The sequence below is a fragment of the Sapajus apella genome, unplaced genomic scaffold (assembly GCF_009761245.1).
Source record: "Sapajus apella isolate SASKATOON/1434 unplaced genomic scaffold, GSC_monkey_1.0 scaffold24, whole genome shotgun sequence".
Classification (NCBI taxonomy): domain Eukaryota; kingdom Metazoa; phylum Chordata; class Mammalia; order Primates; family Cebidae; genus Sapajus; species Sapajus apella.
This window is the reverse complement of record NW_022436964.1, coordinates 18,823,029-18,967,207: the sequence shown is the minus strand read 5'-3', so window position 1 is coordinate 18,967,207 and position 144,179 is coordinate 18,823,029. Positions and strand designations below refer to the sequence as shown.

Genomic DNA, 144,179 nt, shown 5'->3' with positions numbered 1-144,179 from the left:
GAGAGAGGCTGGTAGGTAGCATCTTCTTCGGGCCTCCTCTTCACTCAGAAAGTGATGAAGCGGAGCGGAGGGGCTTGAAACGTTTGGGCTGCTCAAATGTGGAGTTCGGGCTGCCTGTGTCAGTAGCACGCTGAGGTGCCATTTTGCTAAAAACTAAATGTGTCTTTAAGTGAGAGAGAGTGTGTGTGTTTGAAAGAGAGAGTGCGCGCCGCTGTGGCCGGTCCTCTGCAATAGAACAAGACTAAAATAACCCAGCCTGGGATGAGGAGAAGGGAAATTGCTAGCGCAGCTTTGCATTCGCTCAGCAACGATTATAGTTAATTGCTAATTGCACAAAATGATAGTTTGAGGGCCTGTAATTAAAAGCTTAACCTTTTCTTGTTTGGAAGAGAGGGGCCCCATAGGTTTATTCTTCTTGATGTACTTTGTAACATTCAATTACAAGACTTAAGGAAAGAATAAAGGAAGCAAAGGCAAGACTTCTAGAAAGGATTGATTGTTCTTTTATGCCTGACAGTCCTTGAGCCTATAATTTGCTTTTTGTGTACTTCAGTTTTCTTGCACGCTTAGCCCCGGTTGAGGTGCATTGTCTGCTGTGGTCTGTTAAGCATCTAACCAGAGTGGGAGGGCACATCCAGCGATTCCACTTTCTTAAATAAAAGGTTTTTAGGTACTTTTAAAAAGTTGTTTTTAATCTTGTTTCAAACTTGGAAGAATTCAATAATATCATATTCTGAGTCTATTCTGTTGGTGATCTGAAGAGTAGGGGCCACTGCCTCCCTCTCTTCTCCTTGCCCTGCTTCTCCTGGGAATTTGTCAAGACTAGCAGTCAGGGGAGACATTTATTAGGAACTCTATATCCAGGAGACACACAGGAGAGGAAAGTTCCGAGTCAGGATATGTTTCTATGGGACCAAAGATACCCAGATCATGACTACTAAGCATGAAAGGGACTAACTCTAGGTATGGATGGGATCTTGCACTATAGCTCATTTTGAATGCTATTTTGCCTACCCTGTGGTTACATAGTTGATACAAACTGCAGCTGCCAGGCAGCCTTCATGTGAAACAACTAAAATTTGTTTTTATGATATTTAGTAGTGTAGATGCATGCCAGTGTTATTCACCTAATGGGTATTGAGATGTAATGAGAAAACCTCAGTGCACAATGTCTTTCATATTCTCAGGGTTCTGACGGGGAGGTGTCACTTTACAGAAGAGGAAAGGAGTACAGGGGATAAGTAGAATCAATACCAAAAGGGGCAGCGTTAATAAACAGTCATGTGACTTCTTTTTACTATTTTACTCAGAGAAATGTGAACACTACAAGCTAAACATTGATATGGTATAAGACTTATCTTTGAAAAACATGCGTGAGTATTTTCTAATTTGCCAAGGGATATAAGTAAACTTTCGGTGAACGTAGCTGCAGCTCTATGTTCAATTTTGTGGCTTTTTTGTTGACTCAGAAGAAAGCATAACTTTTGGCTCCATCTCTGATTGACTGTGTAACTTGGGAAAAATCACTGTGCCTCTTTGTGCCTGCCTTCCAACCTGTAAACTGAAAACAAAACCAACCCACTTGATATCAGATTGCTCAGTGGCCTCAAGGACCAGCTCTCTGCAAGGTGTTTATTAGAAGAAAAAGGTTGTATGGAGAAATGCATTTGATTATGATAGAAAGTAACTAATAACTGAAAAGATAAATTGATGATAAGTGGAGATTGAAGTGGTTTAACTAACTGAGCTAAATGATCCTAAGTGGAGATTGAAGTGGTTGAACTAACTGGATTCAGAGAATTTGACACTGCCGAATTCCCGATGCCTTCAGGTAAATGCAAAGAGGATCCCATTCACTCCTACAACCACCACATTCATTTATTTGTTGAAGCAACACGTATTGAGCATCCCTGACTAGCAGGCACTGTACAAAGTAGTGGGCAGATAGAAGTTCTTGTCTAGGAAGCTCAGCGTCTGGTAGAGGAGGCAGGCAAGTGGGCAGTTGTAGCACCCTGATTAAGAGATGCTTAAAGTGCTATAAGATTGCAAGGAAGAAGCAGCTATTCTGGCTGCAGGATCAGGGTATCAGAAAAGGCTTGACAGAGCGTTTGAGCTTTTTTTTAATATATCATTTTCACCCAGTAATCGGAGTTCTCCCTACTTCTGGACATATGGTAGGATTGAACATCCTGACCCCCTTGTGGTTGGATGGGGTCAAAAGACTAACCTTGGCTAATTCTTTGTGAGCCTGTGTTATAGGGTGCCATTTCCAGACTGGAGCATTTCATTGCTTATGTGAGACTCTCTTTTTGTCTGCATGGTGCCAGCAAACGTTTAAGAGGTGGCTGCCATGTTAGTCCAGGTCTCTGAGTGATTAGATTCATTTAGAACTACCCATGTGAGTAGTTCCTGCTGTCTATGTGTCTTTTGCAATAGTTAGAGGTTAGCAAACTAGGACTCACGGGCCAAGTCTAGCCAGACACCTGTTTTTGTATGGCCTATAAATAAGAACGATCTTTACATTTTAAAAGAGTTTTACAAAGAAGAGGGATAGTGTGCAACAGAGACCGTAACTTGCTCACGAAGCCTAAAATATTTACCACCTGGCCCTTTAGAAAAATTAAAAAAAAAAATTGCCCACCCCTAACATAGACCAGGTGAGAGAGTTGTAAATCGCTGTCATCTTCATCTACCGAGATTTTGTTACCTTGGCATAACCTGGTAATAGCCTGACTGATACATCAGGGAAGAAGGAAGGAAAACCATGATGAGCAGGGGGCACAAAGGAGCAGCATGTATTCAAGGCAATGGAAGGAATTCAGGGTGGTTCAAGGGTGGGGTTCAAGTGGACTAACGATGTGAGGTAAGGTTGAAGAAGAAAGGCAAGGACTAGATTAGCTGGAGTCTAGAGTGTCATGCTAAGGCTTTGAATTTTATCCTATGAGCCATGGTAAGGACTAGTGACAGATTTTGATCAGAGTCCTGATATCAAGTTTCTTTTACTCTGACAATGGTATGAAAAGCAACACGTTTAGCGTGTGGAATAGGGACAGACTAGAGGAAGAAACGTTAGTTAGAGGCCCCAGTAGTAAGGGAGTGCATTAAAGAAAAGAGAGGAGGCCGGGTGCAGTGGCTTACGCCTGTAATACCAACACTTTGAGAGGCTGAGGCAGGAAAATCACTTGAGCTCAGGAGTGCAAGACCAGCATGGGCAACATGGCAATCCCCACAAAAAATACAAAAAACTAGCTGGATGTGTTGGCACACACCTGTAGTTTCAGCTACTGGGGATGGAGGGGAGCCTGAGACAGGAGAATTGCTTGAGCCCTGGAGGGTGAGGCAGCAGTGAGCTGTGATCATGCCATTGCACTGCTGCCTGGTTGACACAGGGAGACCCTGTCTCGAAAAAAATAAAAATAGAAAACAAAAGGAAGAAACTGTGGTTTGATTAGTCAGAAGCATTCAAGTAATTCCTCCATGAGATTTTTCGCCTGGGTTTTTGGGCTTTATCTCTGAAGTATTTTCCAAACATGTATAATCCATGTGAATCACTGGCAATGCCTGTTAAACTACAGACTCTTAGGCCCCTCCCTTGATGAGGGATTCAGCTGGTCTAGGGTAGAGCCCAGGAATCTGTATATGTAACCCTATTCCAGTTGATTCTTAGAATTAGTCATGATTAAGGAACTGTTTTAGAGAATGTCTTCTTCAATGTGGTTTTAATTGCTAAGTAGGTTTACTTCTGTCGTATTTGTGTACATTAATTTGTCAAATTTCTACTAAGGGAGTAGGTTAGGACCCATAGAAAATGTTAAGGTTGATGCTTGTCATTTTTCTTCAAGGTCCTTAGACCAATAATACTGGCATCAAAAATAATCTTCAAACCAATTTGCTAGTTCGTAGTACTCATCACTGTGATTTCTACCCCACAGCCTCAGCATAGAAAGTAGGAAGTGAAATGAGCTATGCCCTTCTGGAGCCACCCCTTTCTGAAATGTTTTGATGGTAACTTCTCAGGCCTCCATTCCATCACTTTCTAATTGTGTGCCAGCCCAGGGAAATGAGTGGGATTCACTCCTGCTAAGCTCCATGAATAGGACCTGATGGTCAAAATCAGTGGGTCACAAATTTTAGCTTCCATCAGAATCACTTGAAAGGCTTGTTGAAACATAGGTTGCTGGGCCCCACCTCCAGAGTTTCTGAATCAAGAAAGGCCCAAGAATTTGCATTTTCAGGAAGTTCCCAGATGATGTTAATGCCACTGGTCCGGGAGTGTACCCTGAGAACCACTGTTCTAAACACATTGACATTACTCTCCCCCTCAGCCACTGGGATTCGTTTAAGGGCCTCAGCCAGTCACCTATGGCCTTCCTCTGTTTGCATTGATTGTATGCTTCAGCCCTGAGCACATTACAGAAGCTGACTCAGTTATGATGAAGCTCAGGGCTTTTGCTTGGTTAGAAAGGCTCTATCTTCTAAGTAATGAGATGTGTGGACTCAAGGCCAGAACTGCTACTGCCATTTTGCCATCCTGAAGGAAGCTAGTTAAAAGAGGAAACTGACTCATGGAGAAGAGGAAATTGAAATATATGGCACTCGAATCTGTAAGCCTAAGCCCAGGTCAGCTTGTTTCAAAAGCTGCCATTTTTTGCCTGAGCCAAAAAATTCCCTTTGTTGCTGAAGTCAGTTTAGATTGAGTTTTCCCTTAGTTGCTACCTGACAGAGGTGCCGTTTTGAGGGCTCGAATGCACTTACTGGAAAGCAATAGGCAAAACTCTGCCTCCCAGTGGAAACTGCATGGCTAATCCCTACTGGAGAGCATTCAGAAAAGGAACACAGGCAGTGGTAGTAAGAACGGTTTTGAACAACTGCATTTTTGTGTCACCTGGCCAAATCAACTCCCCATTGCAAATCAGGGCTTAATGTGGACTTAGTATAAATGAAACCTGATTGAGGGTACAATCTAGTAAGAACAAGGTTTTGAAATTCCAAGGCTAAGGACAATTTTACAGAATGCTTTTGTTTGTTTGATACGGAGTCTCTCTCTGTCACCCAGGCTGGAGTACAATGGCATGATCTCGGCTCACTGCAGCTTCCACCTCCCCACTTCAAGCGATTCTTCTGCCTCAGCCTTTGGGTAGCTGGGATTACAGATGCATGCCACCATGCCCGGCTAATTGTTTTGTATTTTTGTAGAGACGGGGTTTCGCTGTGTTGGTGGTGAACTCCTTAAACTCTTGACCTCATGATCCGCCTGCCATGGCCTCCCAAACTGCTGGGATTACAGGCGTGAGTCCCCACGCCTGGCCTAAAGACTGCTTCTGAACAATTTCAGAAAGTAAAAATGTGGCCAAATGTGGTAAAAATAGTTTCTGGTTGGAGTGAAACTCCAAATGGGTTGAATATGAGGCTAGACAAATGGTTATCAACTGGGAGCAATTTTAGCACCCAATAAATGTTTGTCAATGTCTTGAGACACTTTTCATTGTCTTGCCTGGGGGAGATGTACTATTGGTATCTCCTGGGTAGAGGCCAGGGATGCTGCTGAACATCCCGCAGTCCACAGGACAGGGCCCCACAGTGAGTTATTCAGTCTAAAATGTCAATGGTGCCACAGTTGAGACATTCTGAGCTAGGCTTAGGAGAAGTCAGATGGCTCTGTATATGCGCGGTTTTCATATGGGTTGTGTGGAAGGACATCACTTAGGACTTGGGTGGCCTAATAGAAAGATGTTCTGTTTCACGAGGACAAACTGGGTTTTGTCCAGTCAATGACAGATATGAATGCGGTGTCAGAGGAGGTAAAGGGTAGATTTACAGACCTGGGAGATGTAAAGTAAATCACACGTAGTGTACATTTTAAGTTGAAATTGGTAAATCTAGGACACATTCTAGGCTGCATTGTGGACTCACCAGAGTTCTTTGTTTTGTAGGGTTGAGTTTTTTTTCCTTTGGTTTTCAATGCAGGGATGAAATACTGGACATTTATTTTTGAAAGCTCTGATAATTCCTATGACTCACCCAAAATTTGATTGTTCTCATTTGTCATAAATATAATTTATAGGAGGTTTTGGAATATAGTGCTATAGCATTTAAAACGGTCTTACAATGGGGGTTTCTGTGGAATTAGAGGCATTGTGGCCTCTGCTGAACTAGATAACCATAGATTGCTTATTAGGACATAAGTATTTTCACCTGCAAGTTAGAGTGATGCAGCAAGTTCTTTAGGTATTACCATTTCACCGTGATATTTCATTTTTGAACTTTTAAGCATTTTGTGGAAGTAGGTAGTTTATTCATTTAATGTTTTCTTAGTTGGTTATGTAAAGAGGTTTAAATTCATATTATACTGCTGCTCACATTCCTGGCAGTGTTGAGTTTCTGAATGAATATGCTTCCTTCCAGCCTGGCTCTTTGGAAGGGTTATGTCCTAGCATCTCTACATCATTTTAGAAACACATTTATGAGGAGTTCTCATGTTGATAATGACCATATCTGGAGAGTGGAGGGGAGACCCAGTTTTTTGAGGCTGGCTTTAGGGTTATATGGTAGATGTAAAAACTGCAGGAAACTCGGAATTGTTGGAGGATAGAGCCTAGAGGAGATACTGGAGAGGCAAGAACAATGAAGGAAGGCATTTGTATATTGTTTGTATTTTTATCCCAAAAACATTTAGTAAGCCGTGGAAGGTTTTTGATCAAGAGACAATTTGTTTGCATATGAGTATTTAAAAATATGATTATCTGAAAAGGTGATTGTGTCTGTATAGAATCTAGAGGGCACTCACGGTACCGGAAAGCCTTTGTGTGTTGAATGAATGCAGAGAGGAAGTATTGGTTAATGGTTAATAGAGTGGGTGCTGGAGTGGTGAGTCTTCCTCACTTCAAAGTCTGGCTCTGACCCTCTGAAATCTTAAGCAAATTATTTAGCCTCTCTTTATGCCTCAAGTTTTTCACCTGAAAAATAGGGGTAGGAAGAGCACCCACTTCTTGTGAGGGTTGGATGCCTTTAGAATAAAGCATTTAGAACAGTGTCTGGCATATAATAAATGAGCAGCTTCAGTGTGCGGGAAAAGCAATTACAGGTAGGCCCAGGATTTGAACGATGTAAGGCTGTGGTCCTTAACCCTGACTGTATATTAAAGTCTCCTGGAGAGCTTTTAAGAATATCAACACAGGAACAGCTCTACTCTAGGCCAGTTGAATAACATGTCTGGCAGTGGGGCCTGGGCATGAACATTTTTATCTCTCCAGGTGAGTCTAATGTGCCTTCCAATTGTAACTTACTCAGTGTCAAGCCTGAGGCTGTGGCCACTGGGTATAGAGGGAGAGCTGTGTTATAGATTTTGAATGAGAATGTACCCTTAGAGAGGCAGGGATGTTGCGGTGTCTGTGGCAGGAGAAACAAATGCAAATTCTTTCCAGGGTTCCAAAACAGCCTCCAGTCCTTGCTTTGTGCATCCTGCTCCTGGCCCAGCATCTCACATCCAGCTAGATTTGTCAGCTGTTAAGGAGCCAAGGACCATGGGAGGTCAGAAGCTGGGCACAGCTAGACTGTTTGGAACCCAGCGGGCGTCTACCTATCAGGTGATGGATGACATATCACCGATCTCATGCCTTTACAAATCAATCTACCAATAAGGACTTGTCCAGCACCTTCTGTAGGACCCACAGTATGCCAGGTGACTGGAGGGTAGCAACCGGATAGCAATGTGGCTGCTCTGGGGGGTGAGTTGTTATTGTTTTGTTTGCTTTTTCTGCAGGAGCCAAACCTCAGGCTTGTTAAGTGGTAATTGACAGTCCTTTTTTCTCAGGAAGTTTTTCTTGGATTTGCTGCCAGTAGAAGAGTATTATCTCTCAGAGCACTATAGCATTCATTTATCGAGTGGCCACTCAATTATCAGGCATGACAGAGTTTGCCATCTAAAATAGGAAAGACCACTTAATGATTCCTAGAGTCAAAAGTCTGGAATAAATGGATAGACAGATCAAAGAGTTAAGGGGATTCTATTGTAATTGGAGAAGCACTTTTAACAGAAGCTGGGACTTCCACTGAGATCTTAAAGGAGCCCTTGAATGAGTTGTGTGAGAGAGAAAGTATGTTTTTGAACATAAAGAGTGATTTGGCTGGGCGCGGTAGCTCATGCCTGTAATCCCAGCACTTTGGGAGACCAAGATGAGTGGGTCACCTGAGGTCAGGATTTCGAGACCAGCCTGACCAACATGGTGAAACCCTGACTCTACTAAAAATACAAAAATTAGCCAGGTGTGGTGGTGGGCACCTATAGTACCAACTACTTGGGAGGCCGAAGAGGAGAATGGCTTGAACCCTGGAGGCAGAGGTTTCAGTGAGCTGAGATCACTCCATTGCACTCTAGCCTGGGAGACAGAGTGAGACTCTGTCTCGGAAAAAAAAAAAAAAAAGATATAATGATTTTCAGCTGTTCTTGTGATAGGATAACAGGAAGTAGGCTGTGGTTTTTTTGCCAAACCACCACGGTGGGAACAGATTTAAGACCTGGTAGTAATTGGAATTCTATTTTTCTGTCTCCCGCCACCCCCCAGGAGACATTGAACTCTCTCAGAAGGCATGTTTATCACAGCAGTTTTCAGGGCCTCATTGTTTTTCTGAATGGACAATGTTTGCATGTGAGGGAAATGAGAAGTTTTACCCTTTTGGAAATGTTTCCTTGTATAGTTGAAGAACTGGTCATGGTTCTTGACCAGATTGAAAGACAATTGATGGTTAATGACCCAAATCAGCCCTCCTTCCTAATTTGACTTGGGTTTGCTTCGGGAAGAAGATAATGAAAGGTCATTTGGAAGCACCAGTCAGAGAGGTCTCATTGTAGGTAGAGGTGGAGAGGGGGAATGTTGGGATTGGGAGGGGAAACTTGGGGAATGAGACATACCTGAGACTGCCATTGACTCTAATATTTGCTTTTTGCATTCTTAGCCATAATACCACAATTGTTACTGAGAACACCACAATATGAATAGTGTCCTTCTTTGCAATAAACACTTGCTACTTTCCTGCTATGAGAAGTAAATATTGTAAAGGCAAAAATCATGGCTTAAATACTTGAAGGGCTTACTATATTTGTGGAATTGAATTGGAATATGGGAAGACATCTTTTAATCAGCTTCCTCAGTGAACTCTAGGCACCTTTCAGGGAGTAAGTGACTACAAGAAGGATGGATCATTCTTTAGTTTTCTCTGTTTATATTCCTTGTTCCCTTCCTTCCTCTCATTTGCCAGGGACTGCAAGAAAGGACAAAGAAGAGATAGAGAGTTAGTTGGCTGGCATAAAGACTGCTCAAAACAAAATGACAGATGCTGGCAAGGATATGAAGAAAAAGGAACTCTTATGGTGTTGGTGGGAATGTAAATTAGTACAGCCACTATGGAAAATAGTATGGAGTTTCCCAATAAACTAAAAACAGAACTACCATACTATCCAGCAATTTCATTACTGGGTATTTATCCAAAAGAAACGAAGTCAGTCTACGAAAGGGATACCTACACTTGCATACTTATTGCAGAGCTATTCACATTAGCAAAGATATGCAGTTGACCTAAGCGCCCATCAATGGATGAATGGGCAAAGAAAATGTGGTATAGTTACACAATGGAATCCCATTCAGCTACAAAAGAGAGTAAGTTTATGTCATTTGCAGCAACATGGATGGAACTAGAGATCATTATCCTGAGTGAAATAAGCCAGGAACAGAAAGACAAATATCTCATGTTCTTACTCTCATGTGGGAGCTAAAAAAGTTGGTCTCATGGAGACAGAGTAGAATGACAAATAGCTGAGGCTAGGAAGGGTGTGGCGTGGCAAGGGGGACAATGAAGAGAGGCTAATGGATATAGATACACAGACAGATACAAGGAATAAGCTCTAAGGTTTGATAGTAAAGCGACCACAGTTAACAAGAATGTATTATGTATTCCAAAATAGCTAAAACCAGATAACTTGAAATGTTCCCAACGTGTAGTAATAATAAATATTTGAGGTGATGAGTACCCCAAATACCCTGACTGAACCATTGCATAGTTTATGCACATAACAAAATATCACATGCACCCTATTAATATGTCGAGTATTCATATCAGTACAAATATTTTTTAAAAAGACTCCTCAAAACAAGCAACAAAAGATACACGAAGGTCATGGGAGATCTTGTCTTTCCTTTGCAGTGATTTCATCACAGACCTTGCTTGGCTAGAGGACAGTTTTCTAAATGTGAAACAAAAAAAAATCGCTGTGTCTTACATAGCGTGAGAAGAATGTCTTGAGTTTGTGTGTTGCCTTTCTTCTGAGTAGGTTCAAAGTATTTTGCCAATATGACATCAGTATTCCCTGGGAGGAGGCTACAGATGAATTCTGAGGAGAATAATCCCTTTTCAGCAGTTTGGAGGAGCTCAGGCACAGATCAGCTTCCTCACTGAGTTTATGCAAAGTGTCTCCTGATTATTCTAAGCCTCACATACAGAAAGATGGCATTGATATTTAATGTGGCTAGATGAAGTCTAAGTGAGATCTCTTGATGAACTCCATGTCTTATACTTTAAACAGGCATACCATAAATTTTTATAGCTCATTTTTCTTCTTGACAATGGCATTCTTAGGACTGGCCTTCATCTAACATCAGTTTGTGGAGCAAGGCAAAAATAAACTGAGAGCAAAATAAGAGATACCAAGTCGTATGTGTGTTAGCATGACTTAGCACCAAATTGGATCACCACAGGTAAAACTTGCAGTCTTAGAGGACCCCCTAAAGAGGGAAATGAAACGTCCTTTTTCCCTCTGTTGTTTTGATTAGGATCTTGTAGCAAAGTATGGCAGTTAGAAATTCTGTTAGTAACTAGAAGGAAAAATAAAGCAATAGTTATAATTTGCATCAGTTATAACTTCTTTTTCTGTGTTTTATTTTTCCAAATAAATTTAAGTCATATCCACTAAAGCTGCATGTATTTTCTTTTTTTAATTCTGGCCCCCCTCCCCTACCCTCCATCCTGTCTTCTGTTTGGCTCTCTTAAGAAATCTTGGGAGGTTCTGCCCATGGAAGAAAATTTATAGAATATGAAGAGAAATGGAACTGTGCCTTGTAGATCTAATATCATTTCCTCTAATCAAGTTCACTTCAGGAGACAATTCATTGGAGAAATTACCGGAAATATTGCAAGAAGGATTATTTGGAAATTGAAGGTGAAAACAGGAACTATTCATCAGATCAAATTCTTTTCCCATTTCCTTTGTCTCTGATATGAATTGGCTTCAGTTTGTACTAAGAGGTCTGATATACTGTCAGATAGAACAGCTCCTCTATTAGAATCTTTTTTCTTTTTTTGTATATTTTTAAAATGTATTATTAATATTATTCTAATTGACAAATAATAATTGAATATATTTATGGAGTACAATGTGATGTTTTGATATATTTATACAATGTGTGACATGATTAACTTAACCTAATTAACATATCTATCACCTCACTTACCTATTATGTTTTATGGTGAGACATTTGAAATTCACCCTCCTAGTTATTTTGAAATATAAAGTACATGATTATTGATTGTAGTCACTTTGTTGTGCAATAGATCTCAAAATCTGTTCCTTCTGTTTGATTCTTTATTCCCTTTGATCAACAACTTTGATTCCCACCCTCCCCACCTCCCCCAGCCTCTGGTCATCATCAGAATCTTCATTTTCTTAATCATCAAAGTATCTCTGGTAGGAGATGTTACTGGCCATTTAAATCTTGCTCAGTTATAGGTACTTGTGCTGTATCTAGACTTGGCAGTGTACATATTTGGTTTTACAACCAAAGTAGCAAGTTGACTGTGCCTTTCATGTGGTTATCTGGATTTGGGGTATGGAGGATCTTTGTATTGTTCTCCCCAGATACTCACTGGTTAATTAAAAAAAAATCTTCTTGGGAGTTTAGTGGGAGTTCTTGGTTTATATGGATTAAATAAGAGACTGTGATGTTTTGTGACATCTGCTTATAATTTCACTACCAAATTCATCTTCTCAGCTTTGTCTTTTTGTTGTTGTTGTTATACACATTACTTTTGCTGAAAAATTTTCAGTGTCTTTCCTTCCAGAGCCTAAATCAATCCCTTGGTGTGGGTACTTGGAAACTCCTGCCCCCATAAAAACTCCCCTTTCTCCCCAAAAATGATGTTCTCTTTTCTCATCAAGAAATACCTGCTACAGTCCTGTGTTTCCTTTGGTCTTGATCTCTAGAATCATGTGGGAGTAGATCTGTGGAATTTTTGTCATTATATACATGTCGTCATGTTCAATAAGGTTGGAGATCACAGAAGCATTACTCTTTTTGCCATGTAATTTTGTCTTCCTTTGTTATTTTTAACCTTTTCTTCAAGTGCATTGACATTTGTAATGTTTGGGACCATAACCACGGAGCCCACAGTTGGAGCCCCAGCATGCACGCACTTAAAGCACCCCTTAAGTGACTCACGAGGGTAATCTGTATCCAGACTATACTTATCATGTTCCCGTAACCACTGAAATTCTGCTGCAATCAGAGCTCAGACCGAAAATGTTTAAAGCCTTGATGAAGTTGTGTCCTTTGGAGTACATAGCATGAAGCTCTCAGAGACATGACACTTTGTACTGTGATCCTCTTGTAACGTGGCAGTACAGAGTCTTGGACCAGATACACGAGACACTTACCTTGTTCTAAAGTTGTTTCATGGAAAGAAGTTAACAGTAAGCGTCCACTGTGTGTAATTTAAAGCACCACATATAAATCTATGGTATTTGTTCATTGACATAGACCATGTAGATCAAGCACCAGTCGTAACATATAACCTCTGATGAGTAGGCATTGCAGAGGCAGGATACCCATGTCTGTCCTGTGTTCAACCTGAAGATGCTCCCATTGGTTGTAGTGAGTACCAGTTTTTCAGGTCCCAGAAGCCTGTAGCCACTCTCCTTTACAGAGCTGCATGTAGTTCTCGGGTCTGGGTGAGCTCTCAGAGGTGCTCAGGAGAGCACTGGCTTGCTCTCCAGAGTTCAGAGGTGCCAGAGAGGAGACTGGTGGATGCCCAGTTTTTGATAAGGGAAAGGAAGAGTGGCCCTTATCAAAGCAACATAGGATTTCAGAGCATGAAGAGACCTTAGCTCCCTCATTATGATCAGGAAAACATACTAAAAAGTGCACTCTTTAAACTTCTGGCTTTTCCTCAGGTTCTGCAGGACCTTGAGTTCAGGAATGCAGGGACTCATAAGGTGGATATGTTTGAGAATTTCAATATGAAGTCTGCAGGCCCCAGACAAGATGTAAAGCTATGTTGGCATGTCCCATTAATAAGCAGCTGAGCAAGTAACAGCTGGGAGTTTGGGTATAAAGTGTCCATGAGTTGTGTGTTAGAAGGGTTTTTGGCCCATATTCAGCATAAAGTGCCATCTAAATTGTAAGTAATATTTTTTCTGCTTGTCTAGAGGATGACTCTAGTTACCTTGCTTAAGAAAGAAAGAAAAAACTTTCAAAGCAGTGTTGTAGAAGGAACTTGTTTGACTCTAAAATGGCTTTGCAAAATTTTTCATCACCTTAATATGGTGTGACCCTGGCATTTGGATTCAAAAGCTAAGGTTTTTGTCCAGGCTCTGTTATTCACAAGCTCTATGTCCTTGCCAAAGTCCCTTAACTCCTTCTGAGCCTTACTTTCTTCAGTTGGGGAAAGGAAATAATTCTTGCTCAGCCTCTGGCCTTTTATAGCATTTCATCTGGATCCAAAGAAAGAATGAATGTCTAAAGTGACTATCAGTAGTATTGGTGGAGTGTACAGTGAGGTTTTCACTGGGACAGTGTATAGATATTAAGAATTTTAAATTGTAGGAAAGAAAGCAGGATAGAGGTATGTAAACTTGCCTAATGACTTAAATGGCCCTCCTGGGAGGGAAGGGACCAAAATCTTTCGACCTCCTCTCCTTGTAATTTCAGATTACAGAAACCCTTGAATGGGCTCGGTGATCCAATACCATAGGACGATGAAAAGGTCACTATATTAAAGTGCCTATGTGGATACACAGAGTTGTGCTGGATGTTAGCAATGGCATTGGATCCTGCCTTGTTCCAAAAAGTGAAGGATTCTGCTTTAAGCAAGTGGCTTGGGCATGTGAATCTAAAAAGATGGCAGCTGGTAGCCCAAATCACTTTTGGCATAGAGCACCCTGAGCTGAGATAACACTGAGCAAAGAAGCTCATTTTTTTTAACCTGAAGATCCACATTACCTAGATAGAGGTTTGTACTCTGTTAGGCAGGAGAGTAGAGTGATTCCCAATAATATCAGTTGCCCCTTCAGGTAAGAAATATCTTGAAATGCCCTTTCCCTGTCCTGAAATGAAAATCATAGATAAGATATATATACATATTTAATCAACCAAAAATAATCAAAATAATATTCTTAGTATAATATAAAGGAAATATGAAGGAAAACAATTTATAAAAAAGCAGCATGGCCAAACCACATCAGAGACAATATACAGTGGTCAGATATCGCACATGTAGGATCTTCGTCAATGTGGCTACCTATAGGCAAGCATATCCATATGATACTGGTATAGTAGAATAGAATGGACACTGTCATATCACAAGTAGTGTGGCTGTTAGTGATATGGATTTTCCGAAATGGTGAGCCACAGTTGGTGATGTTCAGCTTAAATACATAACAACCTTCCCTTTTCTAGACATACTGGCTGCATTCCTGGAAAATTCAGTTATAGTAAAATTATAACAAAGTAATTTTTGCTTATACATAAGACAAAATCAAATCTTTGCTCAGATAATTATAAATAAGGAGGAAACTCTTGACGCCTGTTGGAACATCTTTGGGTATGTGAGGCATATAGACCTTTTTTTTTTTCAGGGTCTTGCTGTTTTGCTCAGGCTGGAGTGCAGTGGAATGATCATAACTTACTGAAGTCTTAACTTCTGAGCTCCCAGTCATCCTCCTTCCTCAGCCTCCTGAGTAGCTGGGACTACAGGCATGCATCACTGTGCCTGGCTAAGGTTTTATTACTTATAGAGACAAGGTCTTGCTATGTTGCCTAGGATGGTCTTGAACTCCTGACCTCAAGTGATTCTCCTGACTCAGCCTCCTGTAGACCATTTTTCCTGATGTGTAGGATATGCCACTGCTTTGCAGGATGTCTAGAATCCTGGCCCTCTAAAAGTCAGCAACACAAAGCCTTCAGTCATTGTGACAACTAAAATGTGCCCTCATATTTCCAAGACACCCTCTGGGAATGCTAACATTGTCATAAGAAACTCTGGGGTAGAGGCCCAGCCTCACTTAAACTGTTTTGGACATAGCTGGAGGTAACCCTGCATTTTAGTGATGTCAGGGTTAGCCAATGGAAGACCATTTTAAACTTCATGGGACACCAGGTTTCTTGAATCATTTTGTTTTCTAAAGCAACTATCTTCTTTTGGAAGCTATTATGGTCCTCTGGAGATCAAAGAAGCATGACTAAGTTCTGGCTCTAGGGGATAAATTGGAGAAAGCAGGACTGGCAGACCCTCTGCCCATGAGCAAGTACCTAGAACTTCTTATCTCTATTGGGGTGAGCAAGCCATGAAAAGAGGATTTAGACTTTCTGCTCATCTGGACAAATGGAGTCCCAATGACATCATGTTTAAGAGCATATATTTGAGAGTTGGACAGATCTGGGTTTGAATCCTGTTTCTGTCATCTCATAGCTGTCTGACCGTGGACAAGTTACTCAGTGGTCTGAGGCTAAACATTAAAATGGAGATAGACCTAGTATCTTAGTGCCTTGCCACTGCTCTAACAAAATATGTTAAATGGGATAATCCATAAACAATAGAAATTTATTGCTGATAATTCTGGAGGCTGGGAAGCCCAAGATCAAAGGTGCCAGCAGATTTGGCGTCTGGTGTGGGCCTGTTCCTTGTGGCTGGCAACTTCTAGGCAACATCCTCATATGGTAGAAGGAAAAAACCAGCTTCCTCAGACCTCTTACAAAGGCTCTAGTCCCTCATGATCTCATCACCTCCCAGATGCCCCATCTTCTAATACCATCATGTTGGTAATTACAATTCAGCTTAGGAATTTGTAAGGGACACAAACACTCAGACCACAGCACCTACTTAGAAGGCTGGTGGTGAAGCACAATGAGATCTTAATAAAGAGCTTTGCATTACTATGTTCCAGGCACATAGTAAGACCTTAGTTAACTCCAGCATCTTAACTATTGTTGCTTACAGTCATACAGTCATCTTTTGAGGGCTTTTTTAAACTTTTAAGTTCAGGGATACATGTACAGTTTTGTTACATATGTAAACTTATGTCAAGGGAATTTGTTGTACAGATTATTCATCACCTAGGCATTAAACCTAGTACCCATTAGTTATTTTTCCTGATCTTCTATCTCCTCCCAACTTCTACCATCTGATCAGCTCCATTGTCTCTTGTTTCTCTCTATGTGTCCATGTGTTCTCATCATTTAGCTTGCACTTACTCATGACAGCATGCAGTATTTGGTTTTCTGTTCCTGCCTTAGTTTGCTGAGGATGATGGCCTCCAGCTCCATCCATGTCCCTGCAAAGGACATGATCTCATTCTTTTTCATGGCTGCATAGTATTCCGTAGTGTATATGTAACACATTTTCTTTATCCAGTCTATCATTGTTGGGCATTTAGGTTGATTCCATATCTTTGCTATTGTGAATAGTGTTGCAGTGAAGATACACATGCACGTGTTTTTATAATATAATTATTTATATGCCTTTAGGTATATACCCAGTAATGGGATGGCTGGGATGAATGGTATTTCTGTCTTTATTTCTTTGAGGAATCATGATGCTGTCTTCCACAATGGTTGAACTAATTTACACTCCCACAAACAGTATATAAGACTTCCTTTTTCTCCATAATCTTGCCAGCATCTGTTACTTTTTGACTTTTTAATAACAGGGGGCTTATGTTTGTGGGGAAGGGCATTAGTGACAACTGAGGCTCTACAGAACAGTCCTGAGACAATGTACAGCTCCATTTCAGTAAAGAAGGATGAGAGTTTTTCTAGAAAGTTATTGAGGAAGGAAAAACAAGTCATCTCTGGATTATGTTGAAGGGAATGTCTTAAACATGACAGCAAACATCTTTTCTCTAACCGCTAATACTTAAAATTACGTGCTTTTAATACTTCCTACTGAGTTCCAAAGAGGCAATATGATGATCACACAGTAACTTTTACACAACAGGAGGTATACAAAAGCTCTGCCATGAAATTCCAGGTTTTCTGTCTCATGTGACTTATCTCCAGCTAAGCAGAGCTAGAACCTATTACTACTCTGGAGGGCCCTGGAACAGAAATTCATGTGATTCTTCCTTATATACATGCTTTCCTAAAGAGTGAATATTAAGGTGTCCTTTTGCTGATACAAAACAAGCAACCAGGTACACTCATGCAAACACATTTTCCCAGGACAAACCACAGAGGAAAAACTGTTGGAATAGGTTTAATGAAAACATCTTTCCAGCTCAGAATTTCTTAAAGAGATCCAGCTTTCTTATGGAAAACAGCCCAGGATTCATAGAAAAAATATTGAACTATTCTTCTTTTCGTTGATCAGTGTTGCTTTGCCAAAGAAGACACTGGCTGTCTTGTTTACTGAAGAGTGGAAGAAAGTTCTAATCATATGTCTCTCTATCATTCTATGAGCAGTTGTTCAAATTTGTTTTCCTTTATAACAGTAGGGCAAGTGCTTTTCTTTTTTTAAAAAAAGAAAGAAAGAAAGAAAGGATAAAAAAAAATGAAGGAGAGGAAGAGGAAGAGGGAGAGAGAACGGGGGTATTGCTTTATTGCCTGGGCTAGAATGCAGTCTAAAAAATGGGTATACCTATAATTGTGCTTCATAATAGAGACATGAAAAAAAAAAATGAGGGAAGAAAGTAACAAACAAGCAACCAACCAATAATTCATTTAAACCTGTAAATAGGTGTGATGTGGTACTGATAAGAGTGTATGTTTTGTGTATTTAAAGTGGAGAGTTCTATAAATGTTAATTAAGTTTACTTGTTCCAGATCTGAGTTCAAATCCTGGATATCGTTGTTAATTTTCTGTCTCATTGATCTATATAATATTGATGTTGAAGTCTCCCACTATTATTGTGTGGGAGTCTAAGTCTGTTTATAAGTCTTATATATCTGGGTATTCCTGTATTGGGTGCATATATATTTAGGATCTTTAGCTCTTCTTGTTGCATTGATCCTTTTATCATTATGTAATATCCTTCTTTGCTTCTTATGATCTTTGTTGCTTTGAAGTCTATTTTATCAGAGGCAAAAATTGCAACTCCTGCTTTTTATTTATTTATTTATTTATTTATTTATTTATTTATTTATTTTTGCTCTCCATTTGGTTGGTAAATCTTTCTCCATCCCTTTGTTTTGAGTCTTTGTGTATCCTTGCATGTGAGATGGGTCTGGATGCAGCATACTGATGGGTTTTGGCTTTTTTTTTTTGCCTGTCTGTGTCTTTGGATTGGGGGATTTAGTCGACTTAAATTTAGAATTAATAATAATATATATGAGTTTAGTACTGTCATTTAATGTTAGCTGTTTTGCCCATTAGTTGTAAATTAGATGGAAATTCTTGATTATGTTGATGCTCTTTACTTTTTGGTATTTTTTAGAAAGGCTGATACTGGTTGTTCCTTTCTACGTGTAGTGGTTCTTTGAGAAGCTCTTGTAAAGCAGGCCTGGTGGTGATGAAATCTCTGAGTGCTTGCTTTTTCACAAAAGATTTTATTTTTCCTTCGCTTATGAAGCTTAGTTTGGCTGGATGTAAAATTCTGGGTTGAAAGTTCTTTTCTTTAAGGATATTGAAGATTGGCCCCCACTCTCTTCTGGCTTGTAGGGTTTCTGCTGAGAGATCTGCTGTGAGTCTGATAGGCTTCCCTTTATGGGTAACCTGACCTTTCTCTCTGGCTGCCCTCAGTATTTTCTCTTTCATTTCAACCCTGGTGAATCTGGCGATTATGTGCCTTGAAGTTGGTCTTCTTAAGGAATATCTTTGTGGTGTTCTCTGTATTACCTGGAGTTGAATATTGTCCTGCCTTGCTAGGTTGGGAAAGTTTTCCTGAATAATGTCCTGAAGCGTATTTTCCAGCTTGGATTGATTCTCTTTGTCACATTCAGGTACACCTATCAAACATAGATTAGGTCTTTTCACATAGTCCCATATTTCTTGGAGACTTTGCTCGTTCCTTTTTATCCTTTTTTCTCTAATCTTGTCTTCTTGTTTTATTTCATTAAGTTGGTCTTCGACCTCTGATATCCTTTCTTCTGCTTGATGAATTCGGCTGTTAAAACTTGTGCATGCTTAGCGAAGTTCTCGTGTTGTGTTTTTCAGCTCCATTAATTCACTTATATTCCTCTCTAAATTGTGTATTCTTGTTAACATTTCATCAAACCTTTTTTCAAAGTTCTTAGTTTCTTTGCATTGGGTTAGAACAAGTTATTTTAATTCACAGAAATTTATCATCCACCTTTTGAAGCCTGCTTCTGTTAATGGAACACACTCATTCTCCATCAGGCCTTGTTCCGTTGCCGATGAGGAACTGTGATCCCCTGTAGAGGGAGAGGTGTTATGATTTTGGGTATTCTCAGCCTTTTTAGGCTGGTTTCTTCCCTTCGTTATAGATTTATCCATCTGTGATCTTTATAATTACTGTCTTTATAATTGGGTTTCTGAGTGGACGTCCAACTTGTTGATTCCCAGCGCTAAAATCTGAGCAACCCACTGCGCCAGCCTGAATAGTGGCGTTAAGATTGATGGTGCTTTTCTGACTCTGCACCAAGAACCACCGCACCAAGGCAGCGGCAAAACCGCCTCGCTGGCCACAGGAGTCGCGCTGGCGACCCGTGGGCCTCCTCTGCTGGGAATCTCCTGGTGCGTGAGCAACAAAAATTCATCTGAAAGTGTGGCGTCCTCTCGTTCTCTGCGCTTTCACTGGGAGCTACAATCCTGAGCTGCTAGTGATCAGCCATCTTGGATCTCTCTCCAGGCAAGTGCTTTTCTTATAACTGTCTTGGTTCATCAAACTTTAAGACAATAAAAAGATAAGTATATAAAATAAATTAGGACTAAGGGGAAGGATAAATATGGCAAAGGTAAGTATGGAAAATGTATGCCTATGTAATAAAAATTTGACTCTAGGCTTCCCAGTGAGTAAGGCAAAGAGGAAAATCCCATTTTGTTATGTGATTTTTAAAAAATGAAGTTTTTTAGGAAGAGCTTAGTTGTCCCTAGTATTAAGAACAGAAGTGAGTTTTCTCAGTTTCTCATAAAAAGTATTTTGAGTTATTGATGACCAAGTTCCTCAAATGCCCTGCAGTGACTGTGACTGAATTGCAACGGACCTCTTTGTATAACGTCCCTCATTCTTGGCATTTTGCCAAAGCATAATTCTATAAAGGGAAAGAACCTCCAGGCAATCTTCCATTATATTTTTTATTTTCAACTGAAGTTTTGCAAAATATTAAGCAGCACAGAGTTAGATGTCATCTCTGATGAGTACCTGGAACGCAACTCTTCTCAGCAGATGGGAAAGCCCAAAGCCACAGGCTTGCAACAGTTCACTAAGCTGGGCGGAGATGACATTCTCTTATAAATATGAAAAGGAAACCCAAAGGTATGGGGGCTAGAAGAGGTCGCCCACCTTGACATGGAGAGAGGCAAGTACATCAAAGAAGATGTAGGAAGAGAAAAATGAACAATAATTTAATTAAGATAACCACTGTTCACACTTATGTATATTTCCTTCTTTTTGCCTCCTAGTGGGTAACATTAACACAATCAAATATGCACACAGGCTGGGTGCAGTGGCTCATGCTTGTAATCTCAGCACTTTGGGAGGCTGGGGTGGGAGGCTTGGTGAGCCCAGGAATTCAAGGCTGTGGTGAGCTGTGATAGCATCACTGCACTCCAACCTGGGTAACAGAGCAAGACCCTTCCTTTCCACCTCCCAAAAAGACTAGGCATACAATTTTATATAATTTCTCACTCATTTAAGCAGCATAAAACCAGTTATTTTGTTTAATTGGGATCTGTAGGCTGCTGTAATATAATCCCCATTATGGCTTCAGACCTTCTATAAAATATATCATAGACCCCCTGCCATGAGTAAGTGATGCTTTAGGAAAATTAGGAAAAGAGGCTTTTTAAATAGATTGGGACTCTGTAAAGAGACCAGAGGAGGATGTAGGAAGTGAGAGCTGAGTGTGGAGGGGAGTTAAGCAGAAACAGAGAATCAGAACTGGGAATGACTGGGAGAACATGAGCCCCTAGAGAATTTACTAACCATTTGGGACTCCCCATGAATGTGGGATTAGGGGTTCAATTTTATCTCAAGATGGAAAAAGTGTACCTTCTGTAATGTTTTTTTAAATATATAAACATGTGTAAGTTCTGTCCTTTTATAAAAAGGTAGAAATAGAACAGTGGTGAGTTATTATAATAGGGTAGTACAACTTGGCAAGATTTTTGTCTTTTAAAAGCAGCTTTCCAGAAATCACATTTTTCCATGGTCAAGAATTTCTCCTTTTTGGGGGGTGTGGTGAGTAACAAAAGTAGTGTTTTATTTATTTATTTATGAGATGGAGTCTCACTCTATCACCCAGGCTGGAGTGCAATGGCCTAATCTTGGCTCACTGCAACCTCTGCCTCCCAGGTTCAAGCGATTTTTCTGCCTCAGCCTTTCGAGTAGCTGGGATTACAGGCATGAGCCACCACACCCAGGTCATTTTTTGTATTTTTACCGGAGATGGGATTTCACCATGTTGGCCAAGTTGGTCGTTAACTCCAGACCTCAGGTGATTTGCCTGCCTCTGCCTCCCAAAGTGCTAGGATTACAGGCATGAGTCACCATGCCCGGCCAGTAATCTGTTACTTATAGAGGGAGGCTGGTGTTTACACTCAAACCAGCCCCATATACAGACACTTCTTAACTGTCTACTACTTACTTTGTTAAATTTCATCTCTCCTTCCCCAAATTAAAAACGTTTCTGATGCTTAAATACAACCACAAACTCATTGAAGGCATATCTTGAATGACCGTTAGGTTCTGATATTCCTTCTTTGACCTTGAACAGATTTTTTTGTCCCCTTATTGTTTTGAAATGTGTCATTTTTTTCTTTGCTACTTTGAATTACCTTCTCTTCCAGGAAGGGATGGGTAAATACATTTTCTTCAATCGTGGTCATTTTCTGCTGGCCAGATGTTGTGGTAAAATTCCACCTTCTCCAGGGACTAAAGTGTGACTACCTGATGAAGAGGCTAATCTTTTTCTGTTTTTATCATATGTGGCTTATAGGAATCAGCCCCACTGTGTATGATTGCTTTGTCCTCTGACAGCCTTCAGAAGTACTGGGAGGGAGTCTGTCAGTGGATTGTTTCAGACAATCTCTTTCTGCACTAAGAGATTATGTCTTCTAAAGAAATTCAACCAAATGTGACTTTAACCATCTAAAGTCTTCTTCTCCCAATAAGTGGATTTAAGTATCTGAAAAGACACAATGCAATTAGAGACTTCCAATTGATTAAATTAAACAGCTGGGATGAATGAGAGGCTGTATTCTTCCTGTAGTTATAAAGTCTTCTCCATTCCCTAGTATTCAGTTAATGAAAAGAAATACATATTTTGATTTTTTTCTTCTCTCTAACACTGCAAAGTTTATAAGCTGGTAGTTTTACTACTGGATATTGAAGTCTTATGAGGAAAAGACTCATTCCCTTTTTTATATCAAAAGGGAATGGATTTTGTTTCTAGCATAACAGGTAGCCTGCCACTAGGTGGTATGTTTGCTTATTGCCCATACTTAGGTTTCAGAGATGTAAATGCAGTATAGGTACTCCATCATACAAAAGGTCGATTTTCTGACAAATTCGGAATTTAACTGTAAAGAGAATTCTCTTTCTACACTGGCTCCTATTTTAAAACCAGAATAACATTTCCTTACTGAACTATATAACTGCTTTGAAAGTGTCTGATAGGAGGTTCTGGTGGTGACCAGGTCCCTGGAATTCTGGGAACATCAGTGGAATTTACCCATAGACTATAATTCTCTTCCTCCTTTGGAGCCTCTAGTAGTACTTCCTGGAAGGACTTCTCTGCATCCTTCCCTGTATCCAAAGAATATATCCACAGAATATACCTGTCTCTGTATTTGTGGCTTCTAGAACTTTATCTTTGTTCATCCCTTAGTTTGGGTACTTAAAACCTCTGACAGAGCTGGGTTCCATATCATTTCACAGTGGGGTTTACTAAGTGCCTCACAGAGCCTTTCAAATGGAAGTTTCCTCTCTTTCTTTATCAGTCTCACTCGCTCTGTCTCATTTCCCCCTCTAGTCCTACCCACTCTCTCCCCCACTTCTTTGCCTTCAGTCTCATCATCCTTTTATTTTTTTATTTTGACATATTTTTTAGAAATAGCAATGCCATGTTAAAGTTTTAATTAACAGTTTATACCCCCAATTTTATTTTTTTAACGAAAGGAAACATAACAAATCCAATTAAAGTCCTTTTATGATGCTCAGGCCCCATTCTCTTCCTCTGGCCCTATTAAATATCTCATGAATCCAAAACATTCATCTGATGGCTCTTTGCACAGCTGTGTCACCGAGAGCCTCATGGGAGGCTGTCTTCTTGCTTTAGGTAATAATTTATTGGATGGTGGTGGGGGCGCTGTGTTAAATGGGAGCAGCAGATAGTCCACAAGCAAATTTAATCAATATCTACTCTTACCCAGATTGTATGGAAAAATAAGTAGATTTGATGTGCCATGGGATAAACTTGTGAGGAAGAATCAAGTGCAGGAGACTTTAGCAGAATTAATGACTGCTCCTAAATCCCATTTCCTTTCCAGGAAACCTGACTTGGGTCTTCAGCATTCCTGATTTCATTCTTTATGGTTCTCTCTCTCTTTTTTTTTTTTTAAGATGGGTTTTAATGTCTACATATCTAACCCTGGCCTCCTGGCTGTTTTTTTGATTTTCTAGCTATGTGATGGTTTGATTTTGATGTTCTTCAATCTACACCATCTCCAAGCTCTGCTTAATTTTGTTGAAGACACAATTAATGGGCTGGGATACAGTCTCCTCATCCTAACCCATCAGGGCAAGCTTGGAGGTAGATGAAGGTTAGCTATCTAACTGACTTAAAAGGTGGCTGTGTCCCTAGATCTGCACAGCTTTGTCCCATTATTGTCAGTTTTCCGGTCCCTAAGGGTAAGTGAGGACCCAAGAAGCAAGGCACCAAAACTTAGCAGTGCCAGGGAACCTAGAGCCTGAGGTGTCAACATCAACTTGTTGCCTGCCAAGACAGATCTTAGTGGGAGGCATGTTGAAATTGGCCACAGTTCCAAGGTTCTCTTCTAGGTCCTCTCTTTGTGTTGAGTCTGGGACCTGAAACCTCTGTCATCCTTGATAGCGACACAGATAATGAGATTGATGATGCTGGGCTAGTGCTGGAGGTATGTGGGGACCCTCTGGCCCTGGCTAGACTGGGTCCACCACCTTAATTATATGTACAGTGATGAATTTAGATGCTTTTTATGAGCTTCTTGTTATTTTGCTGCTGCTGCTTTTTTTTTCTTTTCCTTGAGACAAGGTCTCGCTGTCACCCAGGCTGGAGGCAGTGGCACTAACATGACTCACTGCAGCCTTTACCTCCTGGGCTCAGGCAGTCTTCTCTCTTCAGTGCTCCAAGTAGCTGGGACTACAGGTGTACACCGCCATTCCTGCTTAATTGTAGAGACAGGGTTTCGCCTCCTTGCCTAGGCTGGTCTTGAATTCCTGGGCATAAGCAATCCGCCCGCTTTGGCCTCCCAAACTGTTGGGATTACAGGTGTGAACCATGATGCCTGGCTAGTTTTGCTGCTTTTAACCATTCTTCCTTCAGCTTCTTTCCATTAATTTTTTCCTTCTCTCTTTGCCTTGACTTGAGTATCTGCTTGGCGTTCTCTCCTGTGCTGTATCTGGTTAACTTGTCCTCTCAGCTGTGAATTGTAGTAATACATAGATGGGGAAATGAAAAATATTGATCAGCCTTGTATAAAGCCTGCCAAAATTTTCATCATCCCTTCTCACTTTGACCAAATACCAAGGAAATAATATGATGGGTAATAGACTCCCAGAAGCATCTGAGATTTAAGACTCATGTTGTGTAGATGGTACTTGCTGTGGGGAGAAAGACTTGATTTAGTCTGTGAAAAATATGTAACTAAAGAACAGTCTTGTTTTTGTTTTTACATATTTCCATTTTTGGCTTTCTTTGGTCTTATTACTCCCTAGCAATTAGACTTGTGATAAGTGAGGAAGATTAATTGGTCTACTTTCTCTCTATGCTCTTAAGCCATCTCTATTCAAGATTAAGTTGTAGTGTTTGAGGACATTTACTTGCCCACTTTGCATGCTTTTTAAGGAAAACAAACATCAAACATCAAACAAGCCCGAGCACGGTAGCTCACGCCTGTAATCTCAGCACTTTGGGAGGGCGGATCACAAGGTCAGGAGATCGAAACCATCCTAGCCAACATAGTGAAACCCCGTCTCTACTAAAAATACAAAAAATTAGCCAGGCATGGTGGCACGTGCCTGTAATCCCAGCTATTCTGGAGTCTGAGGTAGGAGAATCGCTTAAAGCTGGGAGGCAGAGGTTGCAGTGAGCCGAGATCGCTCTAGTGTGCTCCAGCCTGGGCAACAAGAGTGAAACTCCATCTCAAAAAAAAAAAAAAAGTATCAAACAAAGTGAGAAAGAAAGAAAAACTTTCCTCATCCTACTAGAAGTTAAAAGATCCTCAAAGTTCACTTTTCCAGCGAGACTGCTCTGTAGGTGCCTCTTCCTGGCAGCAGCAAGAATATTAAGTCAAATGTCATTTGAGCATCTGTCTGGATTCTAATGCTAGCTCCAGCATTATCCGCTGGGGGTCATGTAATCCTTTGAAAACCTCCTTTTCCTCATGTGTAAAATGGGAATTGATGATGAAACAAATTGTCTTAAGTTGTTATGCTGTTAGTTATGCTAGCGAAGAGGCTGGCATAGAATTAGCACTCAGGTGTGGCTGCCTCACAATCACTGTTCCCCTGCCTCCTCTCTTTCTGCCCCTCCCACAGTGGTTTACAACACAGCCCTGTCATGGGGCTGCCTGCCTGCCATCTTGGTCCCACCCATTCCTCCTATTTCATCCAGGACAGAACTGTTCACCTTTCTGAGGTAGTTTTTGCATCTCAGAATTGATGGTGATGCTGATAATATACCCAAGTTCATTTAAAGTTGTAACACAGTGCTTGAAGCATAGTAAATGTTCAATAGTTATTTGTTATTATAGCATGATTATTAATATTTTCTCCATAATCAAAGTCTTAAATCCCTGCTGAATTTCTGGGGTCTGGCAGAGTTGAGATAGGGGTAGGGTAAACTATAAAGTTTAGATGAACAGTCAGCAGCTTTTCTAAAATGACAGTACTGTCTTGATTTGTTCTTTTAAATTTAACTGAGGTCTCAAGTCATCGCTAGGGTCCCTTTCATTGTAGCATACATAGTCCCCTTATCTCCCTATTGTCCTGTGATGATGACAGTGAGATGGAGCTGCCTTAGGCCCCTTCACAGATGCTGATGACCCTGCAAGGCCGCAGGCAAGTTCTTTTTTTCTGGACTTCTCCACCTCCCCCTCTCCTCTTGCTCCACAATGTGAATAGACTCTAGGAGCATCACCACTTGGGGTGTTGCCAGCCAGCCCCTTTGCTGTTTTAGAGTTGGTGGGAATTAGCTAGACAGTTGTTTGAAAGCAAAAACAAGATCTCAGGATTGGTGCTGGGGAAAAGCCAGCTTGTAGAGCAGGTGAGAAGTGCCCAGAGACAAATTGCCTGTTGTGTAGGTTGTACTGAGCTCATTTACATGTCGCTCCTTTGCTAGGCCTCCCTAGAATACAATCTATAGCCCATTATCTTTGCCCTTAACAAATGTAGACTCTCTAATCACACCAGCTTTTAGTTTGGCTGTTTCCATGCACTAATTAGGCTGACCTTAATCCATATAAGCTGTAATATTCCTCTGTGTGTCCCATGGTAACTACCCACCCCTTCCCTTTAGCATATTTAAGCCTCATGACTTGAATAGTAGAAGTTCAAGTCTAGCTCCCCGAAATCATTGAGCTAGAGCCCTTTTTCTACTCATGGCTGACAAGTTAATAGCAAGAGGTTCTCACTCTACAAAGGTAGTAGTGTGGTCAGGTTCTTTTCCTAAATTCTCAGCTTGGCATGAAAGTGGAGGTTTTTCTCTTCCATCTTTTTCTGTAACATGGTGACTCAAACTGGACTCTTGTCCATACCCAGCAGCGTCTGTGTATATTTTCTGAAATGCTTTAAATTAAAGGGTTATACAAGTCATTACCCCAAGTCATCAAAACAGCAATTAACTCAGTAATCATGACATGAAGCCAGCTGTCTCCTTTGGGAATGTAAAATTGAAAACCAATGCTACAGTGTGCTTGGCTCAGCCATGAACTCCCATGAAGCACAACTAAATATTGCAAATGTAAATATTGTAAATATTTACATATAGAGAGGCAATGTACTAGATTGCCTCTTGGGGGAAGGTGATTTGAACAAAGGGAAACAAATAGGAGAGTAAAAAGAGAAAGTATCCATGTCTAGGAGAATATCTTTACAAATAAATATCTACAATTTTGTTGTTTATTATATGACAGATTATTTAGTATATTTAACAAATTGAGAAACAGTGCTGGTTAAATTTCCCCTAGGAGATTAACATCTTTGGCAACAATAGTATAAAAAATTGGGCTAATTTTGTTATGCATTCTGACTATATACAATCATAGTCATTTTAGAATTACATTTTGAGATTAAGTTATATTATATATAAAATAAAAGAGCTCATTGCATAAAGAAGCTATGGAAACTTAAAAAATATTTTGAGAACTTCTTCCCCAACTATTGCCCTCATCATTTAACAATGAAAACCTCCATTTTTCTTCAAGCTAGAAGTCCCTATACTCAGATCATATGACAGCAATCAGATTAGGGTTTTCTAAATGAATGAGGACCCACAAAAGCTACAACCAAAGGCTTTGGAAAGAGATGTTTGCTTTTCTGATTATAAAATTACCATGTGCATATAGATTATTTAAAAAATACATAAAGTATAAAAATAAACATTACCAATGTAATCCCACCATGAGACTACTGTTAATACTTTGCTACTACTACCTTAATGTTCTTACTTTGCTTTTGTGTATGCATTTTTTCATACGATTTGAATTATACCATAATATATACACTCATATTCTACTTTTATTTAAACTTCATTAGTGGTTCCTCATTTTTTAACTTTTTCTTTGAAAATATTTAAAGCACATGTGCCAGACTATTGAATTATACTCTTATTGAATGTTTTTACTAATAACTGATGTTACAGTGAACATTTTAGTATATTAATCTTTGATTCTTTGCTTGTTGTTTAGAATATATTCTTAGAAAGAAAGTCAATTGCTTGGGCATATGACATATTGCTAAATTACATTTTAGACAGATGATACTAATTTTTACTCAGTGTTTATGTGTGCTCCAACCTCACTGCATCTTCAGTGCTGTTGAGTATTATTTTCTTCATCCAATGGTTCTCTGGCTTCACTTTGGAATCCACACAGGGGCAACAAACAAACAAATAGATATGTCTATGCCTGGGCTCTACCCCAAACCAATTAAATTAGGATTTTTGAGCAGTGGGATTACCAATGCATCTGTAATTTTAAAAGCTCCCAGTGACTCTAGTTGATAGAAGGAGTTCAGAACCATTTTGCTAACTGGGTAAATGAAAAGTATTCTTCTTCAATACCCTTTGGTATCGGGGTACTTAGAATTTAAGTAGCATATGTTTTGTCTCATTAGCTTGAAAAACACACTGTGAAATTATAGTCCTGGTGAAAAGATTTTGCCTCAATTGAATTTTCATAGACTTGGAAAAAATAAGGCCAAATAGCATGCCCTATCCCCCCTATAGACTTACCATATTGTCAATTAGTTCTTAGAGAAGCTTTGCAGAGCCTTTTCTACTTTTTTATATTTTGTCTTTAAGTTTTATATTTGAAGCTCTTTAAGAAGTGGTAAATGCCAGTTGTCTTTCTCATCACTATTCAATTGATTATAAAATATTTTATTTATTTAGGCATTTTCAATACCAGGACAGGCATTGTCAAATACAAGAGTTCCTTCTGTGTCTTAGTGTGACATTATTTACCCATATCTTATTGTTTGGTAGATTAAAATACCAAGGAAGACTATAATTGCCTGCGACTTTGGTCTGCCAGTTTTGATGAAGGTTCATTAAAGCTCCAGACATGATCTCAGTCCTGCTTTTGATTGAGTTGGTCTAGGGAAGCCCTTTTCACTCATCCTGCTAATATATGCTGATGTGTACTGTTCTGTTCTTTCTTGAAATGATTTTCCTATGTGTGTGAAATAAGCGAAGAGGATGTTTCCTTCTCTTCTCTAGTGATCTTACTTCAAAATCTGATGCCAGATATCTACTATGTGATCTTCCTAAAGCCTCTTGTTTCCTCATTTCTATCGTGCCTCCAGCCCTACCTGTTACTTTTCCCCAAGATGGAGAACTCCCTTGTGCGCCTGTCCAAATAGTCACTTCCCCATACTCTCTTGTAGCCAAAGAGTGGTGATATGACAAAATTCTGTTCAATTATATGTAAACTGAATTCTACTGAGAGTTGGGGAAGAGGCTCGTTTTCTGAATAAAGGCATAGTGGTACTGGAACCCGCTTTCCTAACTTCTAGCCTTGAATTCACATGTGATGCCTGGACTTTGTTGGTCATTTTGAAACCACAGGGTAATAGAGCTGACAGAAAGATCAAGAGAATGATGGAGATTCAGTCTTTGCCATCTTTGACCTGCTGAACCAACACTAACCATTGCCCACCTGCAGCTTTCCTGCATCAGGAAAATACACCCTTGGTTAAATCAGTATGAGATGGCTTTTTTGTTACTTTCAGCTGAAAGCATTTCTGGTTCACCCAAATATTAGTCAATATCACATTTAGCTATTGATTATAGCTTGCCATGTTTTATATATTCCATGTAAGAATGGAATTATAAGGCCACAGTTGTTCCTAAATGGGATGAGGCCAAGCTACTTTATCTTCCTTTTATTATCTTCACCCTTGTGGCAATGCTCAGTCTTGGGCAAAAAACCAGGAAAAATGATTGCTTCTCAGTGTCGTCTGTTCCCGATTATGTTTCTGCCTGATATATTTGGGATGTGCATCCTCTTCAGTCTCAGGTTGAAATGTGACCTGCAGTGTTGGAGGTGGGCCTGGGAGATGTTTGTTCTGAGTCCCGCTTTTGATTGAAGCAGGGGGAGGTGGGAGGTGTTTGGGTCATGGAGGTGGATCCCTCCTGAATGGCTTGTTGCCCTCCTTATGGTAGTCAGTGAGTTCTTGCTCTGGTAGTTCGTGCAAGAGCTGGTTGTTTAAAAGAGTCTACCAACCCCCTCTCTAATCTCCCTTGCTTTCTGTCTTGCCATGTGATACAGCAGCTTCCTCTTCACCATCCACCGTGATTGCAAGCTCCCTGAGGTCCTCACCAGAAGCAGATGCCAGCAGCATACTTCCTGTACAGCCTGCAGAACTGTAAGCTAAGATAAGCCTCTTTTCTTTACAAATTATCCAGTCTCAGGTGTTCCTTTATAGCAATGAAAATGAACTAACAAAGAAAATTGGTGCTAATGAGTGGGTTGTTCCTATAAAGATAACCAAAAATGTGGAAGCAGGTTTGGAACTGGGTGATGGGCCGAGGTTGGAAGAGTTTGGAGGGCTCAGATGAAGACAGGAATCTGAGGGAAAGTTTGAAACTTCTTAGACACTGGTTAAATGGTTGTGACAGAAGTTGTGACATAAATATGAACAGTGAAGGCCAGGCTAATGAGGCCTTGAATGGAAACATGAAGCTAAGTGGGAACTGAAGCATAGATGACCTATGTTATGCCGTAGCAAAGAACATGGCTGCATTGCATCCATAACCTAGAGTTTGTGGAAGCTTGAGCTTAAGAGTCATGACCCGGCTGGGCGCGGTGGCTCACGCCTATAATCCCAACACTTTGGGAGGCCGAGGCGGGTGGATCACAAGGTCAAGAGATCGAGACCATCCTGGTCAACATGGCGAAACCTCGTCTCTACTAAAAATACAAAAATTAGCTGGGCATGGTGGTGCGTGCCTGTAATCCCAGCTACTCGGGAGGCTGAGGCAGGAGAATTGCCTGAACCCAGGAGGCGGAGGTTGCAGTGAGCCAAGATTGCACCATTGCACTCCAGCCAGGGTAACAAGAGAGAAACCCTGTTTTAAAAAAAAAAAAAAAAAAAAAAAAAGAGTCATGACCCAGGATATCTGCTTGAGTACATTTCTTAGCAGCAAAGCACACATGAAGTAGTGTGGCTGTTTCTAACAGCCTATGATAAGACATGGGAGTAAAGGAATAACTTAAAGTGAGAACTTATATTTAAAAGGGAAGCAGAGCATAAAAGTTTGGAAAATTTGCACCCTTGTCATGTGATAGAGAAGGAAAGAGCATTTCCAGGCAAGGAACACAAACAGGCTCTGAAGCAAGCACTTGCTAGATACGTTAGCATGACTCAATGGGAGCCAAGCGCTAATATTTATGACAATGAGAAAAAGGCCTTGAAGGCATTTCAGAGATGTGATTGGCCCCATCACAGGCCCAGGGGCCTAAGAGGAAAGAATGGTTTCAGGGACTAGGTTCTGAGTCATCCTTGGGATGGTCATCCTTGGGATTCTGCTCCCAGCATGCAGACTACTGTTCCAGCCATGGCTCAAAGGGTTCCAGGTACAGCTGGGGATACCACTCCTGAGAGCACAAACTGTAAGTCTTGGCAGCTTCCACATGATGTTAAGTCTGCAGGCACACAAAATGCAAAAATGAAAGAGGCTTGGCAGATTCTCCTTAGATTTCAGATGTATCAGAAAGTCTGGGTGCCTAGGCAGAAGCATTCTCCAGGGGTGGAACCCTGCAAAAGGCCCCTACTGGGGTAGTGCCAAGAGGAAAGGTGGGGTTGGAGCCCCCACACAGAGTCCCCACCAGGGTATTACCTAGTGGAGCTGTGAGAACAGGGATGTCACTCTCCAGACACCAGAATGGTACAGCCACTGGCAGCTTGCACCATCAGCATGAAAAGGCTGCAGGTACCAGATTTCAACCAGTGAGAGCAGCCACAGAGGCGGAGCTGCCCAAGGCCTTGAGAGCCCACCTGTTGCCCTAATGTGTCCTGCATGAAGGACATGGAGTCAAAGCAGATTATGTTGGAGCTTTAAGATTTAATGAATACCCTGCTGGGTTTCAGACTTGCATGAGTTTGTCGTGCCTTTCCTTTTGGCTGATTTTTTCCTTTGGAATGGGAATGTCTACCCAATGCCTGTAGCGCCATTGTATCTTGGGAGTAAATAACTTGTTTTGATTTTATAGGCTCATGGGTGGAGGGAACTTGGTCTTAAGTCTCAGGTGAGACTTTGGACTTTGAGGTAATGCTGGAATGAATTAAGACTTTGGGGGAGTATTGGGAAGGGATGATTGTATTTTGCAATGTGAGAAGAACTGAGATTTGGGGGGCCAGGGGCAGAATTATACAGTTTGGATGTATGCCCCCTCCACACCTCATGTTGAAATATGACCTCCAATGTTGGAGGCGGGCCTGATGGGAGGTGTTTTGGTCATGGGGACAGATTCCTTATGAATGGCTTGGTGCCATTTCCACAGCAATGAATGAGTTTTTGCTCTAGTGGTTCAAGCAAGATCTAGTTGTTTAAAAGAGCCTGGCACCTGCCCCTGCCTTATTTCCTCTCTCAAGGTATGATATGCTGGCTCCCTCTTTGCCTTCCTCCATGGTTGTAGTTAGCTCCCTGAGGCTCACACCAGAAGCAGATACCAGCACCACATTTCCTGTACATCCCACATAACAGCCAAAATAAAGCTCTTTTCTTTATAAATTACCCAGTTTCTGGTATTCCTCTGTATCAATAAAAACTAACTAACACACTGCCTTATTTCAGTAAGTCACCTTGCTTCAGCCTAAAGCTATGTTAGCTGAATTCAAGTAGGAACAAGTGCTGGGGAGTGATTGTCTATAACAATTTCTACAAACTTTCAGCCTTGAATCGTGGCCCACAAACATACAGAAGTATAGGTATTTATTTCCTAATTACCATTGCTTCTTGTGAATATCTCTCCTCTAAATCCAGGTACAGTGAGAAGGCTGATGTCTAAGGCAGGATCTTGGTACCTCTTGCCATCTAACTATCATTATACTACTCTGATTTTGATACAACAATAATTGCCACAGTTTTGGTAATGAACATAATTTGAGGTTACATATATTTATTCTGTGCTGGCAACTCTTATGCCAGTGCCTTAATTGGTTTTGTTGGAGTGAGGTCAAAGCCTTGGGTATATAAAGCAATTAATACCTTTTGGCATTTTGCATCAATCACTGGAGCTTCATCAATTTTTGATCAACTATGTTATGTACATATTTACTGAACACAGGCTGTTATGATTTATGTGCTTTCAACTGAGGGATGGCCAAGAAAATGCAAATTGCTCGAAGTTAAAGAGAAATCTACAAATGAGGGATGGCCAAGAAAATGCAAATTGCTCGAAGTTAAAGAGAAATCTATCAAATGTTCAGTCTTTGCTACAATAGCTAAGTGTTGAACCAAGTTGGACAATAAAGGCAAATTTAACCTCTTACCTCTGTAAAATAATCACAAGCTTTACCTAGTCCAAATTTTTAGGTGAGAGATTTTCAGATGGGTTTTGCATTGTTTTTTGGCTGTGCACTGTTTGTTTCTCTTAAGATATGTAGGAATACACAGAACTGGTCAGCATTTTGCCACTACATAATCCTTAATCATCTTAAATATGTGAAAGTAAAAGGCAAAAATATATAATTACAATTCTGGTCTTTAACTAAAATACTGAAAGAAAGACTTGTTTTATTTGTGACCAAGAGTCACAATTTCATCTTCTTTTTCAGATGTAACATGTAGTGGACCATGAAAACAGTTAAGAAAAAGAGCTTTCTTTGAAGCCTGACTCATATTACTTGCTTACTGGTGCACACTCTTTTCATAACTTTATCATCATGATTCTAGCTCCACCTGATTTGAACAGAAACTGATGATGGGTAGAAGGGAGCCTTGTAGAATGTTATTTCCTACCGGAGTATCCAAAAAAAAGGTTGTAAAGGAAAACCCAAGTAGATCCTTTGCAGACTGACACTTTTAAAAAAATTCTTATTTCTATGTTTCTGTAAGTTATTGGGGGTACAGGTGGTATTTGGTTACATGAGTAAGTTTTTTAGTGGTAATTTGTGAGGTTTTGGTTCACCCATCACCCAACCAGTATACACAGCACCTTATTTGTAGTCTTTTATCCCTCGCCCCACTCCCAGTCTTCCCTGACAAGTTTGCAAAGTCCACTGTGTCATTCTTATGCCTTTACGTCCTCATAGCTTAGCCTCCACATATCAGTGAGAACATTCAATGTTTGGTTTTCCATTCCTGAGTTACTTCACTTAGAATAATAGTCTCCAGTCTCATCCAGGTCACTGCAAATGTTTTTAATCCATTCCTTTTTATGGCTGCATAGTATTTCATTATATATATAAAGTTTCTTTATCTATTTGTTGATTGATAAGCATTTGGGTGGTTCCTCAATTTTGCAATTGTGAATTGTGCTGCTGTAAATATGCGTGTGCAAGTATCTTTTTCAAGTCATGTCTTCTTTTCCTCTGGGTAGACACCCAGTAGTGGGATTGCTGGATCAAATGGTAGTTCCACTTTTAGTTCTTTAAGGAATCTCCACACTATTTTCCATAGTCGCTATACTTGTTTACCTTCCCACCAGCAGTGTAGAAGTGTTCCCTGATCACTGCATCCACACCAACATCTACTCTTTTTTAAATTTTTTTGATTATGGCCATTCTTGCAGTAATAAGGTGATATCATATTGTGGTTTTGATTTGCATTTCCCTGATCATTTGTTATGTTAAGCATTTTTTCATACGTTTGTTGGCCATTTGTATATCTTCTTTTGAGAATTGTCTACTCATGTCTTCAGGCCACTTTTTGATGGGATTGTTTGTTTGTTTGTTTGTTTGTTTGTTTGTTTTTGCGGATTTCTTTGAGTTCGTTGTAGATTTTGGATATTAGTCTTTGAAGATTTTCTCCCACTCTGTGGGTTGTCTGTTTACTCTGCTAACTGTTCCCTTTGCCATGCAAAGACTCTTTAGTTTAATTAGGTCCCAGCTATTTATCTTTGTTTTTATTGCATTTGCTTTTGGATTCTTGGTCATGAAATCCTTGCCTAAGCCAATGTCTAGAAGAGTTTTTCCAGTGTTGTCATCTAGAGTTTTTATAGTTTCAGGTCTTACGTTTAAGTCCTTAATCCACCTTGAGTTGATTTTTGTATAAGGTGAGAAATGAAGATCTAGTTTCATTCTCCTACATGTGGCTAGCCAATTATTCCAGCACCATTTGTTGAAAAGACTGTCCTTTCCCCAGTTTTTGTTTTTGTTTACTTTGTTGAAGATCAGTTGGCTACAAGTATTTGGATTTATTTCTGGGTTCTCTATTCTGTTCCATTGGTTTATGTGCTTATTTTTATACCAGTACCATACTGTTTTGGTGACTATCATCTTATAGTATAGTTTGAAATCAGGTAGCGTGATGCCTCTAGATTTGTTCTTTTTGCTTAGTCTTGCTTTGGCTATGTGGGCTCAGCTTCGGTTCCTTATGAATTTTAGAACTTGGTTTTCTAACTTTGTGAAGAATGATGTTGGTATTTTGATGGGGATTGTGTTTTTGGTAGTATGGTCCTTTTCATAATGTTGATTGTACCCATCCATGAGCATGGGGTATGTTGCCATTTGTTTGTGTAATCTATGATTTCTTTCAGCAGTGTTTTGTGGTTTTCCTTGTAGAGGTTTTTTGACTCCTTTGTTAGGTATATTCCTAAGTTTTGTGGGTTTTTTTTTCTTTTTTTTTTTTTTGTAGTTATTGCAAAAGGTGGTGAGAGTGCTTGATTTGATTCTCCACTTGGTCACTGTTGGTATATAGAAGAGCTACTGATTTGGGTACACTAATCTTGTATCTGGAATCTTTGCTGAATTATTCTATCAGTTATAGGAGCTATCTGGAGGAGACCTAAGGGTTTTCAAGGTAAATGATCACATTGTCAGCAAACAGAAACAGTTTGACTTCCTTTTTACCAGTTTGGGTGTCCTTTATTTCTTTCTCTTGTCTGATTGCTCTGGCTAGTACTTCCAGTACTATGTTGAAGAGGAGTGGTGAGAATGGGCATCCTTGTCTTGTTCCCATTCTCAGAGGGAATGCTTTCAACTTTTCCCCATTCAGTATTATGTTGGCTGTGGGTTTGTCATAGATGACTTCTATTACATTAAGCTATGTCCCTTGTATGCTGATTTTGCTGAGGGTTTTAAACATAAAGGGATGTTGGATTTTGTCAAATGCTTTTTCTGCATGTATTGATATGATCATGTGATTTTTGTTTTTAATTGTGTTTATGTGGTATATCACATTTATTGACTTTCATATATTAAACCATCCCTGCATCCCTGGTATGAAACCCACTTTATCACGGTGGATTATCTTTTTGATATGTTGTTGGATTTGTTTAGCTAGTATTTTGTTAAGGGTTTTAGCATCTATGTTCATCAAGGATATCAGTCTGTAGTTTTCTTTTTTGATTGTGTCCTTTCCTGGTTGGTATTAGGGTGATACTGACTTCATAGAATGAATTAGGAAGGGTTCCTTCTTTCTCTATCTGTGGAATAGTGTCAAAAGGATTGGTACCAATTTTTTGAACATCTGGTAGAATTCTGCTGTGAATCTGTCTGGTCCTGGATCTTTTTTTGTTGGTAATTTTTAAATTACCATTTCAGTCTCACTACTTACTAGTTACTGATCTGTTCAGGATGTCTATTTCTTCCTGATTTAAACTAGGAGGGTTATATTTTTCTAGGAATTTATCCATCTCTTCTAGGTTTTCTAATTTATGTGTGTAAAGGTATTCATAGTAGCTTTGAATAATCTTTTGTGTTTCAGTGGTGTCAGTTGTAATATCTCCTGTTTCATTTCTTAGTGAGGTTATTTGGATTTTCTCCCTTCTTTTTTTGGTTAATCTTGCTAATGGTATATCAATTTTATTTCTCTTTTCAGAGAACCAGCTTTTTGTTTCATTTATTTTTTGTATTTTGTTTGTTTGTTTCTATTTTATTTAGTTCTTCTCTGATCTTGGTTCTTTTTTTCTGCTGGGTTTGCTTTTGGTTTGTTCTTGTCTGTCTAGTTTCTTGAGATGTGACTTAGATTGTCTGTGCTCTTTCAGACTTTCTGATGTAGGCATTTAGGGCTATGAACTTTTCTCTTGGCACTGCATTATCTATATTCCAGAGGTTTTGATATGTTGTGTCATTATTGTCATTCAGTTTAAAGAATTTTTTAAATTTCCATCTTAATTTCACTTTTGACCCAATGCTAATTCAGGAGCAGGTTATTTAATTTCCATGTATTTATGTGATTTTTAAAGTTACTTTTGGAGTTGATTTCCAGTTTTATTCCACTGTGGTCAGAGATAGTGCTTGATGTGATTTCAATTTTTTTCAATCTATTGAGGCTCATTTTATGACCTGTCATGTGGCCTATCTTGGAGAAAGCTTCAGGAGCTGTTGAATAGAATGTGTATTCTGCAGTTGTTGGTTAAAATGTTCTCTCTCTGTGTGTAGATAGATAGATAGATAGATATAGATATAGATAGATAGATATATAGATATAGATATATAGATATATCTGTTAAGTCCCTTTGTTCCAGGGTATAGTTTAAGTCCATTGTTTCTTTGTTGCCTTTGGTCTTGATGACCTGTCTAGTGCTGTCAGTGGAGTATTGCAGTCTCTCACTATTATTGTGTTGCTGTCTATCTCATTTCTTAGGTCTATTAGTAATTGTTTTATAAATTTGGGAGCTCCAATGTTAGGTGCATATGTGTTTAGGATTGTGATATTTTCCTTTTGGACAAGGCCTTTTGCCACTATATAATGTCACTCTTTGTCTCTTTTAACCACTGGTGCTTTAAAATTTGTTGTATCTCATACAAGAATAGTTACTCATGCTTGATTTTGGTGTCCATTTGCATGAAATGCCTTTTTGGACCCCTTTCCTTTAAGTTTATGTGAGTCCTTATGTGTTAGGTGAGTTTCTTAAAGGTAGAAGATTTTCTTAAAGGTAGTTGGTTTGTGAGTCCTTATCCATTCTTCGATTCTATATCTTTTAAGTGGAGCATTTAGATCACTTGCATTCAATGGTAGTATTGCAATGTGAGGTACCATTGTATTAATCATGCTCTTTATTGCCTGTGTACTTTGTTTTTGTTTTTTAACTTGTGTTTTTGTTTTATAGGTTCTGTGTGATTTGTGCTTTAAAGAGGTCCTGTCCTGAAGTGTTTCCAGCATTTAGAGCTCCTTTTAGTAGTTCTTATAGTTGTGGCTTGGTAATGGTGAATTCTCTCAACATTTGTTTGCTTGAAAATGACTGCATCTTTTCTTCATATATGATGTTTAGTTTCACTGGATACAAAATTCTTGGCTGATAATTGTTTTGTTTGAGGAGGCTGAAGATAAGGCCCCAATCTCTTCTAGCTTATAGAGTTTCTGCTGAGAAATCTGATGTTAATCTAGTAAGTTTTCCTATGTAGGTTACTTAGAGGTTTTATCTCACAGCTCTTGATTCTTTCCTCACCTTAACTTTGGATAACCTGATAACACTGTGCCTAGGCACACTGAGTCTTTTTGCCATGAATTTCCCAGGTGTCCTTTGTACTTCTTGTATTTGGATATCTAGGTCTCTAGCAAGACTGGGGAAGTTTTCCTTGATTATGTTTTCCAAGCTTTTAGAATTATATGTAGGTGTCCTTTGTACTTCTTGTATTTGGATATCTAGGTCTCTAGCAAGACTGGGGAAGTTTTCCTTGATTATGTTTTCCAAGCTTTTAGAATTGTCTTTTTTCTCAGGAACACCGATTATTCTTCGGTTTGGTCATTTAACATAATCCCAGACTTCTTGGAGGCTTTGTTCATATTTTCTTATCCTTTTTTTTTTTGGTCTTTGTCAGATTGGGTTAATTAAAAGACCTTGTCTTCAAGCTCTGAATTGCTTTCCCTTAATTGTTCTATTCTTTTGTGAGATTTTCCAGACAATTTCGCATTTCTAAAAGCATGTCCAAAGTTTCCTGAATTTTTTATTGTTTTTTCATTAAGCTATCTATTTTGTTGAATATTTCTCCCTTCACTTCTTGTATCATTTTTTGGATTTCCTTGCATTGGGCTTTGAACCTTTCTCTGGTCCCTCCCTGTTTAGCTTAATAACTAACCTCCTGAAGTCTTTTTCACGTAAATCAGGGATTTCTTCTTGGTTTGGATCCATGGCTGCTGAAGTAGTATGATTTTTGGGGGTTGTTGACGAGCCTTGTTTTATTCGTATTACCAAAGTTGGTTTTCTGGTTCCTTCTCATTTGGTAGGCTCTGTGAGAGCGAAGTTCTAGGGCTGAAGGCTGTTGTTCAGATTTTTTTGTCCCACAGGGTTTTCCCTTAATGTAGTTCTCTCCCCCTTTTCCTGTGGATGTGGCTTCCTCTGCAGTGATTGTTGTCTGTCTTCTGCATCTGGCCACCCAGTGAGTCTACCTGGGTCTGAGTTGGTACTGGGGGTTGTCTGCACAGAGCCCTGTGATGTGAACCATCTATGGGTCTCTCACCCATGGATACCAGCACCTGTTCAAGTGGCAGTGGTTGTGGGTACAATGAACTCCACTGAGTGTCCTTAGCTTTGGTGGTTTAATGCTCTATTTTTGTGCTGGTTGGCCTCCTGCCAGGAGGTAGTGCTTCCCAGGAAGCATCAGCTTCCTGGGAAGGTGATACAGATTGACACATTAAATCAAGTAGTGGTATGGAGAGGGACTGGTGGTGGGCAGGGCCATAGAACTCGCAAGATTATATGCCCTTTGTCTTCCAGTATCAGAGTGGGTAGGTAAGGACCATCAGGTGGGGGTGGGGCTAGGTGCGTCTGAGCTCAGACTCTTGTTGGGCAGGTCTTGCTGTAGCTGCTGTGGGGGGTAGAGGTGAGATTCCCAGGTCACTGGAGTTGTGTACCTAGGAGAATTATGGCTGCCTCTGCTGAGTCATGCAGTTTGTCAGGGAAGTAGGAGAAAGCTGGCAATCACAGGCCTCACACAGCTCCTACACAAACCAAAGGGCCAGTATCACTCCCACCGTGCCCTCCACAAAAGCCCTATGTCTGTTTCCAAGTGCAGGGAAAGACAGGCTTGAAAACTTGCCCAAGACTTTCTGCCTCCAAGAGTATTTTGGGGTCTCCTGGGTCCTGTAGGAGCAGTCTGCTTCCTTCAGAGGGTCTGTGGGCCTCTCAGAATTGCTGCTTTGTTCTTGCAGTCGATCTGGAGTTTTATCTGTACAATTTATTCATTAAAACTATGAGTATTGCTATAGACTAAATGTTTATTTTCCCAAACATGTTGACTACTAAGCCCAGTGTGTGGTGTTTAGGTGTGAAGCTTTGGGAGGTGATACAGATTGACACATTAAATTAAGTAGTGACCTTTTTGAGAGAGGGCTTTTGCTAATGAGGACTTTTACTTTCAATTCACTCATGTACTTTCAGTTTCCTTTGTGGCCAGGTAACTGGGTGCAAGCTTCAGCTTGACACCTTGATTTTAAATATATCAGAGATTTTTGTGATTTGTCCTGTACCTCAGGGTTATTGGCCTGTTCTAGGCACATTTTCAGGTGAGAACTGAGTCAGGTCTCTGTGAGACTGGGATGTGAATGAAAAAGAGTATGTCCCTTTCTTGACTCTTCATGTCTTCTTAGAGATGTTTTGATTCCTTCATATCACTCAGAGGTGCAGCCAAATAAATAAATAAAAGAGGAAACTCAAACGTGATTCTAGAAGCCAGCTGCCAAATCTTGAAATAGCCCAACCTAAGACTGGGCAGCAGCAATGATATGCTGCAAAGGGACAGCGTTCTTTTCTGCCAACACCATAATCATTGAATAGTCTTCATATTATTGGGAAATAAACAAGTAATCCATCTCTTTTTTAAAGATGGTGGATCTGGCAAGAGCATCAAAATTCTCAGTTTCAGAAGCTCTTATTTAGACCCCCATCCTGTATTCCCATTCAGGCTTCAGGTCTTTGCTCTGTTCTTGGCTTGCCACAGGGAAAAGTGGCCAAGCCAGAATTCTCACCTGGTTTGGCTGCAAGCGCAGTCCCCCTTTTTCCAGTCTTTCCTTGTTAATTATCAGCACAGACAACCCCCAATGTGGTAAAACTCAATAAAACCCTCACAGACCTCAAGCAATGAGGAAAAGAAGTTTAAAAAAAAATGTCTGCCATGGAAACTAATTGTGCGCTTTTAATTAATTGCTCCAATTAGTCTCACTTTTTTCAGTTCTGCTACTCTATAACAATGTCAGCTGGGATACTTCTGGAAGTGGAAATTGCTGTAATGGTCAGGTACTTGTCAATTAAAACTCTTACTATGTGCAATTAGCTCCTCTTCATGTTTTCATGGCAACCCTGGAGAGTGTAACAGGCAGCATGGATACAGCCTTACCACAACTGTAATGAATGGTGTCAATCCATTTCTACTCCTGTAATTTTGAGAGCATGCAAATTTATTATACAGAAAAGCAAAGTATCTAAGACAGTACAATCAATGATGTTTTACTCTACATTTGTGATAATGTTAAAAGACCTAGTCATTCCCCTTTGTTATTACATTTTGACAAACAATACAAAGAGCATAACTGGTGGATAGTTAAGGGTTTAGAAAAAAGTGTCTTTCAAACATCTCAACTGCCCACTTTAGAAGCATTGTTATCACATTTTTAATGTAACTATCTGTGATTGGCAGATTTATTCGGTCATTACAGCCAGGCTACCTGGCTTTCTTTCTTTTTTTTTTTGTCACAAATAAGAAAAATGAGGTTAGGCTAGCTTTAATTATAGATCTGGGACTCCTAAAACTTTTTTTTTCCCCAAATATTCACCCTTTTCCTTCTGTAGCCCAAAATTTTACAATGCAATATAATGTGCTTTCAAATAGAGATAGAGCAGCATGACAGTTATTGTATGATTACTGAATAATTAGAATTCTTTCTACCACAATCTATTTCTTCAAGTTATTGTGAATTATTAAAAGCATACAGAAAAGTGCACAAAACATTTAAATATCTAGCTCAGTGGGTGATCACAGTCAACCCCAGATCAAGTAGTAAAACACTGACAGAGGCCCAGGAGTCCTCCTCTTAGGTTCTCCCAATCACTCCTTCCTGCCCCTAAAAGCCTACTGCTTTGAAGAAATTGTTCCAGTGACATTCAACTTTGATTTTTATGGTTTGAGAAGATGCCTGTTGTTCTCATTGCTTTTTTGAAAGTATATTAGTCAGGGTTCTCTTAGAAGGACAGAACTAATAGGACTAATGAGAGAGGGAGAGGGAAGTTTATTAAGTATTAACTTCCATGATCACACGGTTCCACAACAGGCTGTCTGTGAGCTGAGGAGCAAGGAGAGCCATTCCAAGTCCCAAAACTGAAGAACTTGGAGTCCGATGTTTGAAGGTAGACAGCATCCAGCACGGGAGAAAGATGTAGGCTGGGAGGGTAGGCCTGTCTCATCATTTCATGTTTTTCTGCACACTTTATATTCGCTGGTGGCTGATTAAATGGTGCCCGCCTAATTAAGGGTGAGTCTGTCCTCCCCAGCCCACTGACTCAGTGTTAATCTCCTTTGGCAGCACCCTCACAGACACCACAGACACGCCCAGGATCAATATTGCATCCTTCAGTCCAATCAAGTTGACACTCAGTATCAGCCATCACAGAAAGCAATTTTCTTTTTACTCTGGCTTTATTTAAAATTTCTCTCTTTATATCTGATGTTCCATAGTTTTACCATGATATGCCTAAAACTTGTCTTCAAAATTTTTCCTTTAAACTTATTCTTTAACTTGTTGGAGTTAATAAAACTTCTTGAACCCACACTTTGTTGTTTTTCATCATTTTGGAAAATTCTCAGCTATTGTTTCTTCAACTGTTGCTTTGGTGTCGTTCTTTTTCTCCTTTTCCTTCAGTATTTCAGATGCGTCTTAGAGATTTTCACTTCCCACTTACTTTCTTTTAAAAACATTTTCCAACTTTTTGTCTCTTTATGCTTTAATCTGTTTTTTTTTTTTTTTTGGCCTTGTCCACTAGTTCTGGTTCATTAAATCTTTTTTTAGGCTGTATAAAAACTCTTTAAACTGATACACATTACATCTTTTTTTGTTTGTTTTTTTTTTTTTTTTTTTTTTTTGAGACAGAGTCTCGTTCCGTCACCAGGTGCCAGGCTGGAGTGCAGTGGCGCAACCTCGGCTCGCTGCAACTTCCGCCTCCTTAGTTCAAGGAATTCTCCTGCCTCAGCTTCGCGAGTAGCTGGGACTACAGGCGCGTGCCACCATGCCCAGCTAATTTTTTTGTATTTTTAGTAGGGACGGGGTTTCACCATGTTGGCCAGGATGGTCTCGACCTCTTGACCTCGTGATCCGCCCGCCTCAGCCTCCCAAAGCTGACATCTTAATTTACAGAATTTTTACTTATTTTCCAATCCGATAAGTCCTTTAAGTAATAATTTATATTCTGAGCTGAATTCTTTTTATTTTTTGAAGGTATATTAGTCATATATACTTGAAAGAGTACACATAGTTCTGTTTTTATGTAGTCTGCGTTTCATTGCTATTCATGCCATCCCAATGCATGTCAGAGAAATGATACGGTGTTTCCCCAGGCAGTGGTATTCACTGTGTGCTTGATGAAGCAGCAGCAAAAGTGGCAACTAAAATTCTCTTTGGATTGGTTCATAGAATTTTTTTTTCATTTTCCATATAAAAATCATATACTGAAGTAGAGAGAAAAGTATATAAACCTGCAAGACATCATCACCCAGTTCCAGCAACTTTCAATATCTAGTGACTGTAGTTATTTTAAAATTCATGCCTGAGAGTCTGATATCTGGATCCACTGTGGGTCTGTTTCCATTATCTGTTGGTTCTACTGTGTCTTGTTCTTGGCTTCTTGCTTTCATTTTTTTTCAGAAATTGTGTTGAAAAATCATTTGCTTAAATAATTTGATGCCTATGATGATTTTTTTTCTCCTGGGAAGGTTTAGGTTTTCTTCTAAGTGCCTGGTGGTTCTTGCATTTAGAATCATCATAATCAAGTTGCAGGGATAAAGATGATTTAAAGCTGAACTAAAGTTACTAGAAGAGCCAGTCTACTTCTGGATCAACACTGTCAGGGTGATCCAGGCTGTGTTACCAAGCCCAAGAATCCAACATTTGTGACTTTATCCCCATGAGACTGCCAGAAGTGCTACCTCCCTGTTTGGCTGTCACTTCCTGAATTGGTAAATGCCTCAGAGGAAAAACCCAAACATTGGATCTTTACTATTGTTTCAGCTCTCTAATGCTGACAAGTAGAATATGTATATGTGTATGAATGTGTATATCTTAATTATCCTCAGCAGGAGAATTAGTCCGAATCTCCTGGTCTACCATTACCAGAAGCAAAGCCTGTTCTGTACATTCCTTAAACAGTCTATCATCCTGCAGTTTTTCATACTAATCATTTTTACAGGGAAAATTGAACTGTAATATACAGTGATTACATCTGGATTTATTTATATCTGTATCTCTCAGTGAGAATTTATTGATAACCATTCTGTAAATTGCTTGTTTATACTCAGATCTAGTCCTTGCTCCTTTTCTTCTCTGATGTGTATCATAGGTAGAATCTCCCTCACCCTTTGGTTTCCAAGGATATGTGACCAACAGGAGGCACTCATAGACAGTTGGAGGGCGAGAGCAGGGAAGAGAAGTCAAGGTATTCTCACTTCTGTTTTTGTTTTCTATGGTGTCTCTGACAGTAGCTCTGTCTCCTTCATGGTTCCAGCTCTTACTGGAAGGCTTGGCTATCTGGATTATGCTAATCGCATTCCTTCCATTACTTCCGCCACCTCTAAGGATGGTAGTTGCTATCTTGTGAGTTGCCATACTCTGTTTGGCTTCTCAACTCTTCTATCACTGTGTAATCAGTTCCCTTTCTGTTTCTACTATTTTAAAGATTTAGTGTGGTTACTTTATCCATCTGTGGGGTTTTACTATACAGCTGGTGCTCAACTTACAACCACGGTCAGCACCATGGACTGGTCGTAACACAATTTGGTCGTAAGTTGAGTAGGCTATATGTACAGTTGAAATGGTGCACGCGGAGATGGTAGTGCTGCCGGAAGCTGGTCCGCACTGTCGTACACCCAGCTGGGCAACGTTTGCGCTGCCAGATACAGAGCAGTCATGGCTAGCGATTGTGGTCGTAAAGTTGAATGGTCGCAAGTTGCATAGGTGGTAAGTCAATCAATACCTGTAGTATGAAGTCTACAGTACATAGTCCTTATCCTTTATACCTTGACAAGGAATAAAAGACATATCTGTGTGAAGAAATTACAGATGATCAAATGTTAAATGTCAAACTTAATGATTTAAACGAGGAGGTTAATACAACTCAATAAAAGAAGAAACCCCTGAAACTCTCATGACCTATTGGTGGAGGTGAGACAAATCGGCTATAGAGGATGTGTGGTAGAACAGAATATAGAATACAAAATACTCCAGGTGGAAGATAGGATCAAAGAGTTGGAATAAGACTTTTCTGGAAAATAAAATCTTGGTTCAAAGTCATCATGTAAAAGTAGCCTTTGAAATTATTTTCAATGCTGTACACTACTGGCATAGATGAGGAACTTGGTGATTCTTGTGCATGCTTTGGAAAGTCTTAAAACTGTAAAAAACCTTTAAAAACCATTTGATATGGTGGCATTTTCAATCTCACTGAACATATTTGGTCTTACTGGTTCGTAAGCTTGAGCGTCACTAGAAATTACTCTGTCATTCATTGCAAATAAGCTCTGTCTTTCAGGGGCTGCCCACAGACAACCGATTGAGAGTTGTGCAATGAATGACAGTCAGAAAGCTTGTAAACAGATACACGTTTTTCTAAGTGACAAGAGTGCATGATGGGGTGTATAATGAGATGTTCTTTCTAAGCCAGGATGGCATGGTACTTTTGGGTAGAGTTAGGTATCTGAACTAAGTTAGGAATGGAAGGTTTAGTATGAAACCAATTATCTGGATGTTGACTGTTACTCTGAAGCTAATATTTATTGTGCTACCAGCCTGTGCTCAGGCCCAGGGCTGTAGGATCAATATGCCTCTTTATTTGGTGCATATTATCTGCAAACAGTCATTGGAAAGAGCGTTGAATTTGGAGGCAGGTATGAGTTAGATACCTCTCTTTGATCCCTTTTTAAGCTGTTTGATCTTGGGCAAAGAACTCAACTTCTTGAGTTTTGCCTTCCTCATCTGTGAATTAGGAAGAAGGCATTCTGTCTTAGGAGGCTACAGTAACAGTTTAGGTGAGAGTGTTTAGTAAACTATCTCACAAATTTAGCTATTTCTTACACAAACGTTTGTTAGCTGCCCTACTGTCTCTAAGCTGTTATCCTTGGCCAGATTGTAAAATTTGCTGGGGAGAGAGAGAGAGTAGATACCTAACTGCACTACCTAGAAACCTGTGCTTATGAGATAGACAAGGGAGAGTCAAATCATTTTCATCTTGGCTTTTAAATTTTTTCAATGGCCACTCCCAAAGTTCTGGCACCTGGCCCGTAGAATATTTGTATTCATTATGTACATTACCCACATGACACACTTGGCTGTGCTCCGAAGGTGGAAGTTGAAATCAGTAAATGGTCTCTTTATTTGCTTTATAACTAAGCTCCATTTCCTTTCCTCTCTTATATCCTGGAACCCTTAATAATATATCCATAGCATAAAATATACATGAAATAACAAGTCATTACTCACAAAGTACTTTTTTTTTTTCTCCTCAGAGCCTTATTAGCAATTAGCAATGTTAAAATTTTATCTCCTAAGCAGGGTCCTCATCAGATATTCCTTGACCCCATTCTGTTAAGTGTTCTGGCCACTCATTGTTAAGCCATCTGCTAAAATTTTAGAAAGACAGTTCAGCCTTCCCCCACTCCCGCCCCCTACCCCTACAAGCTTCTAGCTTCTCCTACCTACAGCAAATGTTAAAACTGGACAGAAGTCACATTATTTACTCTGAGAATAATAGTCTTTTACAGTTTATGCATATCTTGTCACCCAACCACAGTAATTATAGGTTTGATGTGAACTGCATACTAATTACTTTTATTATTCCAAAAGTTTCATTAGCAACAATCCTCCCTTGCTCCCAAATACTCTCACACTCCAAGGAAGGGCTAGCATCTAAAAATGTCATTTTAACTATATCCTTGAAGATAAAATTAATGCTAGCTTATGCATTTTCTGTTTGCTTCACCTGCCCCCATCTTTCAACCATTCACACCAAAAATGTTAAAAGTCAGAATATAATCATGATTTCTCAAAGGGAACTCTTTTCTCTTTGTATTTGATAATGCTTCAGGATCTTCTCCTAACTCAGATGTGAGGAACAATTGAAGGCTTTTCCCTTTTACCTTAAATTTAAAACAAAAAACAGAATTCATGGTCTGCATTGTTAACTTTGCCAAACAGTTTTTAGTTTTCAGCAGCCTAGAAAACAAACGTAAATACTGAACTTCCAAATGCCAGAATTTAACTTGAATTTGGAAAATAGATAATGAAGACACCTAAACAGTCAAAATAGATGAAACAGCACCCATGGAGCATGTGCAAATGTTTGTTTTAAGCAAAATTTAATGAAACAGTTCTTGGGAGATTAGAAGCAGTGAATCAGAAATGGAAATGCAGTCACCCTATGTCTAGTCGGGTCAGGCTGCCATAACAAAATACTGTAGACCAGGTGGCTTAAACAACAGAATTTTTTTTTTATAGTTCTAGAGATTAGGAGTCCAAGGTCAAGGTGCTAGTCAGTTCAGGTTTATGGTGAGAGCTCTCTTCCTGTCTTGCTGACGGCCCCCTTCTTGCATGCCTTTGCTGGGTATGTGCACATGGAAAGAGAATGAGAGTGAGTTCCTGCATGTCTTTTCTTGTAAGGGCACTACACCAGCAGATAGGCCCCACCCTCATGACCTCATTGATCCTTAATTACCTCCCCAAAGCCTCACCTTCAAATACGTCACATTGGGTTAGGGATTTGACATATGAATTTGGGGATATACAGTTCAGCCCATAGCACCCTGCAAAGTCAGACATACCAATAGCAATCAAAAGAAAGTTGTTGCTTGCCAGGGAAGGACCAAAGAAAAATCATTATATATATATTTTTTAAGCTCTGTTTTTTGTTTCTTAAAGACAGGATCTTTCTCTGTCACCTAGACTGGAGGGCAGAGGTGTGATCATAGCTCACCATAGCCTTGAACTCTTAGACTTAAGCAATTGCCTATCCCCTTTCCCCAACCCCTCCCACCACCCCCCCACACCCCCGCTGGCTTCCCAAAGTATTGGGATTACACTCCTGAGCCACTGTGCCCAGCTAATATTTTTAAGAGTGGCCATTAGTGCAGGGACTTATCCCTCTACAGAGGTCAGTGCTTCCTGTGAGCATCATAATGACTAATGTTCACAGTTATGATTCTGAGTCTCTAGGAACTATCTTCAGTGTCCTTTGTTTAAGAGGACAAGGAAGAGTGTAATCTATTTTAGAATTATTTTTGTCAGTTTGCCTAAAGTATTGGTGTGTCTATGGGTTGTAATCAATCATTTGAAATATCCATTTATGTGGAATAGTTTGTTTTCTAAAACCTGATAAATCTCATGCACTCGCAAACAATTAATAAGTGTTTTCCAGGGTCAGTCAGTATGAACAATTTTTTTTCTACTGAATTATGTAAGAGATAACAAAATTTAATGTTGGTATTTTAGTCATTGGAAACAATCCACTAGGTTCTTTACTACCTAGCACCAGGGTTGAAAATAATGATTACAGTGCTTTCTTATCCAAACATGTCTATATATGACAAGTCTTATTGTCCTTTAATTTAGAGATGATGATATAGATCAGGCTTCAATAAAAGGAAGAACCTGTGTTTGACCACAGTTCTTTCACTTGGGCCAAAGAACAATGATTTCTTGATTTGCTGACTTCTGTCCTGTTCATAACCATTTGCTGGACTCCTGTGATAGCAATAGCCAGATTTCCCTTCCTACTGCCTGCCATGCTTACCAAGCAATCGGCATCCGTCTCCACAATAAGGCCTATCTTGCCAAAGGTCTAGGATACTCAAAATCAATTAGCTGTAATTTCCTATATCAATCCCTACCATAAAGGTGGCCCTGCCAATGGAACCATAATAAATGAAATCACTTGGAAAATGCTTCCATCCTCCAGATGGTATTTGGAAAGGTACAGTCAGCTTCTGCCTCTATAATTTTCTTTTTATATATGTTTCCATGTCTGGGACACCCTCACTTGGCTGACACATGCCTTCTTTAGCTATATTAAAACATTTGAGGTCTCATCTTATTGGCAGAGTATTGGGCTGTCAATTCAAGCAATTCTCCGACCTCAGCCTCCCAAGTACCTGGGATTACAGGCACGTGCCACCACACTCAACTAATGTTTGTGTGTGTGTGTTTTTTTTTAGTAGGGATAGGGTTTCACCATGTTGGCCAGGCTGGTCTCGAACTCCCGACCTCAAGTGATCCACCCACCTCAGCCTCCTGAAGTGCTGGGATTACAGGTGTGAGCTGCCATGCCTGGCCAGTTTAGTTTTTTTTTATTTTACATTTTCTTCTGAATGAACTAATAAAAACCTTGCTAACTAGTCACTGTGTGGTAGTAGTTATTATTTATTTTCAACACTCTCCTTCCAGATAGACAACCGTGTCTTAACAGGAACTAGAGTATATGTAGTTTGGGTCCAGAGACAGAAGACTGGAAGTTAACCAGATCAGAATCATTCATTCAAGATTCAGAGTTCAATAACCAGCCACAGGTCAGATATAGAATGTTAGACATTCAATTTTCAAGATTTTCAGCAACAGCCTCCTTACTAATGGATTACTGGCCCATTACAGGAATACTCTGAAATATTAAATAAGAAAGGCGCTGAAGATTAACCAAGTTCCTACACTTGCCTCTTAGTGCTGTCTCTTTGTCCAGGGCAAAGCCAAGGTCAGATGCAAGGCTGACCCTGACAGGTATGTGACTCTTGAATATACTCTATTAGCAACAGGGAGTTAAGGGAGCTCCGTAAGTGATAGTTAGCATATGTTTCAGTGAACTTCATCTCTGAATGGACAATGCTATCTCACAGATTGATCCATTAGGGTTTTGTTTGTGTAGATAATACCCTGCAGACTTCTATCTTTTGTTTTAATTTTAATGGCTGCAAACAAGTCTGTTAAAACACCAGGAAATAAGTAATTATATATAAATGTGTTTTAAAAAGTTAAGGCTACAGTGAGCCAACATAAGTCAGCATATGTTAACTTTGCTTAGGGGGCAAATGTGACTTTGGAACATAAAACTAGGAACCCAGCACGAGGTTTGTTTTCCTGCATACATAATTTTACCTATATATTTTTAGAACAACCATTCCATGCCAGGTAATGTAGTATATGCTCACAGTATGCAGACATAAGACTCAGCCTGTTTTCAAGGAGCTCAGGACATAACAACTTCTCTGTGGGCCTCTTCTAGACTCTTGTGTTTCTGTTTCTTTCAGTTTACAAGAATTCTAAAAGAGTGATATGGTTGGATCTTTATTCCTGCCCAGATCTCAGGTTGAACTGTAATCCCTAGTGCTGGAGGTGGGGCCTGGTGGGAGAGGTTTAGATCATGGGGTGAATCCCTCATGGCCTGGTGCCATCTTCTTGACAGTGAATTCTGGCAAGATCTGATGCTTTGAAAGTGTGTGGCACCTCCCGCCCCCACTCTCTCTCACTCCTGCTCCTGCCAGGTGACATGCCTGTGCATCCTTTACCGTATGCCATGATTGGAAGCTTCCTGAGGTCTCTCCAGAAGCAGATGGTACTATACTTCCTGTACAGCCTGCAGAGCTATAAGCCAATTAAACCTCTTTTTAAATAAATTGCCCAGTCTCAGGTATTTCTTTATAGCAATGCAAGAACAGCTAAACGCAAAGAGGAAATAAAAATTTGAGATACTTGAAAAAGAAATCAATTAATTAAAGTTAGTTTAATTATTAATTAGAGGAAAGATACAGAGATTGTATCCTATAGTTTTTCTTCCTTCATGGTTAAAGAAGGGTTCTAAGTATGCATTCAGAGAAAAGATACTAAGATAGAATGGATGTAAAGACATTCTCTTTCTGATCTTAAAGCAGTGAAAAGATTTACATATCTATTACATACATGTGTATGTGTGTTTGTGACCCTGCAAAGCGTGTATGTCAAATTCTTAAGCCCTAGTACTTCAGAATGTGACTAAATTTGGAGACAGACCTTTAAAGAGGTAATGAAATAAAATGGGATAATTAGAGTGGGCCCTAATCCAATGTGGTTGGTGTCCTTCTAAGAACATGAGACGAATACAGACAGTTACAGAAGGAAAATCATGTGAGAATACAAAGAGAAGATGGCTATCCGCAAGTGAAAGACAGCGGACTCAGAAGAAACCAGCCCTGCCAACACCTTGATCTCAGACTCCTAGCCACCAGGACTATGAGAAAATTAATTTCTATTGTTTAAGCCACCCAGTGTACGATACTTGGTTTTGGTAGCCTAGCAAACAAGAACAAACACACTACTCAATTATAAGGACTTTAGTTCTAAAGATTTTAAGAATCTGGAAACTGCACACATGTAACAGGGCTAGTTTAGGAAGAAATATTCTCAGGTATTGGATCATGCTGGGCTTGTGAAGCCCAATGACAGGGTGAAAAACAATCCTGGCTGAATAGCCCCGTGGATGTGAACGGCTCTATGCCCTTAGTAGCTCATTCACTCAGTGAATAGTTTTTAAGCTCCTGCTATGTACTGGGTATTGAACTAGGCAAGGAAAAACAAGAATTTGTCCTCAAGGCACTACCTACAGATGGCTGCCGCTACAGTGTGAGAGGTCTTACGAGTAACATGAACAGAGTACCCGCTGAGCAAGGGGATTGTTCTAGGTCTGTATTCCCACTGTCACTGGGCTACACTTGGTATTTTTTGTTTGTTTCTCTCCCTTAAAGTCTTCTTCTTTTTTAATTGACCTTCTCTAGTTTCTATCTTTTTCTTTTTCTTTTCTTTTTTTTTGAGATGGAGTCTCCCTCTGTCACCCAGCCTGTAGTGCAGCGGCGCAATCTCGGCTCACCGCAACCTCCGCCTTCTGGGTTCAAGCAATTCTCCTGCCTCAGCCTCCGAGTAGCTGGAATTACAGGCATGCACCACCATGCCCAGTGAATTTTTTGTATTTTTAGTAGAGACGGAATTTCACCATGTTGGCCAGTCTGGTCTCAAACTCATGACCTCATGATCCACCTGCCTCAGCCTCCCAAAGTGCTGGGATTACAGGAGTGAGCCACCGCACCTGGCCTTCTCTTTTTCTAAGTGGCCAAATACTGGGTATCAACACTGGATTGTAGTAGTTCAGTTAGGCTCCTAGGAAGTCACTGAGAGAACATGTTGCAATGAATCAGACTGTGTTAACTCTGACCTGGAGTGTTATCGTCTGTCTGACTCAATTCCAGAAGAGAGAACCTCCTCCTGTGACCTCTTCCCCCGTATTTCAGGCCATAAATAGGTGCTGGGGCCCTGCCAAGTTGGGACACTGTGGTTCATGAGGGACTGTCAGTTTTTTATAAACATTATACAGCTGCAAAATTGCTATGCCACCCAAGGTGACTCATAAAATCTGCCCCTTTCAAAAAGGGAATATGAGAAATGTCACCTCCTGGCTACCACAATAATGCAATTAGGAGTTCTGGTTTTCAGCTGACTACCCGCAAGGGTCTTTAGAGTAACCACACGGGAAATCTGGGAAACCTAACTCTGTGATTTACCCAAGTCAAGTATTAGGAAGCAGGGTGGAACTTCTGGGTTTTTAAGTTTAGGATTGTGATGAAATTTAAATGATATTTGATATTTACTTGTATTAGCATTCTGCAGAGAAACAGAACCAATAGGAGATAAATATATCTACATATATTGGGTGGGGCAGAGAGAGGGAAAAAGATAATTATTCTAGTTATTTTAAGGAATTTACTCACACAGTTATAGGGTCCGGCGTGTCCAAAATCTGCAGGGCAGGCATGGAGGCTAGAAACTCTAACAGGATTTCTGTGTTGCAGTCTTGAAGCAGAATTATTTCCTCTGTGGGAAGCCTCAGTTGTTTATCTTAAGGCCCTCAACTGATTGGATAAGAACCACCCACATTATGGGACATAAGCTGCTTTACTTAAAAAATCTACTGATTACAAATGTTAGTCACACCTACAAAATACCTTCACAGACCATCTAGACTAGTGTTTAACCAAACAACGGGACACCATAGCCTAGCTGAGCTGACACATAAAATGAACTATCATACTGCTTAGAACTGAAAGAGGGAATCAGAATCCTTTGTCATGTTATTGGGGAATAAGGATTTCAAGGAAGTTAACTTGTCACAACCCAAATCCTCTAAATTTCAGATTTCTCTCTTTTTGAATGCCTTCAGTCTTGGGGTTTGGAGTCACTGTTTCACAAGGCCAGCAAGTATATCTTTGGATAACTCTCATAGTTGACAAATCCTTTCTTGAATATGTTTAATCCCAGTTCTTCTCCCTATAACTATAATGCCTTAAATGCAGTTCTACCCCCTGGAACAATATTGAAGCAGGATGAAGACCAATTTTATTTTAAATAATATCTCAACATAAATTTAATGGAATATCATTTTGTATGATTCTTAGCTTGGGAGTGGGGGATAAAGAAGGTTCTGTGGTCAGGCCACGTGCAGTGGCTCATGCCTGTAATCCCACCATTTTGGGAGGCTGAGGTGGGCTGATCACAAGGTCAAGAAATTGAGACCATCCTGGCCAACATGGTGAAACCCTGTCTCTACTAAACATACGAAAATTAGCTGGGCATTGTGGCGTGTGCCTGTAGTCCCAGCTACTTGGGAGGCTGAGGCAGGAGAATTGTTTGAACCCAGGAGGCGGAGGTTGCAGTGACCCGAGATGCTGCCACTGCACTCCAGCCTAATGCCACAGTGGGACTCTGTCTCAAAAAAAAAAAAAAAAAGAGAAGAATGTTCTGTGGTCAAATAAATTTGGGAAACATTGCTTACATTCTGTTTCTTTGGAAGACACCAGGAAACCAGCTAAACTGAACTGGAACCTGGCCTTGGAAAATCCTCTTTCTTCTTGTTAATGTCACCCTGTGCAATAGACATTGAAAATGTGTACAAATCTCTCTGACACCAGCCTTCAGTTTAGATGCTCCATCCATCCAGTTGGGCTGCATCATGGTTGTTGTATCAGTTGGCAAACCACCCCAATCCTTAGTAGTTTAAAATAATAGCCATTTATTATTTCTCCCAAGTCCACAGTTCACTGGGTAATATTGCTCTCTGAAATGGTCTTGATTGATCTCAAATGAGTTTACTTCTTGTGTCTTCAGCCTGCTGTTGTGTAGGCTGGGGGATGGCTGGTCTAGTATGGCCTTAGCTGAGATGACTCAGCCCTGTTTTATGTGCCTCTGACACCCTTTCAGCAGGCTGGCCTTGAATAGTCTCATTGCAGTGACAGGGGTTGAAGAGAGAAAATGGAAACATGCAGACAAGCACTTTTCCAAGTCTCTGGTTGCATCAAATTTGCTGAAATTCTGTTGGCCAAAGCAGGTCACTTGGGGCAAGCTCAGAATTACAGTGGTATGGCACTACAAAGTAACAGGGCAAAAGGAGAGGATATGGGGTGACCATTCCTTGAGGCCATTGGCTATATTCATCTAACGCAGTTGTCAAATGCAAATCTGAGAAATGGTGCTGAAGTGGCTACATCAGAATTAACAGAGGAAGCATAGTAAAAATGCAGGTCCTCCAAGCTCTACCCTTCAGAGATGCACAGGGTAGGGTTGGTCACCCAGTTTTAAAATCTCCTTAGCTAACACTGATGATGAGCTGGATTTGGAAACACCTGTTTTGGACTCCTCTTTTGTTAAACAATGTTAATTAAGCTCATCCAATTATAAATTCCATAAGGGATATAGAAAGAGGTTTAAGATGAAGATGTTGGTACTTCTTCCTAATGAGCTTCCCGTCTCAGGAAAATAAGACTGTTGGGTGGGAAGATAGATAGCAACAGGTCAGCTTTTAATCCCACGGATGCCATGAGTCTTTCCTGGCCTAAAAATCTGTCCTGGCTCATGGGATCCCTGCAATTAGATCATTTACTCAAACTGTGACTGAAACATTTTCTTGTGTGTGTGTGTGTGTGCCATGCCCTCTATCAACAGAAGCAGTTGCAGAAGAGGGACTGAGCGCAAGTTAAACCTAATATAGCCAGACTTAAAAGGGGCTGGGAATAGGTGATTCCTACCTCAGCGACTGAGGATCCCAAGAGGTCAATGGAGTAACTGTTGTAGGGGTGTTGACTGTGAAAATACATTAATACCAAGCATTATCTGAACCTGAATAACATAAAATCTCCCAAATATGTATATAACTTTTTCCCACAAATATATATTGTTACGATTAGTAACATACAGGTATTGCTGAATTTATTGTATCTAGTTATTTGTGTGTGTATATATGTATTTCTATATAATTTTAGTCAACAGTTATTGAAGATAGAATAATAGCTTGTGAAAGTTCATATATTTTTTTATATTCACAAGTTGGACACTGTATTGGGCTGCTCTGGCTGCCTTAACAAAATAACATAGACTGAGTGGCTTAAACAACAATATTTTCTCACAACTCTTGAGGCTGAAAGTCCAATATGAAAGTGCCAAGAGGGTTGATTTCTGGTCAGGCCCCCCTTCCTGCCTTGCAGATGGCTGCTCGCTTTCTGTGTCTTCATATGACCTTTTCTCTTTATGGGCAAAGTGTTAGCTCTGGTGTCCTTTCCTCTTCTTAGAAGGACATCAGTTTTACTGGATTTGGGCCCCAACCCAATGATCTCATTTAACCTCAATTATCTCCTTAAAGGCCGTTTCTCCAAATGTAGTCACATGGGGTCTTCAAACAAATTTTGGGGAAACACAGTTTAGTCCCTAACAGGAACCATTGGGTCAAACTATAGCTAAATATAAAATGCCCTCACTCCCTGCTGCTGTCATTTGGGATCTCCTGCGAAATACTATTTGATCCCAAAAGCTTCCCTGCTCATTTCTACAGATTGATGGCTCTCAAACATTTTTGGACTGTAGCTATCCCAGTGACTCAAAAGATCCCATGACCTCTCTACCTTATGTGTTCAAACTAGATTATATAAAGCATTGGGACCAAAAATATGTGGATTTTATGCCTACTTTAAAATAGTAAGCTTATGTATAGATTTTACATTCTAGAATGCTGTAACATAAATTTAAGTAACAAATAAATTGCAGCTGAAAATAGGCAAACAAAATTTCTTCATATCAGCAATGAGCATACTGCTATACAGGCATATATTTCATATCTTCTTTACCAATCAAGGCACAGTTGATTAATATTTGAATTACAATGCCTTTGTGTCTCAGTATATAGCTCTTGGAGCATTTTGGTTTCCTAGTCTGTTTATGCGTTTCACTGAAACCTAAGAGGGCAAATGTTATCAGCATAGTGGGTAAGAGCAAGGAATCTAGAGCAAGAGTCAGCAAACTGTGGCCCACAGACCAAATCTTGCCTAAGGTCTGTTTTTGTAAATAAAGTTTTATTGGAACATAGCCATACCAGTTTGTTTATGTAATGTCCAAGGCTGCTTTGGAGCTACAACAACATCGTTCAGTAGGGACCCTACTGTCTACAAAGCCCCAAATATTTAGTATTTGGCCTTTTACTGAAACAGTTTGCTGACCTCTGACCTACAGTGAAGATCCCTGAGTTCGAGTCCTGGTTCCGCAGTGTCTAGCTGTTTGATCATAGGCGAGTTGTCTAGTTTCTCTGTGCCTTAGTTTCCTCATCTGTAAAATGAGGATGTTATCATTATCTGTCTCAAAAGGATGTTAAGAGCAACAAATGAGCATGTAAAGATCTCGGTCTAGGACCTGGACTAAACACTCAAATAGTAGTTGTTATTAACCTAGCAACCCCACACAAACTAAATCTACAATGAAGATGCTAAGCTAAGAGGTATTTATAATTAAAAAGGGTAATTAACAGCGACTAAAAACCTGACCAACTCAAATCAACAGTGGTGAGGCTCCTCCCTAAGTACCCTTTCTAAAAATTTGCAGGAATTCTATTTATATGTGGGGCATGCCCAGTGGGAGCTTTTGAACACTGGCAAGTATTGCTTGGCACTAAGCCATTTTAGGAACATATACTGTAGAGTAAATCCTTGGTAAATTCAGGCAGTATACTACGTTTAGTTTATTTAGTAACTCTTTATAATTCACCAAGGTTGTACCAGTAAATAATCTCCAGCTATTCCCAAAAATAGAGCTCAGTGGAATTAAAATGTATTTTTACATTTAATTCTGTTCTGTTCATAGCCTACCAGATCATATTTTGCAACTGTCTAACTATTTTCTGACTAGATGGTGAGCAGTTTATTGTCTAAGGCCAGGTGTGGAGGCTCATGCCTGTAATCCCAGCACTTTGGGAGGCCAAAGTGGGAGGATTGCTTGAGACCAGGAATTAGAGACCATCCTGAGCAACACAGCAAGACCTCATCTCTACAAAAAAACTAAAAAGTAGATGGGTGTGATGGCATGAGCCTGTAGTCATAGCTACTTCAGAAACTGAAGTAAAAGATCGCTTGAGCCCAGCAGTGCAAAGTTGCAGTGAGCTATGGTAGCCACTGTACTTCAGCCTGGGTAAGAGTGAGACTCTGTCTCTAAACAATAAGGAAAAAAAAGTATCTTGTCTAATCTGTTGGTTGTTTGAATCCTTATCACAGTCTGAAGCCTCTTTACAAAATTTCAAAATGAAACACAAATAAGTCATTAACCTGTGAACATGACTACAGAAGAGTCCTCAAGAATGGTTATTCAGTGGCATGGCAAGACCCATTCACCACAGTTGTGATGGTTAATACTGAGTGCCAACCTGATTGGATTGAAGGATGCAAAGTATAGATCATGGGTGTGTCTGTGAGGGTGTTGCCAAAGAAAAGTAACATTTGAGTCACTGGGCTGGGAAAGGCAGACCCACCCTTAATTTGGATGGGCACAATCTAATCAGCTGCCAGCACAACCAGAATAACAAGCAGGCAGAAGAACAGGAAAAGACTGGACTGTCTTAGCCTTCCAGCCTACATCTTCCTCCTGTGCTGAGTGCTTCCTGCCCTCGAACTTCAGACTCCAAGTTCTTTAGTTTTGGGACTCAGATTGGATTCCTTTCTCCTTAGCTTGCACACGGCCTATTGTGGGACCTTGTGATTATGTGAGTTAATACTCCTTAATAAACTCATATATATGTATATGTATGTGTGTGTATGTATACATAGTTCTGTCCCCCTGGCGAACCCTGACTAATACAACAGTTAATGCTAATTGTATTTTCTTTTTCAGACATTTAATAGATTTTTAACAGACTTCTTTTGAGAATTTTTATGTTCATGACAAAAGTAATTAGATGATATAGAGATTTCTAATATGCCCCTATTCCCTCACATGAATAGCCTCACCCATTATCAACATCCCTCACTAGAGTAGCACATTTGTTACAGTAGATGAACCTACATCATTATCACCAAGAGTCCATAGTTTACCTTTGGGTTAACTCTTGGTGTTGTACATTCCATGGGTTTGGCTCTCCAGGATTTGTCCCTGGTGTCTTATTTAGTTCGTTTAGTGAGATCATGTTATTCTTGATGGTCTTGATGTTTGTGGTTGTTTGTTGGGGTCTGAGCATTGAAGAGTTAGGTATTTATTGTAGTCTTTGCAGTCTAGAAACATCTTAGAGCTAGGGCTTGTAATGGGTGCCTCAGGACTCTGCCCAGTGCCCTGTTCTACTGTGGCTGAGCTTATATCCAAGCCATAAGACAAGATCCTCTTTATTCTTCCCTCTCCTCTCCACAAGCAGAAGGAAAGAGTCTCTTTCAGAGTCTGCAAGCTGCACTGCCTGGGGTTTGAGGAGAGATAGCAAAACACTTTCTTGGCTGCCCCGGATGGTATTGCGCTTAGTCACATGCTTCCCAAGTCCACTGGCTCTGAGCCCAGCACAGCATGAGGATTTGCCTAAGAGTTGCTGTTCTTGTGGCCTAGACTGCCTTTCAGGTTTATTTAGGACCCCAGAACACTTTAGCCTGTGGTGGTGAGGATTGCTGGAACTTGAATTTTTACCATTGGGATGGATAATTTTTTTACTGGGTCTAAATGTTCCCTCTGTGAGCATCAGCCGATTTCTTCCTAGAATTGCTTTCCACTGTAACAGGGCAGCACTGAATTCCAATGTGAATTCCCTAAATTACTGCACTCTCCCTCCCCCAACACACATATTACCTTCTTGTGCTACATGGCTCCTTCCAGGGGGCAGGGGAGGGGTGACATTGGCAGTTCAGGACTGTCTTTCCTATCCTCTTTAATGCCTCTTTCAGTGATATAAAGTTAAAGCCACGTACTGTGACTGCTCACCTGATTTGTCCTTATGAAGGTGCTTTTCTGTGGAGATTGTTGTTAAATTTTGTGTCCCTTTGAAGGCCAGTTGGTGGAGGCTTCTATTTGGACATCTTACTCCACCTCTCTAGACTATTTTTTAGTCAGGTTGTTCATTTTCTTATTGTTGAGTTTTAAGAGTTCTTTTTCTATTTCAGTTAATAGTTCTTTATCATATATGTCTTTTGTAAATATTTTCTCCCAGTCTGTGTCTTGCCATTTCATTTTCTTGACAATGTCCTTCATAGAGCAGGACTTTATAGTTTCAATGAAATCTAGCTTATTAATTATTTCTTTCATATTTCACACCTTTGACATTTTTCTAAAAACTCATCTCAAAAACTAATGTTGTCCAGATTTTCTCCTATGTTACCTTCTAAAGGTTTTATGGTTTTGTGTTTTACATTTAAGTTTGTAATCTGTTCAAGTTAATTTTTCTGATGGGAGTAAGGTCTGTTTCTAGCTTTGTTTTGTATTGTTTTGTTTTGCATGTGGCTGTTCAGTTGTTATAGCACAAATTGTTGAAAAGACTACCTTTACTCCCCTGTATTAGCTTTTCCACCTTTGTCAAAAATCAGTTATCTTTTTATGTGTGAGTCTACTTCTGGGGTCTCTGTTGTATTGTATTAGACTATTTGTTTCACCACACTGTCTTGATTATAATATTTTATATATATTTTAGGATATTTTTTAACACAAAATAATTTGCTGGGATTTTAATTGAGATTGTTTTGAATGTATAGATCAATTTGAGAAGAACTGACTTCTTAACAATATTGAGTCTTATGTCCATGTATATGGACTGTATCTCCATTAATTTGATCTTCCTTTATTTCTTTTATCAAGGTTTTGAGTTTTTCTCATATAGATTTTGTACATATTTTCGTAAAATTTATGGCTAAGTATTTCATATTTTTTGCATGCCAATATAAGTGGTGTTATGTTTTTAATTTCAAATTTCACTTGTTCATTTCTGGTATGTAGGAAAACGATTCGCTTTTATATAGTAATCTTGTATCCTGCAACCTTACTATAATAACTTTTTAGTTCCAGGAGAATTTTGATGATTTTTTGGGGATTTTATACACAGATTATCATGTCATCTGTGAATAGAGTTGTATTTCTTCCTTCTTAGTGTATATACAGTTTTTTTCCTTTTATTGTCTTATTGCATTGGCAATAATTAAGGACTTCCAGTATGATATGAAAAGCAGTGGTTAAAGAAGACAGCTTTTCTTGTTCCTAATCTTAGTGGAAAAACTCCTAGTTCATCACCACTAAGTATGATGTTAGCTGTAGGTTTTTGTAGATAATCTTTTTCAAGTTGAGGAAATTCTTCTCTATTCTAAGTTTTTTGAGAATTTTTATCTCAAATGGGTGTTGGAGGTTGTTAAATGCTTTTTCTATATCTATTAATATAATCATGTGATTTATTTTCCTTAGCCTCTTGATATGATGGATAATACCAATTGATTATTGAATGTTAAACTAGCCTTGCTGACATGCATAGGTTCGATTTTCATTTCAAAAAGAATAAAAAGAAAAAGGAAAAAAACAACAAGACTTGCATGATATCAATCCCACTTGGTCATGGCATATAATTCTTTTTCTATCTTGTTGGATTTGACTTTCTAGTATCTTATTAAGATTTTTATTTCTTTTTTTTTTTTTTTTTTTTTTTTTGCATCTAGTTCATGAGAGATGTTGGTCTATAGTTTTCTTATAATGTTTTTTTTATCTAATATTAAGGTAATACTGGTGTCATAGAATGAGTTCGGATGTAATTAATCTGCTTCTATTTTTTAAAAGAGATTGTAGAGGATTGATATATCTTTCATAAATGTTCGGTAGAGTTCATCTGTTAATCCAACTGGGCCTGGGCTTGCTTTTTTGAAGGTTATTAATGATTAATTCAGTTTTCTTAATCGATGTAGGCCTATTCATATTGTCTGTTTCTTCTTGTCTGAATTTTTACAAATTGTGTCTTGCAAGAAATTGGTCCATTTCATCTAGGTTATCAAATTTGTGACCATATAGTTGTTTATAGTAGTTTTTATGATCCTTTTAATGTCCATGGTTTTTGTAGTGATGTTCCCTGTTTATTTGTGGCTTTTGTTTCCTCTTTATTTTTTTTTTCTTAGCTTGTCTAGAGACATACCAGTTTTATTTATCTTTTCAAAGAACCAGCTTTTGGTTTAGTTGATTTTGTCTATTGACTTCCTGTTTTTAATTTTATGGACTTAAGTTCTAATTTTCATTATTTCTTTTTTTTCTGTTTACTTTAGGTTTAATTTTTTTTTTCTAGTTTTCTAAGGTAGAAATTAGGTGACTGATTTTAGATCTATTTTATTTTCTAATATGCACACAATGCTACAAATGTCTTTATAAACACTATTTTCACTATATCTCACAAATTTTGATAAATTCTGTTTTCATTTTATTTAGTTCAAAATATTTTAATATTTATCTTGTGATTACTTCTTAATCCTAGTGCATGTAGACATATGTTGTTTAATCTCCAAAATTTTGGGGATTTTCTAGCTATCTTCCTGTTATTGATTCCAGTTTACATTTATTGAGGTCTGAAAGGAGACATTGTATCACTTCTTTTCAATTTGTTAAGCTGACTTAGAATGTGATCTTGGTGAATTTTCCATGTGAGATTGACAGGAATGTACATTCTGCTGTATTGGATAAAGTATTCCATAGATGCCCATTATTTCTATTAAATTGATGGTATTTTTTAGTTCAGCTATGCCATTACTGATTTTCCGTCTGCTAGATCTGTTCATTCCTGATATTGAATGTTGAAGTCTTTAACTACAATAATGGATTAATCTATTTATTTTTACAATTCTATCAGTTTTTGCCTCACATGTTTTGACACCCTGTTAGGTGCATGCATATAAGGATTTTTTTCTTTTGGAGAATTTACTCCTTTATCACTATATAATACCTTTTTTATCCCTAATAACTTTCTTAGCTCTAAAGTCAGCAATGTCAGAAATTGATACAGCGAATCTCACTTTTTGATTAGTGTTAGCATGCTATATCTTTCTTCACCCATTTACTCTGCATCTTTATGTTTAAACTGGGTTTTTTCCAGGATGAAATGTTTGAAATATCAGACAAAGAATTCAAAAGGTTGATTATTAAGTTGCTCAGGAAAATGCAAGAGAAAGGTAAAAAACAACATAAAGAAATTTAAAAAACAACTCGGGATATGAATGAAAAAATTTTCTAAAGTGATATAGATTCAATGCTATCCCCATCAAGCTACCAATGACTTCCATCAGAGAATTGAAAAAAACCACCTTAAACTTCATACGAAACCAAAATAAGAGCCTGCATAGCCAAAACAATTCTAAGCAAAAAAAAAAAAAGAGAGAGAAAGAAAGCTGAGGCATCATGCTACCTGACTTCAAGCTATATTACGCGTCTGCTATAATCAAAACAGCATGGTGCTGGTACCAAAACAGAGATACAGACCAATGGAACACAACAGAGACTTCAGAAAGAACACTACACAACTATAACCATCTGATCTTTGACAAACCTGACAAAAACAAGAGATAGATATTTTAAAGAAAAGCCAATCAAAACTACTAGAAATGAAAGACATCTTTAGAGAATTACAAAATGCAATGGAAAGTTTTAACAACAGACTAAACTAAGTAGAAAAAAGAATTTCAGAGCTCAAAGACCAAAAGCTTTTGAATTAAACCAATTAGACAAAAATAAACAAAAAAATTAAAATGAACAAAGTTTCCAAGAAATATTGAATTATGTGAAATGGCCAAACCTAAGAAAAATTAGTGTTCATGAAGGAAAAGAAAAAGCAAAAATTTGGAAAACTTATCTGAGGGAATAATTGAAAACTTTCCTTGCTCTGCTAGAGATTTAGACATTCAAATACAAGACGCTGAAAGAACTTTTGGGAGATTCATTGCAAAAAGGACATCACCAAGGTGTATAGTCAGCAGGCTATCTAAAATCAACACAAAGGAAAGAATTCTTTTTTAAAATTTTTATTTTAAGTTTGGGGTATGTGTGCAGGAAGTGCAAGTTTGTTACATAGGTAACCATGTGTTGGTTGTTGTACAGATTATTTCATCACCCAGGTATTAAACCTAGTATCCATTAGTTATTTTGCCTGATCCCTTCTTTTCTCCCACTCCTACCTCTGATAGACCCCAGTGTGTGTTGTTTCCCTCTGTATGTTCATGTGTTCTCATTGTACAGCTTCCACTTATAAGTTAGAACATGCAGTATTTGGTTTTCTGTTCCTGTGTTAGTTTGCTAAGGAATAATGGCCTGTAGCTCCATCTATGTCCCCTGCAAAGGACACGATCTCATTCTTTTTTATGGCTACATAGTATTCCATGGTATATATGTACCTCATTTTCTTCATTTAGTCTATCATTGATGGGCATTTCGGTTGATTCCATTTCTTTGCTATTGTGAATAGTTGTGCAATGAACATACATATACATGTGTCTTTATAATAGAATTATTTACATTCCTTTAGTTATGTACCCAGTAATGGGACTGCTGGGTCAAATGATATTTCTGATTCTAGGTCTTTGAGGAATCACTACAGGGTCTTTCACAATGGTTGAACTAATTTACATCACCACCAACAATGTAAAAGCATTCCATTTCTCCACAACCTCACCAGCATCTGTTATTTTTGGACTTTTTAATAATAGCCATTCTGATTTGTGTGAGATGGTATCTCATTGTGGTTTTGATTTGCATTTCTTTAATGATCAGTGATGTTGAGCTTCTTTTTATATGCTTGCTGCTGTATGCATATTTTCTTTTTGAAAAGCGTCTGTTTATGTTCTTTGCCTTCTTTTTAGTGGGGTTGTTTTTTCTTGCACATTTGTTTAAGTTCCTTATAGATGCCGGATATTAGACCTTTGTCAGATGCATAGTTTGCAAAAATTTTTCCCATTCTTTAGGTTGTCTGTTTACTCAACTGATAATTTCATTTGCTGTGCAGAAGCTCTTTAGTTAAATTAGATTCCATTTGTCAATTTTTGTTTTTGTTGCAATTGCTTTTGGCGTTGTGATGAAATCTTTGCTCAGGGCTTTGTCGTTTTCCAGGGTTTTTTTATAATTTTAGGTTTTACATTTAAGTCTTTAATCCACCTTGAGTTAATTTTTGTATATGGTGTGAGAAAAGGGTCCAGTTTCCATTTTCTGCATATAGCTAACCAGTTCTTCCAGCACCATTTATTGACTAGGGAATTCTTTTCCCATTGCTTATTGTTGACAGGTTTGTCAAAGATCAGATAGTTGTGGGTATGCAGTCTTATTTCTGGGTTCCCTATTCTGTTTCATTGGACTCTGTGTTTATTCTTGTACAGGATTATGCTGTTTTGGTTGTCACCCATAGCGTAGTTTGAAGGTGAACAGAGTGATGCCTCCAGCTTTGTTCTTTTTACTTAGGATTGTGTTGGCTATTTGGCCACCTTTTTGGTTCCATATGAATTTTAAAACAGTTTCGGGCCAGGCATGGTGGCTCACACCTGTAATTCCAGCACTTTGGGAGGCCAAGGTGGGCAGATCACTTGAAACCAGGAGTTTGAGACCAGCTTGGCCAACACGGTGAAACCTCATCTCTACTAAAAATACAAAAGTTAGCTCGGCATGGTGGTACACACCTGTAATCCCAGGTACTTGGGAAGCTGAGGCACAAGAATCACTTGAATCCAGAAGGTGGAGGTTGCAGTGAGCTAAGATTGTTTCACTGCACTCCAGCCTGGGTGACAGAGTGAGACTCTGTCTCAAAAATAGAAACAAAAACAAAGTTTTTCTAGTTATCTGAAGAATGTCAGTGGTAGTTTAATGGGAATAGCACTGAATCTATAAATTGCTTTAGAGAGTATGGCCATTTTAACAATATTGATTCTTCCTATCCATGAGCACGAAATGTTTTTTCATTTGTTTGTGTCATCTCTGATTTTTTTGAGCAATGGTTTATAGTTCTCCTTGTAGAAATCTTTCACTTCCCTTGTTAGCTATATTCCTAGGTATTTGATTTTTTTGTGGCAATTGTGAATGGGAGTTCATTCATGATGTGGCTCTCAGTTTGACTGTTGTTGGGGTATAGGAATGCTAATAATTTTTGCACATTAATTTTGTATCCTGAGATTTTGCTGAAGTTGCTTATCAGCTTAAACTTTTGGGCTGAGACAAAGGGGTTTTCTAAATATAAAATCATGTCATCTGCAAACAAGGATAGTTTGACTTGCTTCCTATTTGAATGCCCTTTATTTCTTTCTGTTGTGTATCTATGCCCTGAAATACCATTCGACCATAAAAAAGAATAAAATAATGTCTTTTGCAGCAATTTAATTGGAGCTGGAGGCCATTATTCTAAGTGAAATAACTCCAGGAATGGAAAACCAAATATCATATGTTCTCACTGATAAGTAGGAGCTAAGCTACGGATACACAAAGGCATAGAGTCGTATAATGGACGTTGGAGACTCAGAAGTGGGGAGGGTAGGAGACACAAAAAACCATAACTTGGGTACCATGTATACTACTCTAGTGAGGAATGCACTAAAATCTCAGACTTTATGCTATATAATTCATCCATATAACCAAAAACCATTTGTATATCCAAAGCTATTGAAATTTTAAATGTATATAAAATTTTAAAAATTTTTAAAAATTAAAGTGGGCTTTTTGCAGACAACATATAGTTGTCTAGTCTAGTCTTTCAATCTGCTTTGACAGTCTCTGTCTTTTAGTTGGTGGATTTAGACCATTGACATTCAAAGTGATTATCAGTATAGTCAGGTTAATATCTGTTACTTGTTACTGTTTTCTGTTTTTTCCTTATTACTGGTTCCTATTTTGTCTTCCACTCTTGTCTGCCTTTTGTGGTTTTAACTGAGCATTTTAAATGTTTGAATTTTCTCTCCTTTCTTAGCATGTCAGTTAACTTTGTTTAGTTTTTCTAATGGTTGCTCTAGAGTTTGCAATATATTTACAGTTAGCCCAGATCTACTTTCAAACAACACTATACTGCTTCATGGGTAGTCTGAGTACCTTACAATAACACGATAATCCTAATTCCCTCCTCCAATCTGTCATATCACTGCTTTTGATCACTTCATTTATACATAAGCGTATATAAATATGCATCTGTTTGTGTGTGTATACACATATAAGCATGCATAATCTAATACATTGTTGCTATTATTATTGTAAACAAACTATTATCTGTTAGATCAATTAAAAATAGGGAAAATAAGTTTTTATGTTGCCTTCACTTACTCCTTATCTGATGTTCTTCCTTTTTTCTTTTCTAACATATATCTAAGTTTCTAGACTATGTCAATTTCCTTCTCTCTAAGGAACTTAGTTAATATTTTTGAGGAATCTCCATACTATTTTCCAAAATGGTTATACTAATTTACATTTCACCGTTAGTGTACAAGGATTCCCTTAACAAATACAATTCCTATGTGATCTAGTAATTTCACTTCTGGGTATACATATGAAGGAATTAAGATAGGTCTCTCAAAGAGATGTCTGCACTCCCATGTTCATTTCAGCATTATTCACAATAGCCAAGACAAGGAACCAACCAATCCATTCATCAACAGATGAATGGATTTTTTAAAATGTGGTATATATGCACAATAAGCTATTATACAAAATTTTTTAAAAGGGATATTCTGTCACTTGCAACAACATAAGTGGAACTGGAGGACATTATGATAAGTGAAATAAGCCAGGCACAAAAAGACAAATGTTGTATGATTTCACTTATATGTAGAATCTAAAAAGGAAACAGAGAATAGAAAAAATGGTTTCCAGAGTCTGAGGGGAAGCGGAAGGATGAAGAAGAAGATGTTGATCAAAAGGTACAAATTCTCAGACTGGAGGAATAAGTTTTGGTGATCTGTTGCACTGCATGGTGACCACAATCAATGTAACAATGTATTACATATTTTAGATTTAGTTAGTAACAATGTATTGTATATTTTCAAAGTTGCTAAAATAATAGATTTTTAAACATGTTTTGCCAAAAAAATAATATTTGTAAAGTGATGGGTACGTTAATTAGCCTCATTGAATCATTCTACAATGTATACATAGGTCGAGACATCACATTTTATTTCATAAATATATACAATTATTTGTCAATTAAAAATAAATGTTTAAAAATATTTAAAACATTTATTTAAACAAACTTCTTTGAATATTTCTTGCAAGGTTGATCTACTGGCAACAGATTCCTTCAATTTTTATTCCTTCAATTTTTATTTGTTTGAGAAATTCGCTTTTGAAGGATAATTTTCCAGAGTACAGAGTTCTAGATTGATGAGTTTTTTTCTCTCAACACTTAAAATATTTTACTCTACTTTCTTCTTGCTTGCAAGGTTTATGAAGAGAGGTCAGATGCCATTCTTATCTTTGCTCTCTTTTTTATGGGAAGTGCTTTTCTCCTCTCTGGCTTCTTTCAAAAAAATTTTAAAACCTTTAGTTTTCTATAGTTTGAAAGTGATATGCCTACCTGAAGTTTTGTTTTTATTTGATGTTTATTCTACCTGGTGTTCTCTGAGCTTCCTAGATTTGTGGTTTAGTTTTTAACATTAATTTTGGGGAAATTCTCAGTCATCATTATTTCGGCTATTTCTTATTGCCTTTCTTCTCCATCTGTTTTTTGTTTGTTTGTTTGTTTTTGATATATGTATGTCCCACCTTTATTAATTGTCCTGCATTTTATGGATATTCTGTTTTGTTATTTTTCAGGCTAATTTCTTTTTACTTTTCAATATTGGAAGTTACTGTTGAGACATCCTTAAGCTCAGATTCTTTTCTCAGCTGTGTTGTCTACTAATGAGACCATCAAAGACATTCTTCATTTCTGTTACAGTGTCTTGATTTTTGACATCTTTTTGGTTCTTTTTTTTTTTTTTAGAATTTACATCTCTCCAATTATATTGGTCATCTGTTCTTTTATACTGTCTACTTTGCCCATTAGCATTTGAATCATAGTTGTTTTAAATGCCCACTCACAATTTCAACATTTCTGCCATATCTCAGTCTGATTCTAATATTTGCTCTGTCTTCATGCTATATTTTTTGCCTTTTACTATGCCTTGTATTTCTTTTTCTGATAGCTGGACATGGTGTACTAGAGAAAATGAACTGATATTATAGGCCTTTAGTAATGTGGTAGGGAAGCACTGGGAAATAGAAAGCATTGTAGAGTCCTATGATTAGTTATCAGCCTTTTAATGAGCCTGTGCCTATGGATGATGAACTTAACAAGTGCTTCTCAGTTTTTCCCTGTGTCCTTAGGTGAGACAAGGCGGTTGAAGGGGGCTAGAGTTGGGTATTAATTTTCCTCAAGTCAGACTCTGATAAAACCCCAGGTGGATGATTTATAATTCTTGGGTATATATATACACAGTAATGGGATTGCTGGGTCAAACGGTATTTCTAGTTCTAGATCCTTGAGGAATCGCCACACTGTCTTCCACAATGGTTGAACTAATTTACATTCCCAAAGGTGTAAAATCATTCTTATTTCTCCATATAAAGACACATGCACACATATGTCTATTGCAGCACTATTCACAATAGCAGATTTAGAACCAACCCAAATGCCCATCAATTTTAGACTGAATAAAGAAAATGTGACACATATACACCATGGAATACTATGCAGTCATAAAAAAGAATGAGTTCATGTCCTTTGCAGGGACATGGAGGAAGCTGGAAAGCATCATTCTCAGCAAGCTAACACAGGAACACAAAACCAAACATTGCATGTTCTCACTCATAAGTGGGAGTTGAACAATGTTAACATACGTACACAGAGAGGGGAACATCACACACCAGGGCCTCTTGGTGGGGTAAGGGGCAAAGGGAGGGATAGCATTAGGAGAAACACCTAATGTAGATGACAGGTTGATAGGTGCAGCAAACCACCACGGCACATGTATAGCAAACGTTCTGCACATGTATCCCAGAACTTAAAGTATACTTTTTAGATATCTAAAAAAAACTCCAGCAGGTTTGTCCTGATGGCAGTACTTGTTAAAACAGAGCAAAATGGTGTATTTCAAGTTGGTTCCTCTTCCTTTCCTCCACTGGAAGTGTGATTAGATTTTGCTCCGATATCCTTTGTGAGAACCTTGTATAGCTCCAGGAGGTAAAACTCACAAAAGTATGAGGCACCCCTCCATCACTGTGTCCCCTGGAGTTTTAAACTCTCAGAGTTATCCAAACTGAGCCTCTAGCAATTCATTACAGGTTAGGTTTCGTAGCGGGTATTGGTTCCTGTGGTTTCTGCTCCTAAGTTTCTACTCTGGTAATTTGCAATCCTTGTATTCACCCATCTGTCTCTTCAATTTTGGGGGCAGCAGTTTGCTCTGTAACCTCACTTTTTTTACAAACTTAAAAAGAATTATTGATGTTTTAGTTTGTTCAGCTTAATATTTGTTAAGGTGGAGTAGCAATGTCCAAGCTTAATTCATTTGAGGATAGAGTCCAGAAGCTTCCAGTATATTTTTTTAAATTCCTATGGGTGGTTTGCACAAAATACTCCACAGTAAAATCTGATCTTTTCTTTCTTCTGATGCTCTGTTGGCAACCTGTCTTTGGTTTGTGAGAATTTTGGCAATGCCGCCTTCCTTAGTTATTTTCCTGTCTCTTTATTTTTTTCTAGTTCTGCCTCTTCCTGGATATCTTCTTCATTTGCTCTTCACCCTTACCCAATTAATTTTTTATTATTCTGCATTTCTGTTTGTAAAGATGCCTGGTAAACCCACCCAACTTCTATCAAGATAAAGTGAAAATCAACTGTCAATATCTTTTCTTCTGAGTCAAAAATGATTAGATAATGTATCACTGAGAATAATAAAAAAGTTATAAATAAATGTATTTGTGGGTTTACCATTCTTGTTTACTTTGCTAGTTTGTAAAACAATGTATTTTTTCATTTTACAGGAAGTATCTCTTTATTGCAGGAAGTTTGACAAAATGAAGAAATCTAATAAATAAAAAAGTAAGTACTATAACCCTACTGCCCATAAGTAACCACTGTTAATATTTTGCTATATTCCTTTCCCATCTTCTTCACACATTTATTAAGTACACATACACACACATAATTTATATGTTTAAAAGTTACTTTATACTAATAGTTTATACATATAGAGCATTTATTAGATACTGTCAAGCATTTTATGTACATTGTTTTATTTAATCTTCACTATAATCTAATTTCCCATGCTAGAGACGCTGAAATAGGGCCCAGAGAATGAAATTATTTGACTGAGTTAATTAAGGATGTCAAGAGTCTCTGGTATTGATCCTATGCTAATTTGGTTACCATTTTATTAATAATAAATTTTAATATTTAAATTGAATTTATTAGTGATTACAGGATTGTTTTAAACCTAATGAGTTATTACTTATTTTAAATAAATAAGTTAATATGTATTAATTGTAGCTCAAAATATTTAAATTTAAAATTCTTAACAGAGTACCTTTCTTGTCTCTATTAAACGGGGCAGAGAATTACCCATGCGAAACGCCACAAAGTGAACTCCATTCTTGTCCTTAACCTTGTTTCTCATCCTTCTTTACTGTTCAGCTAAACTGATGGATTTGTCTTGTGAAAAAAGAAGGAAGGGAAATTGTCTCACGAACCCACAAATGATTCCCATTTAATCTCCCCGTCCCCTGCCTCCCTCCGAAACCCTGGTAAAGTGATCACACACTGAGGGATATTAAATCCATTGATTTATTTCTCATCCTACTCTCCTAATATTTCCCCAATGGAATCAATAATGAAATAGGCAGAAGTTAAAGTTCTCAGCTGTTTAGCATTGTCTGACAAAATTATGATTTCCTTTATAATACGAGGAGGACTAATGTATATAGACATTTTATTGTTTTTTCTGAATGCTACATTTCATCAGTATATAACGTTTATTTTTCTTATATCAGTGACTTATGTCTCATAAAATAGCAGTCAGCAAGACTGTTATCAGAAATTCTACCACACCCCCATTTAAAAATGTTTGTGTGAGAAAATGTTTATCTGGGATCATTATATATGTGCACTTTTATAACCTGCTTTTCCATGTAATGTTTTGGCAACTTATACATTTTAAAGAGCTGCATAATTCTTGATCTCTTAGGTATGTTTATATTGTTTATGAGCATGTAATTTGTATCTATCTTGTAGATGAGCTTCAGGGAGCACTGCCACAGAATTTCCTCAAACTATGATGATTTGTTTCCTAGATTTTCTGTAGTATGTCAATACCGCTGCTTTTTACTAAGAAAGCAGAATAAATAACCATCCAAAAGAGTATTCTTGCAGAACCTGATTTCAAATGCTGAATAACAAGTTTAAGTTAGAATCATAATTATGCTCTAAGGAATATAAGATCTAAGGTAAGATTATTCATTTCAGTCCCTTCATTTTATGGATGCGGAAACTGAAATGATGGCTTGCCTAAGGTCACCAGCTAGAAGTGAAGTGTCCTGCCTAGGAAAAACTAAGTCTTCTCTAATATCATAAAATAGAAGGCATTTATATACTATTCCTCATAATTTTTTTGGATTTAGGGAAACCCTCTGGAAGATGGAACACTTCCCTAAATTAATGGTCTCCAAAACTGAATTTCTCACCCACCTCCACAAATTCCGCAACAAGGGGTATGCAAGATGACCAACTGTTAAAATTCTGAACTACCTTTAGACTTTCAAAAATATTACAGAAGTAATACAGAGAGTTTCTGTATGTCCCTGTGCCACTCCATTGTTACCATCTTACATACCATAGTATAATTATCACAACAAGGAAATTAACATTAGTACAGTATCATCAACTAAAGGTTTCATTTGAACTTCACTTTGAAGGTTCCCGTTCATGTCTCTTTGTTGTTGTTGTTTCCAACATTCCACTCAGGATTCCACGTTACATTTTGTTGTTATTTCTCTCTGGTCTCCTGTCATCTGCAGCAGCTCCTCCATCTTTCCTTGTGTTTCATGATTCTGACACCTGGAGCAGTATTGATCTGTTTTTTTTTGCTAGACATCCCTTAGTTCAGGCCATTGGGGATCTTCTCATGATTGAACTTAGATCATGCATCCCTGTCAAGAGTACCACAGAAATGGTGCCTTATCCTTCTAGGTGCAGCAAATCATGGACTTCATGTTGCCAGCATGTATTGGTATTGGTGATATTGGTGTTGATTACCTGTGGAAATGGTCACCACTAGACTTTTCACTACAAAGTTGCTATCCAAATGGCTAAAGATGGAACAATTTGAGCCACAAAATGCATAATGATAGTACTGGAGTGTAGCCCATAAAATAATATTAATATGAACCATGAGTTCTTAGTGACATAAATAAATAATTGGTTTAATAGATACAGTCAATTCTCATTATTCACAGTAATTGTATTTTATGAAGTCACTATGAACACTGAATTAGCAAATACTGACCCATTGCTCTTAAGGGAGATATAGGTTTAGGTTTTTGTGAGCCATTGTCAACTAATCAATGCATAATCTTGTTTCATGTGTTTCTGTTTAAAAATACCTTTTTAAATGTATTTTGTTGATTCTTTAGCATTTAACTCTCCACCAACAGCGCCATAACTCATGCCTGAATGAAGGTTCTCTAATGCATGTTATTTTGCCCGGCAGGCCTGTCATAGCCTTCTTACACTTAGGAACAGGAGACAGCACATCACACTATGCTTAAGAGCATTTTAAACAGCAAAATGACTGACAAAAGGCACAAAAATATGAAAACTATGGCGCTAAATAGACTGCAAAAAGGGCACTTGTTTATAGGATGAGAGCTGAAACAAGAAGGGCAGAGGATCATCATCTCTGGCTTCATCTGGGAGCATACACACTGAGTACTCACAATTTTTGCTGTTCTGCACACATCTGTGAATGACCAAGAAAATGCCATGAATATTGATTTTCAGGTTACAAATAAATTTTAGCAAGCAGGTGAATTCTCAAATATGTAATTCATGAGAATAAAGATTGATTGCATATGGAGAAGTGGCAGCTCTTCTTTTTTTTTTTTTTTGCATAGAATTCCAATTAATAAATGTGGAAAGAATGAGAGAAAGCTGCCACTAGGCAATCTCCACAGTGGTAATTGTTGCAGATGGATCTACTGATGAATGCTAGACACATGGGCAAAGATTTGAGGAACAAACAGATTTGCATAGTTTCAAAGTGCCTCTCTCAAGATATTTGTTGACTACAGGGAGAAATACAGTACATTTGTATTTATTGTAAATTGAATATGACACAAGTTCTTAATTTTTTCTAGCACTTATATAGCATTAACAGATGTTGACTAGAAAATACAGATAAATAGGTGGCTTGTACTCAAATTCTTGATGATAAGGGAGTCTCCAATTTTTTATTGCACCTTCTTCGGATAACTGGCTAGTGTTCAATCAAAGCTGTTAATTTAGGTATATTGGGAGAAAAGGCAAAGACGTTGCTATTTTATCAAGCGTAGACTTGGGATGCTTAAGAACCACTGCCTCTGTGAAATCATCCCAGGTAGAGGTAAGCACTTGTTCTTCAGTGTTCCGCTATGCCTATTTCAATAGCTTAGACAGATTTTCACACTGTAGAGTTGGTTGTGTACATGCTTGTCTCCTGCACATGGTGTTTCCTGAGTGCAGGAGCTGCCTCTTTCATCTTTATATCTCCAATAACAAACACATTGACTCACATGGGGGTACTCAGTAAATGTTAATTAGAAATGAGGTGGCATAGATGTGATGGGATGATACCCTGGATCTTTGGGCAACCCCTCTTCATATTTTTTCACAGATGCATTTTTGTTCTTGCTGTATTTCTGGCAATGTTTCTCACTAATGCTTGTCTTCTGCCAATGATGAAAACAAGCATACCCTTTGTAGTATTTAAAGGTATGTGAAAACGAAGACGGGCTTCTTTAAGTACGTTTGATTCAAGGGAATTTTCATATTCCATATGTCCTAGTTCATCTGTGACGTTAAGTGCTTTTTTCACATACCTGACTCTGTCCTAATAACAGTGGTACTGTTGTCTCCGGAGGCAAAACAGATTAATGGCAGAGTTACTTAGAGATTTTGTGAATCCACTTAATGGAAAAAGCTTCCAGTTCCAGGGTTGGTTCTAAGCATTTGCGGTTTCAGGTTGAACCAAATGTGTTAGTCAGGGTAACCAACTGATGTAACAAACAGTTCCCAAATTCCAGAGGCATAACATATCTATTTTCTTGCATCTAAACAGTCCAGTGTAGGCGTTCTGAATCTGGCAGTTTTTATCCTGGCAGCTTTTCAGGGACTCAGGCTTCTTCCATTCCATGGCTCTACCTTCCACCAGGTGCTCATGGTCCTCTTTCTTCAGCTGGTAGGCTTTATGGGCTAGGCCGAGAAGTGGTTTCCTGCCTTCTGCCCACATTTTTGTGAATGTAAACGGATCACATTTCCAAACCTAAATGCAAGGCATGCTGGGAACATTGTCTAACTGCATTTCCAGGTAAGAAAGAAGACATTGTTTGTGAACAACTAGCCAGTGTCTGTCCCCACAACTCAAACTGGCATCTCTCCTCTGAAAATGTATTGACATTTTTAATATATAATAAATATTCATCTATTAGATATGTTTTTAAGAGAATTTAATGTTAAGCATAATGAGTAAATGAATAAATAGATTAAAAAGCAACACCTACCAGAAATTGACATTTGCATGTAAAATGGGATAACAGAGGAGAAATAATGTCGAATTGAGGAGAATAGTTGAGGACGTTTTAGTTCTGAAATCAACAGTGTAGCATGGCAGTTCATTGCTCAGACCTGGGTTTAAATTCAACGTCAACATCGTAATGATAATAATGATGCAGATAATTTTGTATAAAGGAAAATAGTTATATTTGAGTCAATAGTTCAAGCACTTCTTTGTGATGTAAATGCAATACAAGTACCCATATTCCAGCTTTGCTACTTACTAACTGCAATGCTTATGGCCTAGATTTTCTTACTCATAAATGGGCATGATACTAGTATCTGCCCCACAGGGTTGTTGGGAAGATTATTGAGCCAATTCATATAAAATGCCTGGTATATAGTAAATGCTAAGTAACTTCTTGGTATTATGAAATGCATATGAATTTAAAAACAGTAATTTCTTTTAAGTAGGCTGTAAATCAGTGGTTCTGAATCAGGAGTGATTTCTTCCACCCCACTGCCTGGGGGACATTTGGCAATGTGCGGAGACATTTTTGGTTGTCCCATCTGTTGGAGTTGGCAAGTTCCTATGAGCATCTACTGGTAGAGGCTAGGGATTCTGCTAAACATCCTATAGTGCACAGGACGCACCCTCTCAACAGAGATTTGTCTTTCCTGAGATAACAGTACTTCTGAAGTTGAGAATCTGGCTTTAAAGAAATATGTATTTTATGCTATCATAGATGGAGGGGGATTTTCCATCAAAGTCATACAAGTAGGAAGTTACCTTTCTGGTAATCAATCTACATGTGTGGAAAAGATGTTAGTAGTAACCAGTTCACCTCGGTGTTTTTAGAGATCAAACAAAAGATTGCATTTAACTTTTGTAAATTGATATACTACGTTAAGTATAGGTTAGAGCTAAATCTGTTTTCTTAACTTTTTCTATTTCTTTTTATTATTGCCCCACTAAGGAGACCTTTTAGACTTAAAAAAATTGTCTCCTCTTTCCATGGAATTTTATACAACAGGTATGCTATATATCTGTTTATGCGGTTGGATAGGGTTAAGGATTGGAGGATTACAAACCATTGTGATATTTAAGATATTTTGCCCCCTAAGAACTACTTTTCATCCCTATGGGGAAATATTCTAAGAAAAGAGGAGTGAATTCTAAAAGTGTTTTTTTAAGAATGATGCTTAAATTATTATTCAATTAAAATTGGCTTAATATCTCTTGTTCTGTACTTTGGGATCATATTGAGAGAGCAATGGAAAACTGAAAAATAATACTATTGATTTAAAATGTTGTAGGCATTTAAAATGAACGTCAATGCTCATAGAAATGAATAGAGATCTAGTGAGAACTGAAAATGCAGAAATAAAATCTGGTGAGGCCAAAAATAAGAGAAATTGAAAAGGAGATGAAAGCTTTCAAGAGAGGGAGCTAATCTGGATGTAAGCTTATAAAAGGAAACGAAGATCTTGAGAGGATAAAAGATGGAAGGGAAATTGTGCTGGATAAGGAGGCGGAAGGAAACAATATGAACTTTTCTTTTTTGTAGGTCAAAGGTACTGTATTAACTATGTAGCTTTTTTTCTGCCTTGTTTGAAAAGGAAAGATTAAACACAACTGAATCTGCAAAGTGACCGGCATGCCACGCACTGGGAAAAATTGAAAACGTACAGCCTGCAAGTTAACTACCTGGTAATCAAGCCACAAGTCTGGAAGGGATCTTTCTATTGCCTGGCCTGTTTGTATCTATTCTCTTTGTTCTTCACTCATCCCTCCTCCTCACTTACAAATCCTCAGTGAAGGCTCCTGTATGAATTTTCAGCCTCATTTTTCCCCACATCATCTTCACACTCCACTCTTGTCAGCTTAGCCGCCCAAACTTCCAGCACTTCTTGTGGTTCCCACTTCTTCACTTTTGCTTATTATTGATACTTGCTTTGGACGGCTTTCTCAGGCCTTTGTTAGCTACTTTCATGCTCTGTACTACTTTTCATTCCCTCTTCCCCGCACTGGCAATGAGGCGGTAAGAATGAGCCTTGCTTAACACGTGTCACAGTCAGTGCCGCATGTTACATTCCTTGAAAGTAGAATTTTTTCACTTGTTTTTGTATTCACAAGCCTAGTCTGGCCCTGGAGCACAGTTGGTGCTTAGTGCATGTTCATTGAAGCAAAGGAGCTATTGTTTCCCTCCTTCTTCAAGTGGGGTGTCTGCCAAGTTTATAACAATTCTCCCTTCTCTGAAAACTCAGAATTGGTGTTGGCTAGTTCTTCCTTGAACTCATGTATCCACTCACCCCTGGACAAAGTTAAGTGATGAGGGTTGAACACCTGACCCATAGCCAGGCTAAATTTCCGTTCTTGAGACACAGGAACTACTGGTCAGTCTTTGTGGCTAAACCCAGAGCATATAAACACAGGAGCTATTATGGGGCCATCTTGTGGATTAAAGTGTGGAGAAGGCCGGCTTTCCAAGATGAGACTGAAGTCTCCATACAGAGAAAAGCAGATAATATGGAGAGAGAATCTGAGGGATTCCATCCTACTCCTAAGTTTTGCTTGCATTTCTGCATTGGATTGCATGAGACACTCTCATATTCTTATAACAAATTCTCTTTAGTGTCAAAGTTGGTTCAAGTTGGCTTCAATGATTTGTAACGAAAAATCTTTTACCGCTATATCACACTTTCAAATTTCCCACTTTAATGAAGGAAATTATACTAGACAGAAATAATATATGTGGAAGAAAGATCAAACTTACTTGAGAATTATAAACAGAAATCAGTTGGGAATCTTATTTGGGGAAATTGGTGGACTAATGCTGAGGTACTCTCTGTATTGTTAGGTTTGAAGCCATAGGGAATATTTCCTTCAAGATGAAGTAGGAGCATGAAGGAAAAAACAATTCATGCTTAAAACCCATAGGCAACAGCCAATGACAGAGCAAAGGACCAAATAGTAAAACTAGGATCCATCAGAAACCTAAGCATCATTTGGCCGTGCTTCCTGAGCTTCAGCCCTCTCATCCCACCCACCACCAGATCCTGCGAGTTTCCCCATCTACCATTATCTTGGGTCTGTCTCCATCCACTTTGGTCTAAGTGGCCCTTATTTCTCGTGACAACTCCAGCAATGGCCTTCCAGATGTAGATGACTAGCAGCTATTCTTGCCACCCAGTGGTTCTTAGCACTGTGACTACAGAGCGATCTAAAATTCCTAACTGATCCTGTCAAAAGTTTTTCAGGTAATTTTAGTGACTTCCTTCCATCTTCCTCACAAAGCCCCATAAAGTAGAGCCTTTGCAGCTTCATCATGCACCCTACGCCTCTGCTTGTATATGTTCCTGACATCAGCTTTCTTTTTTCTTTTTAGACAGGGTCTCTCTGTCGCCCAGGCTGGTGTGATCATGGCCCACTGCAGCCTCAACTTCCCAGAATCAAGCAATTTTCTCACCTTAGCTTCTTAAGTAGCTGGGACCACAGGCGTGTGCCACCATGCTTGGCTAATTTCTTTTTTTTTGGTAGAGATAGAATCTCACTATGTTGCCAAGGCTAGCCTTGAACTCTTTGGCTCAAGCAATCCACCCACTTTGGCCTCCCAAAGTGCTGGGATTATGTGCATGAGCCACCGCACCCAGCCAACATCAACTTCTCCTCAGACCCTTGTCTTGCCAAGCTGTCTTTGCTGTGGGACTTTTGCACATGTTCTTCCCCCTGGAACATTCTTTTCTGCCACCTTTACTCAGCTTTCTTTGGCCGCTCTGACTAGACTGATTGTTCCTAGCACAGCACTGTGTACCCATCCTTTTTGGCATTTGTTATTGTAGCAGTTTTATTCCCATCTCCCTCCGTATTTGGTTGTCTGTCTACTAGACTAGACTAGAAGCTGCACAAGGGCAGGAGCTCTCTGCTTTAGCCTATTGTTTAAGTCACAGCACCTAACAGAATGCATAGCAGGGGATCATCAAATATTTGTTGAATAAATAAATATACAGAAAGGTAAAAAGTATGAAAAGCAAGCAAATAGACAAGGAGGAGGCTTCAAATTAAATACTCTTTATCAAAGATTAAGTGTATAATTCAGTTGGTTCTAACTCACAGTTTTTCTTAGGTGCTAGGCTTGTCATCAACAATCCTATTAATAATGCTAAAATTGCTTTAACAAATAGTGGAATAAGGTTATCAGTAAATAAAATATAATTAGTGTTAGTAGTACTTCTAGGTCAATCCATAAAGACCTGTTGAATGGATGATGTCCCCAAAAGAATACTTTTAAGCCCCCAAATTTACTAAGCCCCTGTGACCTTTGAGAAGAACTTGGAGGGTATGAAGGGAATGAGAATTCCAATTACTAGCAATTCCCAGAGCTCCATGGATGAAAGATGCCATCAAGTCATGTTCTGAGGTTTGCAATTCTAGTAGTGAATGTGTGATGGGCCAGAGTGATGCGAATGGAGGAGAGCCCAGGGACCATTCAAAGGAAGAAGTTGCTCATGAGCACTGTGATGTGGTTGGCTAGGATAGGTCCCTTTTCCTTTTCTTCTGTATATGTCACTTTGAAAGTACGTGCGCTTCAGCAGAAAACACTGCCCAAAGTAATTTATAGATTCAATTCTATTCCCATTAAACTACCACTGACATTCTTCACAGAATTAGAAAAAAATTACTTTAAAAGTTTATATGGAACCAAAAAAGAGCCTGTATAGCCAAGACAATTTTAAGCAAAAAGAACAAAGCTGGCATCACACTACCTGACTTGAAACTGTACTACAGGGTACAGTAACCAAAACAGCATGGTACTGGTACAAAAACAGACACATACACCAGTGGAATAGGATAGAGATCTCAGAAGTAAGACCCCACATCTACAGCCATCTGATCTTTCACAAACCTGGCAAAAACAAGCAATAGGGAAAGGATTCATTATTTAACAGATGGTGCTGGGAGAACTGGCTAGCCACATGCAGAAAATTGAAACTGGACCCCTTCCTTACACCTTATACAAAAATTAATTCAAGATGGATTAAAGACTTAAATGTAAAACTCAAAACTATAAAAATCCTAGAAGAAAATCAAGGCAATATAATTCAGGATATAGGCGCTGGCAAAGATTTTATGACAAAATTGCTGAAAGCAATTGCACCAAAAGCAAAAATTTGACAAATGGGATCTAATTAAACTAAAGAGCTTCTGTCATCAGAGTGAACAGACATCCTGCAGAATGGGAGAAATTTTTTCCAATCTACCCATCTGACAAAGGTCTAATATCCAGAGTCAACAAGAAACTTAAACAAATTTACAAGAAAGAAACGAACAACCCCATTAAAAAGTGGGCAAAGGACATGAACAGACAATTCTTAAAATAAGACATTTATGCAACCAACAAATATGAAAAAAGCTCAACAACACTGATCATTAGAGAAATGCAAATCAAAACCACAATGGGATACCATCTCACACCAGTCAGAGTGGTGATTATTAAAAGTCGAGAAACAACAGATGCTGGTGAGGTTGCAAGGAAATAGGAATGCTTTTACACTGTTGGTGGGAATGTAAATTAGTTCAACCACTGTGGAAAACAGCGTGGCAATTCCTCAAAGATCTAGAACCAGAAATACCATTTGACCCAGCAATCCCGTTAATAGGTATATACGCAAAGGAATATAAATCATTCTGTTATGAAGATACATTCACACATATGTTCACTGCAGCACTAGTCACAGTAGCAAAGACGTGGAATCAACCCAAATTGCCCATCATTGAAGCCATTTAATTAGATCCCGTTAACCAACCAAAATGCCCATCAATGATAGACTGGATAAAAATAATGTGGTACATGTACACCATGGAATACTTCGCAGCCATAAAAAGGAATGAGATCATGTCCTTTGCAGGGACATAGATAGGGCTGGAAGCCATCATCCTCAGCAAACTAACACTGGAACAGAAAACCAAACACCATATTTTCTCACTTATAAGTGAGGGCTGAATGATAGCACATGGCCACAGGGAGGGGAACAACACACACCAGGGCCTGTTGTGGCATGACAGCAGGAGGGAGGGCATCAGGAAAAATAGCTAACGCATGCTGGGCTTAATACCTAGGTGATGGGCTAATAGATGCAGCAAACCACCATGGCGCACATTTACCTATGTAACAAACCTGCGTACCCTGCACATGTATCCCAGAACTGGAAAAAAGAAAACCTAGCAAACAACAAACAAGCCCCCCAAATTTTTTTTAAAAGAAAGAAAATACAAGTTACCATGATAGAGGAAGATTTTTCTTTTATCTAGACTATAAAGGTAGCCATATTTTGTGCAAGAATTTCTGTGTTAACATTCCATGTCAAGAGGAAGAAAAGAAAAGAAGATTCTAAGGGCAGAAGGATTGGTGCAGAAGCCCTCTGAGAGCATGTGAGGAAAGGCAGTTTGATGGCACACATGCATTGCTGAGGGAAGGGTGGATGGCCTCAGGGAATGAGAAGGAAGGAAGGCAGAAAAGATAAAACACAGGTTATTTGCCTGGGAATGAAGGACACAGACAATTCTACTTTCAATGGCCAGATTTTCTGACAAATATTCCCAGAACATAGCTCAGGAGAAACACCAATTGCTTCATGCAAACCATTCTAAATAGTACCAGTTTTATTTTAGAAAGAATAGCCTGACTGCAAAATTAAGAGAAATCTAAGATCCAGAAAATATCAAATTATGCCATGAGTTATTTTCATGAAATGATATACTACACAGTACTCTGAAGAAAACTTTATTGTTAAAATTCCAACAAAGAGGAGCACTTTGACGTAGAAAGCACAGATCCTGAAGTCATGCTCATGACTTTAAATTTGTATAAGCAACTTAATAGTACTTGAAAATGTAACCTGTTTATTGTGTTTTAAAGTGAAACTGAGGATGAGGTAATTTATGTTTCCATAATTGGATACTTTGGGAGCATGAAGCATTCAGGCTTATGGCAAGAAAGATCTCAAAAAGCAACTTTTATCTATATTTCCTGGTTCCCGCCCCTGGAGTACATATATTCTGGTCTTCTGAGCACTAGATTAATTTTCTTCATGTGAATATTCTTATATTTTTCATTTGGGTATATTCTACAACCTTAATTGAACTATGTTATTTCTACAGAAGCTTTTCAAGAATTCATCTTCACCTTCCCTTTCGCTCGGGAGGTGGCCTCTTATTGTGGATGTTGTATATAACCAGTGAACCGAGTACTTGAAACCAATTTGCTGGTTTGAGAAGAGGTTATTGATTCTCACAGCATGTATATACTTGGAAAATTTCATTGTTTAACTCTACATGTGGATGAATCTTGCCTCATACTACTTTAAGTCAGGCAGACGGGGTGAGGCGTATGAGTTCCCTTTGCTTTATTGAAGTCTTCTGGGAAGGTAAAACAAAAAATGTTTCACAGGTCTGCATGTTGCTTTGAATAAAAAGTACTGTATGTGCTTCTTGGAAAAAGTCTGGTGAGGTGATTTTTTTTAAGCATATGCTTTATTTTGAGGGAGCATGCTGGGAGAGAAATTTCTGTGTGATTTGTACGGAAGTAAGAAGACAAAGGTGGTCATTGATAAAACACCAAATCTTGGGCATTTATATAATTGTTGATTAAATAATAAAAGTTCAACTGAATAATTAATATATAACTCTTTGAATGGGTGAAGATGTACAAAAACTCAGCTCATGTGAGGTCAGCATCTCTTCTAGGGATTGTCGAAGAATATAGGCAAGGTGATGAAGCCGTATGTTGCTGTTTCCCTGCAGATGCTGGAAATATGGGCCCCATCCCACTTCAGCCCCTCACTTCTCTCATTTTTCTCTGGGAATATTATTATTGGCCCAGGGAAGGTTCATTTCAGCAGAAATTCTGCCGTTGTGAAGCAATTAGAGCAATTTGTTAGCAAGAGGAAGTGATTTATTTTTCCCAAACACCGTTCATAAGATCATCATTACAAACAAGTTTGCTGATAAATCCGTGGCCACAAGAGAGGACTTTAATTGTGACAATGAAAGTTTCTTGGTGCTTAATGGAGAGAGACTTTTCTGCCCCTTACCGGTACAGTTTCATGGTGAGAGATAGGCCCTATGGGTACTTATTGACTTCAACTGGCGTCTTCTTAATAAAGAGAGTTATGTTTTAGAAATGAAACTCTTCAGGGTCTTGTTTGGGGTAAGTAATTAGTGAAGAACCAAGTTAATGTTGTTGGTTTTTTTTTTTTTTTTCCCTCAAACATCTTGATCTTTGGTTTTGAGCCTTTTTTTTAACTGACAAGTTACTTCTCTTTCAGGCCCTGAGCTTGATGTAGAAGACTATCATATGAACCAGAGAGGGTAACTGAACCCAAATAAATGACTCCAATATCAAGCTAACGACACGCCTTAAAGGATGAGGAGGAGCAGAAATCCCACCAGCAAGGCAAGAAAGAAGCTGCGCATGAACAGGTCACAGTATGAGAAATGCTTAATTCCCTGTTGTGATTATTAGCATGTGAAGCTTTTGAAACACATAGTCCCAGCTAAAGGATCTTGTGTTATAATTTTTCAAAGACTACGCAGCAGGTACACCAGCCATACAGCTAATACAAATCAAGTGTTATTTCTAAAGTATCATGCACTTTGGTGATTAGCAGCTTGGGGAGTCATCGGCTGAATTTCTTGAAGAAACCTCCAGGAAGCCAGCCATAACTCTAAGACTGAGGCAGCTTTCAAGAAGTGTGATTCATCTTCTTTAAGTATTAGGGCCACCTAGGGTCATGCCAGCCCGGTCTACAGCAGGTCACCTGGAACTGAAATTCTGAGACATAAGACCTAGGAGGAAAAATGTCCCACCTGGCTCAAGGGATGAAGTCAATTTAAAGGGATGAGGAGAACACTGGCAAAATAATATTTTAAATCTATTAACTGATTTTCCTCTTCCAGCAGCTCCTGTTGCCTCTGCTTCCTCCCTCAAGCCCACTTAGGTATCATTTATTTTACCAGGAAAAAGAAGTTTCACCAGAGGGCAGGAAAAATAGGCTTTTGATTTTCCAAAGTCAGGACCCTGAAGTCACTTGGGATAGAGACACTAGGCTGAATTGATGCAAGGCTTCCCAGCCCTTGTAAAACCTAGAGTTTTCCAGGTGTGTTGTGAGGACAGTGCTCCAGCTGGGAAGAAAAGGGAGCTGTTACATGCTGGTGGGGAGGTGGGGAGGTGGGAAGGGAAGGCAGAGGGGGAAGGGGAAGCAGAGACAGCTCTTAGATGCTGGTGGCTCCTTGCTCCTCTGAGAAAAAGACTCTACACCCTGCTCCCCAGAGGACAAGGTTGTGGGTGACAGAGTTGAAGATGGATTGGGGTTGTCATCACCTCCAAGCAGAGCTCAAGAAGACTGCAAAACCTCAGAAAAGAAATGGCTGAGTGGTGTCCAGGAGACAGATGATCTGAGCCAGCCTCAGAGAACTGAGTGTACCCCAGCACGGCTCACAAGTGTTAGAATGAGTCTTCTGTGCTCAAAAGTCCCATCAGAATAGTAATGAAAGACCCACAGAGTTTTCTGGTGCCCCTGTGGCCTGAAAGAGGTACAATAAAATGTCCTGTGCCAACAAGGGGCTTGGCAACAGCTGAGAGAAAATGTACCTCGTCTGAAGGAGTCTCGTGCTGGGGAACAGCTCAGTGGGGAAGACCCACCGGGAACAAGGTCATATTAGCCAAGGCTGGTGCTGAGATAGCATCACACAGAGAAAGAGATAATTCCCTCCACCTATTGCCCTGGTACAGTGTAACACCCCTATAACCCAGGGTAAAGGGTGAGGGTGCAGAATTGAGGGAAATTAGGTTCTAACCCTGAAGATAGGCTTAAAATAGATAAGCGGTTACAGAAAAATAAAGTTTTACTTCTTGTACAATTGAGTTTGTTGATTGAGTTCTGAACCCAAAAGTAGAACCAGTCACTCAATCAATAAATTACTAAAAAAATCAGTCATACCTGACAAAACAATTTGGCTCTTCCTTTCTGGAATTTAGAACTGTAACACGATTCACGATTCAAGATTTGTGTTACAGTCTAACATAAATCTTGACTATTGCTATGTAGTTAGATTACGTGCAGCCCCAGGTTCATGGGGATAGCTTAGCTTGCATTGCTTAGTGAGTGCTGACCATGTGGCTGGCACTGTCCAGGAACTTTCACCACTTTCCCTCGTTTAATCCTTCAAACAGTGTCTGTGAGACCAGATAGGATTCCTGCTTTACTGACAAGTAAACGAAGGCTCAACAAAGTGAAATCTGAGAGAATTCTAATAATTGTGAAACATTTCCTTTGGTGAAAGTTGGTTCCACATTTTGGTGGGTAATGCCCAGCGCTTCCTTCCTTCTTTTCCAACAATCTGTTCTTTTCCTGTACGTTCTTCACCCTCCCACCTCTGTGCCTTTGCTCCAGTGCTCCTACTTCAGATACTGCTCCTCTTCCTGTCCTTTTGACATTTTCCCCAGTTTCTATGGCACAATTTCAACTCTGTCTGTTCCCTGACACTTCTGCAAACCTCTCAGCTATTATTTTCCAGCCTCATGCTCCTTCAGCACCTCACAAGTTCATGATAGCCCATTATCAAGTCAGCCTTGTATTGCAGGCTTTTGGTCATGATAGTGTCAGCTGGTAGTTTGTAAACCCCAGATGAGCTCCATCTCGTGCACCTTCAGGACCTCCCATGAATTTAGCATCCTAGACTGGCAGGTATTTTGGTGCCTTTTACATAATAAAGCCTTAACACGTACTTGTCAAACTAAATTAACTTAAAATTCTAAAACACATAATTAGTGAAAAATGAGACAGATGCTTCTAAGAATGTTTAACTGGTAACGTCTTTGAATTCCTTACTACTTTCCTTCTTTATCCCTAACTTTAATTTCTTTCAAACATACAAAACAGTTTAAAGAACTGTTTATTGTACACCCACGTAATGACCTCCTAGCTTCTATAATATACTCACTATTATGTTTGTGTTGTCATATCTGTCCATCTACTCATCCTGATATCCATCCACCAATAGATATTATTTTTTCCTCACTGCTTTTCAAATACCTCCAATGTTTGAGAGACTTTTGACTTTGGAATCAGAGCTGAGATTAATTCCTGGATCTTGTTAATTAATTCCAGTGCTTACTTGTTCTGTGACCTTGGGGGTGTTGCTTAGCTTGAGTCTGTTTTCTCTTTGTAAAATGGGGTGAACAACGATGTCTACATAGGTTGTGGTGAGGAATAAATGAGACTGTATATAAAGGGCCTGGCAAACAGTGTGTGTTCAGTACGTAGTAGCGAAAGTAAAATGATAGCATAAATATTTATTTCAGCCATCAGCACTGATTTGCAATGATTTTTGCTTCTGGTGTTCTTGCTTCCAGCCTCTGCTTTAGGCCCCGAAGGAAAAGAAGTTACAGGAGCCAATCAGTCTTACACTCTTCCATGATCATAGGCAAGAGGTCCCTGGATCTAAAGGTGAGCAAGAGGAGATCTGGGCTTTGGAGTGGGTGCTGCATTCTGAATTCCCTGCCACAATTAAAAGGCAATAGAGCTAAGAGTAGGATCACCAATGATCTGCTTTACCCAGACAATGTGGGGGAACTTAATGTCTATCTAAAATTCAGTAGAACCTTTGCTAAAAATGGAGATGATTAGGAGAGGATGTCAGAACTCTGTCACAGCCGTAAACCGGCCTTTTGAGCCTTTTGGTTCAGGGATTTGAATCTTTTCCAAGCGTAAGCCCTCATTAGTAGCACCCTCTACTCTAAGGCTGAAGGACGTTCCATATTCATGGAACTATTTCTTAATTATGCTCTAGGTCATCTTGCCCCTGAAATGGCCCTGGAAAGCTATGGCTGGAGAAGGGAGGAAAAGATCGCTTTCTCTGTTTCTTCAGACCAGGCATCAGTTGGGATGTTGGGATATTGGAAGAAGGAAATCTCATCCTTTGTTTTCTGCCTATGCTCTCACCATGCCCATTACCATGTCTGATCATCACAGTGTCCTTCACAGCCCTTAGCTGAATCATGTTGAGTACAGGATGGTGTGAATATCATGGTTTGAATACAATCATGATCTGTCCATGTGGATTGTTTTCTGCAGCTCACTTAGACTTAAGGCCTCTTTGTTTCAAATTTATGTTAGTATGTGGCAATAGAGTTGTCCCTAGATGAACTGGAAAATGCCTGGTTTCCTTCTCTTCCTGAGGTTTGCAACTTAGATGACTCGTCACATTAATCTGTGGAACTTTTTGAAAGATACGAGTGCCTGCTTCTTTGAAAGCCTCACCCTTTATTCCAAGAGTCAGAGTCAGTGGGTCTTATGTTATCCCACTGTAATCTGCTTTTTAAGTATCGCCACAAATTATTTTTCTTCACAGCTATGGTTAAGAACTGTCTCTTTACCATAAAGCTGTATAGCTCTTCTTAAAAACAGTGAGAGATGAAGTGTCTTCTTTTGAGATGTGAAATCTTGGTTTGCCTTTTCATTTTTGTGGTGTTTTCTATTAGTTGATGATCATAAAATGGAAAATGAGCTGAAATGACAAGATTAGGAATATTATCAAAGTAGAGTAGGTTGTACATAATATAGAAATAAGGACAACCCAGTAGAACATTTGAGAAGATACTAAAAAAAAAAAAAAAGTAAAGTAAAAAAAAAAAGCTAATAAAGGTTATCCCAGCCAGCTAGAAAAGCAGTGCTCAGATTATCAGGTAGGGGTATCACCTAGGACAAGAAGGCAGATATGCCAAAGGAGTTACTGTATCTTGTCAAATCTAATACAGCCATATTTTACATTTTAACATCCCAGACATCTGTTGGCCTGGTGCCATTGGGATGTCGTGTCATTCCCATGCAGTATAAATTTTGCTGTTAGTCACGATGGCATAACTGGTCAACCCCTCAAAGTTTCCGTCAACAAACTAACAAAAAGCAAATCCTGATTGACTAAAAAAAATTAAATCTACTGTTGTCATCTACTGATAGATTAAAAAAGTAACAACATCAAAGCTTCTAGATCAAATGTTAGTTGCTTAGAAGAAAACTCAAAGATAATAGTAGAGTATTTTGTAAATAAAATGCTGCATTCTCAGTGCTCTTGATGACATGGATACCAATATCACATAAAAAATAGAAACAAATATGCCAATTCTGAGTTGAAAAGTGACTAAGAGGAGTTGGATACTCTACTTATGAAGAAGTTGGGAATAAAGTTTAATTGGCAGCATTTTATTCTTTCTTACTGGCACATAATAGTGGTTCATCTTACAACCACTAGTGTCTTAGTTTCAGTATAACATGATATTTGCATTGGTCTTTACAGATGAAAATATTGAAGAAGATTCTCAAGTCCAAATAGTTCCCTCAAAAAGGCATATGTGAAACTGTAGAAGGGACCCAGTGAATCACAAACCTGAGTGTGTAACTTCCATAAAGGCCAGCTATCAAGACCTTAAAAAGAGAGAAGAACCACCGTATATTTAGACAATGAAATAATATTTTTAAAAGAAAAATGGCTGGGTTTCATTAAGAAAGAATTATTTTATTGGATTTTTTTGAAGACATAAGTAAGCATGTGAACAGGAACTGATGGATGTAACTAGGCTGACTTTCAAAACGTCTTTCATAGGGTCCATCCTGGGGACAGTTAGAACAGCAGAAAATAATCATCATTTAATTGGAATTGGGGTGGGAATGTGGTTTGGAGATTTGGTGTCTTTTAAGTACTCCAAATTTGTTTTATAAAATGGTAACATCTAGGGTTGGAGGTCAGCTTTTTGTTCCCTTCCTCTTGAGCTGCACTACCCCTGAGAAGCTATAATTTTCTCTGTACTTCAAGACCCATAATTCACAGTTCCCATCTCTCTTCCACATGTTGCCTTTGAATAGCTCAAAAAAACCCAAATTTCTTATAAACCTCAGGCTACTCTTCTCCAGGCTGAACGCCCCTTTCATTTTATCATAGTCTGTTTCTTTGAGATCCTTCCTTTCCTTGAGCCTCTTCTCCAAATATCCTCCAATTTTTCTACATCTTTTGTAACTAGCTACTATCGTTCCCATGTGTCCAGGAGTCTTAGTTTATGCCTATTTTCTGAGCTTAATTATTACTAGCAACAATTTCATTCTCAAACGTGTCCTTATTAGAATGTTATATTTGGTTAGCCTACCTACAATCGAACAGAATGTAATATCTAAGAGTGGGCTGACTAGCAAAAGTGAGAGCAGAGTTCTTACCATCCTAAGCCTTGGTACACTACAAGTGCAGCCAAACAGATGCGTTAGGGACTTGATTCACACATCACACCATTGTCTCATATAAGCTTGTCTCGTATAGATGCAATTCGCAAGTCTTTTCCACCCTTGGGGCCATGAAGCCACATCTTCCCCATCTAGTACTTGTGCTGGTGGTTTTTTGGCATTTGTTCCTAATAAATTTCATGACATTGTGATTTAGCCCTTTGTTCAGTCTGTCAAGAACTTTGTTATCCAAAATGCTGGCTTCTCCCTTCCAAATTCCTGTTACTAGAAGATATAATCTTGCTTTTCTATATAATTATCCAAATTATTAATGTTAAAATATTGCATAGAATAGCCCTGTGGCACTTTGCTTCTTTCCAATTTGACCTTGTTGGGGCAAAGGGGAAGCTTCCCCCTTGCCCTCATAGAGTGCACTGAAAAATCAACTTACAGTAAGACAGATTAATAAGAGAAAAACCATACAAATTTATTTAACCATGCACACAGAGAGAATCAGAGTGATTCCCCAATTTCCCAGTGGGGTCCAAACACTTATATAACCTCCTCTTAGAGGCAAGGGGGAAGATGAAGAATATAGGTAATTCTGTTGAGGGCATTAGATGATTACTGGAAAAAATGAGACGTGGGAGAATGAGTGGATTGCAGAGGGGTTGGGTGGTGAACAGAGAGTGACTTGTGGTTCTCTTTGGAAGTTGAATGAACAGAGAGACAGGCATTGTTTTGTAAAAAGGTTAGGGCTGGTCTGGTTACGTTCTTCCTCTCCTTTCTTGAAATAGATGATAAGATTACAGGGAAAGAAAGGAAAAGCAATTGTTCATCTTGTGGTTCCATCCAATCCTTATGAAGACAAAGTCTCTTCCAAGGCCTGTTGATTTCAAAGGGTTTTCAATTCATAATATTCATTGTATCAGGGAGCCATGTTTTGGAGTGAAACTCTCTGTGCTTCTTCAACCTCCATTCACATCTTAGGGGTCATTGAATATCACAAACCTGCTTAATTGTAGTATCATTAAGGCTACATATTTTTGACTTTTACATGAAAATATCTTGAGAGATCTTTGCAAATTCCTATTAAAACTTTGAATGTCTAATGTAGAATGCCTTTTCCTAATCTATCCATCTAAATAAATAAATATCATTAAAATTAATAAATAATGAAAGAAATAAAAAAGGGTAACAAAACTGAGTTAAATCTAATGTGACTATTTAGTGAGAGTGTATGGAGGCCTTGGAAATATAATGACTGGCACTTAGAATAGGTCAGTACTCAGTTAATATTTGTTGATCCAAACATAACTTCATTGATAAATGAGCAGAAGATCTTGCTTGTTGCTCTTGCTATGAAAAAAAAGCCTATTTCTCTACACCTGTCAAGGACATCTGCTTTGGGAAGTCCCACACACAGCTTAGGTCCACACCAGAGTATGAACTGACTATTTGCTAATCATGTAAATATTATTGCTGAAATGAAAACATGATTGAGGCTAGAAGTGTGAACCAAATGCAGAAAGTGCCAGCTCTTTAACGGAAGCAATTAATTAGGCATCATCTTTAAGTCTGGTGATAGGTCCCAGGGCGTTAATCAAATCAAATATCACCAGCTGCTGAGAGAACGGGCTCTTTCAGGAAGCATTCACAATACTAAGTGGGAGAGAGATGTGGCATTAAAATGCATTTTCTGAGGCTCCAATAGCTAAGGACACCTATAGAAGAATTGTGGGAAACTCCTACATAGGCATCTCCATAACAGATCAGATAAACACTGTCTTGAGTCAGTTGAAGTGGTGAGAAAAGCCTAGGTTTGGATACCAGACAGAGCTGGGTTCAACTGTTGCCTCTGCTTTTACTAGCTCTGGAAAATCAGCTAGTTCTCTACAGATTCACAGGATTAATGTTTGGGATTATATCAGTTGCTGGTAAGATAATTACAAGCAGCAAAATAATTAGCACCATCCCTGAAACCATCCTTTGGGATCCATACAAACTTGCACCCATTGGAAAAATCTTAGGTTTGTCCCATTATCTCTGGCCCATTGTTAATTGCAGAAGCAAAAGGGTTATAAGGGCAACACAGGTATTTGAGCTACGTATAGTTTCCTCTAGGGGACTTGGTGCTATCAGAGGAGGTCATCATATTAGAAAACAAGTTTTTTTTAAAAAGTAGAAGTCATAAACTTGAAGAATTCAGTGACTTTTCCAGGGGAAGAAATACCTGATTTATGAACAGTCATTATCCTGAACTGTTTTATAGAAATGATATAACTGATTGATTTTTATAAGCATTCCAAGTATTGCACAGCAAGTTTTGATGCTTCCAACTAGCCAGTGAAGTAAGCAATGGAAGTGAGTTTTAGATACTCACCTGTATCTAAACCAGAGTAAATTTAAGGTAAAGCTTTGTAAATTTTGAGTAGAGAGTAACAGTGTGGTTTTAAGACTTGGGTTTGGGCCAGGTGTGGTGGCTTACCCCTATAATCCCAGCACTTTGGGAGGCCAAGGCAGGTAGATCATCTGAGGTCAAGAGTTCGAGACCAGCTGGCCAATGTGGTGAAACCCCGTCTCTACTAAAAATGAAAAAATTAGCCAGGCTTGGTGGTACGTGCCTATAATTCCAGCTATTCAGGAGACTGAGGCAGGAGAATCACTGGAATCCAGGAAGCAGAGGTTGCAGTGAGCCAAGATGGTGCCACTGCACTTTAGCCTGGGCAATGAGAGCAAAACTCCATCAAAAAAAGAAGGAAAGATGGAAAGAAGAAAGGAAAGGAAAGGAAATGAAAGGAAAAAGGAAAGGAAAGAGGGAGGGAGGGAAGGAAGGAAGGAAGGAAGAAAGGAAGGAAGGAAGGAAGGAAGGAAAAGACTATATTTGGGTTCTAGAGTCAGACCACCTAGCTTGGGATCTTGGCTTCATCATTCATCAGGTGTGTGATCTGGGGGCAAGTTACTTCTCTTGCCTCCATTTCCTCATTCATTTAATGGAATAATTACTTCGTAGGATGATCCTGAGGATTAAATAAAATCTTTAGAAACCTCATCACAGGGAATGATAAAATAAACATTCTGAACATTATAGAAACAAATGGGTTGATAAGCAACATTTTTTTCCTAATTAGTTCTACATATTTTCTTTTTAATTTTCATATCAGTATCATGAGCTTAGAACCTGAGTACCCGCTCAATACCCAAGTGCCTGGGGATTGGGAACCATTTTCATTAGTAGCTACTCTTAAAAACAGCATTCATTCTTTATCATATAGTGTTTATAGGCATCAACATGATGTAATGTTTAAGAGCAATAATTACAGTGTCAGTCTTCTGAGTTTGAATCCTCATTTACTGGCACCTTAAAAAGGTGCTTAATAACTCTTTGGGCCTTGGTGGCCTTGTCTGTTAAATAGGTATTCTGTATAGTTTAAATGAGTTAATAGATATGAAGTGCTCACATCAGTGCCAGGCACAGAGAAATTATTCAGTGCTTCATAGTCATTGACTTATACTGTTAATTAAGCATTTCCCAGAAAAAAAAATGAAGAGGTGATATCATGAAGCATTTTTCTTTATCCTGTAAATAATATACTGAGCTTTCAATTTCATAACATTCAAGATGAAATGCTGAAGGATACCTATGCCAGAATTTTTTTTCATGGTCAAACGTTAAAGACAGAGTGAGGGTATATTTAGGTAGAAATAACAAATACATGGCATACATACCCACACCCCACACCAGGACTGTGACAGACATTACTAATCCATCTTGGCTTTCTTTCAGCTACTGGATTTTTCTCAACATAATATTCTGGGCAACCATTGTCAGTTTGATTGGTATTATGTGCAATAAAGCTTATTTTCCATCTCTGTTCCAGTATCATCTTCTTACAAGTATTATTTTCCCTGAGGATAAAAAAATTTATGGGTTTTCAAGTAAACCTACTCCCCCACCCCATGAAGTCCCAACCAAACTCTTTTTTGTTTTGTTTTGTTTTGTTTATGTTTTTGAGACAGTCTCGCTCTGTCAACCAGGCTGGAGTACAGTGGCATGATAACAGCTCACTGCAGCTTCTGCCTTTCAGGTTCACACGATTCTCCTGCCTCATCCTCCCAAGTAACTGGGATTACAGGTGTCTTTCACCATGCCCAGCTAATTATTATAGTTTTAGTAGAGACAGGTTTTCACCATGTTGGCCAGGCTGGTCTCAAACTCCTGACCTGGAGTGATCCACCTGCCTCAGTCTCCTAAAGTGCTGAGGTTATGGTGTGAGCCACCACACCCAGCCCCAATCAAACTTTCAAATGATGCAAGATAATCATCCCTCATATCCTTAAGTAGGGTGAATTATATAAAAGAAAAAAAAGTTGACTGGCAGTACCCATGTATTTTTTGTGCTGCTTTGGAAGATGCTGCCAAGACAGATGACAGTGACAGCTGCAATTAAAAAAAAATTGCTAGAGTCTAACAAAATTATCTGGAATGTGGTTTCCTTAGCTGTCGACTCAGTGAATACTTTTCTGGAAAGACAGCCAGGTTATATTACCTAGTAGATCGTGCAGCTGGGCATCTTCCATTTTATCTTAAGAGAAAGTTACAGATGGCTAAATGTGTTCCTAGATGTTGATTGGTTGGTATCCATTTAACTCTAGATGCTATGGCATCTTTATTTATTTATTTTTGAGACAGAGTCTTGCTCTGTCACCCAGGCTAGAGTACAGTGGTGTGATCTCAGCTTACTACAACCTCTGCCTCCTGGGTTCAAGTGATTCTCCTGCCTCAGCTGCCCGAGTAGCTGGGATTACAAGCGTTTGCCACCACACCCAGCTAATTTTTGTATTTTTAGTAGAGACAGGGTTTCACCATGTTGGCCAGGCTGGTCTCGAACCTCTGACCTCAAGTGATCTATCCACCTCAGCTTCCCAATGTGTTGGGATTGTAGGTGTAGTCTGTAGCATCTTATAATTCCAGGATTGTTATTTATATCATCATCTTGTGATCTAGTTCTTCAAGAAAGTATAGTTATGCTTGCTATGTGCCATTTACATGGAAGTATGTACTCACTGTAGAAAAAGTTTCATCTCTTGACAAATCAGTGAAAATGAGCAAAGGTAACAAAGAGTTAAAGTTTAGAGCAGAGAAAATACAAAAAGCTAGCAAAAATGTAAAGAGATGCTCAAACATTTTTGACAGAAAAATGTAAAATAAATTAACAATGAGATATTCCTTTACATGTATTAGATTGGTAGAAATTATGAAGCTGGATAATGCCATGTGTTAGCAGGGATGTGGTGGTAGGAAGCTGGATAATGCCATGTGTTAGCAGGGATGTGGTGGTAGGAAGCTGAATAATGCCATGTGTTAGCTGGGTGTGGTGGTAGGAAGCTGGATAATGCCATGTGTTACCAGGGACCATGGTAATGCTTACACACTGCTGCTGGGATTGTAGACTGGTATAGAAATTCTGCAGAGGACTCTAGTGGTAAGGGCAGATTGGACCTATATATATTTTCTGACCTGGCAAGCCAAATCCATTCCTGAATATGTATATCACAAAGTGTATTGGTCTGTTCTCATGTTGCTAATAAAGATATACCCCAGACTGGATAATTTATAAAGAAGAGAAGTTTAATGGACTCATAGTTCCACATGGCTGGGAGGCCTCACAATCATGGCGGGAAGTGAAAGAGGAGCAAAGGCACATCTTACTTGGTGGCAGGCAGGAGAGCATGTGTAGGGGAACTGCCCTTTATGAAACTATCAGATCTTGTGAGACTTACTCACTATCACGAGAATATGGAAAAACCTTATTCATTATCATGAGAGCATGGGAAAACCTGCCCTCATGATTCAATTACCTCCCACCAGGTCCCTCCATGATATATGGGGATTATGGAAACTACAATTCAAGATGAGATTTTGGTGGGGACACATCCAAACCATATCACAAAAAAATTATCCCAAAGTTTCCAAGGGTCCTATAGGAATAAGGTGATGAGGCACCTAACTTGCCTGGGACCGTCATAGTGTACAACTGCTGTCATAGCGTAATTATTAATATCACCCTTCCATTCTCTAAAGTGTCCTCCCTGTGTGTAAGGCTGATCCTCACAAGATATTCTTGGTGGTGGGCAACTGGAGACAGTTTGAGGAGTAGAGAGACAAAATGCATTCAATTCACACTATTCAGCAGAAAGCTGGATGAAAAAAGAAACAGGTTGAGGTAGATAACAATGACATTTGCATATAGTTAAGGCCCATGCATATATAAAACCATATGACTTATAAGAGCACTTACTAACAAAAGGACATTGTTGGAATAATTGCCTTGGGGCAACAGGAATCAGAGTGGGATAAAGGAAAAATAAAATGATAGAGATCTTGTTGGACTAAAGATTATAATAAACCATTGAGAAGGGTTAGATTAACTCAGCTTCAGTATCTGAATTCAAAACATAAGGGTTCCACCAAAATAGATGACAGCAGAGAATTTTTTTAAAAAATTCAAAAAACTAAACTCTGGCTTCTCTTGTGATACTGGTATTTATATATTTAATTAATGTATTTATTTTCTTTGAGGTTCCAAAGACACTTAAGGCTGCCTAATAAATATCTTAAGTAGAAGAATATAAATATAAAATTATTTGAATGAAGAAGCAGAACTGAGTGTATACAGAAATAAGAAAGATAAGGCAAAGCCAGTGCAAGGTTAACATCTAAAATTCACACCAAAAAGACCTGTCAGTCAGCTAGAAATGGGTCTCAGGTTTGGTGCTAAGTTGTCCAGCAGGAAATGCAAAGAAGGAAATGCCCTTATGTCCATGATCCTTGTTATCTGTAATAAGAGCCACAACAAAACCATTCTAAGTACTAGAAAGCAGCACGCATTTCCCATTCTGAGATCAGAGTGAAATTTTTCCCTTGGGCTCTTATAAGGAGGGCACTGTGTAATGAAATAGCGACCTAGAAAACTAATTTCTACAGCATGAGTCATTCTAAAGCAATATGGAAAACCAAAATGTTAATTTATTCTAACAGAGTTTGGGGTCCTCGAATTTCCACAAAATAACCAGGTTTCAGTTTCAAATTAGTTTAGGAAACATTCCTAGGTGTGCAGTCTCAGAGGTTGGGCTCTTCCATTTGATCGGGCCAGGAATTCCTGATCATAGTCATAATGAATGAAAGAAAAAAGAAGGATTCTTTTTCCAGATTCCAAGAGTGCCACTGTCATTATACTCCTGAGGAGACAGGTGGTAGATAAGGAGAGAATGTCTTCCTCCTCTCTTCCTGAAACAATTTCAGTAGCCATAACTGACTAAAAAACAAATATAGTCATTGATATAGAGATCACAGAAAGTAAATCTACTATGTGGGAACAGGTATTACCCTAAGAGTAAAACCAGTAAAAAGCAATGCATAACAGAAGAGTTTAGGGGCAGACATCTGCAGAAGGAATCCACCCTGAGAGATTATCTCCAAATGGACGTGTAGGGTGTGTGTGGGGGGGGGGGGGGGGGGGAGAGAGGGGGAGAGAGAGAGGGAGAGTGTGTATATGTGTGTGCGTGTGTGTGTGTGTGTGAGGAGAGAGAGAGAGTGTGTGTGTGTGTGTGTGTGTGTGTGTGCGTGCGCACGTGTGTGTGTGTGTGTCTGGTATTCTAGTACATTCCAGTTTTGGAGCAAGTGTAGCTCATTAAGTTCTTTTGACATTTGGTTGATATAATCCCTGAGCATCATTCAGTTGTATTTGATTTTATATTCATCAAGCAATCTCTGCTTGTTAATTCAGTTCCATGTGGTAGATTGATGCCTAAATAGCTATAACCATTTCCCTCCCGGTATCCAGGCCCACATGCAATATGACTTTGCAACTCATCCCCTCAAAGGGTAGAAACTATTTCTTCACCCCCTTGAACCTAGGCTAGCCTTATAATTGGTTTTGGCCAATAGAATGTGGGGGAAGTGATGGTGTTACCAGAAAGGGGTCCCAATCCAGACTCCAAAAGAGGGTTCTTGGATTTTGTGCAAGAAAGAATTTGAGGTGAGTCCGTAAAATGAAAGCAAGTTTATTAAGAAAGAAAAGAATGGCCACTCCATAGGCAGAGCAGTGGCATAGGCTGCTTGACTGAGTAAATTTATGGTTATTTCTTGATTATATGCTAAACAAGGAGTGGATTATTCATGAGTTTTCCAAGAAAGGGGCAGGCAATTGCTGGAACTAAAGGTTCCTTTCCCTTTTAGACTATATAGGGTAACTCAGACATTGTCAGGGCATTTGTAAACTGTGATGGCACTAATGGGAGTGTCTTTCAGCGTGCCAACACATTATAATTAAAGTATAATGAGCAGTGACAATGACCAGAGGTTACTTTCATCCCCATCTTGGTTTTGGTGAGTTTTTGTGGCATCTGACCACATCCTGTTTCATCAGCAAGGCCTTTATGACCTGCATCTTGTGGTACAAGTCCTGCCAACTTTCTATAGCATCCTTTGACTAAGGATGCCTAACCTGGGAATGCAGCCCAGTAGGTCTCATCCTCACTTTACCCAGCCCCTTTCCAAGATGGAGAAACTAACAATAATGTGTCCGTTCTAAGCCTAGTCATCAAGAGGCCTTGACAGCTTAGCTCTTCATCTCTTTTCTCTCTTTCTTTCTGAACCCTGCATAACCCCATGGGGTCACACTCAGGCCAACCTGTTCAGTGATGAGAAATGAGGCCTGTTGACTCCTGTTACTCGGGTTGATGGCCAGACAACACCAGACATGTGTGTGGGGCCTTCTTTGATCAGCCAGCCTGTAATCCAACCACTGGCTAACCATAAAGGCCTGAGAAAGCCCAGGAGAGATTAACTGAGCCTGGCCCAGGTTGTCGGAACTTTCTAGCTGATCTTAGATACATGAGGAAAAAAACAAATGATTACTTGTTTTAAGTCTCTGATTTGCATCCATTGAAACACAAAACAAAGTCTCTGAGTTTTGCATGGTTGTTACACAGTAAGAGCTAACTGCTATTAGGAGAGTATCCTGATGTGAGTGTTTTGACTAATAGAAAATTCTGTTCTATTCAATTAAAGACATTATAAATTAGAAACAAAAACCTGGGCATTCTAGTATGTGTTTTAGGATCTTATAAGTCGTCTGGCGTGAAAGTTTTGGAGAACACGAGTAACTCTGAATAGGTGGACAGAGCTAAATTTCTGGCTTTCAAGATAGACCATGAGAGCCTAGACAAAGGACTTTCAAATCACTCCACCTGGAACTGCCAGCATGAGCATGAGGGGAATGCCATTCAGAACTACTGTGAATAAAATGTCATAAAATTTACGTCACCAATTCCCCATTACCTCTTAGTTTACATGACAGAGGGTGGTTTTCTCTTAGAGTATCTTTAATTTCTCCTGCATTGCTTCACACCTGCTAGCTGCTGTGAGTTCTCTAACAGTTCCTTTCTTAACCTGTGTCTTCCACGCTGTTGGTCTGTGTCTGTCACCTCTCCTCAGGGAAATGAAGAGGGGTTATGCACAAAAGTATCTGTCGTAAGGGAAGCTGGAAAATGGCAACTTTTAACTGCCTTCTTCCATGCTTTCTGTGACCAGTTCTGACCTCCTTATATTTTCGTTTGAGTTTTGCCCTCAGTTTTGTTGTGAGGAATTTGGCTGGGCTTAATGCTTGTGGCAGAGGGAGAATCACAGGTAGGCCCGGTCCTGTTCTCCTGTGAGAAGCCAGTGTATCTTATGCTGTGGCTGAGTCTCATTATGGCCATTGCTGCTGGGCTGGCAGATGATTTGAAAGCAGAATGGAGGCCTCTGGGATTCACTAATGACACCTGGGGAGATGGAACAGGAGTTTACTGTCTTGGGGCATCATTGTGAAAGTGTGCCTGCCTGTGTCCTGTAAGAAATGACAGATTTCTTTCCTCTCATAAATGCTAAGATTAGAACCAGAATTCTTTGGATATCCATACAGGAAAATAAGCAGGATTTAAGATTTTTAAGATTTGGTTTATAAAAGTATAGAATCTCCAGTGAGAATTCCAAAAGTGCAGTAGGGGAAGGAGAGGAACAAAGGCTGAAATACTACCTATTGGGTACTAGGTTCGCTACTTGGGGATCATTAGAAACCAAAACCTCAGCATCACATAATATACCCATGTAACCCCCTAAATCTAAAATTTTAAAAATAAAGCTTTAAAAATAAAAAAGCAAAAAGAAATCACTGAGAATTTTATTAGTGTGCTTTTAACCAAAGTTAAAACCAAAGTTAAAAGTTTTAAGTGTCCAAAATTGCATTATTTCAATAGGCAATCCCTATTAAAAATAAAAATGAAAAAATAAGATATCTAGAAACTTTGAGGATATTTTTGTGACCCCACACTTTTTCCTTTTCAGAAATGAGTCAGAGCACTAGAGCAAAATGAGTCCTGCAACGGGAATGGAATGCCTGGATTTGGAAGAGCCAGCGTAAGGAAGCGTCACAGTTGGGAAGCATCCTGGCCGTGCCATGGTAAAGGTATGCCTCATGGCAAGTTATTTACCTTTTCCAAGATTTCATGAAGTGAGAATGGTATTAAATTTGTCACAGGATTAAGTAACTTAAACGTATGTAATTCCTAGCCTGAAACCTGGAGCAACTAACTTGATAAATGTTAGTCCTCTTTTTGCCTTTTCTGACTTTTTGTTTTATTATTGTTTGCTTGCTTGTAGATGTATTTTTTTTTACACTATAGAACAAAGGATGAGTTTTTAGAAAGCAAGACAACATTTATACAAAAGTCTTTAAATTGTATTTTTTACCTAATAATTTCCTTTATGTAAATGTGTGCTAAAATAATGGTTGAAACAAAAAAATACAGAGCTATAGACATGGCAATCTATCATTGCTTCAAATATGTCCTTCCTGGACATTTGGCCGTTTGCCTTATTTTAAAAAGCACATACTTTCTTCATCCTTATTTTTAAAAATCATTTATTTGTGTTATTTGCATCTTATTTTCCTATTAATGTTTTGATACAGTCAGATTATTTCCTTCCTCAAATCATTACCAAAAATAGACCAGTTAAGCCCCCTGGGCCTAACATGAATCACTGCCTTCTAAAAAAAAAAAAAAAAAAAAAAAAGTCAAACAGTCTTATTTCTTTAATCTATGCAGACATTTTCCAGGAGAATCAAAATGCTGGATTGTAACTCATTTTGTGTGTTCATGCATCTATGGAGAGATATTTCATAGTAATAACTATGCCAATCTTTCATAATATTTAGTCAAAGCAGAGTACACTAAGAAAACAGTCAAAAAAGCACTCAAAGTAGAGGAAGGAGAACTTGTCTTGACTGGTTAGTTGTTGCAGGCTTGAAGTGGAAAGTTTGTACAGAATCGCCTAATTGCCTGACTAACCGCCATTATCTGCTTCTGTATGCTTGCTTCCTGCTTGCTAACTAGGAAGTCCCTGGAGAAACTGCCACGTTGCCTAAAACCTTTAGTTACTCCCCCTGCCCCAACCTATAAAAGCTATGTGCTGTTCCAGGCCAGGGTCCAAACCTTTGGTTATGAACCCTTCTGGGCCCACTGGAGGGAAACTGTGTTCCTCCAACCCTCTGAGTGCCATTTGGGTTTCTTGTCAGGTGAAATTCTTCCGCAACAGGCTCATCCTTATATTGAGTTCTTCCAAAATGGGTTGCTTTGACAAAACACCCTAAGTAAGCTTTTTAATCTTCCATTTTCTGAACATGAAACTGAAGCCCTCGTATTTCAAATGGCTTGAAATATGGACCATGAATTTGAACGAAGGGCTGCTTGACTTTGAAATCTATGTTCTTGTTTCTATTCCCAGCTGCCTCCAAGGCAGTGATTCTTACCCTTGGCCACACATTGGAATTATCTGGGAAGCTTAAAAAAAAATAGCAATGCCTGCGACGTGGGCAAGATGGCCGAATAGGAACAGCTCTGGTCTGCAGCTCCCAGCAAGATCAACACAGAAGGCATTTATAAAATTTATAGGGTATTCAAGTAGGAAGAGAGGAAGTCAAATTGTCTCTGTTTGCAGATGACTTGATTGTATATTTAGAAAACCCCATCATCTCAGCCCAAAATCTCCTTAAGCTGATAAGCAACTTCAGCAAAGTCTCAGGATACAAAATTAATGTGCAAAAATCACAAGCATTCCTATACACCAACAATAGACAAACAGAGAACCAAATCATGAGCAAACTCCCGTTCATAATTGCTACAAAGAGAATAAAATACCTAGGAATTCAACTTATAAGGGATATGAAGGACCTCTTCAAGGAAAGCCACAAACCATTGCTCAAGGAAATAAAAGAGGACAGAAAAAAATTGAAAAAAGTTCCATGCTCATGGTTAGGAAAAATCAATATCATGAAAATGGCCTTACTGCCCAAAGTAATTTATAGATTCAATACTGTCCCCATGAAACTACCATTGACTTTGTTTACAGAATTAGAAAAAACTAGTTTAAATTTCATATGGAACCAAAAAAGAGCCCACATAGCCAAGACAATATTAAGCAAAACAAAGCTGGAGGCATCACACTACCTGACTTCAAACTATAGTACAAGGCTACAGTAACCCAAACAGCATGGTTCTGGTACCAAAACAGAGATATAGACCAACAGAACAAAACAGAGGCCTCAGAAATAATGCTGCACATCCAAAACCATCTAATCTTTGACAAACCTGACAAAAATAAGCAATAGGAAAAGGATTTCCTCTTTAACAAATGGTGTTGGGAAAATGGGCTAGCCATATGCAGAAAATGGAAACTGGACCCTTTCCTTATACCTTATATGGAAATTAACTCAAGATGAATTAAAGACTTAAACATAAGACCTAAAAGCATGAAAACCCGAGAAGAAACCCTAGGCAATACCATTCAGGACATAGGCATGGGCAAAAACTTCATGACTAAAGCACCAAAAGCAGTGGTAACAAAAGCCAAAATTGACAAATGGGACCTAATTAAACTAAAGAGCTTCTGCACAGCAAAAGAAACTATCATCAGAGTGAACAGGCAGCCTACAGAATGGGAGAACATTTTTGCAATCTATCCATCTGACAAAGGGCTAATATTCAGAATCTATAAGGAACTTAAACAAATTTACAAGAAAGAAACAAATAACCCAATCAAAAAGTGGGTGAAGGATATGAACAGACACTTCTCAAAAGAAGGAATTTTTGCAGCCAACAAACATGAAAAAAGGCTCATCATTACTGGTCATTAGAGAAATGTAAATCAGAACCACAGTGAGATACCATCTCATGCCAGTTGCAATGGCGGTCACTAAATAGTCAGGAAACGAGATGCTGGAGAGGATGCAGAGAAATAGGAATGCTTTGTATTGTTGGTGGGAGTATAAATGAATTCATCCATTGTGGAAGACAGTGTGGTGTTTCCTCAAGGATCTAGAATCAGAAATACCATTTGACCCAGCAATCCATTATTGGCTATATACCTAAAGGATTATAAATAATTCTATAAAGACATGTGCACACGAATGTTTACTGCAGCATTGTTCACAATAGCAAAGACTTGGAACCAACCCAAATGTCTATCAGTGATAGACTAGATAAAGAGAATGTGACACATATACACCATGGAATACTATGCAGCCATAAAAAAGATGAGTTCATGTCCTTTGCAGGGACATGGATGAAGCTGGAAACCATCATACTCAGCAAACTAACACAGGAACAGAAAAACAAACACTGTATATTCTCACTCATAAGTGGTTGTTGAATAATGAGAACCCACGGACACAAGGAGGGGAACATCACACACCAGGGCCTCACAGGGCATGGGAGGCTTTGGGAGGGATAGCATTAGGAGAAATACCTAATGTAGATGATGGATTAATGGATGCAGCAAACCACCATGGCACGTGTATATGTATGTAACAAACCTGCACATTCCGCACATGTATCCCAGAACTTAAAGTATAATAAAAAAGTAACAATTCCGATCATAATACTAAATCAGGAGAACAAAATTGGAGAAGTCACACTACCCGACTTCAAGACTTACTATGAGGCTTCAGTAATTGAGATAGTATTACACTGGTGAACAGATAGGCACATAGGTCAATGGAACAGAATAGAGGGCCCAGAAATAGACAAACCCAAATATATTCAATTGGTCTTTGACAAAGAGCAAAGGCAATTCAGTGGAAAAAGGATAAGCTTTTCTACAAATGGTGCTGGCACAATTCAAAGTCCATATGTACAAAGAAAATGAACCTAGACACAGACCTTACACTTTCCCAAAAGTTAGCTCAACATGGATCATACATCTAAATGCAATACACAAAACTGTAAAAGTGTTAGAAGAAGACATAGGAGAAGAGCTATGTGACCATGGTTTGATAATGAACTTTTGGATATGTGACCTAAAGCATGATTTATGAAAGAAAAAATTGATAAGCTGGACGTTATTAAAATTAAACATGTTCTGTGAATGACACTGTTAAGAAAACCAAAAGCCAAACCACAGACTGGGAGAAAATATTTGCAAAACACATATCTGATAAAGTGCTTGTATCTGAAATGTACAAAAAACTCTTAAAACTCAACAATAAGAAAGGGATCAAATTTTAAAATGGTCAACTGAACAGATACCTTACCAGAGAAGATATACAGATGAGAAATTAGCATGTGAGAAGATATTCAACATCATTTATGATTAGGGAATTGCAAATTCCAATAATGAAATACCATTACATATCAATCAAAATGACTAAAATTAAAAAAAAAAGACTGACAACATCAATTTCTGACAAAGATGTGGAGAAACAGAAAGTCCCATTCATTGCTGGTGAGAATGCAAAACAGTACAGCCACTTGGGAAGACAGTTGGGCAATTTCTTTTTTTTTTTTTTTTTTTGAGACGGAGTTTCGCTCTTGTTACCCAGGCTGGAGTGCAATGGCGCGATCTCGGCTCACCGCAACCTCCGCCTCCTGGGTTCAGGCAATTCTTCTGCCTCAGCCTCCTGAGTAGCTGGGATTACAGGCACGCGCCACCATGCCCAGCTAATTTTTTGTATTTTTTTAGTAGAGACGGGGTTTCACCATGTTGACCAGGATGGTCTCGATCTCTTGACCTCGTGATCCACCCGCCTCGGCCTCCCAAAGTGCTGGGATTACAGGCTTGAGCCACCGCGCCCGGCCGGGCAATTTCTTACAAAGCTTAACATAGTCTTACCATACTATCTAGTAATCAAATACATTTACTGATTTGAAAACTAAGTTATTGACTTGAAAACTTATATCCGTACAAAACCTGCATGTGAATGTTTATAGCAGTTTTATTTGTAATTGCTAAAACTGGAAGCAACCAAGATGTCCTTCAATAGGTGATGGACAAACTGTGATACATCTATACAATGGACTATTATTCAGCAATAAAAGAAAATGAACTATCAAGCCAAAAATAGACATGGATGAATCTTAAGTACATCTTGCTAAGTGGAAGAAGCCAGTATGATAAGGCTATTATATGATTCAAAGTCAATGACATTCTGAAAAAGACAAAACTATAGAGATAATAGAAACATTAGTGGTTCCCAAGAGCTTAGAGAAAGGGGGAGAGGGTTGAATAAGGGAAGCGTAGGGGATTATTTAGGACAATTAAACTATTCTATATAATACTGTAATCATGGTTATATAACTTTATGCATTTGTCAAAACCTATAGAACTTTATAACAGGAAGAATGAACTTTAATGTATGCAAATCTTTAACAAATCATTTAAGGGATTGGAGGACTCAAGGGTGAAATGCAAAATTATGACAAAAGAAACTAACTGTATCACAGATGTATTAAAAACAACCTCACTGAAAAATGTGAAGGAAAATTGGTGCTGACCTAAACAACTTTAGAAATAAATGGAGTCTATAAGACTGAAGGCTATAAAGGAGCCTATAACATAAGCATTCTACTGTAGCTGATAGAGTTCCTTCCTGTGGAAGTACAGGTTAGCAATTCTGACACTGCTATACATGCATACAGGAATAGAGCAATTAAGTGAATGGATGGACAGTGGTGAGAAACAAGTGTCTCACTGTTGGTGTGAAAGGTTGCAGATAAGCAAAAGGAGGCTGGAATCATCTACGAGGTGATGGATTAGAGTTGGAGATATCATATCAACTCCTATTAGCTTAATATAGATATTGATGGTTACATATAGAAATATGTACAGATAAATGTACTTTTATATATGGGTTAGCGTACACGCACATATTTCCTTGCTCTGCCAGCTGAGAGGGCCTAGAATAAATGACAACCCAGCAGCAATGAGTATACCTAGCACCAGGATCTTGATTTCTAATATTATTCTCCAACTAAATGAACCATAGCTTGGATGACTGGCTGATTCTAGGATGAGAGAAGACAATGTAGAAGGTGTGCATGGAGCATCTTGTATGCCAAAAAGTAAGGAAGTTCCAGGGAAAAAAAAAAGTTCACACACATGCACACACACAAAACAATGGGAATATGTCAAAGGGTCACGGAGCCAACTGCAAGAACTACCAGTGGCCGAAGTTGGAACATTTGAGCAACGAAAAAAATACAGTACTTTAGTATCGAATTGAAACCCAAAACATAAAAGAAACATATATACATCCATGCATATATGATGTGAGTACATTATTAAATAAATAAATAAATGGAGAATAGGCAAATTTCCTGTGCTAAGTAATTCTGATTTATGTGGATATTCTGCTCTGAAGAAAGCAGAACATAACTCTCCCATTCCTTAAGTGTGGATTAAACATAGTCATTTTATTCCAAAGAGTACAATATGGAAAGGGGGTCAAAAAGGGTAACTTGGTAAACAGAAACCTGACATACATTACTTTAGCCAGATGATCAAGGTCAACATCAATGTCATGTTTACAGTATGTGCCCTTGATCAGATGTAATGAGAATGGCACTTTACTTCTATAGTAAAAAGCACATAATCCCAATCTAATCATGAGAAAAACATCAGACAAACCCAAACTGAGGGACATTCTGCAAAATATCTGATCAGTATTCCTCAAAAAAGTCAAGGGCATCAGAAACAAGGAAACCTGAGAACGGTTACAGCCAAGAAGAACCTAAGGACACATGAAAACTAAATGTAATGGGGTATTCCAGATGGAATCTTGGAAAAAGAAAAAGGATATTAGGGAAAATCTAAAGACACATAAATAAAGTATAGACTTTAGCTAATGGTAATATATCAGTATTGGTTCATTAATTGCAGGAAATGTACCAGGCTCATATAAGGTGTTATTAATAGGGGAAACTGGATGTGGCATATATGGAAACTTTCTGTATTACCTTTGCAGTTTTTCTGTAAACCTAAAACTGTCCTAAAATAAAGCATTTATTTTAAAAAATATAGGCCGGGCGTGGTGGCTCAAGCCTGTAATCCCAGCACTTTGGGAGGCCGAGGCGGGTGGATCACGAGGTCAAGAGATCGAGACCATCCTGGTCAACATGGTGAAACCCCGTCTCTACTAAAAATACAAAAAATCAGCTGGGCATGGTGATGCGTGCCTGTAATCCCAGCTACTCAGGAGGCTGAGGCAGGAGAATTGCCTGAACCCAGGAGGCGGAGGTTGCAGTGAGCCGAGATCGCGCCATTGCACTCCAGCCTGGGTAACAGAGGCAAAACTCCGTCCCTAAAAAAAAAAAAAAAAAAAAAAATATATATATATATATATATATATAATGCCTGAGTACCACCCCAGAAATACTGATTTACTTGATCTGAGGTGTGTCCTGACCCTTGGGACTTTTAAACACCTCCCCGGTGGTTCTAATTTGTCTCCAGCAAACCACTACTCTTTCTTCCTTCTGCTCTTTTGTTTAATTATAATAAATGCTCTGACCTTATCCCTGATAAAAATAGCAGTGTGCCTTAATGATTTTGGTTGTTTGAATGCAGCAGTTCTTTAAATGTACAACCAGTGATATGGAACTTAGTGATATTTCTCATTAAATAGAAAATCTTGTCCAAGAAGCTTAAAATGCCATAAAGAGTTTAGGTAAAGAGACAGTGAAGGGCAGATTATGCTAAATATATTGTCAGTTTAAATCTGTACGTGGTGGAAATGCCTTTATTTTCTCTCTGCCATGCTATCCCATATGTACTTGGAGATGAGACATCTCCTAAATTTTAGGTGCAAAGCGTTTAGTTTTAATTAGGTAGTAGATTTATTCTGCAGAATTTGATTGTGACAAGTGAGATAAAAGCATTACCTGCTGGCAAATAAACCGTAAAGGTTCAGGAACCACAAACTGAACCAAGCCATCTATTTTTCTCCTGCAGGGAAGCTGGCAGCCTGGGCTGATGGAGATTGTATCTGGTGCTGGAGAAGATTGGCTCCCACAGTCAGTGAGAAGGGAGTTTTACTCACCCAGCACCCAGATGAACTTTGGTGAAGAGAGGCGGTGGAGAGGTCAAGGAGCCTTGCTTTTTCACTTGCAATTATGGCACTTCCTTTGGAAATGGTAAGACTATATTTTTAGACTTACACTATTAACTTAAAATCCTAACAGGTCAGGAAGATGGCTTTGTGCACATTAAGGCATGAAAAAGATTTATTTTTCCTATCATTTTTCTTCCTCAAATAGTCATTAGGTAGGAATTCTTGCTTTTTGTTAACACCTGTGAGAATATTAACATACCAGAAAACATTTGTTGATTGCGTGTTACGATATGGTGGCACTGAAGTAGATATTTTAAAGGTTAAAAATATGTTAACAGTGGCTTTTTATTCATTCAACTAAGCAATATTTACTTGAATGCATATCATGCATCAGGCTTCTGCTAGGTACTGGAGATTTTTAAAAATAATAAAGCAAACCAAAAAAAACTAAGTGAGATCGGATCTCCTTTCTTAAGTTGTCCTCAGCCTAAAACCTTGTTGTTTAGGTCAGTGGTTCTCAATCCAGGGTGATTTTGCCCCCCAGAGGACATTTGACAGTTTCCTGGGGAAATATTCAAATACTGCTACTGGGAGGGATGGGGGATGCTATGGAATCTAATAAGTAGAAGCCAGTGATGCTGCTAAACATCCTATAAAATACCATTCAGCCCCCAACAATTGGATTATCAGATCCAAATGTCAATAGTGTCCAAGTTGAGAAATCTGCAAACCCACTGGGCTCTTCCTTAAACAAAGAGCACATTCACCATGTGTGAATTAAACAAAGCAAGCTTTAAAGCCACTTTCTGCCCTCCTTCTACCAGGTAGGTTTCGAATGTTGAAGGGTCCCTCCCTAGCTCAGGGGAGAATAAATGTTATTATCATTTATAACATTTATTCTTGTTATACCCCCCGGTCTCTCAGGTGGGGTATGGTGGTGGCACTGTTCAGCAGAAGGTCAGCAATTCTTTCATCAGCCCAGGCCAGAGGCATAACCTGTTAAATAAGTCTGCCCCAGAGAGAGGATGTGAGACTTCTCCTCTTTGTTGGGAGCAGCCAAGCTTCTGTATTCAAGGCCGGTTAAGTGCAAATCCTTTCAAACTGTATTACTGAAAGATAATGACAGTCTTATAATTTAAACATAATATTTGCACCTAAATTGAAACTACCATCAAAATTTTGCATTGTTCTGCTTCTGTGTAAGTACTAACTGCAAAGTCTGAAAAAAAGAAGTAACCTTACAATCATGCTGTTCAGTGTAGCTACTAGCCACATGCTGCTGTTTAAATTAGTTGACATTAAATAAAATTTAAAATTTTATTTTTATTTTTCAGTGGCACTAGTCACATTGTAAGTGTCCACTAGCCATGTGACTACTGGCTACTGAATTGGACGGTGTGGGTACAGGACATTTCCATCATCACAGGAAGTTCTGTTGGACAACATTGTCCTAGAAGGCTCCATTTCGAAGGATCCTTATAAATATGCACAGTTATTTCTAAAAAAAGGCTTGTTTCCTAGCAGCTGAGGCACTGGGGCAATGCTTTGCATTCTGTCATTACGATTGTCTGTTAGAAAGGCACAGACATGTTCTGCTGGGGGGACCATCTCTCTTCTGACATGGAATTTTTGTGAAGGGTTTATGTAATGGATGTGGGATAATGTGTCAGATGATTGAAACCATGATTTTCCAGAAGATATAACAATGTAAAATTCACATAGGTGACTCCTGTAAGACATTTCTGATCTAAGTCAAGTGTGTATTGTTAAATATTAATTCCATTAGAGTATGTCAGCAGGGAATTAAGATATGTGACCCAAATGTATTTCTTTTTAGTAGCTGAGTGTAATAGAGAAGTAGTGCTCAGTGGATCTTAACTGAAGAAGAGGTGGGGTAAAGGGGGGAGGGGAGGTTCAGAATATTTGGAAAAGATTCTCCATGTTATTTTAATGTACCTAATCCAGGTTAAGTATAGTTTAGAGATATGGAAAGGATAATTGATTTACCTTTTACTGCTGTATGATTGGGGGAGGGGGAAAGGGTGTGGCTTTTAAAAGTCCCTCCCTTTAGTGGGGCCTAGACATCCACCCCATTCTCTCTTGCTATCTTTCCTTCCAGTGACCCACCTGTCTACCCCTCCCTACCTGGTTATTTAGGATGATCAACTGGCTTTAGAACAATGGTTTTAGGCAGTTTTTTCCGGTATCAAGAGTCTCCAGCAAACTTTTGCAAGCTGTATATCACAATCTATTCTTGGCTGCATTTTTTTGGTCAGTGCCTGAAGTGTTGATATGTGTGCTTACTGATCAAAGCACGTGTCTCATGCACAGAGGATGCATTAGCCAGAGAGGACACTCAGAAGAAATTCAGGAATCCATTTAGTGTTGTTGCTCAGGGTGAAAGGCACCCCACTTCCACAGAGAGGTGGTCTATGAGTGTGTGAGAAGGGCTAAAACCGTTCTCCTAAAGGACCTGTTCAAGCCAGACCCTATGTAATATAATGTGTTGGTGTAACATGAGAAAAAATATATATTTGGTCTTTGTCCCAGTTTCTGGCACAGAGCTCCTAAAACCTTTGGAAATTCCTGAGTGATAAAGTGTCTTTTGCATGCTAATGAGGTGACTAGATAGGGCAGTGCTCAGATAGCTTCAGGATAAGGGTTGGTCACCAGAGGTGCCAACCACCTGATTAGAGGGTTAGAATTGTCAGCTCTGCACTGCCTTCTTCCCCACTCCAGACAGGGGAGAGGGGCTGGAGATTGAGTTCAATCACCAATGGCCAATGATTTAGTAAATTGTGTCTACGTGGTAACGATGGTTCCGTAAAAACTCTGAAGCAATAAGGCTAAGGGAGCCTCCTGGTTGGTGAGTACATTGACATAATGGGAGGGCGCTTACCCAGAAAGGGCATGGAAGAGCTGTGTCCCCTCCCTGCCCCAATACCTTGCCCTATGCATCACTTCCATTTGGATGTTCCTGAATTGTATCCTTTATGATAAAAGTATAATTGAAAGTAGAGAGCTTTTCTGAGTTCTGTCAGTCATTCTAGCAAACTATTGAACCTGGGGAGAGGTTGTAGAAACCCCCAAATTTGTGGTAGACTGGGCAGAAGTGCAGGTAGCCTAGAGACATCATGTACAGCTGGCATCTAAAGTGAGGGCTTCTTATGGAACCGAACCCTTACTGTGTGGGGTCTAGACTAACTCTGAGTAGCTAGTGTCTGAATCAGATTGAATTGTTGCCACCCAGTTGGCTTCAGAGTGAGGCAGGAAAATGGGGTCTGGTGGCAGGAAACATAAGGCCAATTCACACTTTAGCTATGCCAGGAAATACCCTCTCCATAGGGTGTACGCTGAGTAAATGACTTTGTCACTTTACTTCATCTCTCCATTTATGTAGGGCATACACCAAGTAACCAATGGAATCTTCTGGAGGGTATTTAAACTCCCAAAAATTCTGCAACAGGGCCTTTGAGCTCCTATGCTCAGGCCAGCTCCCACACTGTGGAGTGTACTTTCATTTTTAATAAATTACTTCATTCCTTCCTTGCTTTATGCATTTTGACCAGTGCTTTGTTCAAGATGCCTAGAACGTGGACACCCTCCACTGGAGGATGAATCACATAATTTGTTGGTATTGGAATGACATAGCTGGGATTAAAATGGTGAACAGGAGTAGACATCTTTCTACTCTCAAAATTTACAAACAGTATGCCAATGAGTTTGTTGGGTTTATTTGGCACTGTGCTGTATATTGTCCTGTCACGCCCTCCAAATCTACTCCCCCTGGTCTTTAGAGGCTGACCCTCATAGAACACAGTAATGGACATTCTTCTTTCTGTCTATAGTTCGGTTTGATCAATGGGGTGTCCTGGGAGGAAATTGAAGGGAGTCAGGTAAGTGAACTCAGGGCATTGATTCACCTCACTCACTCCTTGGAAGCCCACCTGGGGCGATATCTCCCTTCTAGGCAGTCCTCTCAACATGAACTTCTCCTTCCCAGTCTGGCAACTCCTCCTTGTCTCCTTATGCATAAGGGTGGTGTAAGCACTTCAGCGTCTAATCTTTAGTTTTTGCCTGCAAACCCTTGTGGTTCTATTACATCCTGTATACACCCTTGTAAAAAGTTTCTTATTAAATAAACCTTCTTTGAATTATCCTAAGATGAGTGTTCTGTCTCGCTGAGATCCTGACTGATACAAGCATTATCCATTTAAATGTTGGATGTATGCTTGCAAAGTATGTTGAGTTTTGTTTTAGTATATTTGATGCTAAGCCAGCTGTTCAGCTACTTAAGAAGGTGACCCTGGTTTGTAATGATAAAATTGTATTATGGAGTAGGATGTTTATCTTCCTGTTTCCTTTGGCAGGAAAGTATATATTCAATAAGGTACAGAGAAGGGGAGCTAGAACATTAGTTCTGTTTTATAGCATTTAGAATTATAATTTTTGTTGCCAAAATGTTCCTCTTACCCATTATGATTCTGACATTAATACCATATTCTAGGCTTTGAAGATGCATTAATAGTTTGGGATTTTACCACGATGATACATGCTGATGAGAGGTTGATAAATGTTGCAAAAAGTCTTTGTTATTAACTGTTTTATTGGTGAGATGGAACAGGATAGTAACACTCAGAAGTTTAACCGTTTTGCCTGAAACATGTTTCCTTTCATGAAAAACATTTGAGTGAGAGGCAGCCCAGAAATGAGTTGTGAAGAGAGCACAAAATGCATGCTTTTATTGTTTGCTTGACAGAGGTGGAGAACCACATCATGAAATTTACATTTGTTATTGATCTTTTTGCCTGAACCCACCCTAGCACCTCCATTAGCATCTATTAGAAGTCAGTTTTTCCAGATGATGAATTTCTTTTAAAAAGAAATGAACTGTGAGTTTGTAGCCTTTCACAGGAGACTATGAGCCTCCTTTCCTTCTTATTTTGCTTACTAAAGTCATGACTGAAATATAAATTTGGGTGGCTAGATGGGATAATCAAAGCTGGTTTCAACCCGTCTATAATCCGCTGATCTGTACATTAGACGGAAAGCTTTTCTCAGAAGTTGGTACTCGTGTACATCTCAAGAGAATTGGAGAGAGGCTGCCTGCATAGTTGATCACTAACCTTTATAGATAAAAGCAATTTCAAAGACCATCTACCCGCTAATGCTATAGATGAGGAGACTGAGACCCTGAGATATTAAAAGACTTACCCAGGAACACAGCTGTATTAGTTTGTCAGGGTTGCCATAACAAAGTATCACAAACTGGGTGACTTAAGCAACAGAACTTGACTGTTTTACAGTTCTGGAGACGGAGCATCCACAGGTCAAGGGGTTGGCACAGGGGTTCCTTCTGAGGGCTGTGAGGAAAGGGTGTGTTCCAGGCATCTCTCTTTGGCTTGTAGATGGCCATCTTCTCTCTGTGTCTCTTCACATTATCCTCCCTCTTTGCATGTTTGTATTCAAATTTCCTCTTCTTAGAAGGACACCAGTCATACTGGATTAGGGTTTACTCTAATAACCTTATTTTAACTTGATTGCCCCCGTAAAGACCCTCTCTTTCAAAGATCACATTCTGAGTACTGAGGGTTAGGACTTCAACATATAAATTTTATGGTGGACGCAGTCCAACCCCTAAGCACATCAACTGTCTGGAAACTGACTAGAATCTTGGTCCTCTGAGGCTCTTGTTCCTTTTTTCCTGTTAAATGACTGTGCCTTTTAATATTCTTGTTCCCGTTACTGTAGAGACCATTCCCTCTTTCACAGACCTAAGAGACAAGCGTGTGGTTAAAACATCAACTTTTCTCAGACACATCAAACGATTCCATTTAGGGGAATATAAGGCCAAAGTAAATTTAGAGAAGTTATGATCCTTGTTACTATAACCTGAACATACTCATTCTGGGGATGAAGATAAACAGTGAATTTTTTTTATTATCACATGGCTATTAATGTTGAACCTTTAGAGTTAGACGTGAAATTCTCTCAGACTTATTTAATGAATACAGTTTATATTATTAAATTGTGATGATAAATGAGTTTGCTCAGTTATTCTCTTCTTTGACTTGACTTTCTCTACCCCTGAAAAACAGTCTTCCAGGGAAAGGAGCTTTCCTTTCTGGAGGTCCTATGGATGAAGCTTTGGCAGGACCGTTGTCAACCCAGGCATTTAATTCTCCTGAAATTATGTTGTCATTCAGGGATACTTGAAGCATATAAAGTTTAGGGGGCAATGGAATCAGTGCCAGACATTTAGGGATATGTTTGCATACAGGTAGGGAGGCTATTTTTATGTTGTACCAAGTGGTCTTTTTGGGAAGGTGAATCTAGACAAGATAAATAAGTTTTTAATTCATGTCAGGTGACTGAGTTCAATGTAGCCTGTCACCCTCACATCAACCAGAACTTCGTGGATTAAAGGTTGGAACAGAAGGAAAATAATAGGGTATTAAACTCTCCAGTAATGACTTCATTCTTGCCATTCTCACATGGCCTAAAATGCTTATTTTCAAGGAGGGGAACCTAATGCTGAGAGAAATAACATGATTAGTCCAAGAAAACAGTATACTCTCGCAATGTGCCTCTACCCCGCATAGCAGCTGTAATGCAGGACTCACGCGCTGTGAGCTAAGTGGCAGTTCTAACTCTCTAGCAATACTTACTAGGGTATACCTAAGTTTGGGCCTTCCCTACTAAACCAAGTCACAGACTATGTCTCTTGGTGCTTAGAGGTAGTAGGTTTTAGGATGTACACCTGCACTCCTCCTCACCAGCAGTGTCTCCCAAAGCCCATCCCTTAGATGATCAGCCTTTCATATATGTCAAGAAAAAAACTTGATTAAGTGATCAAACACATTTGGAAAATGCCACGTACTGCACCCCTTTCTTAGATACTCATCACACATATCAGAGTATTGACAGCTTTGTAATGTCTGGCAATGAAAAAACCATTTAACTTTCTTTAACCAGGTGTTTCCAAAAGTTATCTGATCACAGAACCATTTGTTCATGTAACACCCGTAAGTTGCAAGCAACACATTTTGAGAAACCCTGTCTAAATTTTGCAGAAGTTGGGAAAAGATATACATTAACAAAGAATTTAGATCAGGTTTAGAGATGACAGAGCAAGAGATCTGTGGAGAGGTCCATATAGAACAGGTGAGTGGTAATCCTTATCATCTGCCCCCAAACATTCCTTGTGGCTTTTAACAGGAAGGGAATCCTAAGCTGGGCTGGGCAGGCTTTTCCCATTATAGTCTTTCCTCATTGTGGGGGTGTGGATGACTGTGTGAATGTATTTGTGTTTGATCTAGATAGTCAGGTGCTTTAGGAGAGAAAAAGAGCACTGGGCTAACGATCAGAAGGTCTGGTGTGTTTTTGGCCTTTATCATGAACTTGTGATGTGACGTCTCAGCAGTCCCAGTGCTCCACTAGTTAGTGTGGATGCTGTTGTGCCACCTCCATCCGTCCGCACCCCACAGGCCTTTAGTGTCCAAAGGCCTCTCTGTTCACTTGGGACCTCAGCAAATGCTGTCTGAAGGTGAAAAGGAAAAGGAGGATTTGGGGATTTTGTCAGGCTGATGACATAATGTCTGCAGTGTTCCGATCACCTCAGAAGGAGCAGAGGGTTTGCTGCAAAGGGCCCTGCTGTTCCTGAGGGAGGTGTGAATGACTGTCTGACACCCCGTAAAACCATGCAGCATGGTCTGATAGAGCCACTCAGAATGTTTCTAGTTAGATGCTGCTATAACAAAGACCCTTTGTTTTAAAACAAAATAAACCACCTTGAACTTGGTTCAGGAAAAGAATACACTTTTAGGGTAAGACACTTAAGATAAAATTTAAAGAATTTAAACAACCACATCTCAGGAAGGTTCAAAAGCCTGACATTGCAGGCTGCCGTTTTCTCTGTGTCTGTGTCTCAGCTGTAATTCTTGGCAAAGAGAATTGTATAGCCCCAATTACTGGTCAAATGCCCACTCTAGTTCATTTAGCTGTAGCATAGCTAACAGCCGTGTCTCTCTCATTTTTCCTGTTAGAATCCCAATTTGTTCAGGAGAGTGTGACAATAGCTTGATATCAGGGAAGACAGATCCCACTCCAGTCCCAGAGGATGAATTTTGATCATCTAAACCGGTCATAGTAATCCCATTTCTCTTTATCAGTAATTGGCTGAGGGTGGCATTGTGACCTAGTTCTAATGTAGGAGATATAAATAGAAGTTAGTTGGATATGATTGTGGGAAAGCTTTTGTCTTTCTTATTAAAAGGAACAACAGATTTACTGGGCATGGCTTTTTCTCCTTCTCTGGGATTCAGGTGTGATGCCTGGTGATTCAGCAGCCGTCTTGTAATCATGATGTGACAGTAGGAGAGGAAAGCTGTGTGCAAGAACAGAAAGCACAAAGGAGAAAGAGCCAAGGTCCCTGTCAGTGCAGTGAACTGCTGCACTGATACTGGACAGCATACCTCCTGATTTGTTCTTATTTGAGAAAAATGATAACCGATTTGTTGACATCACAGCGTACTTTAATAGGTTGTTGTTATTGTTGTCTTTACCTGCAACCAAAAACATTCCTAAGTGAGAAAATTATATAGTAAAAACATGGGTGCCAGGAGCCAATTCCTATGGCTCAGAGGATGATTCTCAGATCTTTAAGGGAACAGAAGAAGAGGAGATGGCACCTACCATGGTTAGCTATTCAAAAGTATCTACCAAAGCCACCCCAAAGTCTTGAAATCTCACACTGCTTTAGAGCATAGAGAGAGAAACCCTGTTCTTTCCACTGCACACCTGTCTTAGATACAATTAACTAACTCATTCTACTGATTTTTACTACTCCCCATTATGTGCTTGACATTTTTCTAGGTGCTGAGGATTGATTGGTGAAGACAGAGAGAATCTTGGCTCTGACTGAGTTCACATTCTAAAAGAGAAAATAGAAAATAACCATGAAAAACAAATGAATGGGATCACTTCAGATATCGGAAAGGTCTGTAAGTAATAGAAAACAGCATGTTATAGAGGATTGGGGAGGCTGTGTCCATGGAAGGCCTAGGAAAGTGATATTTCAATTGAAACTTGAGTTGCAGAAGGCAGCCAGCTGTGCAAGGCTGAGGACCAAGCGTTTTGGGAGGGAATTGTGAAGCCAGGCATGAGCATGTCTTGCTGAAGACCCAGAATGAACTGTAGTGGTGCCCACTGCACAGGGCCTGGGGAAGCTACCCATGCTCATCTCCTGGTAACGTGCCAGCAACTCAGCCCACTGGCATCATGATGAATCTCGATGCTGCTGACTGGGCTTCTTGTTGCATAGGTGAACTGTCCCATCATCTGCTTGAGGCTGGCAGAGCTCAGGGGGTCAGACCACTGGGAGTGATCTATGTAGTGGAATCTCTGACCAGAGTGACTGATTCCCTCATGTTCTTTCCTTTTGAGAATGGATTCATTATTCCAAGCTGCAGCTCCTATGCTCTCCAGAGGACTAGCTTCCCTTGGAATGCGGTCAGCCCTGCTCTGGAGGGACTGGGAGGGCATTCAGCTAGCACACAGCTGCTACAGGACCACGCTCCAGTTACCCCTTCAAGTTATGACTGCCCCTGTTGACATTGTCTAGTGCTTGAGAGTCCCCTCTGTAGAGACCTTGCAGAGAGTCAGGAAGCCTGCTAGGGCCCTGTGATGGTCATACCTGACATCAGTTTCAAGCGATACTTATCAGTGAAGCAGTCATATGAGATCACAAGGCTAGAACTAGCTCCTTCCAAGCTCACAATGTCCTGCATTCCTCATGGGTCTGGCCTAACCCAGAACAAAAGTGTCAGCATGCTACCACCCCCTTCTAACAAGTTGCCTACGAAATGGAATATCCACCCAGCTCTGGTAGACAGTCCAGTGTTCTTTTTCTCTAACACTTGAACTTGCCGGCCATTGGAATCACTGTAATTATATTAGATGTTAGATTTCCTGTGTGAGTGGTGGGATGTGAGGAATGTGATTGCTCACCTTAGAAGAGTAAAGTTGCCTAGAAGTGCCCGACCTGCCATTTAGAAACCCTGGGTTTGGTTTTCCTACACCTGGAACACAAAACTACAAAATACCAAAGTTGGAGGCAAACTTGGTAATTAATATCCGTCCTCTTACAGATGGAAAAAAAAAAGAAGCATGACCTGACCAAGGTTAATAATAATACTACAAAGGAAGGCTCTTTGGGATTCCCATGTCCCTGTAATTGGTGTTAGAATTTGGTGGTAATGTGCTCTTTGACTTACAGAACAAAGAAAAAAAAAAACCTTGCATGTCAACGATGTGTGCCATCAAAGTTCTCCATGCCTCTGCATGCCTCTGTGTGGTTTGGTTCTCACCATCCAGTGTAGTGGGCATTATTTTTCTCATTTTACACATAAGGAAAACGAGACCCAGAAAGGTTAAGTCCATTCAGTTAGTAAGTGGCAATCCTGAACTCAAGTTTCAATCTTCTGCCTCTTATTCAATAGCATTTCCAAGTCCTTCTCCACTTTGAGAGCACAGCAGGAAATTAGCTATAACTTAGGGCAAGATATATAGCCCTGAAAAGTCTCTGCTTTATTCGGGAAGCAGATATTGTGGATTGCTAGAAAATCTAAAGAAAGGATTCTGATTTTTAGTGACAGTACCCTCACCTTCATTGGCATGTAAACACTTCCCTCTTGGAACCACTGTAGCTGGAGCAGGGGCCTCACGGCTGCTAACATAACGGTTCTGTCATCTCAGCAGCTACTCCTCCTTGTCTTAAATACCAACTCCCAGGCACGGTGTGGCTCTGAAAATCTCAAGCTGTTAGAATCCAGTGGCTACTCCAATTCTGATTCTGTCGCTTTAGATGACCTGAGCTACATTATTTAAACTTCCTATGTCTCAGTTTTTCCATCTATAAAAGGGGCTAGTTATAGTACCTTCCTGAGAAGGTGAAGACTAAATGAGGTTAAAAAAATTAAAAAAAACTTAGGAGAGTAAAGTGTTCAATAAATATTAGTTGTTGCTGCTGCTTTTGCTCTTGAAACAAGGAATTCTGTCACAGAGCTGAGTTTTCACCAGAAGTACAAAAGGAATATGTTCATAGTTCATGGACACAGTGGGCATGCCAGGGTGAGAGGTGTCCAAAAGATAGAATCACATACAGTTTATTTCTTAACCCTGGGGAATGATTGCCCTGGACCTTATACTACAAGGCTTGTCTTCATTTTCTGCCAGTATCACCCCTCTGACCCCACCCCTGTCAACAAAGCAGAAGGCTTTAACTCACCCACTTGAAAAGCTAAAGCTGACCTGGATGTTATGATTATGTATTTATTTAGTCTGAAAGAAGGAACAGAAATAATAGTCTTTTATATAACTCAAAAAGTGTAAAGGAGCCAATGATAAAAACCATTGCCCTGAACTTTTCCAAAGCCCCATAAATCTCTCTTGTTATGATTCTCCAGTTGTTGCCAAGGTATCATTTGTCTTGTTTTTGTCCTCAGATAGACTAAAACAAACCTTAACGAACTTCCTCCTGTTGGTTTGTGTATCTGTGATCAAAGGCTATAAAAATGCTGCTATTTCCAGTTACTCCCATCATCTAAAACCCACCTGATGCTTGTGTGGTTTCTCAGCAATATTCTGATTTTAATTTGATGGCTTTTTGTGTTAGTCTGTTTCCCTTTCAAAGCTGTTTTTTCCTCCCTTCCCTCCCCTCTGTGTTTCTTTCTCTCTCTGCTGATATTTTTGGCATGTTTAGATCATCTTTCCACTGACCTTTCAGTGGCTTAGCATTTTGTTGCAATGCAAAGTGAAGTTGGGAAACAGAGCCAAGTAACAAACTGTGAAGTAACAGCTCAGCCTTCACAAAGCAAATGTGCTTTGTGCTCTTTCTTGCCAGAGCAGATGTGGCCTCGGTGGACTGTGGGGAGCCTCATCTCTCAGGTAAAAATAAATTACCAAGATGAGGCCCAAATGATGCAAATCCTTTCATTTGCAAACAGATCATGAACTGAGACTCATGCGGAAGGAAGACCAGACTGAGAATCAGTTAGGATCCCACCCTCAGCTTAGACCAGAATACTCTGCCAATCAGCTCTCTGGCCGCAGGTGAGTGACTTTAAAAAATGTCAAATGTGCCAATGTGTAAAATGAACTCACGTGGGTCATGGACACAGGAGACACAGGAAGTTAATCAACAAAAAAAAGTAGAATGAAATCACAAAACTCTGTGACCTACCACCCAGTCTCAGGCAATCCTAACATTTTGATGGGTTTGCTTTAGACATAAAGTTCTTTGCAGACATCTTAATTCCCTTTCTTTTTCTTCCATCGCGGAGATAAACACTATCTTGCACGCACATGCTTTCAGTCTTTTTTTGCATGCACATGCATCTTTCCACAATATGTACTGTCATTTTGCATGTTTAAAAATTTTAAATAAATGGAAACATACCACACATATTCTACCACTTGCTTGTTATCTAATTTAACATTCGATTTTAACAATTTAGCTCTACTTCATTCATTTGAACTGCTTTGTTTCAGGAACAGACCACTATATGGTTATCTGTTTTCTGTTGGTGAACACTTAGATTGCTTCTAATTTTACACCATTATAAACAATGCTTCAATGATTGTTCTTGTACATTTCCTTGTCCTAACATGCAAAAGCTTCTCTACAATAGCATTTTTCAAAATGTTTTGTCCACATAGCTACCTGGAAACTCAGCGCATGCCTGTGCTACATTTATGTATGTGTATGCATATATGGAACAAAAGTTTCTCAGAATATTTACATTTATTTTCTACTTAATTCTAATTTTGTTTATTTATTTTATTTTATTCTGAGATGGAGTCTCTCTCTGTTGCTCAGGCTGGAATGCAGTGGGGCATTCAGCTCACTGTAACCTCCGCCTCCCGGTTCAAGCCATTCTCCTACCTCAGCCTCCTGAGTAACTGGGATTACAGGTATGTGCCACCACGCCCAGCTAATTTTTGTGTTTTTAATAGAGATGGGATTTTACCATGTTGGCTAGGCTGGTCTTGAACTCGTGACCATAAGTGATGCTCCTGCCTTGGTCTCCCAAAGTGCTGGGATTACAGGTGTCAGCCACTGCACTGGGACTATTTATTTATTTATTTTTGAGACATGTCTTGCTCTGTCACCCAGGCTGGAGTGCAGTGGTGCAATCATGGCTTACTGAAGACTCGATCTCCAGGACTCAAGCAGTCCTCCCACTACAGCCTCCTGAGTAGCTGGGATTACCAGTGTGCACCACCACACCCAGCTAATTGTTGTTGTTGTTGTTGTTTTGTTTTTTAATTATGGGATTTCACCACATTGTCCAGGCTGGTCTCAAACTCCTGCACTCAAGCAGTCCACATGCCTCAGCCTTCCAAAATGCTGGGATTATAGGTGTGAGCCACTGCACTTAACCTCTAATTCAGTTTAACCTGAACTATTTCATACACCACCGTATGTAATTTAGGAAATTGATTTTATGGAATTTAGGAAAGTACTTTTATAACCCAGAGATGCATCTCCACTGGCAAGTTGAAAAACACTGTTTTGGGATACATACATAGACATGGACCTGCTGGGTCATAGGTTGTGCCCACTTTCAAACTGATAAGTTTTTCTACATGAGTTCATTTTATGCATTTAAGTGAATATTTGTATTTAGCTAACATTCCACATATTTCTAGATGAAGGTTTTCCAGGTTCTTTAGTTTGCCATATGGCTGGAAATGGAAGTCCTGTGTTAAGCTTTCTGGGTTTCGGTTTTTTCACCTGTCACAAGAAGCCGCACACACAAGAGGTGGTAGACCCTTCGGTATTTTGCAGACTTCTTTCTCTGTAGCCCTGGGGAGTGTTCTGGGGTCTGCCACAGTGTGGGTAAGTTGCAAGGTAGAGGTAGACACAGGGAATGGGAGAAAATGAGTAGATGGAGATCTGGGTCTTTTACCATAGTCCCTACCCAAGGAGCCCATTTTAATATTGATCCATTCTGTTTCCATTAGATGTAATTGACAAAAGGGTTGTATAGTTAAAAATATTCTTAAATGATGGATTTAGATGTCCTCGAAGGCTGTTTTCAGATCTAAACAAATGGAAATAATTTTTAAGTCTCTGGATCATTAAAAATTACAGCCAGAGTTAAAGAGTTTGATGGCTTATCGTATACAGTTTCCTGAGTAGGAGCTAGGCAAACAGTGTTTGTTTATGGTAGTCGACGCGCTCTTCCTGCCGCTGGAGAGCGTGACTAGGATGGGATGCTTTCAGCATCCTCGAAGGTGAGGAGTTAGGCTTACTCTTGGGCTGGAGTTGCCCCTTTGAGGGCAAGCATTTCTGCTGTGTCATATGGCCTTCCTCTGCAGGAGGCTGCTTTAAAAAACTACTTCATGTTCATTGTGTTTGTTTAATTCTGTGAATAAGGATCTAATATGAATTTTTCTGAAATCCACTTCAGCCCAGCACACTGTTCCACATGCTTGCAATGAAACTCATTTGCTCAGTGGGGTACTCAGTTAAACCTCTATATTCGTAGGGATGACATTTTATTATCATTTTAATGAAAGTATTTGCTTCCTCCTGAGTTTATTTTTGCCTTCCCAATATAGTAAAAGCATAAAAAAAAAACACCACCAAAAGACAGGTAGTAACTTGGGGTGTGCACATGTTAATTAATTTGTATGGGATCATGAACCTCTTTTCTAATAAATACCCTTGCCTTCTCCACCTCCCCTGAGCCTGGATCACTGCCTCCTCTCAGACTCAGTCCCTCCCTTCAGTTTGTCCTGCTTGTATTTCATCATCTTTAATCACTGTTTTCATCACATCACTCCCATGCTCAGAAACCCTTAAGGGATCTTTATTTCCCACCACATCAAATCCAAACTCAGCTGCCTGTTTTCAAGGCTTCTCCTAATCTATCCTTTCCTTACATCTCCAGCTTTATTTCCCTTGCCAGATGTGGCTCTGGTTCTGTGGTTTAGAAATAATGGAATTTTTGTACACCAAAAAAATAAAAATAAAAAAATTAAAATCTGCGTCATTTTTCTTAGGCATAGTTCAGCCCGGTTTTCTTAAACAAAAGCACACACCAACAGTTATTGCTTATCTCCCCCACGGGCCATGTGAGCAAGACTGTGGGGCCCTCCAGGCGGCAGGAAGAGGAAAGCAGTTTATGCACTGCTCTTTCTCACTATTTTGGGAGAAGCTGAGGACCTGAAAAAGGTGACTTTAGTCACTAGAGTGGTTTGTGAAGAGCTTTGCTGTTTTGACCAGACAGGCAGAATGCAAATATAGAAGGAGAGTATGAAAGATATTAAATATCAAGCCAGAAATGCCTAGCTCAGAAATTTGTAAAGAAGTAGGTCCTGCATGAGGGAAAACTCAGCAGACCACCAAGTTCTGGAAAAGACACTGCAGGAGTTGGTAAATGAAATTTAAGGGAAGGCATCCATATTGGAGGGGGCTTTTTTTCTTTTTCTTTTCTTTTCTTTTTTTTTTTTCTGAGACAGACTCTCACCCTGTCGCCCAGGTTGGAGTGCAGTGGCGTGATCTCGGCTCACTGCAACCTCCCCCTCCCGGGTTCAAGCAGTTCTCCTGCCTCAGCTTCCCAAGCAGCTGCGATTACAGGTGCCCAGCTAACTTTTTGTATCTTTAGTAGAGACAGGGTTTCACCATGTTGGCCAGGCTGATTTCGAACTCCTGACCTCGTGGTCCACCCGCCTTGGCCTCCCAAAGTGCTGTGATTATAGGCCTGAGCCACCACGCCTGGGCGGGGCTTTTAAATTTATGTGAAGATAGCTTATTTTCAACTTTTTGTTTATTGTGGTGGGTGAGTGTGCATGTAATTAATGTTATTTACTTTGTTTTTCTTTATTTCAATAAATTCTGGCTCTTCCACTTTAGTAGCAGTATGATTTGGAGGAAATTTCTTCTTTCATAAAATGGATATAACAATGGTATGTGGCATATAGGGTCATTGTGAGGGCTAAACGAGATAATATATTTTAAAACTATAGAACATCATTCAAGAAAAAGTATTAGCTATCATTTCTGTCATCATAATTATTGTAAGTATGCATAAGCGGCACTTGATTTGAACAGCTGCTAAAATCCTCCCTTCTGTCTAACCATATTCAGGTCAGTTCAGTTCAGCAAGCATTTCACGAGCACTCCGTATATGTAAGGCACTGAAGATACACTGATGATACCACACATATAACATTGACTAGTCCTTATGCAGCATATTTTCCAGAAGGAAAGGCAAACTCAGAAGTCAATTATTCCAGTGTAAAGTTCTACTGTCCAACATAGTCACCAGCAGCCACATGTGGCTACTGAGCACTGAGAATGTGGTTAGTCTGAATTGAGATGTGTTCTTTGTGTAGAACACACATTAGATTTTAACAAGTTAGTATGATAAAATAGTGTAAAGTATCTAATCATTTGAACATGGCGTTGATTACCTGTCAAATGATCAGTTAGATATCAAGTTAAAATATATAATTAAAATTAATTTCACCTGTTTCTTTTGATTTTTTTTAAATGTGGCTACTAGATATTTTACATTTATGGGGCTCCTGCTATATTTCTTTTTCTTTTCTTTCTTTCTTTTTCTTTTTTCTTTTCTTTTCTTTTTTTTTTTTTTTCTTTTTGAAATGGAGTTTCACTGTCACTCAAGATGATGTGCTGTGGCCGGATCGTGGCTCACTGCATCCTCCACCCCCTGTGTTTAAGTGATTCTGCTGCCTCAGCCTCCTGAGTAGCTGGGACTACAGGCATCTACCACCATGCCTGGGTAATGGTTTTTTTTTTTTTTTTTTTGCATTTTTGGTAGAGATGGGGTTTCACCGTGTTGGTCAGGTTGGTCTTGAAATCCTGACCTCAAATGATCTGCCCGCCTCAGCCTCCCAAACTGCATCCTGTGGCTCCTGTTATGTTTCTATTGGACAGAGCTGGTCTCATGTGACACAATGGAGGTTAAAACAGGGTACATGGGGAGCTCAGAGGAGTGGCATGTCATGCAGACTGTCCTCCTGCCCAGGGGAGCAAGTGAAGCCTATGCTGATTGTTAAAGGATGAATAGAAATTGTCCAGGCACAGCCAGGTCTAAAGGGCCCTCCAGATGAAGGTAGCAGGAAAGGAATGGAAGGCATGGTATTTCTAGGCACTGGAAGCATTTGGTTATTCATAAAGCATTATGAGTTAGGGACTGGCAGAAAATGAAGCTGCAAGAGAAGTGAAGCCTGGTCTTGCAATTCTTTAACATTCAGTTGCCATCAAATGCTCTGGTCCTTGACTTATATATGAGGTCTTGTTATTTTTCTGCTATTCATTTCTTTGACGTTTTGGACTATTCAGCATATATCTATGAGGTTTACGTCCACGAGGATAGACTTTCTTAGAGGTTAGACTCTCTTAGAGGTTAGGATTGATGAATGCACACGTGCTGCTTGGCAGATAAAATGTCATTTCTCCTCTGCAGATAACCCTAAAGAGTCAGTGGGCAGCCTACAGTTGCTGCCAGGAGATGAATAAGAATGATGAATGAGAATCATATAGCAAGTGAGAGCCCTTCACAGTCTGAATCACTGGGCCCAAGGAGAGTGTACATGGCTGCAGTCACATCCATTGACCTGTCAATAGATTTCAGTGGAATCCCTCTCCTCTCAAATTCTCACTAAGGAAAGTAGTCATTCATCAGATTACATTAGTTTGGAAGCTCATTATACCCATTCTATCCCAAACCACCCACAGGTCTTCTACCTTTAATGAATATGTATTCAGTGGGGATTTAGTAGGTCATGCAGGATTAGGTCAAAGAGGAGTAGCAACAGGAGAACCCAAGAACCCAAGTGGATGGAGAGGCTACAGTTAGAAGACCTCATCTACACCTGCTTTTCACTCTTTAATGTGCATAGAAGTCATGTGAAGATCTTTAGAAATGTAGATTCTGATGAATTAGATGTAGGGATGGGACAACAATCTGTATTTTCATCAAGTTTCCAGGTGATGTCAGTGCTGCCAGTCATGGACTGCACTTTGAGTTGCCAGGTCATAGAGACACGTGTCTACTATAATCTCTTACCAAGCCTGAAATCTACATTGCAGCAGCCCTAATGAGTCCTTAGAAGTCTCTGCTGGAAGCCCTCTGTTGTGCCTCACCTCCTCCTCCTCTGTGGAGTGAGTCTTATTGTTGGAACAGTTTTTCTTGTCCCTGGATGCTCTCTAGGCAATTTCTGTGCATTGGCTCTTCTTCTGTTTTTAGAACTGCTAAGAATAAAGCTAGTATCGCTTTCTCTTGATGGTCATTTGGAAATCTGAAGAAAATGTTTATATTCCCCTTAACCCTTCTTTTCAGTGGATTAAATCTACTCATCAACTTAGCTGTTGATCGCAGAACTCCCTGAATTTCCCAGGAATCATGTCCCTTAAGTGCCCCTCTTCTAACTGAGCACAATGTTCCAAGCTTCCTCAAAACATGAAAGAATAAAATGGGCCTGTTGCTTACCTAGCTGTTGATTCCCTACTTCTGCCGGAGAATCCTTAAGCATCTTGGTTGTTTGGTAGCCACATTAGACCTCAGATTCAGAATGAACTTGGTTGATAAGAAAAAGCCCAGTGTTTTTCCTCACTGGTTGCCATAGACCCATCTTGCACTTGTGGAGATGATTTTTTTGAAAGAAGCTGTGTTTTTCTTTATTATGAAATAGTTAGAAATTTGGAAATTATAAACAAGCAAAATTACCATTCTTAATTTGTTGAAATATAAAAATCAATTTTTTTTGAGGTGGAGTTTCGCTCTTGTTGCCCAGGCTGGAGTGCAATGGTACAATCTCAGCTCACTGCAACCTCTGCCTCCCGGGTTCAAGCAATTCTCCTACCTCAACCTCCTGATAGCTGGGACTACAGGAGCCCAGCTAATTTTTTGTATCTTTAGCAGAGACAGGGTTTCACCATGTTGACTGGGTTGATCTCGATCGCTTTACCTCGTGATCTGCCCGCCTCAGCCTCCCAAAGTGCTGGGATTACAGGCATAAGCCACCGCGCCTGGCCCAACTTTTCCTATGCATAGAGATGGTTGATTGCATTGATTATTGATTACATTTTACAAGGGCTTAGAACAATCTTTTGTGAACATGTTTCAAACAACATCATTTTTATTAGCTAGATGATACTTAATCACATTGAATTTTTTTGCAATTTATTCAGCCAGTTTCCTACTATTGGACATTCATGTTGTCTCTAATTTTTTTTTTGTCATAAATCAATGCATTTGTAAACACCCAGGTACCTAAATTTTATATACATTTTTGAAACTGGTAGATTCCTGTAAGTGAAATTACTGTGTTAGAAGAGAGATAGTTAAGGTTTTTGAGCTTATTAGTATAATCTGTCATATTGTCCTTTAGGAAAGTTTTAATAATAGAATGCATTATCACTAACAGTAATTTAACAGTACCAATTTCTCTGCACCCACATTCATTAAAAATGCCTTTGACAGTTTGATGAACAAAAACAAATGGAGTTCCATGGTTTCATTTTGCAGTTTAATAACTAGTAAGGTTGAACATTTTAAAATCTGTCTAGTGCCATTTAAATTTCTTCTTTGAGGGAATAAACTTTTCTATTAGAACATTTTTATTTTTCTTAATGATTTATGTTAGTTATTTAAGTGCAAAGGCTATTAATCCCAAATAATTTTCCCATTGCTTTTTAGTTTTGTATTTCATGTAACTGAAATGTTTTCTGGATTGTGTCTCCTATCAGATTATTCTTTTTTAAACGTCATTTTATTTTTAATTTTTGTGAGTGTATAGTAGGTGTATATATTTATGAGGTACATGAAATATTTTGGTAAGGCATGCAATGTGTTATTATCACATCATGGAAGATTGGGTATCCATCCCCTCAAGCATTTATCCTTTTTGTTACAAAAAATCCAGTTATACTCTAAGTTATTTTAAAATGTACAATTACATTATTATTGACTACAGTCCCCCTGTTGTGCTATCGCATACTAGATTTGGTTCACTTTTTCTAACTACGTTTTGTTGTACCCATAACCATGCCCACCTTTCCCTGGTTCCACCTTGACCACTGCTTCCTATCCGTGGTAACCATCCTTCTATTCTCTATCTCCATGAGTTCAGTTGCTTTGATTTTGAGATTCCAGTATTAGAGTATTCTTGATTTTAGAAAAGTTACATATTTTTGTGTAATAAATTGGTACAAAAGTACTTGCACTTTCTGCCATAATGGGAAAAACGCAAAACTAATTGCGGTTTCTGCCATAATGGTAAAATTGCAATTACTTTTGCACCAACCTATTATCCTATTATGTATTACCTAATTGGTGAGCTTGCCAAACATTCACATTCATGTGAATAGTTTTTAAATCTAATATTTGAATCCCATCTTTGTTTCTTGTCTCGTTGTGTTAGTTAGCAATTCCAGAACAATGCTAAATAGTAATGGTTATAATGGGCATCTTGATTTGTTCCTGAGTTTAATAGGAATATCTTAGGGTTTTATTATTAAGCATGAATGATGCTGGCTTTTTGATTTAAGATAGATATCAAACCAAATATATATTTGTTAAAGAAATGTCCATTTATTCTGTATTTTTACAGTTTACAAAAATCAACAGTAGAAGCTGAATTTTATAAAAAAGTCTTTCATCATCTGCTTATGTGAAAGTGGTGTTTCTCTGTCTCTTTCTATCTCTCAACAATTTTAAACTTAGAGGAAAGCTGTAAGTACAATACCCAAAAAAACTTGTTTTTTTCCTGAACAACTTGACAGTATGTTCTAAGATTTCATACAGATTAGAAGCAGATTAGTGTTGCCTAGAGATTAGCGGCTGTTGGGAGAGGAAATAGAGGGTGACTGCCATTGAGTTTGGGGATTCTTTCTGGAGTGATGAAAATATTTTAGAATTAGATGGCATGGATTCCTGCACATCTCTGTGAATATACCAATAAATTTTAAATTGTATACTTTGAAAGGGTGAATTTTCTGAGATGTAAATTTTATTTCAATAAATCTGTTATTCAAAACTAAGAATTGTATACTGCATTTAGTTGTCATGTCTGTCTCCTTCAATATGAAGCAACTGTTCACCCTTTTCTTAACTTTATCGACCCTGACACTTTTGAAAATTACATGCTCGTTCTTTTATAAATGATTCTTCAATGTCAGTTTGTCTAATGATTCCTGGTTATTAGATTCAAGTTATGCATTTTGGCCCAAATATCACTGGATGGACACAGTGTTCTTCTCATTTTATCTTGTCAAGTGGTATATAATTTCGATTTATCCCATTACTGGTGATGTTCAGTTTGCTTGCTTGCTTAAGATGTTATCTGTCAGGTTTCTCTCCCATAAAGTTATTTTTTCCCTTTTGAAATAATTTTGTTTTGTGGAAAGGTACTTTGAGATTATATAAATGTCCCACTTTTCTTCAAACCTTTGTTTATTTATGTAGGTATGAACTCATTCTGACATAATTTGCCACATTATGATCCATTATTGGAATTATCTGTTTCAGTCTTCAAATTATCCTAGATTTGCCCAGTGGGAGCAACTTCAAACTGGTTTCTGTGTCCTTGTGGTGTGTCCCCTTCATTCTTTGAGCATTTCCTTATTTTCTGGTAAAAGAAGATGCTCTTCCAGGTTTATCTTGTACTCTACCTACTCCAGCCCTAGAATCAGCTATTTTTTTTCCAAAGAGCCCCAGTCTTTTCAATGGAGATGATATTTAGAAACCGCAATTTAATGTCTAAGGTTTGCTCACTGTTCTTTGGATATCATTGCTTCCAGGCCCCTCCTACTGCACTGAGCTAAGGAATAGATGTATGTTTATGTGAAGACACACACACTCTTACGTGTAGGTGATTTTCTATGTTATATATGTAACCACCTATCCATTATCTATCTCTCCATCCTTCAGTATATTTAAGAATGCATTAACATCGATACTTTTACTCTAATACAATTCTATGTGTTTATATTAGTTTTCTCTGTTCCCATATTTGTAACTCTTCTCTGAGAGTAAGAAACCCAACTTCTATTATCCATTATCCAATTTCCATTATCTAAAAGATAGGTACTTATGTGATCAAAGCCTTATACAAAACCAATTTTCTATCCACCACCAGTGTCCTCTACCCTGCACATGCCCTTCTGATTCCACTCATGTTCCAACATGCCCCTTTTCCCCACCAACTCCTTTTTGGAGCTAGCTAATGGCTTTTGGGCTGAGTTGTTCAGAAAGGGAAGAGAGGTGAGAAGAGAAAGGTGTTTTTCTCTTTTGCCTTATAATTTAGTAAATTATACTAATAGGTTTCTCTAACATTGACTCACCCTTGGACTTTGTAATGTGCTGTGCTTTGATTTTTCTACTCTTTTATTTAAGATGTCTTGATAATTTATTTTGCTGACCTGAAAAAGATTTGGAATGCTAGAAATTTTCTTAATTTCATTCTCTTTGAATTCTACAGGAAGAATACAAGGCTTCTCTTGACTTCTTTGCATTTTTCCAGTGCCTTTGCTTTTGGAAATGCCACCAGAATGAAAGCTGCATTATCTGTGGCAGAAATTACTGATACATCTGAGAAGCAAGGAATCATGGAGTGTCTGTTTTCCAGCAGTGATGTATATTTCTTGCAAAAGCCACATAATTATTTATAATACACTAATGAGTTTTTTCACAGAAAGAGAAAAGAGATTTCTAACATTTCCTGGGATTTCAAAAAAAAAAAAAGGAAAAGAAAGAATTCAACCAAATACCCATTTGTTAGCCCAGCATTGTAAGTCAGCAGCCCTAAAGAATGATTGGAGAATCAACCAGTACCAATACTGCCAGGCTTCATCTCCTTCGTATCCAGCTGTACCCAGTAGAATTTCTTGGAGCCCACAAAATGTTAATTGAAAAGATAAGTCAGCTTTGGAAAACATCTATATTTTAAGCAGAGGTGGAATTTGGGGAAGAGTCATGTAGACATCTGTAATTCTATACATCATGATTATTTTCAGTGACCTGAAACCTGAAGCAGATTCTAAGGGTTAAACAATGTCCATAGTTTTACTCTTTAGGATGGTGTTGGTCCCCTACCCAATCATTGTCACACTGCTTGGCTCTTATAGGCCTAAGTGCATGAGTTGCTTATTATTTGTCTGGGTAGTTGGTTAATTTTGGAGGCAACCATCTTGGAGGTACGATTTTCTTCCTTTGTAGATGACAAAGTGTGGATTGCTATCTTTTCATGTTTCATTTTACATACTTTGTCCTCTATCTCCCACCAACCCTCTCACCATTTCTGTTTAAAGATATTATTCCTTATATATGGAGATTCTTCCAAAAAGATTGACATATGCCCGTGTGTGCTCATGTGCACAGACATACACACATATACTCACAGTACATTTATGCTTCCAAATATATTCTTTTATTTTCTTGACTCAATTATTCCATTTATCAACTCAGTTATTCCAGGAATCCTGGAAAAACGGAGGGGTGAGGGAGAAAGGATGATTGTGGTTATAAGGTTTAAATGTATTATAGCATTATCAGTTGACTATTGAGGAATTGTGCTGTCAGTGAATTACATGTTTCAGCTATGTCATTGGCTCTGGAAACTCAGACAGAGAGTAGTTATCCAGATAAAGAAATGTCTGAAAACAAACAAGAAATAGGAGTTGCATTTTGGAAGTATTCTCATTCATAAAACTAAGAGGTCACATTCATTGCAAGAGGGCATCCACTGGAATGCTGGCTGAACTTATGATTAGAGCATTCATTCATTTATTTAACAGATACTTATTTAGAGTTTTTTATGTACTGGGCACTGTCCTAGATTTTAGAGATATGTTAATAAGCAAAGGCAAGCATGGTTCTTGCTGGTAAATGTTTAACAACTGGCTTTACAAAAACAAAAACTCTGATTTTTAGTATTTGTTCATTTCTGTGATGTAAATGCCCCCACTACAGCCAATTTCAAGCTACCAATGTTCTACAATGTAGGAAGATATGGATACATTAAGCAATGTGAGCCAGCATGAGCTGGCTTCAGCACACTTCGGGTCCTTGCTGTCCAAAAGTTTACAGTAAAATTGGGAAGACATACATTTAAAATATTACTTTAATAAAAGTCAACTTCAAACTATGACAGGGCTGTCAAGAAGGGGAATGTGGCATTGATAGCCTGCAATAAATGAATATAAACTATTTTGTGAAATTATTGGAAGTATTCACTGGGAAACTGATAGTTAAGCTGAGAGCTGAAGATGCAAAAGATTACTTGAGGAAAGGAGGAGCATTTCAGATAGAAGTTACAGCTCATGCAAACGCTCTGTGGTGGGAAAAAACTTGGTGTATTTGAAGAAAACAAAAGAAGGCTTTGTGACTAAACCGTGAGAGGAAAAGGGGCATGTGCTGAGTTGGAAGTGGTAGGCATGAACCATACTTGACTTATAAGCTTTGAGAAAAATGTGGATTTTTATCCTCAAAGCAGAGGTTATCTATTGAAGAGTTTTAAGCCTGGAATTAAAATGATGAAATTGCGTTTTGAAAATATCACTCTAGCTACAGCACAGAGGAAAGATTGGAATTGACCTCGATGGAGAGCTGGGAGGCGATGAGTAGTCTGTTACAGCAGTCTATGTAAGAGATGCTTGTGAACTGGCCTAGGGTCTGGCAATAAAAATGGAGAGAAGGGGAAAGATTTCAGAGATATTTATGACTCTAAATTAAGATGAGTTAATAAGGGTTAGTGTCCAATAATATGTTGCCAAGTCTTTCTGAGCTTGCACAGCTGGCTGGGTAGTGATGCCAGAAAGTTTGGGAACACCATTGTGTGTGTATGCATATGTGCACATGCAGGGGAAAATCCGAAGTTTTGGGCATATGAGTTTGAATAATCTTTGAGGCATCTAAGTGGATGTGTCAAACATGTTAGATATATAGTGCTAGAACTCAGAGTAGAGGTCTGGCCTAGAGTCTATATTTTGGAGTAATTTTCATCTGAAAGAAAATTAAAGAATCCTGTGTCTTTAACCCTGCTCCTTGGGCAGCAGACATCTTTTCAGCACATATCAGATGGCTTAAACTTTCTTTTCTGGGATTCTTTTTCATTTGTATAAGACATAGTAATGCATCTTGGCAACTCAATAAGATTTGGGGAATACTGAATTTATTTTCTGAGCTATTTTTCTTTAAAGATTTGTATTCACTGAATAGGCAGTGTATTAACTAGAGTAGTGCATGCAAACTGTTTAGCATAGTACCTAGCCTGTAGTAAGAACTCAGAAAATGGCAATTGTCATTAGCATCTTCTTCTTCTTTTCTTGATATCTGGATTACAATTACTTAATTTTCATTATCAATACGGTTGCTTTATCAATGTATCAAAAAGAAACTCATGATATTTAGGGGAAAATGTCTAAGATACATACTTGAGGATGTGTCGTGCGTGTGTGTGTGTGTGTGTGCGTGTGTGTGTGTAGAGAAGGCTTGGAAAGGATGCATACTAAATTTGATGAAATTGCCTCTGAAAGACGTAGAATTGAAGGGGAGTTAGGCAATAAACAGGGCTTTTTTTTAGCTAAACATTTATAAAATTTGAATTTTTGTGAGTATGCATTCCTTGTATAATTTTTTTGCAAATGAATTCACATTGCACAAGTTGAATAAACATAGCTCTCACATGATGCTGGTCCAGGAGTGACCAAATGCATAGTGGATACAAGGCAGTTCTGAGAGGCAGGCACTGCCATGTGTGAATGATTGCAGATAGAATCACTGTGAAATGATTGTTGAATTGTTTCCTGGTAAAGAGTGACTTAAATGGCTGACAGAAGATAAAACAGAATCCAGACGCTTGATATGTATCTCGGTTGCTATGTAACAAGCCACCCAATACAGTAATTTGAAACAATAATATTTCTTTTGCTCACAGGTTTGCAGTTTGCCTAGGGGCACAGTGGGGACATTTTGTCTCTGCTCTATTTGACAGCAGATGAAGATGAAATGACCAGAAAGCTAAAGGGTGAAAACATCTTCAGAGCCACTTGTTCATGTGTCTGGTGGTTGGTGTGGGCATGTGGTTGTGGCTCTAGAACATCTACACGTGGCCCTTCCATGTGGCTGTTTGTCTGAATCATAATATGGCGGCTAAGGTCCAAATGCAGCTGTCCCAAGAGAGCCCAGTGGAAGCTGTATCAACTTTATATTTTATTTTTACTTCTTTTTTTTATTTTTATTTTTGGAGACAGAGTCTCACTCTGTCACCAAGGTTGGAGTGCAGTGGCGCAATCTCGGCTTACTGCAACCTCTACTGCCCGGGTGCAAACAATTCTCCTGCCTCGGCCTCCAGAGTAGCTGAGACTACAGGTACTCGCCACCACACCAGGCTAACATTTTGTGTTTTAGTAGAGACAGGGTTTTACCATGTTGCTCAGGATGATATCAAACTCCTGAGCTCAGGCAATCCACCCTGCCTACTTATTTCTTTAGGGACAATTACTCACTGTATTGCTCAGGCCAGCCTCAAATTCCTGAGCTCAAGTGATCCTTCTGCCTTAGCCTCCCCAGGAGCTGGGACAACAAGTATGTGCCACCATGCTTGGGTTAGCATCAACTTTTATGATCTCTTCTTGGAAGTCAGGCTGCATCATTTCCTTTACATTCTCTCAGTAAAGGTAGTCACAGTGCATCACCGAGATTTGAGGAGAGAAGAAACAGATTCTACTTCTTGACGAGCAAGTAACAGGTTTTGCAAAAGCATGTAGAATCAGAAATATTAATGTGACCATTTTTGGAAATTGCAAATAGCCAAAATAAGTCCTCTTTTCCAATGTTATCTGTGCCACAAATTTGCAGTGCAAATATGGAAAATTATCCAGATTCTCTCAGTTGCCACAGCTGAATGTGAGAATTGCAACTCTACTCCAAAACCACATTCACGCATGGTGAGAGCTGTATTTTTACATAGTAAGCCAAATAATTTTAGTGATGGAGTATTATCTTTCTCTTGCCTAGCACAGTTATGATTTTAAAATTAATTTCCCAGTGCACTGTCAAATCTATTTTAACCTAAAAGGCAAATTGACACATTCCAGGCATGGTGTATGACCCAGGAAGCTTGGTCTGACCCAGTAAGCCAGTAGGTTTGTATTATTTGGTTTTTTTTTTTTTTCTTCCTAAGCTTACGCCTCAAAGGCAAACAAAGATAAAGCACAGAAAGGAAACTCATGAAAATGAATGTTTGCAATGGAATTTCAAATTGTTCTCTTAAATGCACATTAGTGTCCTTCCTGTGTACCAGCTATACTTTGTACAGGCTGTGTGGAACTTACTGTGTTGTCTGAAAGTCGGATTCATTTCTCATACTATTTATTTATTGGAGTTTGAGTCAACTCATTCATCTGTATTCCTGATGTCTTTGGTTCCAACTAGGGCATGTGTGCTAGACCATTATTAACAGGAGACTAATCACCCTGTATTTATTGATTAACCATAGAGTAGTGCTTAGAGGATTGTCAGAAAACATCCAGTTAATGGAGTCCACTAGATTAGAATTTCCTTTATTTTATAGTGTGAATTGTTAGCCCAAGATGAGCTGTAAATTACATCTGCAGGGTTTCTACTTTTTAAGAACACTATGATGGTAAATTTTTATTTCTTTGGACATGCACATGTTTTTTCCTGTTTGCCTTAAGAAATTAAGGTCATTATGTAGCATAAATATTAAAAATTAAGCTCTTTTGCTATTGACATGTAAAACAAAACAAAATGAAAAACTCCTACTTTAACACTGTCTTTTAACATAAGAAAAGCAGGTTTTATGCATGATTAGACTAATCAGTTAAATTGAATTATAACTAAGTTTTGCCCCCAAATGTTTTCTAGTTTTTTGTTTGTTTGTTTTCTTGTTTAGACTGAAGACAAACATGAAACATTTATCTTAAGATAAGTCCATTTTTTATTCTTCAGAAATTTGTCAGACTTGAAAGTTTTAGCAGCCCTTCCCCCGTAATTACAGTGCCAAAATAGCAAAGTGAATGAACCAACAGTCTGTGTCTTCCCTGAAATTAACAACATAAATGGAATCCAAATATTGTGTGCCTGAATGTGTATATTCATTTATAGTTGTAAGGAATGTGTACTAATGTCCGCACCTCAGACATTTATTATGAAAATCGTCAGTTAAGATATTCACCCTAGCGGTTTGCCAGCTCACCTAGCGGAGCTTTTATAAAGTATGGATTCTTGAGCCCTACACCCTAAAAACGTTGTTCATAGGCTGAGTATGTGACTTAGGAAATCTATATTCTTCAAATATAGAATCTTATGCTTCTGAGTTATCAGTCCCGTGTGGGAACAACTGAACTAGAACATTTGCTAACCCTTGACATAATTTTGGTGGTGTAAGATATTCTGCATTGAAAGAAATTTTTATATCCCAGGACAAAGTGATATTATATTTTGATTTCTCTCCTTGTTGCATTTTACAATAGGGATGCAGGATAACACTAAACTGTTATATATTGACTCACTTTATAGTAGAAGCACAGCTTTATCTTAAAAATAGAGAAAGGAATTCTAGTTCGTAAATCTTCTCATTTCCCTCTTTAGTTTAGTGCCTTTTGTTTTGTTTTGGTTTGTTTGTTTGTTTGTTTGTTTGTTTTTGAGATGGAGTCTCACTCTTTCACCCAGGCTGGAGGGCAGTGGTGCAATCTCAGCTCACTACACCCTCCGCCTCTGGGGTTCAATCGTCCTGCCCCAGCCTCCCAAGTAGCTTGGACTACAGGCCCCTACCACCACACCTGGCTAATTTTTTGTATTCTTAGTAAAGATGAGATTTCACTATGTTGGCCAGGCTGGTCTTAAACTCCTGACCTCATGATCCGTCTGCCTCAGCCTCCCAAAGTGCTGGGATTACAGGTGTGAGCCACTGCACCCAGCCTACTTCTGTGTTTTGACTAAAGTATATTTTATATATAAATATGTTATATATAGTGATAATAATGATTATTATTATCATTATTTGGTCATAATATTTCTTTTAGATTGCCCAAGTACCTCTCACTGAAACTTGTGGAATAAATAACTGCAAATATTTCATTATGGTTAGAGGCAATGAGTGAGGCACACTTCACAAAACTGGAAATTGTAGTATGGAGCCACAAAAAATAAATAAGATTTCCACTAGTAGAGGAATAGAGAAAAGATATTTCCAGGTAGGACACAGAAAAAACAAAGGCAAAGGGCTTGAAGTTTCACAGTACATTCAGAGATGGATAAGTAGCTCAGCATAGCCAGGCTCCAATATATATGGGAGCCATCATGGCTTGAAATATTCAGTCATCTTCACAAACACCACATGATTATCTCAATAGATGCAGAGAAGGCCTTCAACAAAATTCAATAGCCTTTTATGCTAAAAACTCTTAATAAACTAGGTATCTACAGAACATATCTCAAAATAATAAAAGCCATTTACGACAGACCCACAGCCAGTATCATACTGAGTGGGCAAAAACTGGAAGCATTCCCTTTGAAATCTGGCACTAGACAAGGATGCCCTCTCTCACCACTCCTATTCAATATAGCATTGGAAGTTCTGGCCAGAGCAATCAGGCAAGAATTGAAATAAAGGATATTCAATTAGGAAAGGAGGAAGTCAAACTGTCTCTATTTGCAGATGACATGACTATGTATTTAGAAGACCCCATCATCTCAGTTCAAAACATCCTTAAACTGATAAGCAACTTCAGCAAAGTCTCAGGATACAAAATCAATGTGCAGAAATCACAAGCATTCCTATACACCAATAACAGACTTAAAGAGAGCGAAATCAAGAACGAACTGCCATTCACAATTGCTACAAAGAGAATAAAATACCTAGGAATACAACTAACAAAGGATGTAAAGGACCTCTTCAAGGAGAACTACAAACTACTCAAGGAAATAAGAGAGGACACAAACAGATGGAAAAACGTTCCATGGTCATGGTTAGGAAGAATCAATATCATGCAAATGGCCATACTGCCCAAAGTAATTTATAGATTCAACGCTATCCCCATCAAGCTACCTATGACCCTCTTCACAGAACTGGAAAAAACCACCTTAAACTTCATAGGGAACCAAAAGAGAGCCCACATAGCCAAGACAATCCTAAGCAAAAAGAACAAAGTTGGAGGCATTATGCTACCTGATTTCAAACTATACTACAAGGCTACAGTAATCAAAACAGCATCGTACTGGTACCAAAAAAGAGATACAGCCCAATGGAACAGAACAGAGGCCTCGGAGGCAATGCCACACATCTACAACCATCTGATCTTTGACAAAGCTGACAAAAACAAGCAATGGGGAAAGGATTCCCTGTTTAATAATTGGTGTTGGGAAAACTGGCTAGCCATGTGCAGAAGGCAGAAACTTGACACCTTCCTGACACCTTACACTAACATTAACTCCAGATGGATTAAAGACTTAAACATAAGACCTAACACCATAAAAACCCTAGAAGAAAACCTAGACAAAACCATTCAGGACATAGGCATAGGGAAGGACTTCATGACTAAAACACCAAAAGCATTGGCAACAAAAGTCAAAATAGACAAATGGGATCTAATTAAATTCCAGAGCTTCTGCACAGCAAAAGAAACAATCACTGGAGTCAACCAGCAACCAACAGAATGGGAAAATATTTTTGCAATCTACTCATGTGACAAAGGACTTATATCCAGAATTGACAAAGAGCTAAAACAGCTTTACAAGAAACTAACCCATTCAAAAGTGGGTGAAGGATATGAACAGACACATTACAATAGAAGACAGTTATGAGGCCAACAAACATATGAAAAAATGCTCATCATTACTGGTCATTAGAGAAATGCAAATCAAAACTACATTGAGATACCATCTCACATCTGTTAGAATGGTGATCATTAAAAAACCTGGAGACAACAGATGCTGGAGAGGATGTGGAGAATTAGGAACACTTTTACACTGTTGGTGGGAGTGTAAATTAGTTCAACCATTGTGGAAGACAGTGTGGTGATTCCTCAAGGAGCTAGAAATAGAAATTCCATTTGACCCAGTAATCCTATTACTGGATATATATCCAAAGTATTATAAGTCATTCTGTTATAAAGACACATGCACACGTATATTCATTGTGGCACTGTTTATAATAGCAAAGACCTGGTACCAACCAAATGCCCATCAATGATAGACTGGACAAGGAAAATGTGGCACATATACACCATGTAATATTATGCAGCCATAAAAAACAATGAGTTTCTGTCCTTTGTAGGGACACAGATGAATCTAGAAACCATCATTCTCAGCAAACCAACACAAGAACAGAAAATCAAACACCGCATGTTCTCACTCATAGGCGGGTGTTGAATAATGAGAACACACGGACACAGGGAAGGGAGCATCACACACTGGGGTCTGTTAAGGGGGCATGGGGAGGGACAGCTTGGGGTAGGGAGGTTGGGGAGGGATAACATGTGGATAAATGCCAGATATAGGTGATGGAGGAATGGAGGCAGCAAACCACATCCATGTATGTACCTATGCAACAATCCTGCATGTTCTGCATATGTACCCCAGAACCTAAAGCACAATTGCAATAAAAAAAGAAATATATATATATTTATATACACACACACAAAAGAAATATTCAGTATTCATTGACAGGAGCAAATAATTCAGTCTTGATTCTAGGGCCAATTATCTCGAGTGGCTTTTTGAAGAAATGTGTTAAAATAGACTCTGAGGCTGCATCTGGCTCTGGGGTTGATTAGGGCTTAGCTGTGGGCATAAGATTGGGCAGCAGAGTATCAGTGCCATACATTTTGTAATCCTCGACTACACGATGTAAATTTCATATATGTATTCTTGATCTTAGTGATTTCTTTCACACCTTCTTTTAACTCGGTAATCAAATGTTTTTGTCCTGCTTTTGATTCTCATTGTGACATCTTGGATTATATATTGAGATCCTTGAGGGATTCATGAAATGCTGATCCTTTCACAAGGCTTTTTTGCTATTGGCTGTTATTTCAATCCTGTTGGTAAGCACTGTGGCAGGACTCGGCTGGAAACCAGCAAAGTGGTAAAAACCAGATGAAATACAATGCAGTGTTCACTTCTGCGCTTCTGAATCAGTGATCAAGTCAAAGGGATGACTGATTAACAGTTAATTTGATTTGCTGCATGTATGAATTTTGATTTGAAAGCTGATGGGGCGCAGACATATTTTTCTGCAGAAGAAAAAGTGCTGAAGTAGAAATTAAACCCCATTTCAGATTTTACCAAGAAAGCTCACACCGATTATCCAAGCACCCACATTATATATGTATATATATATATGTATGTATTGATTGGTCTGTTAACTTTTAAATTTATTAGTTTGAGAAACAAATCTCAATACTCTAAAAGCTTCAAGGAAATTTTTAAATGCATTTTATCTCCTAAAAACATGCAATTATGTGAAACTTCTTTTTGTTGTTCCCACTATTTTTTAGTTATATCTAGAAATATCATCTGGACAAAATATGTAGGCACTTTATAAATATAATTTGTTAATTTTCTGTTTAGCATATTTTTTCAATTCTAAGGCTTTCTTAGTGGGACATGTTAGCAGTCTGAAATCAGGATGTGTACATTGTAATTCCAGTGAACATTTCATTGAGTGTTTCCTGTCTGTTTCATCTCTCAGTTCCCCACCTCCACCTCCCATCCTCACCCCCAGTACCAAAAGGCTGTTACTGAATCTATGTTGCTTCTTGGACATTTTAGAATTGATGGTATGTTCAAAGTGCATGCTTAAATGGTAGATGGCTGTCATTGACTTGGCAAAAATGAGGGAGTGAGAATATTGTCTGGACAAATAAGGCAGAACAAGAGTTCCTTTGATTTCCAAACCATTGTCTTCCCCCATCCTCTTTATTTTGAATGTAGCTCTGTGTATGTCTGACAAGTGTGAGTTTGAGAAGACTTTTCTGCAGTGTCTAAAGGAGCAAAAAAAACCATATCAGGTACTTAAAATTATCTCTAATATTTTAAAGTTATTTTAGTAAGCTGATGAGGTCAATTAGTTATTGGTGCTAGAAGGAACACTTTTCCTTTTGTCTAGAGATTAGGTTAAAACTTAGAATCTTAAAATGTTAAAGGGAATTTTTTTTTTTTTTTTTTTTTTTTTTTTTTTTTTTTTTGACAGAGTCTGGCTCTGTCACCCAGGCTGGAGTACAGTGGCGCAGTCTTGGCTCACTGCAACTTCCACCTCCTGCATCCAAGCAATTCTCCTGCCTCAGCCTCCCAAGTAGCTGGGACTACAAGCACATGCCACCATGCCCGGCTAATTTTTTTTTTCTTTTTTGTATTTTTAGTAGAGATGGTGTTTTGCCGTGTTAGCCAGGATAGTCTCCATGTCCTGACCCCGTGATTCGCCAGCCTCAGCTTCCCAAAGTGCTGGGATTACAGGTGTGAGCCACTGCACTCGGCCTAAACAGATAATTTTAAATGTTGTCCAGTCCAGGCAAAGTTTGGATAAGGAATCTTGCCCTCTAGGACCCTTCTTCTAGCTTTGGGTTCACAGTTCTGTTTGATAATTTCTCAGCCTGATGAGGAATTTAGAGATTATGAGAAGTTCTTAGACTCCCTACCCATTACTTTTGACCTAAAAATACCAGCATTTAATCCAACTGAAATTTTCTGGTTGCTATAAATGGATTAAATTGCTTATCCCTCAGCAAAATGTTCAAACCTCAGTTGTGCCACCTCGTAGCTTTGTGACTGGTCACATTACTTAATGTCTCTGAGCCTTAGTCACTTACTCAAGTCATTCAAAAATGATTGTTGTAAATGAAATGTGCCAGCACTAGCCTAGATGCTGAGTATACATTGCTAAACAACACAGACACAGTTCCTGCTCTTAAAGAGCTCTGCTCATGAGAATTCATGAGAATGAGTTGCCAATTGCAAAGCAGAAGATAAGTTCTGTGATAAAGATAACTTCAGCTTGGAAATGAGGGCACATGGTGCAGGCAGGCCTTTCAGGGAGATTACATCAAAGCTGAGATATGAAGGATGTTAGTAGAAAGGCAGTTAAGAGGAATTCGAAGTGCTTTCATTTCCTCCACTGTAAAATGGGGACACACCTTCCGTATTGGGACATAGTAAGAGACAGAGACAATAAATATAATGCATCAGGAATGTGCCTGATAATTCAGTGTAGGGCCAGAAAACACGTATTAAATGTATACTACTTTAGGCGATGGGGTTGAAAAATGAGTAGGATGCTGGCCCTATCCTCCTGGGTCTTGGAGGCCAGAAGTGTAGCTCTAGCTCCCTGTATTGTCTCTGTTGCTCTTATCCACTCTATTGTACTTGCCTGTTTACATGTCTGGACCTGAAGTCCGCCAGCTTAGTGAGGCCGGGAATGCTTCTCTCTTGCTCACTGCTGTACCCTTGATGCTCCCAGGTTCCTGGTGCCTGTGGACTTTTATTCATCTCATCTCCTTCAGCAGATGTGGCCACCTCCACTTTCCCTTTCCTTTCCAGATCACACCTGCCCAGCAATCAACTTCCAGTGCCTACATTTATCTGCCTGAAAGTTTTCTCTGGCTATTGAGGCCCATTCAGCTCATGCAAGAGGAAGGGAGGCGGGAAATGTGAGGGAATGAAGCCTGCCTCCAGATTCTTTCAACAGTGTCAGATAACAGGTGGTGGAGAAGTACACTAGCTCCCTGGCCCCTGAGTGAGACAGCTCCAAGGTGTGTGTTCTACACTGACTCCCAGAATCTCCCCAGTAGTATTTAATTCTAGTCACTCATAGCAGAAACTTGATCAATAATTTTCCTTCCATTGACTGTTTTCTCTTTTGTCTTACTTCCCCCACTTCCTTACCAGTGATTCCTGGGATTCCCCCTCCGCCATGTATACTTCAATCCTTGTCTCAGGGTCTGTTCAAAATAAAATGTCCCATAAGCATCTAAATCCCTGTACTATTTTTAGGGAATGTCACTGCCTGTAAAGAGCCTGTCTCCCATGATGGAACTGAAAAGGTCAGATGCACTTGCATCTCCAGCTGTCCTTGCAGCCAGGGTTAGGCACTTGACCTGTGCTTTGCCAATCAGGCACACCAACCCCAGTCTCTAAACTGGAAGCTAGTCATGAAGAGGTAGGAAATGCCCAGAATTGATTCTGTTGGCAGATGGTGGAAGATAAAACAATCTGAATGGTAGCTTCCAGAATCCAGTGTTGGTGACATGTGGTGCAACCAAAGACATGGAGCATGGCAGTAATGTTGGCTTCGCCAGAGCACTTCTACTTTGAGATTTTTGAGCAGTGCCCCTTCCCTTGTGGTCTCCCAGCCTGGTTCTTCGATCCTCTCAGAGATTCTTTGAGCTCTCCAATATCTTTATAATATATTTATTACCTGCCAAAATGTCAAAGTTTGTTTCTGTAACTTGTCACTAAGAATGCTATCTGTTTGTACCCATCAAGATCCAACTGGGAAAATAACCTCCTAGGTCATTCAAACAGATTGGTTTTAATGCAGATACATGGCTAAAAGGGTGGCAGAGAAGCTGGAAAGCTCTGCAAGGAGCAAGGAGGCAGCCCAGCGATTAGTAGCAGCTGGATGCTACTATCACCCTTAGGGTGGCGGGACAGCGAAGGAAGAGCTTGCTGTTTAACAGGACGTAGAACCGCAGTAGGGGTTGAAATGGCCTGTAAGTCA

At 39.0% G+C, this 144,179-nt stretch overlaps 2 long non-coding RNA genes across 3 annotated transcripts; both read left to right on the top strand.

Annotated features, from left to right (window-relative positions):
* The first annotated feature begins 16,902 nt into the window (after positions 1-16,902).
* On the top strand, positions 16,903-17,923 carry LOC116559854. The gene is made up of 2 exons (XR_004272658.1): positions 16,903-17,686; positions 17,818-17,923. It is a non-coding gene; the product is annotated as an uncharacterized LOC116559854 (long non-coding RNA).
* A 13,540-nt stretch (positions 17,924-31,463) lies between these two features.
* Positions 31,464-138,161, top strand: LOC116559852. Of its 2 annotated transcripts, XR_004272656.1 has the most exons (8): positions 31,464-31,971; positions 84,028-84,181; positions 85,935-86,060; positions 87,117-87,210; positions 100,364-100,484; positions 108,302-120,512; positions 131,133-134,465; positions 138,123-138,161. It is a non-coding gene; the product is annotated as an uncharacterized LOC116559852 (long non-coding RNA). The 2 variants fall into 2 exon arrangements; XR_004272657.1 differs by lacking the exons at positions 131,133-134,465; positions 138,123-138,161 and adding an exon at positions 121,255-121,293.
* The last annotated feature ends 6,018 nt before the right edge of the window (positions 138,162-144,179 follow it).